At 37.3% G+C, this 144,179-nt stretch overlaps 1 protein-coding gene across 5 annotated transcripts; it reads left to right on the forward strand.

Moving 5' to 3' along the window:
• The first annotated feature begins 4,709 nt into the window (after nucleotides 1-4,709).
• Nucleotides 4,710-97,340, forward strand: FAM107B (family with sequence similarity 107 member B). Of its 5 annotated transcripts, none has more exons than XM_020999748.2 (4): nucleotides 4,710-4,803; nucleotides 79,395-79,578; nucleotides 92,625-92,778; nucleotides 94,516-97,340. In XM_020999748.2, exons 2-4 carry the CDS (start codon nucleotides 79,451-79,453, stop codon nucleotides 94,630-94,632), a joined length of 399 nt encoding a protein of 132 aa, XP_020855407.1. In that variant the 5' UTR covers nucleotides 4,710-4,803; nucleotides 79,395-79,450; the 3' UTR covers nucleotides 94,633-97,340. The 5 variants fall into 5 exon arrangements, with proteins under 5 accessions (XP_020855407.1, XP_020855410.1, XP_020855411.1 ...); XM_020999751.2 differs by lacking the exon at nucleotides 4,710-4,803 and adding an exon at nucleotides 4,913-5,003; XM_020999752.2 differs by lacking the exon at nucleotides 4,710-4,803 and adding an exon at nucleotides 5,673-5,760.
• Nucleotides 97,341-144,179: the final 46,839 nt, after the last annotated feature.

Below are 144,179 nucleotides of genomic sequence, written 5' to 3' on the forward strand. Positions count from 1 at the left end.
ACAACTGGAGAAATAGTAATTGTTCATAGGTAGACTCCCAAGTACATTATAACATTGGCAGCTATTTTAAATGGAATTTCTCTTTATATCTCTTCCTGCTGGATTTTCTTGGTAATATATAGATGTACTGATGTTTGTGTGGATTTATTTTATACCCTGTAACTTTGCTAGAGTTGTTAATTGTTTCAACTAGTTAAATTGATTCTATAGGGTTGTCTAAGTATACCATCATATCTTCTATAAAGTGGTAGTTTTGTTTCCTGCTTGCCCATTTTTATTCCTTTAATTACTTTTTATTCTCCTATTGCTATAGACAACATTTCTAGTATGATATTGAATAGTAATGATGATAATGGACATCCTTGCTTCATCCTGGATCTTACTAGGAAGGCTGCTAGTTCATCACCATTACAGATAATACTTGCTCTTGGTTTTAGATAGATGCTACTTAGTATTTTAAGAAAAGATCCATTTATTTCTATGTTTTCTAGTGTTTTTAATAGGGATGAGTAATGTATTTTGTCAAAAGCCTTTTCTGCATATATTGATAAAATCATGTTTTTTTTATTCACAATAAACTCTAAGCAGCACTTCTTAAACTATGGGTCATGACACCATATGGGGTCTCCCCCCACAGTTTAAGAAGCGCTGATAGGGGTACTGAATGGAAAAAGTTTAAGAAGCCAGGCTCTAAAGGGATATATGTAACCTTAATATTAAAGATCATACTATAAAAAACTTAGAAGAGAAACAAATCCTATATCTCTCACAGCTATGGGTAGGAGAGGTATTCTTAACCAAACAAGAGATAGAGGCAATTAAATTGGATAAATTGGATAAGTTTAATTATAGGAAACTGAAAAGCTTCTGCATAGGCAAAATCAACACAGCTAGGATAAGAAGGAAAGTGGTCAAATGGGAAGAAAATCTTTGTATGAAAATTCTCTGAAAAGGAGTTAGTGTCCAATGAATAAATATATTTATAAAGCTAACAGCCATTCCCCAATAGATATAGTCAAAGGATATGAATGAATGGTTCTCAAAGAATTGCAGTGTTCACAATTACATGAAAAAATACTGCAAATCACTAATAATAAGAGAAATGCAAAAAAACCCAAACAAAATCAAACCTTGAGGTTTTACCTCATGCCCTGAAAGTTGGCAAAAATGACAAAAAATGGTAATAGTTAATGTTGGAGGGACTGTAGAACTATGGGCTCACTAATACATTATCAGTAGAGCTGTTAAATGGACAACTGTTTTGGAAAGCAATGACAGTCCCCTGTATTCTCCAAAATGTTTATTGTAGCACTTTTTTTTGTGATAGCAAAGAATTAGTAACAAAGTGCACGCCCACCAATCAGGGAATGGCTAAACAAATTGTGGTACATGAATATGTAACAGAATGTTGTAAGAAATAATGCGTATGAGGAACACAGAGAAGTGTGGAAAGATCTATGTGAAGTGATGCAGAGTGAAGAAAGCAGAGCCAAGAAAACAATATATACAGTAACTACAATGAACAACTACACAACAAAAAAAAATCAGAAGTGAATGTAACAAAATTATAAAGCTCAAGTATGACTTGAATGAAAAGATTTGAGTGAACCCTCCCATTACCCCCTTCATAGAGGTGGAAGTTCCACAGATGTTACACATTACATGTTTTTTGGACTTTTTCAATGTATCAATATGTTGTATTGATTTTCTTCTCTAAAAAATTCTCTTTGCTATACAGGATGGCTCTACAGTGGGAGAGAAGAGGGAAGGATAGCTGTGAACTATTGTGAAACAAGAAAAAGAAGACACCAATAAAAACTTATTTTAAAAACATGAGGGGATTGTACTAGATGATTTCTAAGGTCCAGTCCAGCTTTATGATTCTATTCTATGATTTCCTAAAACAAAAATCCTAAACCAAGTGAATGCACTAGAGCAAGTGTCTTTAATTTACTTGCCCAGGTGTTCCTTGGGTATCCTTAGAATTGTAGTCATCCGTTTGACTATATCCTAAATCTCTTGCCCTATTGTCTCCCCAAAGTGCATATTAAATTATCATTGCAAAAGGGTTGATAGTTCTAGATATGTTCTTCCCTTTGTACTTTGACTTCAGGATGCCACCCTGGACACATGCACGACTTTCTCCTTTATAACTTTATGCTCAATTTGTCTTGCCTGAAGAAGCCAAGGTTATTTCAGCCCTACCCCTACCTCCCACTGGTTCTGTTTTATCCTCTGGATTTAAGCTCAGAGCCATAACCCTCTATTTTAAAAGAATTTTGATACTTGTTGAATATTTGTATGAATGATTTATTATTTTTTATTACCATCTAATGCTAATCCTGGACAATCTAGCTGAGCTCTGGATAATTTTTAATCCAGAAGCATTCTAGATTGCAATTCAAATTAGATTACTAGCTATGCCCTAAATTATACATTCCACTTCATGCTTCTATGTATTCCCATAAGTGGTTCCCCATCTCTTCATCTCTGCTTTTTAGAGTCCTTATGTCCTTCAACGCTTAGCTCAGGTGGCAACTCCTCTATGAAACTTGCCTTGAACCCTCAGTTGTGGGTGCTTTCTTCCTCCTCAAATTACCCTGTATAATGTTTTTTTGTGTACTTGTAGTACACCCTCCCCCCAATAAGATGCCAGTTCCTCGAAGTCAAGGAGTCTCTTGTTTTTAAATCTCCGGTGCCTAGTTCATCTGTGGTGGCCTCAAAGGACTCACAGTATTATTTTAGCTTAGACAAGGTAGGAATTAGACCAGTGAGTGGGTGAGGAAATTCATCTGCCAACTCATATCTGCAACTATTGGGCAACTTGCAGCTTTAGGGAATTGTTTGAGGGCACTTGAGATGTCAAATGACTTCTCCAAGGCCACTAGTATGTGTCAAATGGGGAAGTAAATTCAGGTCTTGTCTCTCCCCCCCGTTTTCTCTCCACTCTACTGTCTTTTACCATTTATTTGCATTACCTGTTGCAAAGGTAGTAAGGTTTATTCCAAAAAGTTATCAGGCAAAATTTGTCCCTGCGGGTATATCAATCTGGGTTTCCCTGAAGATCTTCCTATGGACCTATCTAATATCAGTAGGGAATCTGTCCCTTTGTCCTTGTGGAATCCAGTCTTTAAGCTTCTGTTGTACAGGACACTAAAACCCTGCTAAAATGCAAGGTTAGGAAGAGAAGGTTCACTTTTGGTTTAGCGGGAAAGTAAAAATCACTATCCACTTCGGGCATTCTGAACGAGACTGAGCTGCTTACTCGAAAACTTTTCAGATTTCTCAGCATAGCCCAATCAGACAGAGTCCACGTGAACAGTCTGTGCAGGCTAAGATTTCAGGTCTAGAAAGAGTTCATCTTTTGGTTGTTGATATTTTTGGCTTTTTTTTTTGAAGTCCATAAATGCCACCTTGAATAATCATTTTCTTCCTCATCATGACCCAAGCCGCTCTATCCTGAAAAGTTTACTAATTAAGAGACCAAGACGCAATCATTGGGTGTCAAGGGAATGCCTTTTTGCTTTTTCATGTCTAAAATAGATGGCAAAGATCAAGATGAATAAATCTAATAAATCCTTCCCCTCCCTCCCCGCAGCCTAAGCAGTATTTGGTTTTGCATTCCCGGAATAGTTGTAAGCACTGCCGTAGGCGCTGGCAAGTGCTGCTTCGTATGTTACTGGTTACTCTGAAACAGATCGGGGTTGCTCTGGTGCCAGCTGTGATTCAGGTAGATTATAATCTTGAAGTCTTTTGAGGGCTGGGCTGATAAACAAGTGTTGGAGAAGTCTGAAACCTTAAAAGTAAGCGTGCGTGGGGGTTGGGGTGCGGGGGAGGAGAGGGAAAGAGGTCGTTAAGGTAACTTTCCTACAGGGCATGGAAATTTCAATCTTCAGTCACCCTCAGACACCGAAAGTGGGGCAGAATCAGGAATTCTCAGGTGGAAGGGATGGACTGCCCGGATTAGTTGGAGCTTCCGAGCACAGTCTCTTTCCTTTTCTGCCTTTCTCTGGGTCCTAGGCGGGGAGGTTTTGGGGACCCCCTTCTCCCATCTTGGGTTCGTTCTTTTGCATGAAAAGCAGAAGACGTTGGACGTGGTCACGAGGAAGTATGGCTTTTAAGAGAAAACTTAGCCGCCTCTTCAGCTCTGGTCTCTGCCAGACCCGGGGAAGGTGTGACTCAGTTGTCACGTTCTTTTCCTCCTGGCTCATATCTCACTAAGCACCCTCCCGTCGGGTGCAGCCTATCTTTCGGAGACACCACCCCTCTTTTGGGAAAAAAAAAAATTAAAAAACCCACCCACTTCCACACACACACCCCTCCCCAACCCCCACGTGGGCACCAAACTTTCTCCCAACTCCTTCCTGGTCTCTGCACGTCAGTCCCTCTGAGACGGAGCGCGGAAAGGCTGTCGGAGCCAGAAGCGGGGCCGAGGAGCACCCGCGTGTGCGTGCGGAGTCGGGGCGGGTCTGTGACTCACAGCTGCGCCCCTCCCCCGGCCCGCCCCACCGCTTAATTCCGACGCTCGGGGCCGCCGGGTGTGAAAGAGCAGCTGGAGCGTGGAGCGCGGAGCGCGAGCCTTGCCCGAGAGCCCCGCCGTCGCGCCGGCCCCCGCCCCCCGCCGCCAGCCGCGCGCGCCCCGCCGCCCCTCCCCCTCCCCCTCTCGCCGCGCGCCAGGACCCGCGAGGCAGCGACAGCAACGGCCGCCGCCGCCGCTGGGAGGAGCTCGGGCTCGCCGCCGCCGCTGCCGCCGCCGCCGCCGCGAGCCTCCTTTGTGAGACCCCGGCCGAGGGAGGGAGGGAGGTAGGTTCCCCGCTCGGGCTCGCTCCTTCACTTGACACACAAAGACCTGGGGCAGCCGGAGGGTATGCGCCCCGCCGCGGGGCCACCCTGCCCGCCGACTCCTCCTTCCCCTTCCCGCGGAGACCGGACGGACGCGTGAAGGAGGGAATGGAGGGATGAGGACGGGCTTCGAGGGGCGGCTTCAGCCGGCGGGCTGCGAGGTGGTCCCCTTCCCTGCCTTCCCCCGAGGCGCCGAGGGCGATCGAGGGGTCTCAGAAGGCCCCAAGCGCCGCGCTCCCCGGGGCTTGTCAGGGGGAAAGTTTACCGGGGCATCCCCACGTAGTGAAGGAGAGCGGCGGGGGGGGGGGCGGCTTGGCCACGGAGGGATGCTGCCGCGGAGCAGAAAGGAGAGGGAGGCAGTCCAGGGAGGGGGAGACGGGGGGAGGAAGTCCCTCTGTCGGTGCCGTGGGTTTATTGTTGTCTTCTCGGCTCTGAACATGGAGTGGACGCGGTCTGAGGCGGTCGGCATCGCGCTCAGCCATGTGCTTCCCCCACCCCCCAGCCCTCCGCCCGATGTGGAGCCCTCACGGGGGGCAGGATCCCTTCAGCTTCCAGCGCCGGACCTCGCGGGGCGTGCGAAGCATGGGATAGGTCCTGGGCTTTGAAGGCAGAACGCAAACATTTTGGCGAACAAAGAAGGCTGGGAGAGTCGTCTTCCCACCTGGGTTTTTAGGGGGAGGGTGGCTTTGTTTCCCAACAAGTCATCTTACAATAACTTTGGTCAGTTTCGGACTGCCTGCCCTCATCCCCGCTGTACGCAGGACATGCAGGTGATCGCTAGGGAGACGGGAGAAGTCCGAAGTCCTGATGGCAGCATTTCAGCAAACCCGGTGTGGTGTCTCTTGGTGGGGATCGTGTTCGTCAAGTCACCAGGAAATGGTTTTGATCTTAGTAGTGAACCTTAGATCCATTAATCAGGTATTTTTAACGCATAGCCTAATTGTAGAAATGAGAGATCTTGTTGAGAGTTGAAATGGACAGCAGATGTGGCTCTCTTGCCATACACCTAACAAATAATCGCCTAACTTGCTTCAGGTCTAGAAGTAGTGCAGTTACTTGGTTTAGTTGTGGTTGAAAAATTATTGTCATCTTTCTAGAATAGGAAATGTGGGTATAATGAAAAGGATACAGAATTATTAAATGAGCAAAATGACTACCTATTTTGAGTTTTGCCAAGTTTACCTTCATCAAGAGCAAGTGCAAATCACTTATATTAATTTTCTCCTCACCAGTAGTGTCAGTAAAGTTCTGCTATATGGCACATAGCCGTATTATATGCCCAGGACATATGTATGTGTAATGTATTTGTTATGGTATTTTGCTTGAATTGCAGTTTAGTGGACTGTGTGATAGACTTAAGGAATCAAAACAAACTTCTTGTCTTCTCCCTTAATAGTCAGTCTGAAACTTGACACATGGTGACCAGCGGTTTTCTATCAGTGGGGTTACTTTCAGACCCAAAATGTCATTATGTTCATGTTGTTCTAAAGTACTGCATGTTGTTTTCACACAGCCTGGCAAATAGCCAGTCATTTGCCCAACATTAACAAGGACGGTGAGAGATAATGCCGCTGTAATTTAATTATCACTAGTTCCTCAGAGGGGGGAAAATGTATTGTGCTCTTTTTTGTTTTTGGTATCCTTTAAAAATGAATAAGTTACTCATGTGAAGAACTGCAGTGGAAGAGACAAAAGTGGCTGATAGAGTAGGTAGGAGTGTGAAGGATGGTGCTTGTGTTGTGGCACACATGTTTTTGAGATTTAACAGTGGTTCCATAAAGCGGAATTCAAATGAAAATCAAATAGGAAAACAAAACCGTCAGAATTCTTGAGCCTCGTTTTCAACCTGTTTTTGGAGGTGTGGGTCATGTCTAAGCTTTTAGAGTGGTGAGATGATTTCCTTTTGATTTTCTTTTCTTCAGGTCATCTTTCTCTGCTGGGGCCATGCTTGATCCTTCTCTTTTTGATAGGATGGCAGCTTCATCCTGGCTTATTAGACTGGAAAATGTTCTAAGGGAAGTAACAGAAGTTGCATTCTTTGAATGATTAAAACTAGATTGAAGTAAATTTGAGAGATGCTGCGGACAGTCTGTCCTGGCCTCCAGGGAGAGTCAGGGGGTTGAGAACGGATGACTTTCTGTTTTTTAAACAATGGAAGCTAGAGGTGAAAAGGACTTCATAATTTTTCTTTGAGTAGTGGCAAGAGGCAGAGAAATATAACTTTACAATTAGAGAATAAGTGTGTGGTATCCTGGCTTCTGCTCCTCTGTACTGGGCCCCGAGCTCATGTTGTTCTCAGATGGTACTTTATTCAGGCTGTGAAAACTTTACATAATACTGAAGCAAAAGGCCTTCCTTAGCTCTGGGGAAGGAAGAAGAGGTACACCCAGCAGGCAAGCAAGTGTGAAATAGTTGTGGAGAGCTGCAGGTCACCTGATGGGGCCCCCTGTTCTAGTTCACTTCCTTTTCCTTTCTTATTTCCCCTCTCCCTAATCTTGACTTATTTTTGTTTATCTCCTTTGAATAAATCTTTTTTCTCCTTTCTGTAGTCCAGAGGACATGCTTCTTTTTGTAAACTTTGATTTACCTTTGCCTCTTAAGGGTTGTATGAGTAAGAGCCAGGACGGGGAACCTTCGAGGTCCCCTGTTTTAGCCTCATTATACAGATGAAGAAATTGAAACCCAGACATTTGTCCAAGATCACATAGCTAGATAGTAAGTAGCAGAGCTGGGATATGGATCCAGGTCTTCTTGATTCCATATTTAGGCTTTTATACACCCAGCCTGGGGCAGCCTACTGGGTGGGGTGGGAGAGTAGGGAATGGAAGCAATAACTTATACTTCCCCTTATCTTGGAGAAAGGCACACTGGTAGGAAAAGGGATGATAAAATCAGCTTTCCTTTTTGTTTGCCTGGTGCAAGGTGCTGTTCTGCCACAGTGAATATAGGTAAGGGACTCTGTTGATAATATTTGCATTAGCTACCTACAGGTTTAGGAGGTTCACAAACTCATGTAGAGGACCTTAGAGATCATTCAGACCAAACTCTTATTGTACAGGAAAGGAAACTAAAGCTCAGAGAGGAGTTAAGTGACTTGGCTAAGGTCATAAAGTTATTAGCAGAGTCTGGGATTCAAAGAACAGTGTCCATTATATAAATAATTATTTAATAATAATAAATGATACTTATATAGTGCCTACTCTGTGCCAGGCAATGTGCTAAGCACTTTACACATAATCTATGTACTGTTATTATCCTCATTTTACAGATGAGGAAAGTGGGGCAATCAGAGGTTAAGTGACTTGCCCAGGGTCACAGAACTAGTAAATATCTGAGGCCTTGTTTGAGCTTGGGTCTTCCTGATCCTAGGCCAGACCCTTTGGGCCACCTGGCTAATCCTAATTTCATTTATGAGCTATGTTTTTTTCCCCCTGTGTATCCAGGACACCTGAATGAGAATGATATTTATTATAGTTAATGATGTATATTTAAATGTTTCTGAATGCGTAGTGGAGAAAATACCATGTGAAAGACGCTGTTCAGGTGGGTGATCATCTGCTGATGGGGGTGTTAGGTGTAGGATGATTTTAAATTACATCTACAGTGATGAAGTTTATAACCTTAAGCTGGTGTTGGACTGTTGTGGTTACTTTACTTGATCAAGCCCTGCTTTAGTGCCCTGTGAACTGCCTGCCTCACCTAGTCTCTCCATACTTTCTATGCATTGCAAGACATTGGTCCTAGGTCCCCAACAGTCAGAACTGATCTAGGAGAAGTCAGGCCTGATATCTAGGTGAGGGCTAGTGTTATTCTGGATGTATGTGTGGGGAGGGCATAGCTTAGTCCTGTACTCAGACCTAATATATAGTTGAATGGAAACTAAGAGTTGTTAGAGAGGAATTAGCAAAGAACAGAGAAAAGGTAATCTTTTTGAAAGCATGGAAGGTAGCTTTGTCTTACTCATTTTTATGTATTGCATAGTACTCACTTTGGACATAATAGATGCTCAATATACCATAAGTGCTCAACAGATCTTTGTTGAATAAATATTTTGAAACTAGATATTTTTTAAATTCAGAAGAGAAAGGAGGGAAAGGTAGGGGAGACACATGGAGGAGTGGAGACCAGTTTCACTTCACATGTGTTTTTAGCAGGATTGTTCCAAAGGCTTTGTTAAGAAAACAAAAACAAACCTTGTGTGTAGTAGTGTACAGCAATATCTAACCGTCCAATACTATCCATGAAATGGATAATTTAAGGTTTGGGGAGATAATTAGGAAGTAGTAACATTTGATAAAAGCATATGGATTTTAGACTTATCTACTGTGAAAGAGGGAACTTTGTATTTAATGTGGTCACCTTATTTGAAGTCAGGGTCTGGTTTGGAATTGTCTGGGCATCATTAATTATATTTCTGGTTCTGCTATTGAGTCATGATGGGCCCTTGGATATGTCATTTTACTATTCTTTAGTTTCACCTCTGTCTCTAAATAAGGAAATGTGAAGATATAGAATTCTTATAGTGATTGTGAGACTTAATTAACTGAAGTGCACTGTTTTGAGATCATCTCAACTCCTTAGACAAAGTAAGATATTGAAGTATGGTTTTATCTCCCTCAGTCTTTTTTTTCCTGTTGGTCTTTTTTAACAGGCACAGTTACTGACCCATGCATTTTTTCTTGTGTATGAATTCTGGATTCCCATTTGTCCTTATCGTTTATCAGGTACTTGAGTCTTTTCTGGTGTGTTAGGAGAATCTATCTTTCATTCTACATACAAGCATGACTCATGAGATGGAGGATAGGATAGGAATGTCCCATTGGATGCAAGAGTACAGTAAGGAGACGAGATTGTCACGTCTCCTAGTCCATGCCATCTTACTTCCCAGTTTCTAATAACTAAATCCCTGCTTATACCATGACGCCAACATCATTTATACCTGCTCTTTCTTTACTAACTTGTTTTCTTTTGTGACAGGCCCCCAGAATCTGTTCTTGTCAGAATTAGCTGAATGATTAGTATATCATCTGGACCTTGGTTTCCTCATCTCTACATAAGTGAACTGTAAAATAACCATTCTATTTACCTCCCCCTACTTTGATGTTTCATCGTGTCTTGAAGGTGATGACCATGGAGTGTCAGCCTTTCTTACCCAGCTAGTACACAGGCCCAGGGTGGGATGCATCATCTTTCTGCCTTTTGGTGACCTGCTTGTGTAATTTAGAGAAACTTATCACATGGTTGATCTCAGAGTGATTAACTTTTCAGCTATAATAGCTCTAGAAGTTCTGCTGGGTGTAGAGGGGTTGTAGTCTAAGTTTATGGAAAGAAATATTTGCCAAATAAGTCAATCAGCAGATATTTAAAAGTGTGTGCTATGTGCCAGTGATTGGTCTAAGCCCTAGGGATACAAAGAAAAAGCAAAAATAGTTCCTACCTTCCAGTATGTTAGATTCTGATGTTGGAGAGGTACATGTAAGATACATGCAGAGTAGAAGGAGTAATCTGAGAAAGCAAGGAGGGTACCAGCTCCTTGATTAAAGTGAAGTATAGGCTGTCTCAAAAATCAAGACTTTTGGGACAACCTTTATAAATATCTACTTAATATAGTTGTAGGAGCAGATAAGAGAATAAATGTTGATTAGAGAATAAATGTCCATAAGAGAATAAGTGTTGTCCTTATGCAAATGTATAAGAAATGCTAAATGTTGTGCATAGGGCTCTAATCCTACCCCTATCAGTTCAAGTTAGATGTTGAGATATAATGAGGCACTCCTGAGTCATTGAACAAAGGAAGTTTATTTAGTGTGTTCAAACACAGTAAGTGTATTTAGCAAGGATCCTTAACTTCTCTGGACTCAGTCCTGGCAGCCAGATGAGTTCTGGTCATCAGGGTATGGTTACTTAATGATCTTAGGTAACTACCAGACTTGACAAGTTGGAGAGGCACTAACTAGATGGGGTTAGGACCATTTATGCCCCCAGTCTAGGGGAGCTGGGTTGCATTCGGGGAAGGAAGCTGTGTCAGGGAAGCTGGGGCCAATGAAGTTGAATGGAAAGAAGTTGGGAGTACTGGGCTGAGAAAATTCTGGCACACTAGATAACAGTAGAAAATACCTTTGCTTTTCAATAATTATCTTTTACCCATAGAAAGACAAGAAAAGGTGTCCTACATTGCTGGCATTAACCCCCACTGAAATAAGTAGTCTTCTTGTAAATATAATATAAAGATACTCAAATCTACTTGATTGTTTGGCCCTTTTATGCTATTGGAATCACTGATGGGACAGTACTCTTAAGTGGGAAATCGTAATTTGTGATCCAAAGGGAGGAAAAGTATATGTGTGTATCACACATTTTAATTCTAGAGTTAACTAAATAGAAATTACAGTGTAGTCTTAGAGTGATCTATTTATGTAGCATTCTTGTAGGAACTCTGTTGAAACCAAGTTGCCCTTAATTAAAAACATACAGCTACATAATTAGTCAAGGCTTGCTTTTAAAAAAAAACCTGATTATTTGTTTATTTATTTATTGGAAACATCAGCTTAGTAGGAAATGACACCATCCAACAAGATAGTCAGCTTTTTACTATTCATATATGGACATTAACCATACATCATCCTTTGTCCCTACATATGCATAGTATCTTCAATTTAAAAAAAAATACCAATTTCTGTCAATTCTTTTGGCTCTTCATGAAGAGACCCAAATGCTTCTGGTCAGCTTCTGTTACTGGCTTTAACTAGATACATCTCTTTATTGAGCTAAAGAGAACATTAGAGCTGGGAATGAACTTGAAGATCATCTAGTCCAGTTCCTTTATTTTGCAAAGAAGTTCACTGGAGATTGCAAATGTTTGTTTTTGAAAGAAACAGTATTTGGTAATAGTCTAATACAGAGGGTACTGAACTAGTAGTTGAGGCTTGGGTTCTCCTCCTGGTCCTGTCACTGAATCATGTGGTCTTGGGCAAATCATTTAAGATTCCAAATTTCCTTATTACAAAACGGGGGTAGTGGTGGTGAACGAGTTACATAAGGATTTTTCAAGTTCCAGATGCATGATTCCACCTCAGTTGTAGCATCTTTAAGCAGAACACCCTGTCAAGAGTTAATTCTAGTTTTGTCCTTGGTAAGTTATGAGTGTGATGACCACATGACACAGATTTTCCAGGCCAGACCTAATTTCAAGAAAAAAAAAGTGTCCTTTTAAAAATGAGGCCTTACAAAAGGAATATCCTTGCTTAACCCATGTGTCCTGATTTTTTTTTTAATTCAGAAAATAGGGACACTTTTAGAGTTAAGAGGAATTTGTAAGTTCAGGGGGATTAAAGCTACAGACTCAACCCTATTTAAATCTAAACTCTGGCTCATTCTTGGTAAAGTCATTGACTTTTAGTACTTGTCTATGCCTCAGTTTCCTTAATTTCTAAAATGACTATAAAAATGTTGATTAATCTTTTCAAAGAGAACAAATTTTTAAATGTTGGCTTAGTCCTAGGTTTTGGTTTGAAATCACAAACAAAATAAATGTTCCGTCATTTCAGTGGTAACTGACTCTTTTTGGGGTTTTCTTGGCAAAGATGACTCTCGTGGTTTGCCATTTCCTTCTCCAGCTCATTTTACAGATGAGGAGACTGAGGCAAATAAGGTTAAGTGACTAAATGAGGTTAAGTGACTTGCCCAGGTTCACACAGTTAGTAAGTATCTGAAGCCAGACATGAACACAGGGAGATAAGTTTTCTTGACTCCAGGACTGGTTCTTTATCGACTGCCCCACCCTGCTTTTGAGTAACTTATATTCTAAGAGAAGACAAAATTATGTGATGCCAACTTTTAAATTAAAGGTGATTTAGTCAGTGCATCTGGTAGGTTGTCCATTTTGGTAGCCACTGAGATACAGTGCCTTATTCTGTAACTTTTATTTTTCTGTAGCTAAGTTGAAGATACACGGCGCAATTCAACGTTATCAGTTAATCAAAAAACATTAAGCAGCTACTATGTGCTGTATGTGTAGGCAGAATGATGAAATATGCCATGTTTGTCAAGGATGCTCAAAGCTTCTTCTTTCTCTCTCCTTTTACTTTCCAGAAGCGAAAGAAAACATATATGTAAGTGTATTCTAGAACATTCAGAAAGGCAGCATTGGGCATAATGGAAAAAACCCTGGCCTTGAAGTCTGAAGCAGCTAGGCGATGCTGTGAGTAAGAGTGGTAGACTTGGAGTCAGGAAGACCTCAGTTCAGATATTGCCTTAGATACTTATTAGATATGTAAGCTAAGCTTACTTAATGAGTCACTTAACCTCTCCTAGCCTTAGTTTCCTCATCTGTAAAATGGGGGTAATAGCATCTACTTCCCACTGTTTTTTTTTTGAGGATTTACGTGCTACGTAAATGCTAGCTCTTATTATTATTAATTATTATGGAGGTTTGAGTTTGAATTCTTTTTCATCCATTAGTCAAGTTTTGTTCTCTTGAACAAGTCACAGGACCAGTCAGGACCTCGGGTTCTTCATCTGTGAAATTGGAATTGGCTTTACCTGCCTCATAGGATTATTGTGAGGAAAGCTCTTTCCACTGTACTCTGCTGTCTAGGTGGCCCATTTCACTTTTAAAAAGCTATCTAAAAAAGTTTGAATGAATGCTTTCCTCTGTAGCAACCAAAAATTTTGAATTGGAAAGACATGTTACCCTCATGACTTATTTTGGGGGCAGAGGTGAGAAATTATGCTCTCAGAGCTCAGAGGCTAGTATGGCACAAGTTTGGGCTAGTTCTGTTACACTAAAAGGTTTTAACAACAACTAGGTGACAGGACCCTGCTTGACTTTAGGTAAATGTGAAGTACTTATCAATAGAAAAGACTGGCTGCTAGGTGGTGATTTTTTTCTGCTGCTGATGATCCATGAAACAGAAAAAAACCTCTATTGAATGTATAGCACCAAGATATTTGAAGTCATCACTAATGACTTTTAATTTTCAAGGTTTAGAAAGCAGGAACCTCCCCAATCTGATTTTGCAAATCTACCTTTCTTGCCCTCCTCTTTCCCTTTCCCCTAAATGACATCAGGAAGTAACCTTGAAGGTGCAAAAAGAAGTCCTTTAATCTAAGGAGGAATAGAGTCGCGATGGTATGTGGTTATCAGGAAGGTTGGAGGGCTAATCACAGCAGTAATGCTTTGGGGGGGCAGTGTAGTATTTATGGGCTAATTATATATATATTATGTGTGTACATATATTATATATATGTATATAGGCTTAGGGACTTTTTTTTCTTATTTAAAGAGACACACTCTCAGAGGTCAATAATTTAGTATTGTTGTATAGAGCCCTTCCCTACAACATCCCTGACAAGGGATATGGTCACTACTTGTCACTTAGCTTCTTATGAAGGATTTATTATCTTGGGAAGTCTGGGCCTGTTGACTTGAGTGTATTATGGGCAACTTGGTGCTGTTTAGCTATCTCTTTTAATTATCTTAGTTTTAACACCTTTGTAGGCCATTTTTTATTACAACCTTCCTGGTCTAGGATCCAGTTGGTAGAGTTATGTGTGCTTCCCTTTCCTTCTGCCTACCAGAGTCACTGCTTTTGTGAGGTCCTGGTAGAGAAACTGAATAGGTGTTAATTAGCATTGAATGGGCCGGAGCCCTGAACTTCAATCCCAGAACTAACTCTTCCAGTATAACCACGACTTCTCTGTATTTTTGTGCATTCTTCAGGCTTTTATTGTTAAACTTTACTTTAGCACAGATACTTTAACGACGTAACAAACAAGTTGCTTTTAAGCTTCCAGTCTGCAGTTATTTATAAGCTTCTTGTTTTTCTGTACTTTAAAATTTGAGATATATGATGATTGAAATACTAAGGCTTTCTCCTCTTTTTTGTGCTAAAAACAAAATAACTGGCAAATACGATTTAGAACATGTTGCCTACATATGCTTCACTGGGGACTATAACACATAATAGAATGATTTCAAATATTTCCTATTTATAGTCTCACTTGTTGGACTCTTCCTATTTCATTCATCAAAATTATAAAGAAAAAATACACTTTTTTTTAAAGTGCAGATAAAATAGTTGAATTATATCTGAGCTTGGTGTCTGGCACATAGTAATTGACTTATTGATTCAAAAGTGACAACTATTTTATTCAAATACCCTAGAATTCTTCTAAAGGGTACCATTTTAGTCTTATAACTGTTGAGATTTTTTTTTTAATTGTAAATAGAATCTTGATACTAGAAGCAAGCCTTGGAACTCATCTAACAAAGTGCCCTTTTTTGGTTAATATAGTTCTATTCCACATGTTTCTTCTAGCTATCACAAAAAACCCTGAATTTTCATAGAAAGAACAATGAAACACTAATGATCTGTTCTAAAAAATATTTTTATTATATGTGGACCGCTCCACTTTTGTCAATATATCCCTAACACCGTGTTTAACATATAAATGCTTATTGATTGATCGAATGTCCATACTTTGGTTTAAAAATTAATACATGAGACTAACCTGTTTGTGTGCCTGAGAGAGACCGTCATTAACCAAGCAGAACCATTCTTTTACGGTTAATCAGATTTCTGGCATCATAACTATATTCGTCCTGTTCCATCGCTTCTGAAGGGCACTTACCATATGACTATTACTCATTATTACATGTGTTCAGTAAGTTTCCAAATGTACATTTGTAGTAAACATTGACTCCTCCTTTGGAAGTGAATAAGTTTGGGTACTTTTTCTACATCTATATAGATATGCTTGTATGTACTCTCCATTGTAATTCTTGCTTGTGTTTTCCCAAGAATTTGAATTGTTTTTCAAAGCTGTTTCACATAGTATTGTTGTTACCATATAAATTGTTCTAATGTGCTTACCTTACTCTGCATCAGTTTATTCACGTTGGTTTCTCCAAAACCATTCCTTTCATCATTTCTTTGGGTTGCAGTATCACATCATGTTTATATACCATAATTTGTTCATCCATACCCCAATTTTGATGGATACTCCCTTTGTATCTAGTTCTTTGCAGCTACCAGAAGAGCTACTATGAAAATGTTTTCTACATGGGAGTCTTTTTTTCTTTCTCTGCTCTCTTTGTCATATAGGCTTAGAAGCGATACCGTTAGGTCAAATGGTCAGTGAAGTTTAGTGTTTGGGGGCAGGGGTAGTTTCAAACTGCTTCCCAGTGGGTCATTGTGATGCTCCTTTAACAATTTTCATTTTTAATCCTCTTCTTTTAACTTTAAGCATACTTCAATGGATCTGTGGTTTCATCAGTATGGGTATTACCTACATTTCTACCAATCTCAACCCATCTATACTTTCTTATTCTATGATGGTTCTTGTTCATGTTTTCTTATAGGTCTTCCATGTTAGTGGAAACAATTCTAGATTTGGAGTCAGAGGACATGGATTTGAATCTCAAAGCTACCACTTACCTGTATGACCTTAGACAACATATTTAACCTCTCTTAGGCACAGTTTCTTTGTCTTTAAAATGAATGGCTTGTAGGGGCAGCCAGGTGGCACAGTGGATAGAGCACCAGCCCTGGATTCAGGAGGACCTGAGTTAAAATTTGGCCTCGGACACATGACACTTACTAGTTGTGTGACCCTGGGCAACTTACTTAACCCTATTGCCTAGCAAAAAAGGAATGAGTTGGATTAGGTAACATAAGGTCCTTTTCTAGTTCTAACTCTATTCTTTTCTTATCTTTTTATGGCTACCATTTCACATCTTAGGTTGTACCTTGAGCTCATACATGGCCCACTGCTACAAAGACCTACACTGATACCCCAATTTGAGTCTGGAATTGATTCCTGAATTCTTGAAGGCTCTTTCAGTAGAACTCAAGTCCCAGCACAGTCTACCTAGTTGAAAAGACTTTTCCAATATCGTCTCAGTATCAGATTGAGCCAGCTATCCATGGATAAACCAAGCTAAGTATGGAGAGGCCACCAATTGGTAGGCTATTAGATGGTGAATTCTTTGGGCATGGAATCCTATGAAAAGAATATACATTTCTTTTTGAAAATGTTATTTCATGGACAGATAGGCAGGAGAAAGGGAAAAGAAGAAGGTGATGTGAAGTAGAAATAGCATTGTAATCTCTATCTTTGCTAAAGTCCTGAACAGCATAGATTAAAATTAATGTAATAATACTGTTTTACCTGGGAAAAAAAATAATTCCTCAGATTTTTGTGGGGCAAGTATTGCCAGAATTTGTTATAACAAGGGCATTCTTTTTTTTTTCATTTTTAATGACGCAAAATCCCCTAAAGCCTTACTGTGAGGAGTAGCACGGGAAAAACAATGCTTTAATGGGTTAAAACCTCTGTCTTGTGGTGTTTTAGGTTATTGCTCTAATGGTTATAAAAACTGAGTTGTTTCTGCTGTTAGAAGCATACATTATTTCTCTTACCTCCCCCCAGTAAGTGTAATGAAAATGCCAAAGAAGCATAGACAAAAATATTCTATCCCTGGTAATATCCTTGACTGGAGGGGAAGTGAAGCTTAGACTCTTGACTTGACCCACTATGCCTTTGAAAACATTCTATGAATGAAAATAAGTAAGCACTGTTGCAGTAATCTGTCAGCCATGAGAAAGACATATCATGGAGTAGTGAATAGAATGAGTACTTTTCTTGGAATTGAGGTTCATACTCACCTCCAAACCATAGCTTTGTGACCATGAGTAAGTCATCTATAACCTTTCAGTGTTCAGGCAGCTCTCTACTCTAGAAACTGACTAGTTTCTCACACCAATAAAATCACAGGGCTACTAAACTAAAATTGCTCCCATTTGCCTGAGTTTACCTTTTCTCTCATTTTATTCTCATTTCCATGGAATAAGAGCAAAAAGAAATGTGACTACTTCTTGTTCTTTCTCGTGGTTCTGAGTCAAGTGTGATGAGATATGAAGATCCAAGCTAGTGTGTTTGTCAGTGTTCTAGGGTCAGATGGAAGTAATCTGCTTAGAAGTAATACTTTGAAATAATCTAGTTGAACCCACTCTTTTCCAGATGAGGCAGCTCATCTGGAGCTGGAGGCAGCTGAGACCCAGAGATATTAAATGATTTCCTCAGGATCATCCTAGAGTAAGTAGCAGTGTCAGGATATGAATTCGGCTCCTGTGACTCTTCTCTGTGCCTTGCTGCCTGCTTCCTGATGATAGAGTGAGCCTCTTTTTCATTAAATGCTGCTCAGCTTGTCCTTTGTCAGTAACTATTTCAGACTTAGTTTGTTAGTATCAAGGGTTTTCCGGAGTAGTCAGAAATTCCTATTTTAACAGTTGTCATTCAGTTTGGTTTTTCCACCTGTTGTTGTATCTCCATAGCCCTTAAGGTATCAACAAAACCCAGCTCTCCAGGAGTCCTTTAAAAAAAAAAAAGAAAAAAGTAGTTTACAGACACAGCTTTCCCCAGCCTTTGGTTCTGCTTGTTATGTCTTTGTCTCCTCTGCCCCTGGCACATAGTAGGTACTTAAATAAATGCTTTTAGAGTTAAATGAATGACTCAGGGTACTCTGAATATGAAAATAGTGCCTTGGTATTATTGAAATTCTAGGAGTGGTTCTCTATGTATTTTTAAGGTTAAGGTTTTTTCCTTTGTTTATTTCTGTAACAAACTGTCTCTCCTCCCCCTTTTAGGCCACTGTAGTAAGTAAAGTGCAGGTTGCTGGGCTTGCGTTATATATCTCCTTCCTGCTTTCCCAGCCTGTGCTCTAGCATTTGAGTGGAACAGTCTTTTTACTGTGATTATTTCAGTTACTCCTTTAAAGAAAAAAAAACCAACCCAGCAAAATTGAGAGCTACTGAATGAAAGTTCAGAAAAGAACCTAATTTAGCATACTCACAGCTATTCAGTAATATTTAGTACTGCTATTCCAAAAAGCCTGTCTGAGAATTGGATTTTAATTTGTGTTGTCTATTAAAATTTATTGACACTTTTTTAAAAGTAATTTTTCCAACATACCCATTATCAACAGGCATTCCTTAATACCCCATAGAAATCAACCTTTGTAACAAAAAAAGTTAAGTAAACCTGATCAACAAAGTGACTATATCTGCTAGTATGCATAGCATTCTATATCCATAGTCAGCAGTCTCCCTATTAAGAAAAGGAAAGTGTGTTTTGACTGTCCTCACATATTAAAATTAGTCATTGCATTTAGTTTAAGTTCAGATGTCTTTCATTGTTATTTTAAATTACATTCTTGTAGTTAGCAAGTACATTATTCTCCTGGTTCTTCTGACTGCAGTTTGCATCAGTTCCTATGTCTTCTCTGAATTTTTTGAGTTTTTTTTAACTATACAGTTATATTCTTATTATATTTTTTTTCAGCCAGTCAGCAATTGGTGGGTAATGTTACACATGTTGTTTCCAATTTTTTGCTATAAAAAATGTGCTACGGTGAATATTTAGGAATAGATAGGACTTTTCTTTTTGTCTAACTCCCTGGGGATATAGTGCCAGTAGAGGAATCACTTCATAAAAGCGTATGAACAGTTAGTGATTTTTATTGAATAATTCCAAATTTGTTTTCCATAAACAGTTGGGCCAATGAATGCAGAACTCCACAAACAGTATATTTGTGGGCCTGTTTTCCCCATAAAACTTCTACAATATTTAGTCAATCAGTAAGCACTTATTAAGTGTCTACTGTGTGCCAGGTACTGGGAATACAAAGCAAAAATAATTTCCCCCCTCAAGAAACTTAGATTCTTTTGGGGAATTCATATGAATATGTAGGTATAAAACATAAATAGAAGGCAGTTTTTTTGGGTGAGAAAACACTATTAATGTTGAATATTTACATTTTTTATCCTGGGTGAGCTGAAACATCAGAGTTGTTTTTAACTTGTGCTTCTCTAATCAGTGATTTGGGGTATTCATTTGATTTTTTATATCATTCATTTTGAATTTAAATACAGAAAGACACAAAAAAGAACATTTCCATGTACACAGCACAACACAAAAAGAGGATTCAATATAAAACCATGAATTTCTATTCCACACTATTTACTTTTTTTTTTAAGGCAATTGGGGTTAAGTGACTTGCCCAGGGTCACACAGCTAGTAAGTGTCAAGTGTTTTGTCTGAGACTGGATTTGAACTCAGGTCTTCCTGACTTCAGGGTGGGTGCTCTGTCTGCTTTGCCACCTAGCTGCCCTGACTATTTGCTTTTTTTAAACTATGTAATAAATACTACACATTGTTTTCAAAGCACCCCAATTTTCTATGCCTCCTAAATTTTCTTTTACTTTTTGCTGTGCACTTTTTTCCTGCCTCCCTCCCCACACTACCCTAAAGAAGGCTACCATTAGACACACACAAATATATATATATTTATGTAAAATCATACTGTGCATACTAATGTTTACCAGTCCTTTCTCTACACGTGGATGGCATCTTCCTTCATAGGTCCTTTGTTGATTTAAGTATTTACAGTTGATTTAAGTATTTATAATACTCAAAATGACTTAATCATTCAAAATTGTTATTAGAGCAATGTTGCTGTTACTATGTACAGTGTTCTCTTGGTTCTGCTTATTTCACTCTTCATTATTTCATGTAAATCTTCCTATCTTTTTCTAAAATCAGCCAGCTCATCATTTCTTATAGCACAATAGTATTCCATCACAATCATATACAACTTGTTTAGCTATTCCCCAATTGATGGGCATACCCTTAATTTCCAGTTTTTTTTTGCCACTACAAAGAGAGCTGCTATAAATATTTTAGAACATATAAGTTCTTTTCCTTTTTCCCTTATCACCTTGGGGAATAGACCTAATAATGGTATTGCTGGGTCAAAGGGTATATACAGTTGCATAACTTTCTGGGGATAATTCCAGATTGCATTCCAAAATAGTTGGATCAGTTCACAGTTCCACCAACAATGTTTTAGTGTCCCAGTTTTTCTACATCCCTTCCAGCATTTGTCACTTTCCCCTTATATCATTTTAGCCAATCTGATAGGTGTAAGATGATATGTCAAAGTTGTTTTAATTTGCATTTCTCTAATCAATAGTGATTTAGAGCATGTTTTCACATTGCTGTACATAGTTTTGATTTCTTCATTTAAAAAACTGCCTATTTGTATCTTTTGATCATTTATCAGTTGGGGAACAACTCATTTTCTTATAAATTTGACAAAGTTTTTATATATTTGAGCTATGATACCTTTATCTGAGAAATTGTCTATAAATTTTTTCCCAATTTTAAAGTTTTTATGCTTTGATATATGGTTGGTTTTATAAAGGTACTACATACTGCTGAGAAAAAGGTATTCATTCCTATTTCTGTTTAATTCTCTCCGTGTGTGTGTGTGAGAGTGTGTGAGAGTGTGTGTGAGAGAGAGAGAGAGAGAGAGAGAGAGAGAGAGAGATAGCTAGCTTACTTGAGATTCTATTCACCTCCTTAACTTTTATTTACTTGTGGTTGGATTTATCTGATTCTGAGAGGGGAATATTCATTTGATTGTTGATTGCGTTTTTTTTCTTTGGATAACCCTTCATATCCTTTGATAATAATAGCTAGCATTTACATAGCATTTTTAAGGTTGGCAAAGCATTTTACAAATATTCTCATTTTATCCTCATAACCCTGGGAGACTTTTTGCTCTTATAACCCTGATTTTACAGAAGAGGAAACTGAGGTTGAGATTAGGTGACCTGTACATGGTCACCCAACTAGTAATTGTCTGAGGTTGGATTTAAACTAAAGTATTCCTGATTCCAGGTTCTTCTTTGTATCCATCGTGCAACCTGGCTTTGACCATTTATCTGCTGGGAACTTTAGTCTAGCATTTTTGTTACATCAGTCTATGTCTTAGATACCAGACATTTATTGGGGCTATTTGATACAAAAGTTTTTTTTCCCCTTCTCATTTGAGAGCTTCTATTATAGTTGCATTAATTTTGTATCATCAAGATTGTCTGTCTTGTCATCATCTGTTCCCCATATTTGGTTTCAAACTGTCATGAATGTGATCAGTTAACTTTTATGCTATTTATCCTATTGAAGCTTATTGTGGTAAATGATGGAAGATGATTATGTGTTTAAGAAGCAATTTTTTTCAATTAGATAAATAGATAACAGCTTGATTTAGGCTTCACTTTTTAGTAAAAGTTTTTCCAAATGTGTGCATTCAGTTTTCCAGTAGGAAAAGAGGGGATATGTGGGTGCTTCTCCATTAAAGCCTGTCATAGTTGAGAAGTGAATTATGTTAACATTTCTTCACTTGCATTTGAATATAAACCTTCCATATTTTCTAGAGCAGGGTTTCTTAAGCTTTTTCCACTTGTAACCCCTTTTCGAATTTCTACAGCATTGGCGATGCAAAATGCTTTGTATTCACAACCAAGGCTGCAATGAAGTTTCTTGATGCAACACAGCAAGCGCTGTCAGAAACACCTAAGATTCATTATGTGTTTGATTTTGAATTTTTGGTTGTTGCACATTCAGAAACCTTTTACTGTCGTCAAATTTCTCACACCTCTATATGGGGTTGCAACCCACGGTTTAAGAAGTGCTGTAGAGAATCTGGGTTTAAAAGAGATAATTTAGTTAGTAGTGGTGCACAAATCACAATATTACAAAGACTGGCACTTGTCTTACTTATGATCTCAGTGATTTATTAGGCACACAGAATGCCCATATTTTTTTTCCTAATAACTCCCAACTCTTCTCTAAACTAGCAGACCATATTCCCTGTGTGTCTTTCTGATGACTAAGAGGAATTTTTGGCTAAATAAATGAAGTTCCTTTTGACTGAAGGTGCCTCTTTCACAATGGCCAGTAGATACTGCCTACCCAGTGGCAAATATAGGCTAAATGATTTGTACCATTATCTGCTTTATGGATGGATTGAATATGAATCACTATCTTAAAGAAACATATTTTTCATCCCTTTGAAAGCTTGGGTTTTATGAAGTCATATGGAGTAGTGTTATTTCAGTGTTACTTAAGTCTTTACTTATAGAAAGGTGGCAAGGTGGTTAGAATGCTTGGCCTCGAGTCTGGAAGAACTGAGTTTAAATCTAATCTTAGAAACTTAAGCAACTGTGTCATTTGTTTGCCTTAGTTTCCTCAACTGTAAAATGGGGATAATAACAGCATCTGTCTCCCAGGGTTGTTGTGAGGATCAAATGAGATAATATTTGTAAAGCTCTTAGCACAGTGCCTGGAACATACTACATGCTATGTAAATGTTTATACCCTTCCTTTCTTCCTACTGAAGTAACTTTCCCGTTTGTGTCACTTAGGTCCACAACCTTCGACTCCCTCTTAACTCTTTCCTTTTCTTCCATTTCTAGTCCCTTGTCAAACCTTGTCAGTTTTCCTCCAAAACACCTCTTATATCGGGTCCTATTTCACTACTCACATAGCTGTCTTCCTATTTAAGAGCTCTTCACCTAGACGATTTCCAGAGCCTCTGAATTGTTTAATTCTGCTTCCTGGTTTTTACATCTCCAGTCAGTCTTCCACATAGCTGCCCAAATCGTCATCCTGTAGTCTGATTCTGGCCCCATCATTGCCTTAGTCCAAACCCTTCAGGGATTTTTTGTTGCCTGTAGGGAAAAATAAAAACTTCTCATCTTGGAATTTAAAGCTTCTTACAATCTGACTCCAATTCACTTTTCCAGATTTATTTCTTGTGGCTTCTTTTTACCCACTCTGTGATGGAGCCTGTCTGGTCTACTTGCTGTTCCCCGATCTTAGTATCTCATCTCTACCTTGAAGCCTTTGCCCAGATTGGTCTTTAGTGCCCCCAGTGGACTTTTTCCTCATTTGTACCATGTAGAACCTACAGCTTCCCTCTAGAACACTCTCAGCTGTCAGCTAGGTGGTGCAGCAGATGAGAGTATTGCACTTGGAATCAGAAGATCTGAGTTTGAATCTCAGTTCAGACACTTAGTAGTTTTGTGATCTGCAGGTCAGTTTATTTCTCTGTTACCCAATTGTTTCATCTGTGAAATGAGAGAGTTACACTTGAAGGGCTCTAACGACTCTTTCAGCTCTGCATTATGATCCTGTGACCAACTATAACAAAGCCTTTCCTGATTCCCTGAGTTATTAATGTTTTCTCCCTCCTTAAATTACTTTGTATTAACTGGTCACATCCCAAGGGCAGAGAATGTTTTAAATTTTTGTTTTTGTATATCGTAGAGCCTACTACATAGTAGATGCTTCGTAAGTGCTTGTTGAATTCAATCTAGATACGAGATTTGGACTTATAATAGCGGAAAAACCCTCATGCAGTCAAGAAAATTTGAGATGTACTTCTAATCTGAAATCTTCACAGAGATTGGGAGTGGTGGAAAGAAATCAAGATGACCTAAGGACATTGTTCATTCAGCTGTTGTTTTTAGAGCTTTCCCACTTACCTGGCATTGTTGGGGATGCATAATATAACTACCCCAGACACTTACATAGCACTCTCAGGGCAGAAAAGGATTTTTGCATACATTATCTCTTTTAAAAATATATTGGAAGTGTAAGACATGGGCCCTGCCTTCAAGGAGCTTACTACACTGTATATGGAAAGACAAAAAATTAAATAGCAATACCAGCAGGAATTGGAGTCATAAGGCAACAATATATATCTTCCATTTTGATGTTTAACAGGTAGACTATCTCAAAACTGAGATTAGTTCTGAGTAGCTTGTTTTGAAACATCTCAGACATTTAGAGGAGATCCCATCTTGTTGAAAGCTTTGTAGCTCTCTTATGGAGGTACATGAGTCTCAATGCTGCCATGTTTGGGATTAAGAGATTTAAGAGCCCCATGAGGCACTATTTAAACCTCTTAAAGAGGTTTAGGGCAAAAATCGACTGAGAAGGATGAAAAGGAAAGGTCAAAGTCAGTTCCTTTTGGCATATTTCTAATAGTACTTAAAATAAAACTTAATTTAAATCTGTTGACCTGCTGCCCCAGTGGAAAAATAGTTTTACTAAAAAACATAAAAAAGGAGTCAGTAAAAAACTGGTGGCCTCAGACACCTATACACAAATACATAAAGGTATGGTTGCAAGCAAAGTGAACTATACTAGGTCCTCACATGAATAAACAGATTTATCCTTTTAGGTATCAGTGAAACATATAGCCATATGAGATCCATGACTTGAATTTGATTCTGGAAGGTTGAGCCATATTCAAAAGAGAAAGAAAGTTAAAAGGAAGCATGGAATAAAAGAAGGTATGCTGATCTGATGAAATCCAGAAACCAGTGGGGGGAATCATGATGATTAATATTTGTGTAAAGATAAATGGAAGCAGAAACAGAAACTATATTGCAGCTGAAATGTATTTCAAACCACCTAGTCAAAAAGAGGAAATAGATGTGTTTGGGAAACAGATCAAAAGTCAAGCATAGCAATTTAATATAGTAGTGGACAGGGTATTTCAGTTACCTAAACATTTTTTGGAGCCTTCCCTCTCTATCAAAGGAAGGACAACTAATCATTTCTTGACTTGTTAGTAAGAATTTCGTTCTTTGAAAGGCAGAGGAACCAACAAGGGGAAGTTATATTATGGTTCTTATTCTCACCAACAAAGAAGAACTGGTTACCAGGTAAAATGACTAAACAGACAAATAAGTGACCTTTGAGATTCTTTGACTACAAAGGTTGGGGGAGCTGGGCTGTACAATCAACAGCAAAAACAACAACAAAAAAACCTCTGTCTTATTAAGTGTGGAATGTTTATCTTTAGTGACTGTCATGAAAAGTCCAAATAAAAATTTTCAGCCAGTTACAATATCAAGCCAACTCTGTCTTCTGCATTAGAGGCTGTGTGTTTAACTACTGGGAAATGTTAGAAAATTGCTCTTCCTTTTCATTCCCAAAGTTTTTAGAAATTTTTTGTTCACTTTTTGGGAGGTGGAGGGGAGAAGGGAGAGGAATACAGTTTTACTTGTGATATAGCTTGGGTTAGTTTTTTTTATAATGTGAGTTTAAATAGAATTAGGTTTGGGGACTGTGTACTTACTTAACCTGCTAATACTTTGGCATTTTGGTAGATCTCTGATTTCCTTTGTATTTGTACTGCATGATGCAGTATTCATCTTTGACTCATTTGAAAGCTGACGGTTTCATAGACCGAGAGAGAGTAAATTATGATAGCTCTTCTTTAAGTATTTGAAGCAGCATTCCACCCCTAGATTGAAATAATTTTGTGTAGTTATGAGTCCATGCCAGATTGCTCAAAGAGAAGGTTGGTGGGTACGTTAAATGGCCATCTAGGAATAAGTTAACTCATGGTGCTCTTGAAGAACAGCCCTGAAGTTCTTTAGTGGGGAATTACTAGACTCTAGCGGTAGGCCTGGTTGTGCCCCTGCCAAAGAAGGCAATGCCTTTCAGTATCTGTGTGTGCTACTGGACAGCCCAAGGTCTAATTGGATAGTATAAGAAAAGTTCAGAAATAAGTAAGAGAAAAGGCAGGGAGAAATGTTGAAAAAAGAAACACATGAGGTAGAGTAGTGATATGGTAACATTGACAGTTTCACTTATTGACACCTATGTAGCAGGCTGCCTATTTATTGCTATTTGTAGTTCTTGATTCTCTAAAGAAATCAGAAAGGCCACTGACTGTTCATTATTTGGTATTATTATTATTATAATTATATAACATGTTTTGCTTTTTTGATTACATGCAATGAACTCTGGATATTTCATATGTAAATTACTCTCTTACCTACATGACTGAGATCCTTTCTGAATTTATTATCCTATAATTTAGTATATTGTATAACACTTAAGAAAGTCAGAGCCCAGGAGGAATTTGAATAGTAGATATTTTATTAGTTATCAAGACTTTTAAAATACATATTCAAAGTGGTGATAGAATAATTATTTGGATATATCTGTGAGCTCATATATAACCTACCATGCTTTCTTAGCCTTTCTTAGATTCTTGTTCATACCTTCCTAGCACTCCGCCATAGAAGATCTGCTCAACATTGTGGAAAACTTCCTCTAATATTTGTAATATATTTGTTAATACCAGTACAGTGCTTAGGCTCTCATCTGCTTCACTTTCATTAAATGACTGACTCACCTCCTTTTCACATGTCATTAATAATATATTTTTGTACCATTTAACTCACGCAACTTATTTTTGATAATATACTGCAGTGTTTTAAAACATACCATGCATTGAATCCTTTTGATTACTTGCAATTTTAATTCTTAGATTGTGGTGATCCACAGGTCATAGCCACATGGCTTCACCGGCAGAATATTGGTATTAAAAAGATAATGGTGGCAGGGAGCACATGGGCTTAATTGGAAGTGTAGCACAATTTTCTAAATGCAACATTCTTTGCCCTCCCTGTCCCCACCTTAGGTCTGGGCCTTGCTCATTTTCCATCTCTGGTGCTGATCCTAGGCATATTTATTGATGGACTCAATCACACTTCATAATCTGGACAAGAAATAATGTTGCTGTAGAAAAGTGAAGTTAGTAGTTGCCTCAAAAGTTAACTTGTGGATAAGCTATATATAGTTAGTCAGTAAATATTTATTAAGCACCTTCCGTGTTCTAGGCACTATGCTAAACACTGGGGATACAAAAAGAGAGAAAAGATAGCCCCTACCCTCAAGGAGCTCACAATCTAATCAACAAACAGATATGTACAAATAAGCTATATATGGGATAAATAGGCTATAATTAAAAGGTGGAAGGCACTAGAATTAGGGAAAGACTTCATGTAGAAGATAGATTTTTAATTGGGACTGGAAGGAAGCCAGGGAATCTGGTAGGCAGAGATGAAAAGGGAGAGCATTCCAGGAAGTAGAGACAGCTAGAGAATATGCCCAGAGCTGAGAGGTGGATGGTCTTGTTCATAGAATAACCAGGAGGCTAGTATCATATCAGTGAATAAGAGTATGTGTCAAGACAGGAAGTTGTAAGAAGACTGGAAAGGCAGGAGGGGGCTGGGTTTTGAAGGAATTTAAGCACCAAACAGATAATTTTGTATTTGGTCCTGGAGGAGGTGATAGATAGATCTGGGCATTTAGGAAATCAGTTTGATGACTAAATGGAGGATACATTGCAGTAAGGAGAGACTTGAGGTAGGAGTCTATAACTCTGAATGGTGGCAGTGTCAGAAGGGAGAAAGGGCAAGTTCAGAAGATCTTGCAGAAGTCAAATTGACAGGCCTTGGCAATGAATTGGATATGTTGGATGGGAAGTGATGAGTCAAGGATGACACCTAGGTTTTGAGCTTGAGGAATTGGGAGGATAGTGTTGTCCTCTACAGTAGTAGGGACATTTATATGGTGGTGCATTAAAGTTTGGAAGCACTTTACATGAATTCTTGTATTTGAGCCTTACAGAAACACTTTGAAGTCAGTGTATACACTGGCACTATTATCCTCATTTTGTAGATGAGCAAACTGAGAGTCTGAGATTAAATGACTAGACTATAATGTGACTACGAAGCTAGTAAGTGGCAGAGGTGGAATTCAGACCTAAGTCTTCCTTTTTCCCAGTCTAGCATTCTATTAACTATTTAAGATTATGGAATGATGCTGTTTAAGGAAGTGTTTTCAGACCTAAAGTTACAGATTTTAGAACTGGACAGGACCTTAGAGATCACCAATGAGGAAACTGAGGTCCAGAGCATTGTGATTTCTTTTCCAAGGTCATAAAGGGTAGTAAATGTTAGTATTGAAATTCAGGTAAGAGTACAGTTTTCACTGTACCATATTGTCTTATAATCAGTCAGTCAACAAGCATTTATTAAGTGCCAGGCACTGTGATAAGCACCACGGCTACAAAGAGGGGGAAATAAAACCTCGGTTCCTATTCTCCAGGGACTCATTCTAGTGGGGGAGATAACATGCAAAAATGTGCATATAAGATATATAAATGTATAAATATATATATGTAGATGGAAGGCAATCTTGGAGGGAGGACACTGACAGTAAGGGGGGCTCAGTAAAGGCTTCTTCCAGAAGGTGTGATTTTTAGATTCAGAATTCAAAAGGCATCCAAAAATTTTTTTTCTTCTATCCATTTGCCTTCTCCTAAAATTACTTTTTTCCCCTTTAATATGTTTCTTTATGAACTTGTGTAACAAGACAAGTTATGACCAGCCCCAGTTTCCACATCTATTTTGCTTCACATTGTTATTGGAGGACCCCCAAACTGAGTGTGTGTCCTGTTTCCTCCCTCCGCTACCCCATTTCAGCTTAGACATAGTACAAGTATACCTTTTTCTGAGATAGTTGAATGCAAAATAAACATCCTGCTTGTCCAGGAAGTAACTGAATTTACATGTAAGCATCAATCATTGAGCTAGGCCCAGTGGAAAAAGATGGGTTGAGGCCGGATCAAGAGAGTAATCACATTGAGCTCAATTTGGTTTCTGGCATTTAGTCAGGCTGATCAGTATCCAGGAAATAAAGGTTAATCATTTTGAGAAACCTATACTTAAGCAGAGACTAGAATTGCCTAATCATTTCCTGTTTGCCATGATTTTCCCAGTCTATTAGTATTTCATTCCTCATTCTTGAAGGAAACCATTTTTTGTTTTGTCTGGGAAGTGCCAATGAAAAGGCTGGGGCATCAGGGACTTTTTAAAAAAAGCATGTGCATATAGACACACATACAAAAGATGCAGTTACATATAAAACAGAGGTAAAGGCCCTGGACCAGCTCTTTCCATGCTAATTGGGATCTATAATTTCCATTTACTCTTCAATCCATTGACACTGGCTTCCTGGCTGTTTTACAAACAAGACCTCCATCTCTCAGCTCCATCATCTTCTCTGAAGGTCAGCCATGGCTGGAATGCTCTCCCTCTTCATCTTTGTTGCTGGCTTTCCTCACTTCCTTTAACCTGTAATCTTAAGGGCATGGTTCAAAACTGGTCTCAGAGATAAATAAATGGTATTTTAATGCCTTTAAAACTCAAATATTAATTAAAGGGAGAGATTGCATTAAGTCCAAACCTAATAGGCAAGTTACTTAACCTCTTGTTGCTTCAGTTTCTAAATTTATAAGAAGAGTCTAATAATATATGTACCACCTATCTCAGAAGGTAGAGTGGTATGTGAATATTAAAGGACTACAGAAGTTGAATGTAGTATTATTATTATTATTATTATTATTATTATTATTATTATTATTATTATTATTATAGACATAGAATCTTATAGCTGAAAGAGAACTTACAGGCTTCCAGTTCTGCCTGCTACCCCCTACAGTGTCCTTGGCAGGTAAACATTCCAAACTACTTGAATGCTTCCAGAAACTGAAAACTTAACTGCTTTGTGATAGGTTTTTGTTTTGGATATGTTCCTTATAGAGCCAGTATCTGTCTTCTCTGTTAAATTCTACCCACTGACCTGTTTGTTCTCTGTACCTTCCTCCTCGTCTTTTTCCTGTAGGCTAAATATCCTACTTCTTTTGATCCTCATAGGACATGGTTTTTAAATCTCTCATCATCCTAATTGCTTTCTAGTTTGTCATACTTCCTCTTAAAGGGTCACTGTACTCTAGATTTATATGACCAACAAAGAGTATACTGAACAGATAATAGTTTCCTGGACACTCATTTTTTTTTTAATTTTGTTCGTTTTAGTCCCTCCTTTTCCTGTAGCCTCCTGTGCCTGTTGTTGAGTTGTTTCAGTCATGTCCAGCTCTTTATGACCCCATTTGGGGTTTTCTTGGAAAAGATACTGGAGTGTTTTGCCATTTTCTTCTCCAACTCATTTTACAGGTGAGGAAACTGAGGCAAACAGGATTAAGTGATTTGCCCAGGGTCATATAACTAGTAAGTGGCTCAGGCCAAATTTGAACTCAGGTTTTCTTGAGGGCTTACACTTTACTCACTGTGCCACCTAGCTGCTCCTGTGCCTGGCATCTTTTTAAAATAAATTTTTTATTGATTTCCTTCAGTTTACAGCTTCTGGCTGTAAGCTTTTTTTTTCAAGATATCTTAAAAAATCCAGCCTTTTGGTGTGTATGCATTTTCTCTTGAAAACAATATAATTATTCAGAAAACAATACATTGGGTAGTGCTTATCTGCTGTGGTGAATTTCTTTGATTTGCTGTTTATTTCAAAATTCATTACCATTTAATTTGAGCTTTCTACTCTGTTAATTTCTCAGCAGAGAACACTTATTGAATTCTTTTTCTTTTATGGCTGCTGTTCAGAGGCGATAGATATGGCAGAGTAGGAGCATTGGAGAAAGTTAAGTGTTTGGACTTAGCTGTTAGTCTAGAAATATTTTGTAATCTTACTATCATCCTCTTAAAGTAACCATTAAAATAGAAAATATTTGACAGAAGTTGTGTTAAGTTATTTTTAGGAGATACTTGGATGCTACTATGTAAATGAATTAAAGGAAAATTCAGTTGACTTCCCTCCCTACTTGAGATTTATGTAAGGAGTACCTAGCAACAGTTGGTAGGGAGAAGAAGCTTCAGCTGTCAAGGAATAGGGGCCAGTGGAGAAGTGTTCTGAGCCAATTAGAGATCCTTCCAACCTATACAGAGTTCCTGACTGAATGTGACTGATTTGGTTTTAGAGGCAGATGTTGGAGAGATATATGATGTCCTGCTCATTTTTAAAGTTTGTGTATGTATAATGTATTTCATACATCTTTACCATAAGAATCCAATTCTCAGACATCTACTTAAATACAAGAATACAAGAATTAAAATCCTGTGTGCAAAAGTTAGCCTTGATTAGCACTGGCTCATTGAACAGAATCAGTGATGTCTAGCCCACAGTTGGCTAGTGATTGGCAGCAGAGGGATGTGTAAGTGATAGTGAAATTCACACACACACCTCTGACTCCATCTGGGATTTGAGGTAGAGATGATAGTCACACACCTTCAAGAATTCAGAGAATTTAAAGTGAACAGAGAAAGACTGAATTTTTTCTCTTTGCCCAGGTATTAAGGAATAATTTAAGTTTGTTGGACTCTTGTGATAGTAAATATTAACAGCTCACCTTTATAGAGTGCTTTACAATTTACCCAAGTGCTTTCATCACAATAACTCTTTAAGATAGGTTGTTTTAAGTATTATTATTTCTATTTTGCAGATGAGGAAACAGGGTTTCAGTAGATGAAATGACTTGCCCACATAACTGTTAAGTGTGGGAGCCAGAACCAAAACCTAGGTCTTCAGACTCCCAAGCCTTTGTTAAAAATATGCTTATTCACATGTATTGAACTCTGTTTTATAAACAAAATTTAAAAACCAATTCAAAAGCTATTTTTGATGAATTATGGGGTTTTTTTGTCTTTACTAAAAGAGGAATCAGATCCTAAGTATATAAGCCAGTTCTTCATGTTAATTTTATACTGAGATCAGTGCAGCATAATTTGCTGAATGAATTCAGGTGAGATGGGACTGAGTAACAAGAACAGATGAATAAATTCAAAAGGTTCATTGTATGTGTGTGCTTTTTCTTTTTTACTGTCAGATTTTCATTTGGAAGAGAAGGCAAGTGTAGAAAATGTGGACCAAACAAATAGTATTATTTATAAACTTTTCCCCCATGAAACATTAGTTAATCCATGCTTATTTGGTTGCCTTAGTTTTCTTTTAGCTCCATTAATGGAGAGGAGAAGCAAAGAATCCCAGTGATAGGTTGTTTCTGATTTTTTAGGGGGTAAAGGGGGAATGCAGTGATTTGGACTAGTGCGTTATTTTTAACCAACATGTAAGCTGATTGAAGAAATAAATATACTTTTTGTCTGTAATAACTCTCCCTAACACTTATTTTTCATGCTCTTTTTTATTTGGTGAGAACATAACATAAAGTTTGACTCTAACTTACTTGGCCTTTAAATTATAGAATCATAGAATTTTAAATTTTAAATAACATTAAGTAGCATTTTATGGCTAGTTGTACACTTTTATCAGAACAACCCTGTGACCTAGTATTTAGTTCCATTTTGTGCATGAGTCAAAATTACCTCCCCGCTATTGCAGTCTTATTAATGTTTTACCTGGGATCACAACCTAACTTTCTTAACTTCTAATAGAGTGTTATTTCTACTATACCACACTTTTCCTTGAAGAAACAAAACATAGCCTCTTTAATAAAGTGTTTCTGATGCTCTGAGCCCTAAATTTCATTATTCTTAAAAAAAATACACTTCTTAAAATACTACTGTTCAGGAAGATACTTTTAGAGAGCTGGAAGAGACACAAAAAAGTAAGAAATCAGAGTTGTGTTGTAGAAGTGTAAATGGTGGGCCTTCTGGCCATTCCGGGACTGAAAATACCTATTATGTATTACACGCTGTCACACCACTTAATAAGGGAGTTGGTCTATAAGTGACAAATGTTTGCTTTAGTGAATAGATTTAAATTAACTTGTACTAAGAGTATTTACACTCAGAGTAGCTGGTCATTTGTGAAGAACTAAAATCCTACAGCTCACTCTCAGAAATAGCATTTTCTATTGGCTCAGGCAATCAGTAACTGGTACTAGAGTTTGTACAGTCTGTTTTTCATTGTTTGCCTTCATTTCTTTGCCATGTGAGGTCATTCGGCTGTCCACAAAGACAGGTATGTGCAGGCATAACTCTTTTCTAAAAGTTGCTACTGGTTCTCCTTTTTATTTTGGGCACTAATTTGGCTTCCTGAAAAGGTAAGTTTTGTTTAGTTTTTCTCTTGCCATAGGGAAAAAAAAATATCCTCTGCCTTCTTATCTCTGGACTTTTTGAGTGTGGCCATGGATTTGGAGACTGGAGAGTTAGTGTTCTAGGAGGTTAACATTTGGATTTTATATTTGTTTCCATCTAAACACAAGATTAGATGGAAATATGAATGAAAAATTCTTTTTTTCTTGTCCAGAAATTTTTTCTTGCCAAAAAAGGTTTTTGTTTTTGTTTTTTCTTCCCCAAATACTTTTTATTTTACCAGTTAGAGCAGGAACTGGACTTGAGCCTAGGAAAATATGTACCCACTAGAATTTTCCTATAGTTTTTTGTAGATAAAATATTTTGATAGAAGAAGTATGAATTCTTAAGTTGTAGATTTTAAAAAGAAGACCCTAGGAAACTCAGAAATTTTTACCATATATGCTGTGGGGATACTGAACATCTTTTATTTTTGTGGAAAAATGGCATAAAACAATAGTAACCGTCTCCTTACCGCTCCAGCGCTCCCGCTTCCTTCCCAGAGAACTCAAACTTTTTACTTGCTACTTTACATTCACTTCCATCTAAGTTACCTTCCTCATCTTTCTCTTCATTTCCTCCCCCTGTGTTCTTGTGTTCAGCTTATTAAAATGAATGCAAAAATAAACATCTGTTATGTACAAGCCATTGTGACAGTAGACCTGGGGAATTCAAATCCAAAATTAAGTTGTGAGTTTTCTTTCCTTATAAAGTTGTTAGCATCACCAAAATAAAGTCTTAAATGCAAACTGTAGAGCTGATCTATTATTAAACGACTGTCTGGTCTACATATTAGTTTTTTAAGATAAAGTAGTTGAAAGCTTTTAAAATTATAATTCTCCAAGTCCCCATTCCTTCTCTTTAATTTTTCCCTTATATTTGCTGAAGTCTGTGCTGAAATACCATTTCAAAAAAGCTTTGTAAATGTAATTTGTTTCTTAATATTTTTTGGCTGTGATCAGAGAAAGTTTTTTCTCCCCGTGGGGTGCTTTCCACAGGTAAAGACTGAAGCCATGTGTTTTCAGGCACAGTCAGAGTACTTAGGAACTCATATTTTGTTACTATTTTCCTTTATCTGGGGGTTCCTATGTTGATTTTTGCAGTAGCTTGTGAAGATATCGTTCCTGGGCTTTTTTGAATCCTTCCTTTAGCTTCATGGAATGCCTGTGCTTTCTTGGTACCAGTCCAGGGTACCCTGTTTTGATCTCAAGGATTTCTGTCTACTAATTTCTAAACTTTTCCTCATCTCTAATCCCTGGCTCAAAAATGTTGAGCCTCCTTGAGTTTAGAAACTTGATGTAGCCGATCACATATTCTCTTTTCGTCTAGCACCTGAACTGGATATCCAGTTCTAGCACCCTCTTTCTTCTCTATCACATCCAAACCAACTTGAGTTTAAGCAAGGATATTTATTTACAAGGGGAGAGAGGATATAAATTCAGATAACCAAGCAGGGTACATTAAATAGACATACATGTAAAAGATTACTCAGCCAAACTGGATGGCATCCAGCTTTTGAGTCTGTCCTGTCTCTTTGAACTTTTTGTGGACAAATATAAATTTTTTTAGCCTGGGTACCGTGTCAAAGCATGTTCCTATATATCCCTTCTTCCAACTCTTCTCCCCCTGCCTACCTAAAATAGAACTTGGCTACATTTAAGATTGTCCATATAGGTGCTCTCCACCTGGACTAAGCTCTTTTTTTTTTCTTTACAAGCCAAAGATCATTTTCAGCCAATCAGGAAATCTGATTGCTGCAAAACATTTGGTGACCCACCCTCAATCTTTTTATATAATTGTTAAATAACTCCTCTTTTCTTACAAGAAGGAAAGGAGAAAAAAGCACTCATTAAATAAATTGCAGGTTCGCTTTTTGCCCAGATAAAAGAATAAAACAACCTACTGCTCTTCACCAAGAAAATTCATGAAAAACAATTCCTTCTTGACTATAGTTAATGTTTTTCTTTGATAAATGGATTTGCAGTATCCCCATTTAGAAAATATGGATTGTTTTTCTCAAAATAGGGTGCTGATTTACTTTATGTTCAGTTGTATAAAAATTTTTATTTATATGAAGTTAAATTTTCAGTGTTTCATAACTCTTTTTTAGCTTAATATTTAACCTAAAGTCTTACCAAGAAACCTTATCTTTTTTGAGTAGCTAATGAAATAGTTTTTTATTAAATTAGTAGAAACTTCATTCATTAGGTTGAGGTTTGTTTTTATAGTCCTCGTGTACTTTTACGGGTGGACAGCTTGGGTTCTCTTTAGATTTTGAGGCTCCAAGTCTTGCAGGCCCACTGGGGTACTGCAGCCTCTGCTATTGGCTTTGCTTCCTTTCCTTGGAATCTTCCCCCAAATTCATGTAGGAACTGGGAGAACAGCTTTGTAATAGACCTGAGTCCTAGCTCTTCTTGTTAGAATGGTTGGTTTATGGGGCCATAAATTGAAGGATTGAGAAGGAAAGAAAAGCACGTGTGAAAGGAATGAAGCTAGGCATTCCCTGTACGTTATTGGAGAAAAAGGAGTTTATACCTCTACCACAAAGATTAAGAAATCATTAATGGCATATTTCCTAGATCGCTGATCATTATGGAAGGGCTTAGAACCCTTTTGTGTCTCTTCCATTACCTGCCTCCCTTTCCTCAGTTTAGGGAAGGAGGAAGAGGGGAAGTCTCTGAGGTGAGAAGGTTGGACAGACTTCTTTCCTTTACAGGTCTTTCCCACCTTCCATTAGGATTAATTGTTTATATGAAATAATAGACCCTGTGGGTGAGTTCCCTTGGCCAACCTTAGAGCTTATTATCACCAGATGGTATAGTCTTTGCAACATCCTTCCTTCCTCCCTACCCTAACTCCCGTGGAAAAGGATTGAATTTTTTCCTTTGACATTTACTAGGAAATTTATTTTCACATTGCTTGCTGCTTACTTGAGGTTACATCAGTAAATCTATGAGGATTTCCTGGATTTATTTTGTAAGAAATGAAAACTGACTTTGTAATGTATATATATTTATTTTCAACCATTTTCAGTGTTAATACTATGTGTCTGTAATTCTGTTTATTAATAGAGGGGTATATAGTTCCTTAATAGTGCATTGAGAATAACTTTTGAATTAGAGATGTTAATAACAGAATAATATTAAATAAAACAATGTATAGTAAATAGAAAAACAATAAATAAACAACAATCACAAATCCAATTCCTGTCCTAATGAATAGTGCATGGTGGGAAATCAAGATAGCAGCAAGGAACCATTTGAAGAGATTTGATGAGGACAAAATGAGGGGAGGTGAGGTGAATAGGAGGCTAGATCTCTTTTTCAAGCCATAAGATTTCTTTAAGTTGTTGAGGAAATTTAATTTAGTAAGCATTTATTAAGCACTTTGTGCATTTATTAAGCTGGATAAGACATTATGTAGTATAGTGGACAAATGGTTAGACAGTCACAATGACTGACTTCACATCCACTTTTTGACACTTGCTGTGTAACCATAGGCAAATCATTTAGCCTCTCATTGTTCTAGGAAATCCTCTAAGAATCTATAGTCAATTACTAATTACACAGATTGCAGAATTAGAGTTGAAAGGGATTTCTGATGATTAAGTCTGTATCTGTGGAGATGGAGATATAAGGTGGTATAAAGGTGTTTTCTAGGAATTACAGTTTTCCTTGAGGGGGAGAAATATGCAGGCCAGTACTCCAGGAAGGATCTGTGATTTTAATCAGGGAGAATTCTTTCCATCAAAGCAGATAAGACCTAAAACTAGTAGGATTAATAAAGGCTTCCTATTGGAGGTGGCCCATGAAATAAGACCCGAAAAAAACTAAGGATTCTAAGGAGTTAAAATAAGGAATGTATATATTCCATGCATGAGAGAGTTTTAGAGACCACCAAGTTTGAGGAACAGCTAGGTTGTCTGGAACTTAGAGTAGATGAAAGTAATCTAAAATATTTGAAAATCAAGCCTAGAGCCAGACTGTGAACTAGTTGTTTGTATTTTATTGTAAAAGAAATGAAGTTTTTTAAGCCAGGGAGTGACATAATTGAACCTGTGCTTTTGAATAATTATTTTGGGCATTAGTATAGAATATTATTTGGAGAGGGGGAAGAATGAAATGGAAACAAAGATACCACTTAGGAAGGTATTTCAGTAGGGATGGGAAGGGATGAGGTTCTGAATTAGAGTGATGGCCCAAAGTAGAGAGAAGGGGATGAAAAAATGCAGCTGTGAGAGATGTGAGGGTAGAATTGACAAGACTTGCCAAATGAATGAATATGGAGAGGGTGAAGGAGACGGGAAGGTCAATGATAGATCTGTCAGCCTACGTGACTGGAAGGATGATAGTATCTTCAACAGATACAAGATACTGGGACTATTTAGTCCAGAGAAGAGAGAATTTGTGGGAAGGTGAACATAACTGTACTAAAATATTTTTAAAGGTATGCCACATAGAAGGAAGGATTATACTTTATTGTGTGGCTCCAGAGGACAACCCTGAAATGAACTTGAAATGGATGGAAGCTGCAGCGAAACAGATTTTTACTTTTAATATATGGAAGAACTTTAATATCAAGGCTGTTGGAAAACTCTTGAGGAAAGTGTTCCCTGGAGCTATTCAAGCAGTGACTCCTTGATGACTTGTTGGAGATGATAGTAGGGAATCATTGAATCAGATAGAGCTCAAAAGTACTTTCCAACTCTTCAAATTAGCTAAGCCACTGATTCCATGTACTGACAGCCACCAGTTTAAGTATACATCCTTAATACATGAATAAGTGTATCACTGAGCAGCTCCAAGATTCCCTTTTCTCTGTTTTACTTAAGAGTTTTTCCCTTCTCTTTCCTTTATCTTCCCCTTTATCTTTGCAGACGCTGCTACTGTCTGGGGTCCTTTTCCCCCCGTAAGTCCAAGTTCCTTCATCTTACCTTATCCCAGTGACAGTTGGTAAGGATAGAATGGATGAAAGCAGAGGGAAAAAGGAAAAAAAAAACCTGATAAATGTTAGCTGCACTGGTTGCTGATTTTGCCAATATTGTGAGTATTGCCTGTTTCTCTTTTAGAATTCCAGGGCAGCAGTTGAAAGACATGACCTTAGAGGATGCTGAAATGTGTAGGCAGCTCTCACGTGTGAAAATTAGCTCTCTAATTTTCCTTAGGGTTAGTAAGGTTTGTTTACTGATGTCCACTGGGCTGTCGTGATCATAAGACAAAGCCATTACGTGGCAGTATTTATATATAATTCATTCTGTCTGCCTAGATATAAATCCAAATCTGGTCTCCTTGAAAATGTAGGATTCTGTTATATGCTCTTATTATTTTTTGTGGCCCTTTTTCTTTTTCTGTTTTCAGTGAGGAACTCCCTCAGTCAGTATCTGCTCCAAAATTTAGCTTCTTGGAGAGTTTCCTGGGCACTGAGAAATTACATGACCTGTTGGAGTCACATATTTAGTATGTATTAGAGGTGGGACTTTAAACCTAAGTCTTCTAGACTTAGATGGTTCTCTGTTTACTGTGTCATACTGCTTCTTGTTATGTTCCTTATAATAGTTGATTAAATGTGGCTTCAGGAGATACAAAGCATCTTTAAAGCAAGAAATAAGTTTGCAAAAAATAAAAAAAGGTTAACTATCTTATTCTGACATTTTGATATTATTTATATTCAGTATTTCCTGAGAAAAATAAGAGCTCAGGGAAACTTAATACTAGTGTCTAATACTATGGCTTTGGCTAATGTGTGAAATCAGTGGTCCATATATTCTGTATAATAATGATCTGCTAATATTTTGAATCTGCCTCTAGTTTACTAAGCCACAGAAAATCCCTTGCTTTGTTATGTAGCCTGAGACATCTATCTAATTGGGTATTTAAAATGGTACTTTTATTTAAAAGATCATCCAGTTCTCTGACTGTCACTTGAGGAATATTTCATTTTTTTTCTTTCTAAAAAAAATGCCTTCTGGATTCTACTGGGTTTTAGAAAGGGCTGTTCACTCTTGGCATTTCTATTACTCTTTGGCTTTGTGAATCAGAAATGCTGAGTATATGCTCTTATGTAGAGACTAAGGAAAAGCCTGTTTTCTTTTCATCGTATTCATTTGCAAGGTAGGCTTGACTTTGATTTCAAATCATAAAGGGCTCCTTGCTATTCTTTGAACAAGACATTCCGTCTCCCAACTCTGGGCATTTCCATTGGCTGGTCCTCATACATGGAATGCCCTCCCTGACCCTCTCCACCTCCTAGCTTCCCTGCCATCCTGCAGGTCCCAACTGAAATTCCATCTTTTACAGAAAGCTTTTCCAATTCCATATCAGTTCTAGTACTTTCTTTCTGTTGATTAATTCCTGTTTATCATGTATGTTTGCACAGAGTTGTTTGCTTGGTGTCTCCTCCATTAGATTGTTAACTCTTTGAGGGTAGGAACTGTTTTTTTTTTCTTTGTAGGCTCAGCACTTTAGCACAGTGCCTAGCATATAATAGGCACTTAATAAATGCTTATTTCCTTCCTTCTGAAAAAGTCCAGAAACATGTATGTGCAACATCTCTGAACCTCCTACATCCTGAGAAGAGATAGTTTGAGAGTATCCTCTCATATCTCTTCTTTGACCCATGCTTATTCTTTATAACTTTGTAATGTTTAGTTTTTATTTTGTGGGTGTGCATATCATTGTTCTTTCCATTTGCACTGTTACAGTCATTGTATATGTTGGTTTTTTTCTTCGTTTTGTCTCAGCTTACTGCGCTTCACATCAGTTCTTGTAGAACTTTTTTCTTACAGCATGGTAATATTCCATAGCATTCATATACCACTATTTGTTTAGGCATTCTCCAATCTATGTGCATCTACTTTGTTTCCAGTTCCTTATAATCACAAAAAAATGCTGATATAAATATTTTGATGTATATGGGAAGTTTCTTCCTGTCAATGGACTGTGTAGGGTATAAGCCCATTAAGGGAATCTCTGGTTTTAGGTCACTTCATTTGCATGATTCCAAAGTGCTTTCCAGAATGGTTGTACCATGTGGTTGACAATACTTCGCAATTCTTCTGCGACAGAGAACTGTTTTGTTCATATCTTTTGACCACTTATTATTGAGAAATGGTTATTTGTCACATGCACATATTTATGTTAATCGTTTATATCTGGGAAACCAATCCCTTATCAGAGAAATTTGACAAAGTTTTTTTTTTCTTCCCATTCAACTGCTTCCCTTCTTATTTTAGGTGCACTGTTTTTGTTTGTGCAGGAGCTTTTCACTTTCAGGTAATCAGATTTATCTATTATATCTTTTGTTATTTCTTCTATCCCTTGTTTGGTTAGGAATACATCTCCTGCCCATAGCTGTGTGAAGTGCATGATCTCCTCTTCTAATTTTTTTTTACAGTAATAACTTTTAATATGAATTTAGAATGTAATGTAGAATATGTCTAAGCCTAATTTCTTACAGACTGTTTTCCAGTTTTCCTACTAGTTTTTATCAAATGGTCAGTGCCTTTCTTAGTAACTTGTTTTCTGATGAACTCTGGGTTATTGAATTCTACTGTTTCTGATTTTCCCCAGGGTAGCCTCTTCTACTTATCTACCTTTCTGTTTTTTAATCTGTTATTTGTAATTTTGGGGATATTTCATCTGTTTTTTTTAATTTATAGATTATTTTTACTAGATGGTTTTGATTACTGTTGCTTTATGATATAGTTTAAGGTCTGGAAGTACTAATCTCCCTTCTCTTTCTCTTTTCATAATTTCTCTTGATATTCTAGATTTTTTTGTTTTTTCTGAATGTGTTTTGTTATTATTTTATCAAGTTCTATAAACTTTGATAATTTAGTAAATCTTAAAAGTATAAATTAATTTAGATATTATCATTATTTTTACTATGTTGGTATGGCCCAACCATAAGCACAGGATATTCCTCCAGCTATTTAAATTCTTTATTTCTTTAAAGAGCACTTTGTAATTGAATTCACAGAAGTCTTTTGTGTGCTTTAATAGATATATTCCTGGATATTTATGCATTTTGTAGTCATTTGGAATGAGATTTCCCTTTCTATTTAATTTCTTTGTTATTATTATATAGAAATGCAGATTTTTGAGAGTTAATTTTATAGCTTCCAACTTGACTGAAACTATTGATTGTCTTGATGTCTTGATTAGTATAGTGATTCCTAGGATTTTCTACGTGTATCATCAGCAAATAGAGATAATTTTATTTCTTTATCTTTATTTTCTTTTCTCTTATATATAATACATAATAAATAGTATGCTACTATATAATAATATATTAGCAATTGACATATAATAATAAAAAATAATATATAATAAAATAAATAAAATATATTTCTTTTCTTTTCTCTAATTACTGTTGCTAGCATTTCCATAACTATAGCAGGTAATAGTGGAGAAAGTGAGTATCCTTGCTTTACTCTTGAATTTTTTTAGAAAAAGTTCTACTGTGTCCCTGTTGCACATGATGCTTGCTTTTGGTTTTAGGTGGATACTTTTTATGATATTAAGTAAAGGTCCTATGCCTGTACTCTATAAGATTTTAAAAATTTGTGTTAGCATAAATGAGTGTTGTACTTTGTCAAAGGCTTTTTCTGCATCTGTAGGAATAATCATGTGGTTTTGGGTGTTGCCTGTTTCAGTGAAGCTTAAATGAGGTAAGTTCACAGGCTACTGAAGTTTTATCTCTATATCTTGGATAAATTTCTTTTGAAAAAATAGATTTTTATTGCTATTTTTTATTTTCACATTGCCTAGATTTCCCCTTTCCTTCCAGGAAACAAGCCATTATAACAGAGAATTAAAAAGAAAAGAAAAAATAGAAAAATAACAGAACAAAACATTCAGTAAAACCAATCAGTACATCAAAAAAAAAAAACTTACATTATATGCTGTAGTCCTCTTTTGTAAACTTCATAGCCTCTGTGAAGGAATATATGGAAATAGGAAGGTTTCTTCTCATCTTTTCATTGAAGATAAGCTTGTTATTTATAATTTCACAACATTCATTTTTTATTTTTTAGTGGTACTGGTGGTAGTGGTTCTTTCCATTTACCTTACTGTAGTCATTGTATGTATTATTTTCCTGGCTTTGCTTCCTTTATTTTTCATCAGTGTACATAGCAAGGTTCATCACTACAAAATCATTTTTTTCCAGTCTTCGACACTCTAGACTTCATGTTGTCTTTTCCAAAAGAAGTGTTTTTCTTCATAGCACTATCCACTGTTTGTCATTTTTAAAAACTGGTTTTCTAGCCACTTTTCCCACTTTAAGAAGCCTACAAAGAGAGGTAGAGAAATTAATAACAACCCTTTCAGCTGTCAGGTTGCTAGTTCCTTCTGAAGGGCTTTCCTGTTTTTTTTTTTTCACTGAAAATAAATTAAGCTATTTTGCAGCACTGGATTGTCCATTCTTAGTGATTTTATTTGTTCAGTTATACTTTATTCTGCTCTTTGGTGTGACTGATGTTTTTTTTTTTTTTGCAGACTCAATTAAATACTGCTTAAAATACTTGGCTTCCCCACATCAACAGCTGCAGTATCTCTTTTTAAAAAATTTTTTTAAACTGTATTTTATTTATTAATTTATTTGATTTATTAACAATCACTTCCATATGTTTTTGAGTTTAAAATTTTTCTCCCCCTTCTTCCCCACCACCCTCCCCAAGATGGCGCACAATCTGATATAAGCTATACATTTACATATACATAGTTTCACATTAGTGAAGTTGTAAGTAAAAATTAAAACCAATAGGAGGAACCATCAGAAAGAGGAAACAAAACTCAACAGAAGAGAAAAAAAAAGATAGCGATTCAACTTTTTCAGTTATGATTACTATGACTTTTTCTCCATCCTTTTTCCCCCCTATTTATGCTTTTCTTTCTCCTCTGTCGCTTCCCCCCTCACCAGTACTTTGCTTTTGACCACTGCTTCCTTCAGTCTCTCCTCCCTTCTATTATCCCTCCCTTCTTCCCCTTCGCCCCCACCACTTCCTCCCTCCCTCCTATCCCCCTTCCCTTTTCTTTCCCATTTTCCCTCCAACGGCCCATAGTGCAAGTTAGATTTTCATACCTAACTGATTATGTTATTCCCTTCTTGAGCCAAATCTGATGAGAGCAAGGTTCAAACAATGCTCACCCCCTCCCTTCTTTCCCTCTGCTTTAATAGGATTTTCTGTCTTTTCCTGTAATGTAATTTACCCTTGTCTGCCTCCTCCTTTCTCAGTACATTTTCTAAGATCAGACTAATCCACTTACTTGGATCCATTTAACCCACTTGATTAGATTTTTTTTTATCATTACATCAAAGTCAACTAATATCCACCCTATTTATGTATACTCCTTTAACATGGTGTAATAATAATAATAATACAGTTCTCAAGAGTTGCAAGTGTCATCTTCCCTTGTAGGGATGTAAACAGTCCACCCTTATTAACAATATTTTGTATCTTTCTGTCCCATTTACCTTTTTATGTCTTTCTTGAATCTTGTACTTGAAGATCAAATTTTTTGTTGAGCTCTGGTCTTTTTATGAGGAAGGTTTGGAAGTCCCCTATTTCATTGAATATCCATCTCCTCCCTTGAAAAATCATGCTCATTTTTGCTGGGTAGTTGATCCTTGGCTGCAATCCAAGCTCCTTTGCCTTATAGAATATCATGTTCCATGCCCTGTGATCTTTTAATGTAGAAGCTACAAGGTCCTGTGTAATCCTGACTGTGGTTCCATGATATTTAAATTGTTTCTTTCTGGATGCTTGCAGCACTTTCTCTTTCATCTGGTAATTTTAGAATTTTGCTATTATATTCCTTGGTGTTGTCAATTTGGGATCTCTTTCAGGTGGTGAGCAGTTTATTTTACCTTCTGGTTCTGGGACTTCCAGGCAGTTTTCCTTTATGATTTCCTGAAAGATACTGTCCAGGCTCTTTTTTTCATCGTGATTTTCAGGTAGTCCAATGATTTTTAAATTGTCTCTCCTGGATCGATTTTCCAGGTCGGTTGTTTTACCGATGAGGTATTTTATGTTTTCATCCATTTTTTCATTTTTTTGTTTCTGTTTGACTGATTCTTGCTCTCTCATAGAGTCATTACTTTCCATTTGTCCAATTCTAGTTTTTAAAAGATTGTTTTCTTCTGTTAGTTTTTTACTTCCTTCTTCAATTGGCCAATTGTATTTTTAAGGGATTTGTTTTCTTCAGTGTACTTTTTTTCCAGTTTTCCAGTTGTGTTTTTTAGGGACTCTTCTACTTCTCTTGTTAGACTTATAAAATCCTTCTTGAGCGCTTCTAAGAAGGCTTTTTGGGCTTCAGATCAATTCATATTCCCTTTTGATGTTGCAGATGTGGGTTTGTTGACAGTGTTGTCGTCTTCAAAATTTCTGCCTTGATCTCCACTCTTCTCATAGTATGAATCTATGGTACGTTTCTTTTTACTCATGGTTTCTTTATTCCCTGGCCTTTAAAGAGATTGAGCTCTCCTGCTGGGGAACAGAGGGCACTGACCCAAGCTTCTTGGATTGGGAGCCTAGGTCTTGGTCACTGGCTTTGTGTGCTGGGGCCTCTTAGGTTGGCAATTGGAGGCTGTAGGGTTTTAGCAGCTTACCTCATGTTGGGCTGGAATCAGCAAGGCTGGAACTTTCAGGCAGTTCTAGGTTGCCTGCTTTTCCTTTCCTTTAGCTCAGTCTGGTTTCCTCTAGTCAAAGTCAGAATGACAATCAGTGGAAGAATATGTATGCCTATCACTGTCACAAAATGGAGCCATATCAAAATAATTGCTTCTCTCTAGTAATTTGCACAGCACTGTATTATTTATCCTCATTTTACAGATGCGGGTTCTGAGGCTCAAAAGTGGGATTTAAACCCAAGTCTGATTTAAATATCCGTCCATGCTTTTCCAGTTTGCCTCTATATTGTCACTTTCTTGTCTTTCCTCTTGTCTGTTATAATCAAATTCAAACCCTTTTGTCCGTTTGTCTAAATATAGTATCACCTTACCTATGCAACTTAATTTCCCACTTTTCCCCAATATAGATGACCTCTACTTGGCTTTCAGCTCTAAATCTAAAATCTAGCCAGACCAAAATTTAGTCAGGCCTATGATTACTGACCTACATATTAGCTTATAGCCACTAAGCCTTTGCTAACATTGTATTCCCTTTCTTGGAATGCCCTCCCTACTCCTTTTTCACATATTCAAATTTTATTCTTCCTTAAAAGTCCAGTTCAAGCCCTTTCTTTTCCATGAAACTGTTTCTAGCTTCTCTAGGTGACGAATTTATCCTTTCCACGAAATCATTGATTTTTTTTTTTAGTGAGGCAGTTGGGGTTAAGTGACTTGCCCAGGGTCACACAGCTAGGAAGTATTATGTGTCTGAGGCAGGATTTGAACTCAGGTCCTCCTGACTCCAGGGCCAGTGCTCTATCCACTGCGCCACCTAGCTGCCCCTGAAATCATTGATTTTTGAATGATTTCATGTGTGTTATTTTCATCTCCCAAAAGAGATTATGTTTTATGAGGGTGGGAAGGATGATCTCCAGTTTGTTGGGTATCTGTTGTTAGTAGAGTGGTATAAGAAATGAGGCGGTAGGATTTAGAGTTAGGAGAAACTTGGGTTCATTCACATCATACCTTTGATATTTACTTGTCAGATTGGGCACATTTCTAATCTCTTTGAGCTTCCATATTTTCATATGTAAAATGGGAATAATAATACCTGTACTACTTATTTCATAGGGTTGCTATGAAGGTCAAATGAGATGTATAAAAAGCTCTTTGTGGTTAAGCCTTATATAACTATCAGTTATGATCGTAATAGGCACTCAATAAATACTTGTGAGGAGGGGTGGCATATGGTAAAAGAAAATTGTTATCTCTGGATAGAGGAGAGTCTAGCAGAAGGTCTCAGAGTCTTAGTCATGACATTACTATTGGGCCATTGATTTAGCATTATAGTGCCTTGCATTTTTTTCTTGAAAAATATGAAGTTTAGATATTTAAACCATAGCACAACAAGTGAGAAAATGATAGAAATGCTACCTGCCATTTTATTGAATATTTAAGAGTATTGAATTGAATTTGGTTGCTTCACAGTGCAAGAGAGAGTTAACAGATGTAGATGGCTTTCAAAGGAGATCTACAACACAGAAATGGAGAGAGGAAAATTTATAAACACAGAAACAAAATTTATGAGTTTAAAAGAGCTGGGATTATTCAGTTTGGAAAAAGGGAAGGATAAGGAGTGACTTAGTAATGACATTTAAATAAAAAGCTCTTAAACAGGAAGTAATGCCAGCTTTCCTTTTGTTTCTGCTCAGGACAAAACAAGGAGGGATATGAGCTAGAAGGACTTAGGTTAGATCAACATTTATTAAAATAATTTAGCCGTGGGAATTTGGTACTTAGAAACCGCCTATAAGTATACTAGTTCAAGGTCCTCAAGTTAGAGGATGGATAATAGAATACTTACTCTACAAAAGGGAGATTGGTAGACTTTTTGGTAAAATGTGGGAAATTAAGTTTATACTTGTATTGAAAAATTACTGCATGTAACATGTATTTTCAATTTAATATGATGGAGAGGAAAATTAGCATTGAAATGTTCTCTTGTTACACTTATTCCTTGAAATATAGAATACAAAAAATTCACTTAATATAGTTTGGGAAGTACTGTACTAGATGTTATAAGCAGGAGTTTTGCATAGATAGGAAAGGATGTTTATGTTATTGGATGGTATGCGTGTTTGTGTAAACATCTTTGGCAGTCTTTAAAAAAATAAATGTGAATTTTATGGGATGGTTTTTACTCATTGCTGGTGAGGAGGTGTCAGAAATGGAGAAAACAGTAAGGGAATGATTAGGTGAAGAGGATGGACTAAATGGCCTATCATAGTCACTTTCAGTTTTTATTTTCCAGTAATTACTCTGTGAAAGAGCACCAGGTATGGATTTTTGTGGTCATAATCAAGCATTTATAGAAAATCTGAATATAAATAAGACTGTCTTCAGCATTAAGAATAAAGGCAGTTTCCTCTTCCTCACTCATTTATACTCATTTACCAGATCCTATGAATTCTGCCTCTGTGATATCTTATGTACCTACCCCGCTTCTGTTTCTTCTTCTGCCTTAATTCAGGCACTCATCTCTTCTAATTGCAGTAGCGTACCGATTACTCTTTTACCTCCAGCATTTCCCTTCTGTGAATTCATTCTTCAACTATTGCCTGAATAATTTTCCTAATGTAATGCTTTAATCATGTCACTTCTTTTAAAAAACCTCAGAGGTTGTCACAGCCCTCTGTGATGCTGATGCATTATGTTTATGGACTAAGATGAGAAACAAAAATCCATACCATCTTGAGGCTAGCAATGGAAAGGTGACAAAGAATATCAAAGAACATGATCCATTGTATATTGCTAACCTTAAAATCAGCATTACTATTTAGTAGGTTTCCCAGTACTCCTTTGAGAAAGGGATGGACTAGGCAGTCTAATTTTAAACTCATAGTTGCCCGTAGGAAGTTGAAAAGTGAAGGTACGTGATTTTTCATGAATTCTCCCTAGGGAAAGTCCAGTGGAATGCAGGCGAAACCACATTATAGGCATCTCTTTTTACAACATCCTCTCTTTCAGGAGTCATAGTTCTCTTAATCTGAGTTCATTCTAGTCTTTTTATTCTAGCTGCAAGCATTTGTAATTCATTAAAAAAATTGTTTAGGACTTAGAACACTTTTTGAGTTTAAAATCATATTTTTCTTCTTTTTTGGGACTTGAAGGGAACTGCACACATCCTGGATAACTAAGCCTCAGAAATAGTGTTCACCCAGCACTAGGGCTCTACTGGTAGGGCATTATACCAATTTAATCCTAGTAATTGAGATGTGAACTACAATGATTAAGGAAATAATTTAATTCTTGATGATTGGGGAAAAAACTAATTTATGTCTGTCAACTTCCTTTTTTCCTCTAAAAGGACACATTTATGGCCAGTGAGTATTCTTACATTTTATTCCATTCTATCTAATCTGTAATCCAGTGACACTCTGGACTCCATGACTTTTCGCTGGTTGCCCCACCCAACCCCTCACTGCCAGTTCCTAGCTTCTGAGATTGCTTCCCATTTACACTGTCTTTTTGTATATAACATATTTGTTTTCGTGTTGTCTCCCCCATTAGAATCTAAGCTTTTTAAGAGTAGGGACCATGTTTTTGCCTTCTTTTGTATCCTTAATACTTAGCGCAATAAGCAGTTAATAAAACATCATTGACTGTTGACTTAACAATCTAAAATATTTTGTTTGTAGCTATAGCAGAACATGCTTTATAGGATAAATTCATAGGGAAGGGAAGATGCTGACTATGCTCATAATTTCATGATTGATTTTATTAAAAGTAACAAATGTAATATTAAGGCTTCTTACCTTTAGTTAATAGTATTTAATCTAATAGTTGAATAATTAGTTTTTCTTTTCTTCTCCCCTGCCCCCCAAAGCCTGGCTAAGAAACCTCATGTTTCTTTAAAATATTAAGTAATTGGGGCAGCTAGGTGGCACAGTGGATATCAGGAGGAGCTGAGTTCAAATCCAGCCTCAGACACTTGATACTCACTAGCTGTGTGACCCTGGGCTAGTCACTTAGCCCCCAACTGCCATGCCAAAAAAAATATTGAATAATGTTGTATACTACTGTCCTTTTTTTCTGACCATGATTTAGAAGGTTAACATTTGTGCCATCACTGCTTACAGATGACTTTTCTTTTTCCAACCAAGAATAGAAGGTGATATCTCCTTTCTTGCAACTCAGATATTAGTGATTTTCAAATCTAGGTTTTGAAAGTAGAATTCAGACTTTGAGAGTTAGAAGGTACTCCAGAGGCAATGTGGTTTGATCTTTTTGGGGGGATCTCCCAATATCTCTGACAAATTACCACCTAGCCTTCACTTACACATTTAAAGTAAGAGGACGCCCACTTTTGGACAGTTCCCAGTTGTTAGGAAATTTTCTTTATTGTTGTAATACATAATGGGCCTTGGAGTCAGGAAGACCTGGGTTCTAGTAGCCCTTTTAATACTTAGAGGCTTTATGATTTCTAATGCTTATTGACCGTGTGACTGTGGCCAAGTCACTTATCCTTTTAGTTCCTCACAAGCAACTCTATTAAGATTGTACTTTCTACCCTGGGATTTCCATAGACTAATGAAAATCAGGTTTTGATTTGCCAAAAAATTGTAACTTACAACCATTATGGTGATGGTTAATATATTTACAAAACTAAAATGGAGAGCTCCCTGTTACTTCAGAAATAGATTGTTGACAAATGGGAATAGTGTGGAATGGTAGGAAGCAGTGAATGAGGATCCCGCTAGCATGGGGGTTCAACTCTTTAATGTTAGTCTCTTTGTTTCTAATTGTAAAGTGTATAAGTTGGACAAGGTAAACCACGAGGTGGTTTTTATTAGCTGTGAAATTCAATGATCCAAATAAAGTGTCATTTGTATTAATCTAGCCACTGGTGGCTATGGTATTCAAAACTATCATAGTAACTTAATATGCTTAACTTAAAAACAGAACAAACACGATTTTCTGGGTTCATTGATTTTATTTTTTAAGTTATATGTCTTGACAATTTTAGTTAATTTCAGCCTTTATAATGAATTTTTTTATTTAGTTGATGTATTTTAGTGACCTCAACACATATCAACAACCTCCATCTATTTGCAAAACGTTCTTTAATATCAAAGAAAATGGGTCTTGCATAGTTTTTAAAATTTACTATGCGGAAATGGAAAGGCAGAGAAAATGTAACCAACTCCATCTTGAAAATTTTGTTGAAATTTATGTGAACGTGTCATTTCCCATTTCCAGAATTGATTTTAATACAATCAGTTACAAAGAAGCTTATTCCCTTAGGTAAAATTCCTTCATTATCTGAAGCGCTAACACAAAACATTTCTGAACTTTTCCCTAAGTGATGGCTGGCTGATACAGTACCCTCTTAAACTATCTTTCCCTGTATCTTTCTTCTGTGTCATATTAATAATCCAATGAAAGGACTTTGGTGGTAAATAACTATTACTCTAATAATAGTGCTCTAGCTGTCATCCCCTGTCTAGGCTCAGATTTTAACATCTCTTGTTAGTCAGCTGAGTTGTCTTAATGTTAGAATGACCTCTGCAAAGATGAAGAGGGAAGACAGAGTTAAGGTACCTGCTACCGCCATGACACTCCTTGCTTCTGTCCTTCCTTCTTCCAATGCCACACTCACCATCGAGAAAAGGAAACAGCATGGAAAGAGTACTGGCTCTGGATGCAGACGACTTTCATTTAAATACTGTCTTGGATATGTAAAATGCTTTTAAATATTTAAAATATTCTATAAATATATTGGCTGCTATTATTATTATTACTTCTATTTTTGTGAACTTTGGGAAAGTCACAACTTCTCTGGGCCTCAAATTTTACTCTGTAAAATTAGGGAGATTGACCTAGTTAAGCTTCTGAGTTTCTCTGAGCTCTACATCCATGTTCCCGTCCATTCAGTATGAATAGGGATGGCTGTAAGGCAAGACTGAGAGGATGAAAAAACTTGTCTATCACCATTCTATACTTAATTCCCAGTTACCACCTATCTCTTTATCATCCCAAGAATTATCAGAACTAAACGAAGCTAAATTTTGGCAGCTTAGGAATGTAGCCCAGCTTTGGAGTTGAATTCCCTGTAATGTTTGACCTAACATTATACACACCTGTACTATACAGGCAGCTTGGTGGAGGACCAGGCCTGATCAAGTCAGGAAGACTCATCTTTCTGAGTTCAGATGTGACATATCCTAGTTGTTCAGCTCTGGTCAAGTCACTTGGTTGTGTTTGCCTCAGTTCCTCATCTGTAAAATGAACTGGAAATGACAAACCGCTCCAGTATCTTTGCTAAGAAAACCCCAAATGGGGTCATCAAGAGTCAGACATAACTGAAAAATGACTGAGCAACAACAAATATAGAATGCTGTAATGAACTTGGCCTACTCTGAGAAGTCAGTCATATTAGTCAGTGCCTAAAACATTTATTAATCACCCTTTGGCCCTGTGCTAAATGCTGGGTATACAAAGAAAAGCAAAAGACGAATATGAGTTTTGAAGGAGCTTGCACTCTAATGAGGGAGACAACATGAGAACAGCTATCAGGTACAAGCAAGATATATACACAGGTTAAATTAGAGATGATCATTAAAAGTAGGAAAGGGTAGAACATTGCTTTGAGGGCAAATGCTGTCTCTTATCCAAAACCTAATACACGCTGGCGGATTTGAGGATCAATTGTACTTTAAATAAATTACAGAGGTCCATATGTGGTTTTTATAACCCTGATAGTCATCTTTGTGGCAATCAGTTGGATAGGGAAAGTCAGGAGGGGTGATATCTAGGAAAATAGAAATTAGCAACACAAATGACAGTGATGATACAAAAATTAATTCTGTTTGGCAGTATCAATCTCTGTCAAAAATTATCAGAGATATCAAAGGGAAGAAAAAAGTAATTTTAATTTTGTTTCTTATGCTCAACTGAAAAGTGGTCATTGGTAAACAGGAAAGAAATGGGAAAATGATTGATTTGGCTGTTTATAATCAACACACAAAGCATCTAGAACTTATCTCCTGGAATTTTGTTTTGCTGTTTGATTTTTTTAATTTTTGCACACACGTACAGTATTTTTGAATTTTGGTCCCAGGGAGCTTAGATAATGCTTAGTTTTTATGTTTTAGTAATTTTTCTTTAGAAAATAAACTAATGATTGTTTAAAATTTTTGATTCTCTACCTTTTCATTTGTGAATAGGGAAGCCGTTTATTCCCATTTATTCTAACTTAAAAGTTAGAAAAGTAAGGGAAAAAAGAATATAGTAAAATCTTCTCTCTGCCCCTCACCCCACCTCTCAGGGGTCAGAGTTTACAGAAAGAGTCTGACAGAAATGACTGTCTTATGTGACTGGGCAAATTATTCTTATGTTTCCAACAAACAAATGAAGTATTAGCTATGTACTGGGTGCTGTGGATAGAAAGATGAAATAAGGCAGAGGCCTAATCCTCAAGGAGCTTACATTTCATTGGGTTGAAAAGTCAGTTTAAACAAGCTAATGCAAAGCAGAATGTGATTATAGTAAACTAGAGGTCTGAATTGTTAAGAAAAATCTTTACTTTAAGTGGGGGAATTGTAGGAGGTGATAGAGGAGAGAGTGGAGAACCTGGATCAGGGAAGGATTCTTCATGTGAAAGGGGTAGAACCTAGGTCTTGAAAAGGGGAGAGATTTCAGTAGTTAGGGTCTCATTGTTGGGAAAACATGAGTTGTCAAACAACAGGTGCAGCAGAGTACAGCCATATTATCTTTTAGGTTTCTTCTCTTTCTTATCTTGATAGTTTTAAAAGATCTTCCATAACTCTGGCTGAATGAATTCAGTTTTTCTTCACAGTTCCACAAGGAATGTCTGTGCTCTATGAGAAGAAAGCTTTTGATGGAGGATATCTTTTTTTGTTAGCCATATTTTGATCACCACCTAAGTGAATTAGTGTGTCCAATTTGGGGTTTTATGGTTGTGGTGGTCTTTGTGATGATTGTTTTTGTGAGACTTGGGGCAGGAAATTACTCAGTCCTATAATCATCATTGAAATTTCCCACATTTAATTAGAATTTTATTGTTTTCCTGGAGATTTCACTTTTCTCTAGGCCATTATAATTTTGTTAAGTCTTTTAAAGTTAGAATTGTGTTGCATAGTAGAGACAGAGAACTTGTGTATGGTGGAAATGGGTTGGAAGGATGAGACCAATGGAAATTTTTGCTGTGTTGTTAAATGTCTGCTTTAATCTGTTATGAAGGAATTAAAACCTCAGGGGCTTTGCAAGAATTTGGTAAGCTGTGGGAGTTATTTTGACTGTGTTTTAAGTTTAGGTGGGTAACTGAACAGAGTAAACAAAAACTATCTAATTAAGAAAAAAGCAAAACAAAAAACAAACAATTTGAAGGGAGTTTGACTTAGCTAATAATATACAGTTAGCTGGATTAGGATTTTTAGGAAACCAAATGTGTCTTTAGAAGGTAGAAATTAGCTTCTTGGCTTTAACTACCACTGAAACTTGACTCATTTAAATTAATTACGGGGTGGGAAAAGAGTAATTTTATTGAGAGCATTCCTACTCTACTTGGCATTGTGAAGGAGCAAATTGTAAATGTATATAGAAGGATGTTTGAATATGCATATTTAACTCCTTTAGATAAATTAGTTATGTATTGACAACTGTATCCAGTCTGATAATCACAAGGTGTACAGTATTAGCATATTTGTTTCTCATTATCATCTTAGTTTTTAATATCTGGTTTTACTTCTTGAAATAGTAACTTTTGTGGGTAGTGAACAAAATTTATGTAAAGTACCTTGCAAACCTTAATATACTAGATAAATGTGAGCTGTTCATATTTTTTGTTTTCCCTTAGGGCCTACCCGATGTGCCTGGTACACATAGTAGGCAGTATTTGCTGAATGAATTAATCTTACCCTTTTGTTTTTCTTGGCCTGTTTGTTACTATTTAACAAGAACTGCATCAGAAGTCTGTAATAGTAAAACTATTTTCAACCCTGAAACTAAAGGCCTAAAGGTAAAACTTTTTTTACTTAAAACATTGTTAGACTAGACATGTTTTCTTTTTTTTTTAAACATATTTTCACATTGGTCATGCTGGAAAGAAGAATTATAACCAATAGGAGGAACCAGAAGAAAGAAGAAACAAAACAAAACAAAAGGGGAAAAAAAGAGCAAATAGTAGGCTTCTATCTGCATTCAGATTCCATAGTTCTTTCTCTGGATGTAGCTTGTATTTTCCATCGTGAGACTTTTGAAGATGTCTAGATCCTTGCATTGCTGAGAAGAGCCAAGTCTATCAAAGTTAGTCATTGCACATTGTGTGTATTACTGTGTACAGTGTTCTTCTGGTTCTGCTCACTTCACTCAGCATCAGTCCATACGAGTCTTTTCAGGTTTTCCTGAAGTCCACTTGCTCATCATTTCTTATAGCATAGTAGTATTCCATTATATTCATGTACCACAACTTGTTCAGCCATTCCCCAATTAATGGGCATCCCTTCAATTTTTAATTCTTTGCCACCACAGAAAGAGCTGCTATAAATATTTTTGTATATGTGGGTCCTTTTAGACATGATTTATTTAAAAAGTGCAAGAGAAATGGCCTACATAATACTATAGAAATTTCTTGTTAGAGAAGTCTTTTACAATTGCTCTTCCAGAAAGGATTAACAATTTCCTTTATAGCCTATTGTAAGGGAAGGACATATTGACACACCATCTGTCCTGCCTGGTCTTTTCCACAGTTAATGAAAGTAACAGGCCCCCCTACTCCTCTGCCTTATATAATGTGTGTCTTAAAAATAAATAACATTTATAGCAGTCAAAAAAGATCAGAACCTTTATTTGAAAAGAGCCGAGTGACCCATTAATGCTGTTGAGAAGTTACTGGATACAGTTAAAGTACAAAGTTCTTGAGCAATGAGTTCTGTTGCAAGAAAAACAGACTAAATTTCGGTATCTCAGAGAGAACACAAAGTTCTTTAAATCCTACGTAGAACTGGCCTTGGTTAGTTTATCAAAAGCTCCTGAGATCTCTTCCAACTCTTAAATTCAGTGTTTCTTCTGCCCTTGGCCTTGCTGTACTTAACATTTGGTACAGCTCTGGAGTACTTTGACTCAGCTGATGCTCTAGGACAATGAGGAAATCCTTAGATTTGGTTCATGTGTCATTGGGTATTAAAAGTCTTGGGTTAGGATGGGTGCAGTGATTACTGGCTTGCCTCTAGGTGCTTCACGACTCTCATCTATCATTTAGTTATTCTGGTTTAGAAGCTTTGAGTTAATAAATATGAGTATATGTGCATAACACATGTCTGTCTATCTTTATCTCTATGTGCTAATCCTAAAGCTGTAATAATTTTATTTTTCACCCCAGTCTTTCTCCATTTACTGTTTTAGAAACTCTTTTCTTTTCAGAGTCTTTTAAGTTGTTGGAACTGCTTCTTATTCTCTCTCCAGCGACTCTTAGATTGTAATGGTGCCTGACATCCATGCTTCAAACAATACATATTTTTGAGTGACTGATAGTCACAGTAGTTGTGATAATCTTAGATTTTCCTTAAAATTGATCTTGTTGAGCTCTTATAAATTAAAATTTGGGTATGACCTAACCTCCCGAAAGTGTGAACAAAGGCCAGTCATAATGATTTTTACATTTAAAAAATTTGTTTTTTAAATCTTGGGTTATGTGTTTCTATTATCATTCCAAGTTGGTCATCTCCTGGTATTTGTAAAGTTCTTTGCTAGAACTTTTTGATTCTTCTGATTCTGCTCTTTCTTGAAATCTTCAAATTGTCTTTGGTCTATGAAAAAGCAAAATAGGCCCAGGATTCCATTTTCTCTTATTCTTCAGGCTCCACTTTGACACAGTTTCTGTTTTAGGTGAGGAGTATGAAGGAGAATGAAATAGCTATTTATGGTAAATTATTTGGTGGCTAGCGTTTCTTGTTTTTGTTTTGCTTTAAATATGCAAGTCAGCCTGTGGGAAAAGAGAGAGAAGGCCCTACCAGCCTTCTAAGGGAATTGGATTGATGGGCAGAGTGCATGCAGAGATTAAAGAGGAAATGTAAATGAAATTTAGTTCTTAAGTCTCTTTGTTGAGGATGTAACTATACATAAACAAGGATAGTGTTTGAAATTTGTCAAAACTTTCTATTTAAATAGAGGTACTCATTATGGATGGAAAAGTTAAGTATAAATGCATGCCAGCAATCTAGCATTAATGATACCATAGACTTATTGTACCTTATTACAGAACCTCAGAGACCTGCACAGGAAGTTATTACTGTTCTGGTTACCACTTTACTGCTTTGGAATTAAAGAGCAGATGGGCTAAGAGACAACCCGTGCTAGTACAAAGAGCCATTCGTGGTTACAGGTCAACACCAGGACCTCCACACTGCCCTTCAAACTCCAACCATTAGGTCAAAGGCAGTTGCATTTATTTCATTTGTAGGAGGATGCACTTCCCATTAAAATGGAGAAATTTTCCTCTGTTTTGGAAGATGGTGTAGCTAGAACAAAATTGCTCATTTTGACTTTACTTCTTTCAGTCACGTGGTTCTTTTTGGTTTTGGTTTCTCTTCCTTGATTTGAGAGTCAGTGATGCGATTTACTACTTGTTATCTACAGAAGGCCCAAAGGAACACCAACTACGGCAGGTTGGAAAATAGATTTTAATTGAAAGCACCTAGGCTGTATAAATAACTAAGCCCTAGAGTGTAGCTAGATGCAGACAGATCTCAAAAGACTGATGAGAAGTGCTTGATTGTTTAAATCCTCGCATATTTATCTTTCTCCTTCAAAATTGAGCTAAAAATCAAATGAGACTAATTTTTTTTCTTTAAAAGTCATTATTCATACAATCATTAAACTCGGGAAGCTCCAATTCACAAACATGTTATATTTTAAGTTGATTGTATATATTGGTGTTTTGAAATTATGATATATTTTTCACACACACAGTGTTAGAAATGATAGTTAGGTTCTTAACCTATCTTCACCCCCATGCTTATTTAATTGATAATGTAGCTGAAGTTCTGTGTATTTGCTAAGAAAAATACTATCATAAGTAGAAGGGATCTTGGAAATTATCTGATTCAACCCTTTTATTTTACAGAAGGAAAAATTTAAGCCTGAGGGTGTTAAGTGACTTGCCAAAGGTCACACAGCGACTAAATGATTATAATCTAGATTTCTTGATTATAGCCCAGGGATCTTTCTGCTATGCCATACAATACTGGTAATAAAAGCAAAACAATAACAAAATTAAGTTAATTTTTTTCATTTATTTTGAATAAATACTGATATTTGAAGATGAATAGGTTTAATTGGAAGATATTGAGGAGATAGGAAATTTGTAGAAATTCTGAAGGGGCTCGAATATTTTTAGAATTTTAAGCTGAGTCCCCATTTCCCTCAAACAGCCCCTTTTTGGCAGAAGTATATTAGTAGTATTAATCATATTTTAATCAACTATGAGTAAGGGTTTTGATTTCCAGATGGAATTGAGAGAAACTCTCCTGAGCTAATTGGGTAAGAGTTAGAAAAGAAATGGGAAAGAGAAAGGGAATTAAGGGAAGTTTTATCTGTACTTATGACAAAAACATTACTAGCTATGAATGATTCAAAAAGGAAAAGAATCTTTGCTTGTTTATTGTGACCCTCCTAAGGGAGCCAAAAGCCCTTGGTTAATGTATCTGAAAGTGTGCAGCTACCCACTTTTTTATATAGTGTGGTAGCAAATTGGTGTTCATAATTAAAAAGGTATCTCAGTTACTCTCATGGGAAATTTTTATTCCATTTAAGAGATTTGAGTAAGACAACCATAGGTATTTTTGTGGTCTCTGTTGTCAAAATTCAGATGATAGGTAAGACTGCCCGTGTAAAGAATAGCTGAGGTGAAAATGTGATGAGTTACACAGATAGGTAGAGGCCGTTTGTTTTTTTTTTCCTCTATATTAAGGAACACAAAAATCAGGTCATCTGTAACCTTTAAAAAAAAGTGGAGCAAAATGTGAGACCTCTCTAGAAAGAGAGGATGCTCAATCTTGTCTGTGATTGGAAGGAGGATACAGAAATATTCCCCTTCCTGTCTTCTTAACTGGTGTGTTGTCACACATAAGCCTAGTGTATAAAGGATAGTCTGTACCCACCCTCACATTACTTAAAAACATTTTAGAACGATAGTTATATCATTCTCCTGTTCTTCTTTACAGTAGTTTCCTCATACCTTTTATTCTAAGTCAAAATAAATCCTCGGGGGAAAATGCTTACGATGTAAGGATAAAAAGTAATAGTTTGAGTCAATTCATGTTTTGTGGAGGTTTTTTTCTAAAATCCTCCTGCCTCCCAGCTGTATTTGTTGTCACAATATAGTTTGTTGCAACAGTGTGGCTTAGCTTTATTAAACAAGGTTTTCATTGATTACCTAAATCTTTGTCCTAAGAGTTACATCACTGTTTTTAAAGCAGAATGAAAGATAGGACAAAGACAGTAGCAAGTATGACCAGATACTTGAGTGATTTTTTGTTGTTGTTGTTGTTGTTGTTATTTTGTTTTGGTCTTCTTATAAACTCTAATTCATGCCTTGTAAAATCAGCATCTAGTTCTAGCTGCTTCTGGGCTGGAGTTCAAAGCCTCACCTGAGAAATTTGACACTAGTTAATTAGTTGCTTAGTAAACAGTCTGTTCACTGTACTGTTTTAGATTCTGTACCTCAACAAACTAAATGTATGACCCAGTTCACAAGTACTTGTGATTTAAGTAGTACATAGATAAGACAAACAAAGGCTTCCCCCCTCCCCCAAAAAAAGTTAAGAGAGTAAGGGAGAAGGAAAAGTTGACCCATTTTTCAGGTTAGTTTGGATTATTCTGGACTTTAATAGTAGAAGTAGGTAAGGAAAAGAGAAAAGATGAAGGTTTAAAGTGTCTAAATCACTGACTGGATGGAGATATGGGAGTAATAAGGGCATATACAGTTCCAAGAATTTTAGAACTGAAAGTGATTTAAGAGATTATCTAATTCAATTCAGTCATTTTACAGATAAGGAAACTGAGGTAGAGAGTGATTATGTGGCTTATCTAAGAGATGCTATGTGCATCTCTTAGTGCAAAGAACAGAGGGCATGAAATCTAAACATCTGGATTTGAGGCCAGCCTGCAATTCTTAATCCTTTTCTGATTGTAGGCAAGTATTTTTACCCCTCTAAATCTGTCTTTTCCAACTTTAAAATGAACTTTAAACTTTAAAATAATGTTTCTGTTATTATTAAACATCATAGTATAGTGTAGCAGTTCTCCATGAGACCTTTTCACGGAGTCCCCGATGTCAAAACTGTTTTAATAAAAATACCAAGACATTGTTTGCCTGTTGAAAGACGACCCCAGAGTCTAGCTGTCTTCTGTTAAATCAGAACTTGAAGAGATTTGCAAAAAAGTAAGACAGTGCCATCCCTCTAGCTAATTTTTAAAAATAGTTATTTTTTCATAAAAATATGTAGATATACTATGTAATGTGTTTATTATTTTTAAATGAATAAATTTAAAATGTATCCATTTTAATTTAAAATACTGTAAAACATTGATAGATATAACCCACATCAACAAAAGCTCTTTGGGGTACCCAAGAATTTTTAAGAGTGTAAAGGGATCCTGAGACCAAACAGTTTGAGAACTTTGGGCAAAATGCATTGACTGCTACAGTCTAGAAGACCTTGGTTCAAAACCTTCCTTTGAGACTAGCTGTGTGACATTGTAGTCATCATTTTAACTCTAATGCCTCAGACAACTCTCTAGGATTGACCTGCTAAGTCATAGTTTGCAGTCCCTTTTGGTTCATAAACTTCTGAAACTAAGAGTTCTCTCCACTCAGAAAATCATACTTGCACTATCTGCCTCATTGGGTGATTGTGAAAAATGTAATTTATACATTTTAAAGTGTTATATACATGTAAGTAACTATTATTTCTATCCAGTTCCTACCTCACTGCCCCTTGTGGCCCTGAAGTGTCCTTGGATTCTTAAAAACTATGTCCCAGGTTAAAAATGACTGGGTTGAATTAGATAATCTCTTAAATAACTTTCAGTTCTAAAATTCTTGGCACTCGATATACTCTTATTACTTCCACATCTCCATCCAGTCAATGGTTTTGGTCCTTCCATGCTATAATAGTTTCAAGTATGGACCTACCAGTGGGCTCTAGAGGCTTCTTACCTTTCTGTGGGCCACTGGGCAGTGGGTTTTTTTTTCACCCCACAGCAGCTCAGGGTAACCATAGCAAGCTAAGTGCAGAATTGAGACTAGAATGTAAGACTTTTCTCTTTATTGTTTTTTGTTTGTTTTTCCTTTTAATAGTATTTTATTTTTTTTCCAATTACATGTAACAATAAGTTTTTTACATTTTTGTAAGATTTTGAGTTCCAAATTTTTCTCCCTCCTTTTCTCCCCTTCCCAAGACAGCAAGCAATCTGATATAGGTTATATATGTAAATCATATTAAACATATTTCCACATTAGTCATGTCGTGAAAGAAGAATCAGAACAAAAAGGAAAAATCACCAGAAAGAAAAAACAAAAAGTGAAAATAGTATGCTTCGATCTGCATTCATACTCCATAGTTCTTTCTCTGAGTGTGGTTAGCATTTTCCATCATGACTCTTTTGGAATTGTCTTTATCATTGTATTGCTGAGAAGAGCTAAGTCAGTCATAGCTGATGATCACACAGTGTTGCTGTTACTGTATACAATGGCCTCCTGGTTCTGCTTACTTCACTTGGCATCAGTTCATGTAAGTCTTTCCACGTTTTTTCTGAAATCTGCCTGCTTATCATTTCTTATATCACAATAATATTCCATTACATTTATATATCACAACTTATTTGGCCATTCGCCAATTAATGGGTATCCTCTCAATTTCCAATTCTTTGCCACCACAAAAAGAACTGCTATAAATATTTTTGTACATGTGGGTCCTTTTCCCTTTTTTATGCTCTCTTTGGGATGCAGACGTAGTAGTGGTGTTGCTGGATCAAACAGTATGCACAGTTCTATAGCCCTTTGGGCATAGTTCCAAATTGCTTTCCAAAATGGTTGGATCACTTGGGCTCTTCTCTTTGAGTCCAATGAGTTTCCTACATTATATTGCCTCTTAAAATAGAGGTGAATTTTCAGGTAGGAAAATTGTAGGTGTTCTAAAACCATGGTTTTTTGAAATACACCAAACATTTCTTATCTTACTCACTCAGAAGGCAGAATCTACCTTTTCATGTATTTCCCTAGATTCTAGTTTCTAAGGGCATTTAATCATTGTGTCTTAACAGTGTTAAAGCTAAGGGCTGTGGCTCTGTTAAAACACACTGCTAGTTTTCTAATTTAAATAACATTATTCTTTTTCATTTTGTTCTGTTCTCTGCATCCCATTCACCTGCTTGGTTTGCTTTAGGTTTGTGACAAAGTATGGGTCCATGAATTACTGTAATAGCACTCCCATACCACAGCCACTCCTTTTTCTAGAACTAGTAAGGCAATGAAATGTTGCTGGCATTCAAAGAAGGAAAAACTCCTCTAACCCCAGAGCCTGTTGTGCTTTATATCTCAACTTTCCTGAAATGGTTTCTTGATAGCAATCCTATGACTCTTTAATTCAAATAGTTTGTAAAAGATTTTTCATCTGTATTCTGAGGACCCCTAGGGTTTCATGGAGGTATTTAAAACTTCAGGTTTTAGGTATATTTGTAAAATGAATGCATATATCTTATATGTGTATGTATATTTTATATTATATGTAATGTAATATTTATGTACAGATATTTATTTCTTAAACCAATAACTTTTTCTTCTAACAGTTATAGTCCTCTGTGCTCTCTAGGGGCATACTTGTTAACAAGTGTAACCAAGGAATACTTGGTAATGAGAAATGTTATAATCCTTGTAACTTCTCATCCTTAGAGATGAAACAGATCTCCCTGGCCCTTACGACTCAGCACATTTTATTGTAATCTCACAACTTTTGTCCCCTGACATTTCCATCCAAATATTTATTTTCTCCTCCTCTTCTCCCAGTCTCCATTCCAGATTGGTTTATTGTTACAAAGTGACATAAATTGTGTTTTTATCATTTATCTTCTGTGTAACACATAGGATCACAGCTTTCCATCTAGAAGGGATTTCAAAGCATATAGTCCCATCTCCTTATTTTATAGATAAAGAAACTAAGATCATGCAGCTTAGGAACAGTTCAGAGTCACATAGCAGCTAAGTAGAATTCAAATATGCTTCCTTTGACTACAGAGCCAGTGGTTTTTCTACTATATCATAGAAGATTAAATCTCTTTCAGATTTATTACAGTTCTGTGATTTTAAAAAATATAATAGCTGAATTAAATTAGTTAATACCTAAAAGTTTTTGAAAACCCCTGTGTTTGACCATTATGCTGAAGTTGATGAGTTTGGTCCCTTTGGGGGGGTAGTTTACTTGGTTTTGTTCTGCAGTTATTCAGACTGTTTGTCTAACACCAAGTTCATTGTCTAGACGAAATCTGTGTCCATTAGGTCACAAAGAGAACTTGGTAAGGGTTTCATGGATTAGGGCAAATGTAACATCATTGCTAGAAAAACTTCTCAAAATATGTGTCTTACAGATATGTTAAAGAAACATTACTCCTTAGGAAAAGTGGAGTGAACCAAGAGTGGTAGCTTCATTCATTTTCTTATCTTAAATAAGTCTGGCATTCTGAGATGGCTTTCACATTATTTTTTTTTATATTTCTTTTTCCCAATTACATGTAAAAACAGTTTTTCATATCTGTTTTTTAAAATTTTTAGTTACAAATTTATTCTTACTCTTCTTTCCCCCCTCACTGAGAAGGCAAGCAATTTGAAATAAATTATGCACGTGCAGTCATGCAAAACACATTCTTAGTTATGTTGAGAAAGAAAACACAGACTGAAACCAAAAAAAAAAAGAAAAAGAAAGTTTTTTTTTTAAAGTATGCTTTGATGTGCATTCAGATTCCATTAGTTCTTTTTCTGGAGGTGGGTAGCATTTTTTATCATAAGTCATTGTGTTGCTGAGAATAGCTAAGTCATGCACAGTTGATCATCATCCACTATTGCTGATACTATGTACAATGCTTTGCTGTACAATGCTTTCCTGGTTCTGCTCAATTCACTTTGCGGTTGATGTAAGACTTTGCAGGTTTTTCTGAGAGCATCCTGCTTGTCATTTCTTGTAGTACAATAGTATTCTATCACAATTATATATTACTGCTTGTTCAGCCATTCCCCAATTGGTGGGCATCCCTTCAATTTCCAATTCTTTGCCACTGTCAAAAGAGCTGCTATAAATCCTTTTTCTTTTTTGTTTTTAACTCTGGGATACAGATCAAGTATTGATATTGCTAGATCAAAGGGTATATATGGTTTTATAACCCTTTGGTCATAGTTCCAAATTGCTCTCCAGAATGGTTGGATCAGTTCACAACTCCACCAACACTGCATTAGTGTCTTGATTTTCCCACATCCTCTCCAGTATTTGTCATTTTCCTTTTTTGTCATGTTAGCCAATCTGATAGGTATGAGATGGTTACTTCAGAGTTTTAATTTTCATTTCTCTAATCAGTAGTGATTTAGACGTTTTTTCATGACTATGGATAGCTTTGATTACTTAATCTGAAAACTGCCAATTCATGTCCTTTAACCATTTATCAATTGGGAAATGGCTCTTATTTTTATAAATTTGACTCAGTTCTTTATGTTTGAGAATTGAGGCTTTTATCAGATAAACTTGCTATAAAATTTTTCAGTTATGATTACTGTAGATTCCTCCATCCTGTTTCCCCCTCTGTTTATCTTTCTCCTTTCATTCTGTCCATCCTCAAAAGTGTTTTGCTTCTATCAGCCCCCCCCCCTTTCCTCTTATCCCTCTCCCCTCCTACTTCTTTGTGGGATAAGATAGATTTGTGTACCCAACTGAGTATGTGTTATTCCCATTTTTAGCCAATTCAGATGAGAGTAAGGTCACTGCTCTCTTGGCCTGTGCCCTGTTCTGTGAGTGACCATGAGCACTCTTTTCCCTCCTGGAACTGTGACCAGGGTCCCTACTCCCCTGCGGCTGGGAGCTCTGTTGTGCTAGTGCTACTCTTTGCCTTGGAGCTGTGACCCAGATCATTTGTCCAATGGAACAGAATTCTGCTTCCAGTGCCATCAGAGAGACACTTGTAATCACCTCTGTGAGCCGAGAGCTCCAAAAACTGCTGCTTTAGTTGCCCCTCAGGCCTGATGCTGGCTTGCTGAGATGCTACCAGTGTATTGTCTGCAGTGGACTGCACTCTGCTCTCACTCTGTTACACAGATCTCTCGCTGACTGTCTAAGTTGTCTTGGGCTGGAAAATTGTTTCACCCTGTCCTTTTGTGGGTTCTACTGCTCCAAAATTCATTTTGAGACATTATTTAAAAGTTGTTTGGAGGGGAATTTGAAAGAGCTCAGGTGAGTCCCTGCTTTTTCTCTGCCATCTTGGTCTGGCTTCCCATTTCTAAAGAAAAGGAACCAGTGGGTGCCTCTGTTCATCATCTTCAATTAATAGTTATAAAAGTGGATTATTTAAAAATATTGTTTTACAAAGCACTTCAAGTTCCACCAGACTTGAAAGGCTTTGAGTGTTAGTTCCAATAATGGACTTTTGTCTAAATGCCAACCAAGCTGTTTCAAGAGGCTGGGGAAGCTTATATCCAGAGTAACACTTGAAGACCATTTACCAAGTAAAAAAAAAAATTTACTGGACTTGAAAACAAGGGGTCTGTGTTAAAATTCTGTCCTTTGTACTAATTCCATGTATGACCTTGATCAAGCCTCGGTTTCCTCATCCATAAAATAAGGGGGTTGGTCTAGATGACTGATAAAAGTCCTTTTCTAACTCTAAATCCATAATGTTAGGTTCTTATTCAGCTGTTAGAGTTTTTGTTTTTTTGTTTTTGTTTTTTTAATCCCCTCCTCCACATCCCTATCATGATAGTAGTTAGTTTCTTCAGAGAAGTTAAACTATATTCATGCACAGAACCTTTCCACTTTGGTAAAACCTATCAGAACATGATCTCTAAGAAGACAAGGTCACCTACATTGCATAATAAAACCTCTATATAGGACTTTGCTTAGGCATATGCAAAATAATATTTTAAAATACAATAGAAAAACTTAGTATTTAAACTGAATCCAGCCATGGGTGCTTCATCGATTCAGTTCACCAAATACTGAAGTGCCTGTTTTAGGCAAAGCACACTCAGGTACTGGGAATACAAAGATGAAGATAAAATTAGCTATAACCCTAAGGAGCACATATTATGCTGAGGATACAGTGGGAAGGTGGGGGACTGGATGACATTTTGGATGCACTAAACTATAAGGAAGAACTATATAATAGTATACTTTTTTTTTACACCAGGTGACAATTTGACATGCTTCTAGATTGTGAATTCTTTATCAGCAAGTCAGCCTTATGATAGTGTCTTATATCAGTAAACATATGTTGAATGTCCATCATTTGTTAATTACATTAACAAGAGTGCTCTTGATTGTCAGATTTCATTATGTAGCTTGAATTTATGTTGAGAAGGAAAAAAAAAACACCTTACATAGAATTCCTAAATTAAGATTTATCAAAAATAACTTGATAAATATAGTTTATCTAAATCTATAGCAATTTTAAGTTTAATCAATTTGAAGTAATCTGTTAATAAAACAGAATTTCAGTCTCTTGGGATTTTGTTTAGACTAAATTCTGTATATTAATGGATCACGAATTACTTAATGAGAATATTTGTGCCAGACTTTGTGTCTTTGCATTTATTTCTTAACCAGACAAGAAGACTGGTTTATATTACTGCTTATGAAAAGAAAGAGAAGAGCCCTCAGAGAGTGTGAGATAAGACCCCACATAGATAGAAAACAACTAGAGAACAAAGAGAAAACACTTACTGACCCTTCAGTTTCCTTTATAACAGTTTTGGCCACATCTACCTCAGGCATCTTAAAGAGATCAGGATACTGAACTTGAGTATCCATGATTTTCCTTCTCTGCCTCATCCATCAGCCCATTTTCCTCTGGGGAGTTTTGGCGGAACTGTGACTCATAATTTTCCCACCTCTATCTTTTAAAAAATCTTTTCCTCTCCCTTTTCCTTTTCTTGTTGGAGACTCTGATTTGGAGCATGAGGTTTATCTCTGTTCTTAAAAGTTTATCTTTCTATTTTTAATCTTTTATTTCATCTTTTAAATGAGCAAATATGATAAAAGCTGTTAACCACACACATTGTTATTGAAGAAATAAAACTGCATTAAGTGGGAAGAAAGATGCCAAATGGCTGTATTTTTGCTGGAGGTGGCTCTGTGACTGGGGCTCAGAATTTAAAAGGAAGTTTATTATTGCTTTTATTTTATTAAACAACCTCCCAGGACAAAGGGAATGCTTCTACTGGGATTTCTCTTAGGCAACTGAATCAGTGGTGGCTGGGCTGGCATTAGGGTTGACATCTGACACATTTTCCTAGGCTTAGTTTGAGAGGAAAGCCTTTCCCAGAGGGGAATGACTGACAGCCTTGATCTGCCTACTAACCGCAATGCCATTGTTGGACCCATGTAAAGTTGATTTTCTAAATTGTCCCAAGCCTCCTGAAGGTGTCCTAGTTATTGACAAAATCAAGGAGGAAGTTAGTCTTGGTTAACAGATTCTGAGTGAATACCTGCTCTGTGTGTATGTGTGTAGGGGGTAGGAGTGGGGAGAGATCTACAGAGAGAGAATGAACTCAAGGCCCCTGCCTTTAGCCTTGATGGGTTTACAGTATTACTGAGGATACTGGACCTATCCATGTGAAAAGCAAAGTATTTGGTATTGTTATTTGTCAAATGAGTGATATAGACAAGAAATGCTATTAAAGACAACAGTTCAAATAAAGGTCAATTCAAATAAACTGTAAGTTGGGGTTGTCAAGTAAAACATCATGGAGAATGGAGAATTTGAGTAAGAGGCACAGAATTTTGGTATACAGAAAGGAAAACAGCAAGGCATTTGGCCATAGCAATCCATTACTTGTAAAATGATAATTTAAATTGCATCTCTTTGCCTGTTGGGTGCATATCTTGCCTACCCCTCGTTCCAGTTCTGCTTCTAGGCTTGAGTAATCCTGGAAGAATGATAATACCATTGACAGAAGTCAGTAGTGGAAGCCAGTTTGAGGGAATCGATGAAGCTTAGTTTTAGGGTTTTTTTTTTTAAATTTAAGGCAGTTGCAGCTTTGTTAAAGCATTCATATGGATAAAAAGACCGCATGATACAGTGGCAAGGGTACTACTGGCTCTGTAGTCAGGGGACATCTGCAAAATAAGGAAGTTGTACTTAAACGGCCTCTTTGAAGTCTCTTCCAGCTAAAAATCTATGATCCTGTGTTATTTGATGCTGTGAAAAGGGAATAAGATCACTGAGAGAGAGTGAAGAGAAAAGAGAACAGAAAGCCATCAGCTAAACTGTGGGGAAACCCCCATGTTTAAGGTTTAGAAAGAAGAGAAGTCACTAAAGGAAACAAAAATGAGAGAGATAGGAAGAGAAAATGAATATGAAGCCACGGGAGGAGGAAGTTTCAAATAGGAAAGTTTGGTCTAGGGTGGGGAATCTGTGGCCCTGAGGACACTTTGGGGCCTCAAGTGCAGCTCTTTGACTGAATCCGAACTATCTTTATGAATTCCCCTTGCCTATAATGATAGAAATATCCCAACTGGGTTTTGACTCAGCAAATGAGAAGCTTGCTTATTTGATTTATGTATGTATTCTGTGCTTGATGCAGTATTGCCTACTTGACTGTTTATTTTTAACAGAAATTAGATCTATTGCCATGAGTTTTGTGATCCAGCCTAGAGAGGAACAAGGTAAGACCTTTTCTCTAAAAGAACATCTGGCCCCACCCTGCTGAACTGAGGAAAAAGTTCTGAGTCACATATAACTAAGTCTAGGAAGAATGAGGACTGACCTGGATGGCAGTACTCAGAAAGGACCAAAATTTCCATGACTGTGCTCAGGTGTAAGTTTCCTCTACTTAAGTGGATTCAGGCCCTTTCCTGGGAAAGGGCTCTAAATTCTTTGAGTTTATTATTTTAAAATCACTCTAAGCTTTTCTCATTCAGGTAATTATAAACTGGGATAACATAGGCTAATTAGCAGATATGGCCTGGTTTGATTTGTAGGTCTCTGTTTTGCCCATTTTATACAAAGGTGTATTACAAAGTCAGAACCTCTTTGCCCACAGGCACCACATTGAGGCTGGCTGCTCAAGCTGTCCTTCTTATTTGCTTTTTGGGTTTGTATTCATTTGCGTTTGATCTAGGTCTGTGAGCCTCATTTGCTATAGGTATGAGACAAGTTTTACCAGGAAGTCCTGGGCTTGTAGGAGTGTCAGGTCTAAGTGCAGAAATGTGTTCTGCTTATTTTAGTAAAAAAAAAAATTGAATTAGCCATCAGACAGGAAATTAATACTTGTCTGAGGGCATTAATACTTGTCTCATCAACCTACTCTTGTCAATTGGTAATCCCATAACAGATTCGGAAAGCTGTTGAGTAACTTGTGGACTAAATAAATATGTCCATGTTCATATTTTTTTCAAGCTTATGTAGATGCTATTGTGATTTAATAAAATACAAATTAATTTTTTAAAGAAAGTACAATTTAGGGTACTGAAGTTTATGTGGTGAAGTGGAAAGACCATTGGATTTGGAGGACCAAAGACTAGTCTGGCTTTTTGACCTTGGGCAAGTCAGTACCTCTCTGGGGCCCACTTCAAACATTTGTTAAAATAAAGCTGTTATTAGATGTCTTCTAAGCCTTCTTCCAATAAAGTTCTATAAGATTATAATTAAATTGATCTAGTTCTTTTATTTATTTTTTTTTGTAAACCCTATTCCATCATTCCCTAGTGCTTCCCCCCTTCTTTGTTTTTAATTTTACTTCTTCATTCCTTCCAGATTATCTTGGACACTCAGCTTAGACAGTGAGAGCTTGATGATTTATATTTGATTTTGCTGTTTTGTTACTTTAAAAAAACTCTGGTTTTTAGAAATTTTTTAAAAATAGCATGGCGCCTTGGGGAGGGACAGTAAACTCTTCTTAAAAAAATATTGTGACTTTGAGGTGGGAAGGAAAAGGAGTTTGAATGTACTATGTTTGTTGGCTTCATTTGCCAGTTTCCATGACTTCTCCTCATCATTGTCATTGGATATTCCATGTATGGGCATGCCTTTTTAATAAAAAAAAATTTAAAACATGTAGGTAGAATATTAATTAGAAGAGTAGAGAGGCTTCAGCCTAAATACCAAATGAGGTAACAGTAAAACTGCATAATATACAGGACAGTGACAATTTCAGAAAACTAAGCTATTGCTATTGGCCCCTTAAGGCTACCTTTCTATTCTTTCTAAAATACTCCTCCCAGACTTCTAAATCAGGTCTTGTCCTCACTTGCTTCTGATGAACTCTTTTCCACTGTTGGATTGGCATTATAATTCCCTAGGTAAGGAGCTTGGGGAAGTGAAGATGAATTGTAAGACTTGATCATGTCTTAAGCATGGAGAGTTTAAGCATGTTAATAATCCAGCAAAGTTATGTGAAATGTGTTTCATAGATTGTTTTATAAAACTGTCTTATTAGTTAAGGTGTCATTGGAAGATCCAGGCCAAGAACCTAGGCTAGGTTCTTTGTCACCACTAAATATTTATTGACCATGTTCTGTTAGGTGTTGTACAACTGTGCTTTAGTAGTACAGAAGAAACATATACTCTCAGAAATTTTAATTTTTTTCATCTTGCCTGTCTATCCTGTCTGTCCCTCTTCTCCCCTTTCTCTCTCTCTTTTAATATATAGATATATACAAATTAGATATAAGGTAATGGTAGAGGACAGAGGAAGGTATCACAAGAAAGACTTCATTTAGAAGACAACACGTGGACTAAACCTTGAAAGAGTTTAGGGATTCTAGAGTTGGAGTTGAGAATAGAGTATATCCTAGGCATATACAGATAGAGTATAAAAGATCTAGCCTTTATTTTATTTTTAAGAGAATATTTAAAAATTTTTCCCCCAATTTTTAAACATTTTTATTTAAAGTTTTGAGTTCCAAATTGTATCCTTCACTTCCCTCCCCTCTCCCTGAGACAGAAGGAAATCAGATATAGGTCATATGTGTTCAATTTTGTAAAACATTTCCATATTGGTCATTTTTTGTACGGATTTATCATTTATTAGATTATTATGGTGATTTGCTATAATGTAATTTGTACCTAATCCATTCTACTGATCCACTACTCTATTTGATAATTACCACTTTATAATCTAGTTTGAGATCTGGCACAGCTAGACCACCTTCTTTCACATTTTTTTCATTGACTCTCTTGATATCCTTGAGCTTTTGTTCTTCCAGATGAATTTTGTTGTTATTTTTCCTAGCTCTATAAAATAATTTTTGATAGTTTCGTATGGCACCAAATAAATAGATTAATTTTGGTAGAATTGTCATTTTTATTATATTGGCTTGGCCTACCATGAGTGATTAATATTTTTCCAACAATTTTTTTATTTTCAAAAATATATTTTGATGCCTTTTGTCTTTAAATCAAAGTCATTTTAAACCCTTCCTTGACATAAAGAAAGATAATTATGCAAAAATATGCACTGATTGAACCTGACAATGTGGTATATACAGTGTTTTGCCTACTAGACCTCCTCCTCTCTTGAGGGAAAGAATTCTGTGAAACCTTCATTGGTTTTTCTATTATTCAGAGTTTTATTAACTTTCTAGTAGTGCTCTACTGAAGAGTTCCACTTCTGTTTATAATCTTGTAGATGTTCTCTATATTGTTCTCTTTGTTCTTATTTTGTTCTGTATAATTTTGTATAGATTTTCCCATGTTTCTCAGAATTCCTCATTTCTTACTGCCCAGTAATATTCCATTCCATTCATAGTCCATATTTTTTAAGCCATTCCTTAGTTGGTGGACACCCATTTTGGTTTGTTGTTGTTGTTGCTACCCAAAGAGTGCTGCCATGAGTAATTTGGTGTATATTAGACCATTGTTCCTGTCTGACTTCTTTGGTGTATATACCTAGTAGTGAGATCACGGGGTCAGTGTAATCACTTTCTTGCTTAATTCTCAGTTAAGATCCAGACTAGCTAGACTATTTCACAGTTCCCCTAACAGTTCATTGGAAGCCCTGTCGACCTATCTACAGGAACTTTTTGACATGGTACTGACATGGTCAGATCTGTGCTTTAGAAATGCCATTTTGGCAGCTATGGAGAAGATAGATAGAAGAAGGAGAAAGTTGAAGCAGGGAAACTAATTAATAGGCTATCACAGGATTCCGTGATATACTGTGTGAGTTGAGGGGAAAAGGAGATAGATACAAGGTCCACTGGGAAATGTTGGTGATGTAAGACTGGCTCTCAGGAGAGAAAGCAGGGCAGGATATGTGGGTGTCACCATAGGAAGCTGTGTGGAAAGTCCTGGACCAGGTGGGGAACCTGTGGCCCTCTAGGTCCTCAAATGTGACCCTTTGACTGAATCCAAATTTCACAGAACAAACCCCCTTAATAAAAGGATTTGTTCTGTAAAACTTTCAAGGCCTCAGGTTCCCACTCCTGGGACTATGGAGTCTGGAGTGACCTGGGTTCTAATTCTATTTCTGGCATTTATGATTATAGAGACTTGGTTTCTCTGAACTTAGTTTCCTAATCTATTAAGTGGGGATAATGACAACCTGTAGGATCAGAGAAAGAGTTGTATATGTATTATATATATATATGTATATGTATGTATGTATGTATATATGTATATATGTATCATATGCCAGGAGTCCAGAGTAAGTACTGTGGAAGTTCAAGGAAGAGAAAGGTACATTGCAGTACTTTGCAGTTAGGGTATAGGAAAGAATCAGGGAAGGTTTGATTAACTATTTCATTAATGGTATCTGAAGAGTCTAGCAAGGAATTAATCTGTTACTTATCAAGCATTTATTAAGTGCCTACTATGTCCACATAATGGGAGGCAGCATGTACAAGAGTAATATCTACTGGATCAGTCCTATTCATTCTTGATAAACCAAGGGCAAGAGTTATTGATTGCATCTTTCAAACTGAATATGTTATTTAACTTTTTATGAGACCTGTATAGAGTGAGGAACTTCCTCTATCAATCAAATCTGTACCTCTTCTGCAGTTTATCTTCTTGGTTGTCTGGAGTACTGTGATATTTGTGCTAGATCAGGCAGCCAATTTTTGTTGGAGGTGGGAAGTTAACTTGGGCATTTCTGATTCCAAGGCTAGCGTTCTATCACCTTTTCCATTCTGCTTCTCAGAAGATTTTATTAAGTATATGAAATAATTCAGTTCCACAAACATCTATTGAATACATACTATGTATAAGGCATTGTGCTAGGCAATAGGGATATAAAGACAAAAAAATTAAACACGGCCCTCAGGGAGCTTAAATCCACTGTGAATACACAACATATAACACAAATAAACACAAAATATATAGAATGTAATACAGTAATAATCTCCTGTAATTTCAAGTGAAGTGCGAAAGGAGAAAGGTGAAAGACTGACTTGATGATACTTTAGGTAAGGGGTAGAAGTGAGGACCTGGGTGTGCATTCCAGATAAGTACAAGGAGGCTCAGAGATAGAATGTACTGTTATGTGAACAGCCATCAGGTTAGTTATGCTGGAACAGAGAACAACTATTCTTCCCACACACAGAGACACTCAAACCAGTTGAAGGACTCTCTGATATCTGGTAAGAGGAGTTCTGGCAACTCTTATAGTCCTAAATATTAGTCCTAAAAAATGATAACTAAATGTGTTAACTGACAACTGAAAGGTTAAAGGTAGGAAGAATATGCAAGCATCAGGAACATAGCTAATATGTAATCTTAAAGTTGGATCAGATGTAATTTCTTTCCATGTAACTTTGATAGGGTTTTCATATGATTTACACAGGAAAGAGCCCCTAAAGATCCTTGACCCCTGGAGTTCTTAACCGTTTTTTGTGTCGTGGTCTCCTTTGGTAAGTCTTTTCAATCCTATGGGCCCCTTCTCAGAATGTTTTTAATACATAAACTAAAGTACATAGAATTACAAATGAAACCAATTCTATTGAAATACATTTATCAAAAAATATATATTCTTAAGTTTATGGACCCCACCTAGGCTAAGCTGCTGCTTTAGTACAACTGCCTTATTTTACAAACATGCATGGAGAGGAAGTAATTTTCCCAAGGATACATAGCTAGTTAAGTGGTAGAAGTGGGATTTGAACCTTGGTTTTCTGACTACAGCTCTCATGTTCTTTCTGTTATAATGTGCTGCAGCAGCAGTAATTCCAGAAACATCTCTTGATTTCCAAAATATATTTGTTCCTTTTATAAAACATCTCTGAGTTGTATAATGTTTTCCTATAATGCAAATTGACTAATACGGTTTAGGGAACAGGTTGAGAAATTATACTACCACTATTCTTAAGTAGGGAGGTATGCTTAACTGTACAGCTAGTGCCACCAACTGGCCAATGACATAGCATCTAAGCTACCTCTCTCTTTAACTGGCTTATGTCCAGCAGTCAGGACTGTGCCTTCTATTTATTATAAGGGTTTCTTCCTTTATTTTCATCCCTTGAACTTTAAATTTGTGACGCATCTGCAAAGATACATATTGTGGGGAGGTAGTAAATGCCTTTGATATTTTCCCAAGCATGTCAGTCTTTGGCATTTACACAGAAGTTTATTTGCCAAGTGCTTTGCATTTATTTCTGTTAGATGTTATTTCTATGTAAATAGAGATTTGGAGAGCCTCTGAGGGACTTGCCTGGAAGCAACAATGGAGCCAAGAAAAAAACAGAATGAATGGTTTGTGCATGCTTAAAGCTTGCTTTTTGTACTCCTGTCCTTATACTGTATATGTAGGATCACACCCTCCTTCTGGTAAGGGAAGGGAGAGCAATACTTGGTTTTAAGCGTGGTTCTGTGGATCATAGTCCAGTGCCCATGAGTCAGGAAATGATGGCAGTTGCAGCGTCCATAGTAGTGTTTTTTAGTCTCAGACTAGTTCTCTGAATTTCTAGTTCTGCCTTACAGGATTAAAAAGTCAAATAGGACTCATGGATATTAGGGCCAGAAGACTGTCAGAGGAAATAATTTCAGTTTAACATGTCAGTACCTACTGTGTGCAGAGAGTACTGTGCTGCTCCCAGTAGATGGGAGAGAAGTGCCAGGGTTATCTGCCTTCCTGGAGCTTCCGTGTTTGAACAGAGATATTAGAGAAACACTATTTCCTTCCTTCTTCATAGGATCATAGATTAGAACTGGAAAGTTTATCTAGTCCATTTCTTTTGTTTTACATACACATAAAAAATCCCCCCAAATCTAGAGAGGTGTGATTTGTCCTTTATTCATAGGCATCTTTAAGCAGCTTGGAAGAAGCTAGTGCTAGATTACCCACCGTACATAGGAAGTATCATAAATCTAAAGTAGGAAGAAACCTCGGAGATCATGTAATCCAACTTCATTTTACAAATAATGAAATTCACATCTAGTGACTTGTCCTAGGTAAAGGTCAGAGGAGGACTGGAATCGAGGTCCTCTGATTCTAGACTCTTTCTGTTGTGAGGGAAATGATGATAGGATCTGGAGGATTTCCCTTCTTCTTCAATGTTTATATGCCTAGGGTTTGAAAACTTAGTTATGTAACTAATGTATATACAGGGATAGTACTGCTAGTGTTTTTTCTTTTAGAGCCTCTTAAAATTGGACACCACAGTGTGGACCGAGTTTCTTTGAAAGAATGCTGTGGAATTACTTGTAACTAACCACAAGCCCTTCAGTTCAGAAATCTAAAAATACGGAGTTTTTACAAAAAGATCTTGTGATTGGTTAGAGTAGATGTTGAACATGTTGGGCCTGTTCAAACTATTAAGTTTCCTGAGAGTGTTAAAAAGTGATTCAAACATTAGTACTGTGCAGTAATCATTTCTAAGTCTAGGCAGATGGGAGAATTATGATTTCCTGCTGAATCTGATTTTAAATCTCGTGATTTTTACATTTTCATTGTAATACAAATGAAACAGTAAATACTTAGCTTTTATGGCCCTGTCCAGCTGAGGTCTTGATTGGTGTGAAATGAAGTATTTGTTTCCTTAATGTAGTTGAGGAAATTCATCACCACGAATTATTTTCTCTGTAAAGTAAAGAACACAAAAATAATCCAGTAGCAGGAGCTGGAGGTGGAGCGGGAATGCACCTTTTGAAAATGAATACCAGAAGCAAAGAAACAGTTCTTAAAAATAGGATTTCCTTATCCTCCAGGAAATAGAAGTTGAAGATTTGCCTTTAGTGATTGAATAAACTGAGTCTGATGACAGCCTTTTCCTTGAAGCTCTTAAGAGATTTTCAGTAAGATTAGAAATCAGCCCTAAGTTTTGGATTTTATGACTGAAGATTTGGCATATAAAGTATGTAGCAGATTTGGACAATCTGAACACATTTTGGCTAATTTTCCTTCGTACTCCCAATAAAATAATATAAGATAAATATAAAATAAAATAAACTGCTCAATTAAAAACATTTTTCTTGCATATCATGAAATTACTTGCCTCTGACAAAATACTCTTTCTTGTTTTCCCTTTTCAAACCCCTTTCACCCTATTCTCTCTTTTGCTATCTTTCTCACTAGATACTTAGTTGAAGAAACCTAATTTCTCTCTTTGTATTTTATAAATTAAAGTTTTAGGTTTATTTTGTAGCTACTGCATATCAAGTATTTTTCAAGATCATAGAGGAAATTAGTAATTTAGTACTAGAAAACAAGTCTTCTGCATCCCAGACTGGAGTTGGTAATTCATGATACATTACCACCAGCTTATAGTTATTTAAGGCAGAGTTTATATTTGTGAAAGGATTTTTACAAAGCAACCACATTTGCATGCAGAAAAAAGATGGAGGTGGGACATTTTCACAGCTTTTTTGTAATGAATATTTAAGGAGAAAAATGGCCTTGACATAAAGAAGGGAAATGTTGTAATGCTGTAACTCCTTAAGCAATGTAGTGACAGAAGGGAATGACTGCAGGGGAGCAGAAGTCTGTGACTTCTTAAGTTATATGGCACTCACAACTCAGATAACTCATTTCCAGCAAATGTAGATTGCCTGTATGACCCCCCCCCCAAAAAAAAAGTTCATTTCAGTAACCATCGAGAACTGTATGTGAGAATGATGATGGATGTAAGACAGTGCCATGAAGCACCCACGTAACCATGGAGAGACCTGTGTGGCATGGGGAGTACTTGGCTGGAGTCTAGTGGGCGTGCCTTGAATCCTTATCCAGTTCCTGCTTGTAATACTTAATGCTTTGTGACTAATGGCAACTCACTTAGCGTTCTCCTATGTAAAATAGGGATAATACCTGACTGGGTTGTTGTGAGGAGCCAATAAGATGATGTATCTAAAGAGCTCAGCTGTTCTTATAATACATAATAATAGCATATTTATACTGCTACATTAACAAGAGATAGCTGTATGACAGTCTGACATACATCAATCAGTAAGAGAATTATGATTCAGATCCTGAGTAGTTGTGCATTTGTTTACTTTTTATCTCCTATTATCAGACTGAATCTGGAACACCATCTGCTTGGCTGTCTTGCCTACATCCTCCTTTATTTGAGTAGAAGAAACCCAGCCTTTTTTGGAATTATATTATGTGTCCTTTGAAATGATTAACCAGATTGTAACTGCTGTTATTTTTTATGATAATAGAATATAGAATAAATGTGCTTATGATATATTTTAACTGCTAATGAAGATGGTGCTTTTGGTATGTTATGGTGAGAACAGGATCATTTTATTTTGAGGCAACACATACAAGCAGGGATGATTGTGATTAATTCTTGTTCAAGGTTTGCAAATAGTCGAAAGTTTTGGTATAGTGGGCTTTCTAAAAAGACAGTGTTTGCATCTAAGATAGGTTGTGTTTAAGATATTTGGTATATAATTTTAGTGAGTTCTCAGTGTTGCTTGATTGAATTTGGTGTTATTATAGCTAATACCTCAATAGTTTTAAACGTGTGATCTTTTCACATATAAATATATTTTTAAAAAATTACCTTGCATACTTTATATGAAGATTTATGTACACTTTGTTTTCACAACTTTTTAGTGTTTTCTAACAGTCCAGTTCAGTCTTGCTTTAAATCTTATATTGGTCGCAGTGCATAATCTGGGAATTATTTTCCCTAATTTTGTAGGAAATTGTGAAACAGTGTTTTAATAACTTTGTTTTTGATAACTTCCTTGGGAGATTTTAAAACACCATATAACTGATTTCTGGGGTTTGGAAATTACTTTGCATCTGAGAAAACTGATGAGTTAAATTAGATTAAGTCCCTTAGTTCAGTATTTCTCATCCAAAGTATCAACAGTGCATGGTGTATTGTGAAAATCTGATTGATGTAACTTTCTTGCAGTCCCAGCTACATCTCTTCTCAGAGAAGAGCTGCCTTTTCTATGGTTTCATCACCATGTGTGGGAGCATACTGCTGTTGTCATGAACAGGAATACAAAACGTGACATGCTTTGTCAAATTTAGAATTGTAGGGGTTATGCTGTGGAAGTACTAACCCAGTGAATTGATTGGGACAAAAAGGAGAACAGAGTCTGACTTCTATCAAGAACTCTGTTTATCATTCTGCTGACCTCCTGACAAAGGTGATGGATTTAGGATGTAGGCTCTGACATATTTTTTGGACATGGTCATTGCATCTATATATTTTGCTTGACTGTGCATATTAGTTGTAAGGATTTTGCTTTTTTTTTCTCTCAAGCACAGGGGAGGGAGAAAAAATACTCTTTTGAAAAAATGTATTTTAAAAAGAAAAGTATGACCATAAACTACGAATCATTAAAGGACACTCAGTTTCTTTGACAATATCTTTGTTTAAATAAAATGTTCCACTGTAAACTTAAAAATTTTTTAATTTTGATGTTTTTAAAAAAACATTTTGTTTGTGTTGGATATGGCCATACCATTATAAGGGTCATCCTATCTTCATTTTACAAATGAAAAAGTTGAGCTATTGTGAGGTTATCAAAAACCTAAATGTATAAGCCAGTATATTTGCTCTTGGAGGTATATTTCCTTAAAGGTATTTGTTGCTCATTGCTTCTCAGACATTGAAGTATTTTGAATGGTGGTGGTTGTTGTTTGGCCTTCGTACTGGATGAGGACCATGACATCAGGGAAGTGATGCCATGACATGCAAGTGAATTGGATTTAAGTGAAGGAGGCCTGTGCAAAGTCACCAGCCTCACTTTTTCCTATTGAAGTGGCCAGAGAACCAAGGGAGTTATATTCCCCTTAGCCTGTTAGAGACAGATAGCCTGCATTATGTTAGCAGTTTTATCACAGTGCATTAAGTTTTCCTTGGGGAGGGGTGGGATGTTGAAAATCAAAGAATCTGATAGAAGGGGACCTGAGTGGTCATATCTAGACCATGGATGGATGAAGTATTGAGAAACTTTTTCTCAGATCTCCTCTGGGAGTACCAGAATTGCATCAGCCTCCATGAGCATTTCATCAGTTTAAAGAACTTGCTTCTTCCACCACACAGTACAGCATCCCATCTTTGTCTTATTAGATAAATCATAGAGTTGGCTGAAGCTTGTACAGGTTAAAGTAACTTGCCCAGGAACACTCAGCTTATGTCTGTGGTGGGATTTGAACCTATGTCATTTCTCTTCAGACGAGAAGTGGTGTAGTGTTAAAGTGCTGGCTTCAGAACCTTGAAAGACTTGGATCCAAGTCCAGTCTCTGACACTTAACCTTTCAGATGGCCTTCAGGTAGCTTGTTTGATACCTGCTTTAGGTAGGTAAAAAAGGTAGAGGCATGATAATGGCTATAACCAGGAGCTCCAACGTGTGATGGAGTCATCTGTCCTGAAACTTTAATCAAAGCATACAACTCTTCTTCTCGAGACCTTTCAGGCATCAAGCAGTAATTAGCACATCTTTTTTCCACCCCTTCCCCTATATCTTGTAAAGCAAAAAAAAAAATTATAAATGGAAGAATGGCCTTAATTTGTTCATATATGTTAATATGACATTTTGTACATCCCTGTTTGCATGAAAATCTGTGAAAAATAGACTGATTACAACTGTTTTTCTTTCTGTTACAGATACTACAATTGAGGATCCTGAACTAAAAGATTCCACTGTCCTTCCAAAAAGTATCATGGCTGAACCTGACTACATAGAGGATGACAATCCTGAATTAATCAAGCCTCAGAAATTAATCAATCCTGTCAAAATTTCCCGGAACCATCAAGATCTTCACAGAGAACTTCTGATGAATCAGAAAAGGTGAGTTGATCTCCTGACCTATGGGAGTGTGAGAGTATGTGAGAGGGGGAGAGAGAGAGAGAGAGAGAGAGAGAGAGAGAGAGAGAGAGAGAGAGTGTGTGTGTGTGTGTGTGTGTGTGTGTGTGTGTGTGTGTGTGTGTGTGTGTTTTCCCAGTTCTTTGTTTGGGTAAATTAAGATGCTAGGTATCTGGGTTAAAGTCCTGCTTCTGCTGTTCTTTGTAGTCTCTGGGAGCTTTCTGCCAAAGCTCTAAAGTCCCAGTTCATTCCTCCTGTGGTCAGAGTTAACTCAAACTGTCCCTCATCTGCTCCTGACTCACCACATTGGATTTAATGGTAAATTCTATGCGCTCAAGTTAAAAGGTATCAAAGGAACATGAATATACATTTATGTACATTTTTATACATACACAATATAAAATTTCATCCTATTGTAATCTTCAACGTTCTTACAAACACTCTCCTTATCTTGTAACACCTCTCTCTGAAATCATACTTGTAATCTGTTTTACAGGTGCTATCACTGTCACTGATCAGTTATTCTAGGATCCTCTTCTGACCTTGAAGATTTTAAATGTTAGGAGAAAAGGTTTTAATTGGGGAATCCTAAAGGGTGAAGGAGAGACATATAAGCCTCATAAAGATGTGTAAAAACTCAAATAGGGAGCTTCTTTTAGAGATGTGAGGTACTTTCCCACCACAAAAAAAGTTATGAATTCCTATTCTATATTTTGTAGGAGGTTAAGAAATAGGCATATAAATCTATTGCCCAAGATTTTTGAGCTCTGTAGGTGGGTGGTAGTGGGGTTTGTTTGTTAAAGAACTGTTAATTTTACATTTAAGAAAGTTGTTATAAAATGTTATAAAATGCAATATAGACCCATAATTTATGCCAGTTTAGGAAAATAAGTATTTTTAAGCTGTTTAAATATGAGCTATTTATGGGCCACATTTTTCTTTTTTCTTTCTTTTCTTTTTTGGCCATAAATGACTTGAGGTGGTTTGTTTGGTTTTTTGTTTTATTTTGTTGTTAATTTCTCAGATGCTTAACATAGTGCTTTGCACAGCAAGTGTGTCTTGGTCCGACTCAGGCCAGTCTCCTAGTGCTTTGATAAAAGAATAAAATGAGACACTCCTAAGCTTTCAATAGTTATTAACAAAAGAAGATTTACTTAGGCATTATAGGCGATAGATATTCTACAAGGACAGACATTGAGGACACTTCATCTGATTTAACCCTTGCCTGATTGGGCCTGCCTTGCCTTCATGATATACCAGTCAAACTTTGCTGATTCCTTCACACCCCTTTTCCCTCTCCCTCCCCCTCTTCGCCTTTGTATTCAGGAGATAGCCAAAAAAATCTGGAGGAAATGGCTCACAGCTTTTTAAGGGAAAACTAGAGTGAAAACTAGCCTGTATGGGAGGATGAGTTACCACAAGATGTTTAATAAGTGTTTTTCGGATTGGTGTATTTTGTATTGTCTAATGCTGATATGCTTTTGTATTTTGAGAGAAGATACTATGAGGTAGATGTAACATATGCTTTATGAATTATATAGAGCTATACACATATAGACTTGTTTAGTCATAAATCATACAGAGAAATTACAGATATCTGACTAGTACTAAAGAATAGTGATCTAGGTTTACCTATAGAGGAATTTCCAGTGGGGTGTTCAGGGCTCTGTTCTTGGACCTCTGGGTTCTTCCATGAACTGCAAGATCAATATGAGCGAGCAAATGTGACAAGGCAGTTAAAACACTAATGTGACCAGAGACTACATTAAAAGGAACATAATATCAGAGTGAAGGAAGTGGTAGTCCTGTTTATATTGCTGTGGTCAGACTACATCTAGAGCATTACATCCAGCTCTGGGTACCATATTTTAGGAAGGACTGTTGACAGATTGAAGCAAAACTAGATTAGGGCAGTAGTGAAAGGATTAAAAATCATGCCAGAGGACAATTTTTTTTTATCTTGTACCTTCTAGTAAAACATTATTTCTATTTTCACCTGATCAATAAAAAGTGAGCATGTGTCCCATGTCTGTGCATATTTACTTATTTATAAATTTCATATTTGTACTCAAGTACTACTATATGAATTGTATATGTTTTCAAACTTCCACAAAAATAGAAGTTAAGAAAGGAAGAGATAAAGATGAATGAATGAAGTTTGTTTTTGAAGCAATAGAAACCCACAGGTGTTTACCAAGTAGGGCAGTAATGTCATCAGAGCTTTGCTTGGGGAATGTCACTTTGGCATCTGTGTACAGGCCAGATTAGAATGGGGAAAGACTTGCAGCAGGGAGGCCAAGTAGAAGGCTTTTGGAAAAGTCCAGGTGAGAGTTGATAAGGGCCTGATCTAGGGTAGTGGCTGTGTGAGGGGAAAAGGGGGCAAATGTGAGAGATGTGGAGGTAGAACTGTTAAGTTCTGGCAGCTGTTGGATATGTGGATGTGAGATGAGGGGGAAATGAGGAGTTAAAGGTGATCTGGGAAACTGGAAAAGTGACGACACCCCGAATAGTAATAGGGAAGTTTTGAAAATGGGTGATTTGGGGGAGGAAAGATGATGTAATCATAACTGAGGTCCATATTATAAGCCTTCCATGCCTGTCATTCTTTATGAATCTCTCTGTCTCACCCAAAATGAGAAGGGGAAAGGTGGGGCTCTTATTCACCAGTCTCGACTCCAGATCATACCCTCCAAGGTGTGGCCACTGCAGCCCTGAAGGGATGGGGGGGAAGGATGAAAATTCTCCCAGTGCTCTCTGTGCAGTAACTTCCCTAAGTTATAACTTTTCTAAGGGGCTGATTTTAAGTTCAGAAGGCCCCAGGGGAAGTTGACATAGCAGAGGGAAGGGCTAAGTGCTAGGTTATAAAGGTAGTGGTTCTGGTAGAGAGAAGTTCCATTATTGGCTGTTGATTAGTTATAATACTGAAGGCACGATGTGATAGTCCCACCCTCTCTTTGATTAATCACACATACACTGGGGCCAAGCCATGGTTCCCAAGATACTTTTAAATATGTGATAGTGCATTTAATGGCACAAACCATATTCATCAGGGCTTTCCTAGTTAATCTGCATCAGAGCCCCATTCCATTCTTCTCTTGAGAATGCCATCTCGAGGGACCTCCCCTCTGGAGATCATTGCTGTAGAGGAATCAGAGGATGCTTAACCTGGAGAAGAGAAAACTTGACAGGGGGTGGGATGGGGGAGGGCAGTGAAGATTAGGACGTAGTATTTCTGTCTCAAAATATCTGAAGGGTCTTTATGTAGAAGAAGGGTTAGAATTGTTTTGCTGGATTTTATAGGGCAAATCTAGAATGAAAGAGAGATTGAGATTGTGAATCAGTATATCAAAACTTTTTGACAATTAGAGTCCAAAGATGTAAACTTCTGCCTTCTAAGACTAAGACAAGGAGTTTCCCAATCACTGTAGGTCTTAAAATAGAGACTGAATGATTATTTTTCAGGGAGGTTGTAGAAGGAATGCATGATTTGGCTAGAAATTGAACTAGGTGACCTATGAGGACCCTCACAACTGCAAAATTCTTTGATTTTTAATCAAATCAAATTTGTATGTTTAAGTTCTATTAAGTTCTTGTAGCTGAATGCCTGATATTCAGTAGTGGAGATATTGATTTGAAGTGGTAGTAAACTCCTCTTGCATATAACCTTTTCCAACTGAAGAAGAGGTTTTGAATGCCATTAAGCTCCTCTCCTGTGACAGAGTGCCTGGTTCTGGTACTATTCCAAATGAGATTTACAAGGTGGGGGTTCCACTGCTGACTGAAATTTTCCAGGTTATATGGCAAGAGGTTATCCCCTCAGGAGTTCAAGGATGCCTCTGTTGTCCATCTCTATAGGTAAAGGAAATAGACTGTCCTGTGACAATCTTGGGGTGGTGCAGGGGTGGGGTCTCTTTCTTAGTCATTGCTGGTAAGATTCTTGCCAGAGTTGTCCTTAATAGGCAGATCCTTCACTTGGAAGATAGGCATCTACCTACAAGCTAGTGTGGTTTCAGAACGGGCTGAGGAACAATCAATAGGTATTTGCTGCCCAGTGACTACAGGAGAAATTCCAGGAGCAGAACAGAGGTCTAAACACAACGTTCCTCAATCTGACCAATGCCTATGATACTGTCCGTCATGAGGGCTTGTAAAAAATTATGTAAAAATTTGGTTGTCCAGAGAAGTTGATAGGTATTGTATGTCAATTTCATAACAAAGTGCTTGCCTTGGTTCTGGATAGTGGATGATGCTCTTACACTTTCCCAATCAACAGTATATTAAAGCAAGGCTGTGTGCTTGCTCCTGTGTTCTCAGCAATATTGTCAGACACCTTTAGTGAGGATGAACACGACATCAAGGTCAGCTACCACACAAATGGGAAGTTAATTTAACTTGAAAAGGCTACAAGCCAAGGCTAGAATGGAGGGAGAGTTGGTGAATGCTTTTTTGTTCACAGATTATTGTGGACTCAGTGCATCCTGTGAAGCTGAGATACAACAAAGTACAGATCGATTCTCTGCCACTTGTGCTAATTTTGGCCTAACAGTTAACACCAAGAAAACAAGATTCTCTACTAGCCATTGCTACACCATCCATACGTGGAACCATCAATTACAGTAAATGGAGAAATTTTGAATACTGTGCCCGAGTTCACTTATCTTGGCAGTGTACTTTCCAGGAATGTACACATAGATGATGAGGTTGACACATACATTGCCAGAGCTAGCTCAGTGTTTGGGAGGCTCCAAAGGAAGGTGTGGGAAAGAAGATGTATTAGACTGCCTGCCAAACTGAAAGTCTACAGAGCCATTGTGCTGATCTCATTGTTGTATGCCTGTGAAACCTGGACAATATACCAGTGCCATGCCAGGAAACTGAATTGCTTCCATTTGAATTGTCTAAGAAGATTCTGAAGATCACCTGGCAAGGTAAGGCACCAGACACTGAGGTCCTTTCTCAAACTGATTTGCCAAGCATTCAGACTCTGCTGAGAATACAACTCAGATGGATTGGCCACATTGTTTGAATGACAAACTTTCATTTGCTTAAAATACTATTTTATGGAGACCTCACCCCAGACAAGTGCTCACATAAAGGTCAGAAGAAGCTATACAAGGACATTCTTGAGGTCTCTCTGAAGAATTTTGGAATAGAATGTGTGACATGGGAGATGCTGGCAAAGGATGCTCAGCATGGCATGCCTGCCTCAAAGAAGGAGCTGTGCTCTATGAGTGAAACAGAATAGCAATAGCTCAAAAGAAGGGCGAGATGCAAATTTAAAAGCATCTTCTGAGCTCGTATTGGTATGATCAGCCACAGTCAGACACACTGTAACTTGACTCCAACATAGTGATGTCATTTTGATTCTCTTCCAGAACAAAGGACCACAATCAAGCAACCAACCTACATGCTTACCTGAAAACTATTCAGATTAATGGAATATACTTTTTAAAACAGTTAAACAACTCAAACTTATAATCTTTAAATGCACAATGGTGTGTTTAATGGCACAAACCACATGTTTCAGGGCTTTCCTAGACCCATCTGAGCCATTCTCTTCTTCAGAATTACATTGAGTGGAATCCCTTTTGAACATAAATATGTTCCATTTCCTTCTGACTTAGACTCAGAAGTTTTAGAAGAAATAATAATTTATATTTATGCAATACTTTAAGGTTTGAAAAGCACTTTATATCCATTTTTTCATTTGTAACAAAACAAGCCTATGAGGTAGTAACTATAGGTCTTATTATCCTTGTTTTACAGATAAGGAAACAAAGTCTGGGTGGTGCTGAGTGAATTGTTTAGGATCACATATGTAGCAGTTGTCTGAGGTGGGACTTAACTTGAAAATCTGAGATTTGGATTCAGCTACCAGAATTATTTGTCTTTAAAAACTGCAAGAAATATATCAGTTTCTAAAAAGTCTAAAAGGATTGTGGAGGCAATCTTACTAATTCTTAGGTTTCTCTTGCTAGTAGCCGTAGCTTACATTGAAAAGAAAAAAAAATCACTTAAAATTGACATAAATCAGGGCAAAAACAAAATAATAATGAAGATGATGATGATAGCTAACATTTGTATAGTGCTTACTGTGTGCCAGGTACTATGCTAAGCACATTACAATTAGTATCTCATTTGATCATTATAATAACCCTTGAATGTGGGTGCTATTATTATCCCTATTTTGTAGATAGGGAAGCTGCCATAGAGGTTAAGTAACTAGTCCAGAATCACATAATTAGTGCCTGTCTGAGGCCAGATTTGAATTCAGGTCTTCTTGACTCCAGGCCCAGTGCTCTATCCACTGTGCCCCCTAGATATCTTTGAAAAACCAAACACAAGTGGACGCAGCCAGTATTCTTTGGGAGAGGTATCAAATTGTCAGCTATCTTCCAAATGTACTTAGAGCCCAGCTGCTTACAATTATGAATGCACACAGAAAACTATACAAATGCAAGTTTACTCCTAGGTGCATGCACCTTTTGTATAATAAGCATAATCTCTAAAACTTGCTCTTGCATCTGCCTCTTCCTTCTCACCTTTGCTTCTGTCTCTGGTGACTCTTGAAACTCCTGCTTCTCAAAACTGTTGAAAGGATGCAAATATTTCCCCATTCCTTATATGTTATCATCTGGTAGTTCCTAATAGGGTTTTTTTGTGGGGGTTTTTTGCCTAGGTCTGACTGATGCCAATTTGGCTGAAAGTCATAGAATTATAGGATTTAGTGCTGGAAGAGACCAAGGAGATAAGATAATTCAGTCCAGGGTACTCATTTTATAGATAAGAAAACAGACCCAGAGAGAGGGAGTGACATTACTAGTAATTTATTTCAGAGTCTTGACCCATTCAGCCAAAGTGGTTCCTCTTGTATAAAAATTACTTGGTAGTCCTTGTTTTCATTATTTTGTGGAGTTTTCAGGTTCTTCATCTGAGTAAGAAGGGTGTTTCTCCCCAGTCTTCAAAACTCAAATGCTTTCTAGAAGCTATGTTCCTTAAGGTAGTTATTAATAAACTCAGATATCATAGCATCTGCTGATAGTGAGCAGTCTCAATTTTATGTGTATTATTAAATTCAGGCAAGTCATGTTTGATGTTAAAGGTATACTAGTTTGTTGTGTCTTCTAAGTCCTAGCCAAGTTTTGGATCAATTCTTTGAATTTTTGATCTGGTTGCAGTTTAATGTGGGTCAGGAGACTGTGTTCTTCATCTGGTTCATAATGGCAGACAGAATGTTTTCAGTGGAATACTAGATAGGCAGGTTTCCAGAGGCTTCCTCTCCCAAACAACACTGACTGTGTCCGTTTGTGTTAGGTTTTTCAGAGACTTCTAGGGGGCACAATGGATAGAGCATTGGGCCTGGAGTTGGGAAGACCTGAGTTCAAATGTAGCTTCAGACATGCACTAACTGTATGACTCTGGACTAGTCACTTAACTTCTGTTGGCGGCAGTTTCCTTATCTACAAAATAGAGATAATAATAGCACCCACATTGTAAGGTTATTATGAGGATCAAATGAGATAATATCCAGAGATGTGTGTGTGTGTGTGTGTGTGTGTGTGTGTGTGTGTGTGTGTATAAAATTGAGGGTTCAGTATTTAACTGACTCTGAAAAACTTGTATCTGGCTAGTTTTTTTTTCCATTTTGGAAAAGTATTCACATTTTTTAGCAGAGGAAAAAAACTAGGGAGAATGATTTGACTTAGCACATGTAGATTGTTCATCCACTTGTTTAATATTCTGGAGACATTTTTTCCTATGAGTGAACTGAATGGCATGTATAAAAGTGATATGACATATATTTGGCCATCTGTACTTTGAAAAAGCATTTTCTAGTATGTAATGGGTAAATTCTTGTTGTCTTTAAGTATATATATCATGATCAACTATGAATGACTTAGCTGTTCTCCGCAATACAGTGATCCAAGGCCACTCTGAAGGACTTATGAAAAAATGCTATCTATCCTCAGAGAAAGAACTGATGGAGTCTGAATACAGATTGAAGCATACTTTTTTTTTAACTTTATTTTTCTTGTTTTTTTTATAACATGACTAATATGGAAATATGTTTTGTGTGACTACATGTGTGTAACCTGTATCAAATTGCTTGCCTTCTCAGTGAGGGGATGGGAACAGAGGGAGAGAATTTGGAACTCAAAATTTTAAAAATGGATGTTAAAACTTCTGTTTATATATAATTGGGGAAAATAAAATACTAAATAAATAGCAAAAAGTACATATATATATATATCATCATCATCATAGTTATCATCTTTTAGAACTGGGAGGGAGCAAGCTCTAATTTTCACACTGGTACATATATATATATATATATATATATACATATATATATATATATATATACATATATATATATATATATACACATATACACACACACACACACACACACACACACACACACACACACACACACACACATATATATATATACACCTGAAAAAGGTTTCATAGATATTTTATATCAAAAGCAGGAAATAATGTCTAACTTGATGGGTAAAAATTGATAAGCAGTACAGGACGGAAGCATTTACTCTTGTATCCGTGCAGATTATATGTCAGAACTTAAGGGGTTATTATGCCAATTTATTAATGTGGCTATTTCCTCTGTTTCTGTTGATTATCCATTTATCTATTCATTCATGCCTTTTGAGATTCATGCCCATATTGTCCTAAAGGATTTTTTACCCAGTGTGGAGTCCATACAAACTGGAACAACCATACCATTTTGCACAGTTGCAAATCAAATCAGCAAAGTCAAAGATTAAGAAATCTCCATGAAAGAACTGAACATCTTTTAATATCTTAAGCCTAGAAGAAGTCAGACTGGGGCAAGAGTATTGGGAACTGAATGTTTTTCACAGTCAGAAATCAGGGTACTTTGGGTTAGTATTAAAGTTCTGTATCATCAATAGTCACCCTATTCTTCTTTTGAAGGAGCTGAGAATTGGTCCAAACTTTTAACAAAATCAATATGGAGTTAGGCAATAAGAATTTTTTTAATTGTAATATCCTTTGTCCAAGTGATCATACTACTTAAGAATTATAGACAGGACAGCACTGTTTTTCCCCCCATAGCAAAAACCTTGAAACAAACTAGGTTTCTAGAATTTGGGACATGATTAAACAAATTAAAGTAAGTAACAATTTGGATCCTGAAAAATAATTAAAATGAAGAATTTGAAGAAATATGGGAAGATACACAAAAAGTGATGTATAAATAAAGCAGAACCAAAAGAAATCAGTATTGATTGTAGTGAGACAACAATCACAGCAATAAATGGCTTGTAGACACAAAAGGATAAGTTTAGCATTGTGTTAAAGTCAGTAATACATGTATTAAGAGCTAGAATTATCAGAAAATAATCAAAAGTTTAGAGACAAAATATACAAACATTCAGTGTTTTGTTTCTTTTCCATGCTCATTTTCCCTTGCTTATGCTCTTATTTATATATTTGAATTACCTGTATTTGTTGATGGAAGTTAAAAGAAAATTTACATTAATTTATACTGTTAATAAAATTTACCATACTATTTATTAAAGTATGCAACTGCCGAAGTGCCTTTCCATATATTTGATGGTGACTTTTGAAAGACACTTCCTTGCCTGTAGCCTATGTGCTCTGTCGTCTATTCTATCTTGGTTATTTTCTTTCTGCCTTGAATTATTCAAGGACCATGGAAGAGTTGCCTTCAGGAAGAAGGCATGAAGCTATTTAATTTTCTGAAATGAATATACTGGCACCACAATTTCCAGCATCTAGAATCACACTGAAATTTTTTTTTAACATTTTCAGTTGTTTCTGAAGCAACTGGTATAGCTATTTGTTTTCCTGTGTTGGCTCCTTTCATACTTGGATAATAGCACTACTAATGATTGCACATTTATTTATTTATTAAAACATTTTTTCCCCTTCATTTTAATTGTCAAAAACATTGCTTTCCCTTCCCCCCACCCAGCAACCCATACCCTTGTTAAAGTAATCTAAGAAGGGTGGATTTTCCTTCATTTTGCCAAGGCCATAGTTATAAACTCATAGGCTCTCTGATTTCCAGAATCAAAATGCAGATCTTTAGACTTTTCCTCTGCATGAACAGAAAATTAAAAGCAATTCATTATAATGAAATATTAATTAAAATCTTACAACTTTTAGTATGTTTCAGATATTGTATGAACACCATTTTTCTGAGCATTTTGTTAATATTTTATGTTACTGTTGCTATTACATAAAAGCTTTAAGCAGAAGTTGAATACTACATAATATTTAACCTGTTCATATATGGAGGAGAATGTCAGCTTTGTGGATCCCTGGGTCTATTTAATGGATAAATTTGATAATTGTAGAAGTACATTAGGCTAGTAGAATAGGAAAATGAACCCTAAATTTTAAATAATGCAGGCAGTTAAATTCCTTAACCCTAAAAATTTGAAGTAGTTAGTAATATCACTAATTATATTACTATATTATTAATTATAAATCCAGTCATTAAGTTGGGGTACTTACTAAAATAATTTGGTAGTCATTTCCTAAATTTTAAAAATAATGATATTACTATACTTTGATCTGTCAGCACTTTGATCTATAAAATGTAGGCAGCCTACATTGAGGTAACTAAGCTATAAACAAATTTAATGCATGAAACTATGATTCCTTTACTTTTTTCCTTTTTTTAGATGAGCAAGATACTGTGGACATGTGATTGAAATGTATTTCAGTTATCAAGACTAAATGTATTGTTTGATGCCCATACCAGGATCACTCCATTTTTGTTACTTGATTTTTAATAAACTACCCTTCATCCTTGGAATTTTACACTAGCTTATAAATTGATGATGCTACATATTAGCAATGCTTAGAAATACTACAGGAGGCTTTTCCTGATTTCTAATACCCTATCCCACCCAAGTTATGTGTCTATCTCCTAAAATTACTTTCTACAACTTAGTTGTAGTGTTTAATGTTGAAGGTAAACTGTTTCATTTTTGTCTTTCTGTGCCTGAGACAGCGCCTTGTGTACAGGTATTTAATATGTTTTGTTCACTTGAATTAAATCGAAGACTGAAAAGGAGTACAGGGAGTAAACTTGGGGTTTCAGTGAGTCACAGGGAGATGTGTCCATTTCATATAGGAAGAAAATGAGTGATAAATGAACTGTATTCTTTGATAGTGGATTTCTGTTTCTAATTTTGTCTTAATGATTATGTACATTCCTTTCCTGCCTGAATTTTTATGGATTTTCTTGATTTTTGAGGGTATTTGTATTTTTAAGCTTCTACCAGGGGTGGGAAACCTGTGGCCTCAAGGCCACACATGGCCCTTTGGTCCTCAAGTGCAGCACTTTGACTGAATCCAAACTCCACAGAACAAGTCCCCTTAATAAAAAGATTTGTTCTGTAAAACTTGGACTCAGTCAAAAGGCCTCACCCAAGGACCTAGAGAGCCATATGTGGCCTCGAGGCCACAGGTTCCTCACCTCTGTAAAACAATTAAGATAACCTACTTCCCCCAATAAGAAAATGATTGCTTAACTTCTATACTAAAGCTTAGAGGTTTGAGACTGACCAGTCCTGGTTTGTTTGTTTTTTTCCTACCAGATGCCCCTGAATTTTTCTTTCATTTTATTTCTACTCATGTCATTTAATATTTTCTAAGGCTTTGTAGTATGGTGGAAAAATAGAGGATTTAGTGTCAGAGGTTTCTGGATTTGAATCTTGGCTGTGCTACACTCACTAGTTGTGTTACTTTGGACAAAATTCTTTGCTCATCTACAAAATGAAGGCGTTTTTATCATCACTGAAGCTGCTTCCAGCTCTAAATCCCTGTTCCTATGAAAAGCGCACACAAGGAACAGATAGATCTAAGACTCAACTCCCTGCTCTGGCACTGCTTAGATGTATGACTTTAGGCAAATCATTTAATTTCACTGATCTTTTGTTTCCTCATTTGGGAAAGGAAGGAAGTGAGTTACACTAGGTCCTCTGAACCTTTTTTGTGCCATGGACCCCCTTGGCAAGGTTGGGAAGACTGTGGGCCCCTTCTCCAAATGTTTGTAAATGGATAAAATTAAATAGAATTACAAAAGAAGCCAGTCATTATATTGAAATTCATTTATCTAATTACTTTTAGAGTTCATTGACCAGAGGTTAAGAACTTTTGCAGTAAATAATATCTAAGTTCTGTCTGGCTCTGAGTTGGTTTTGTGCAGTCATATGGGAGAGGTGCTGATCCTTCCTAGGCTTCCACCTTGTGAATCAATTTTGCTGAGCTAAGGAAAGGTATTATTAGTTAGCGGGTGAGCACCATAGATTTTAGAGCTGGAAGGAGCTCAAAAGACAATCTAATCTAGAGTGAAGATTTTTTTTTTTGGCAGTTAGGGTTAAGTGACTTGCCCAGGGTCACATAGCTAGTAAGTGTCAAGTATTTGGTCTGAGGCCGGATTTGAATTCAGGTCTTCCTGACTTCAGGGCTGGTGCTCTATCCACTGCACCACCTAGCTGCCCCCTAGACCAGAGATTCTTAAACTGGTGTCTGTGAACCATCAAGGAGGTTCACGAATAGATTTCAAGTAGTCTTTCGATTTGGTTGGGGGAACTGTTAAATTTTTATCTAAACATAATTAGTTTCCTTTGTAATTCTCTGTATTTATGAATTTTAAAACATTTTTTCTGAGAAGGGGTACATAGGCTTCACCAGACTGCTGAGGTCTGTCCATGACACAAAAAACATTCAGCACTCTGATCTAAACCAAGTAATTCTTTTTGCAAATGAAGAAGCTGAAGCCTGGAGGAATGAAGTGATTGTCCAAGGTCAAGGTCACACAAGAAGTGAATGGCAGAGATAGGACTTGACCCATGTCTTCTGGTTATTCAACAATTGGGCTGAAATGTCAGGCTTTCTCACCACCGTACTGCTCTGGCACTGCTATGGATGGCTTTGTTTAATTGTGGATCTTTTAAAAACAAAACAATAGTGTTCTTGTTAAACTAGAAATGTATTTGCTTTTGAAGGGGTCTTGCACCTCAGAATAAACCAGAGCTACAGAAAGTGATGGAGAAGAGAAAACGAGACCAAGTGATAAAGCAGCAGAAGGAAGAGGAAGCCCAAAAAAAGAAATCTGATTTGGAGATAGAACTACTGAAACGGCAGCAAAAGTTGGAGCAGGTGAGTGGGCAGTGGTGGGATGCAAGTATTGTCTGCTTGGTGAGACAGAAGAAAGTTGGAGCTCAGCTGACAAACATACAAGAGCTCTGGAATAGAAGAAATATGTTCAGTTAAGGAAATGGGTAGAGTAAAACTCAGTGAAGTAAAGGAAAGGCATATGATGTGGGGACAAGAATATGGAGTCAGAGAATCAGAGTGTGGGGGAAGTCATCAAAGGTATTCTTAGAAAACACCAGAAGCAAGAGGGTGACTGTGACAAAGGTACAAGAGAAGACTCTTTTGGAAATTGTTTCTGAATTTGCCATTAGTATGGGAAGTACAGCTCACAAGTCAAGGCTCAGTCTTCTCAGTTTTTTTTAAGACCAAGTTACCAATCTTTGTTGGTGGGGTGAGTTTCCTTGTTTGCAGTTCCCCAACACTAAAGAATCACAGGTTCCAAATAAAAATATCACCAATGACAATATAAACATACAAGTGCTTTGGCTTCGGACAAAATAACATACATCTACAGACTGTATATATAAATACATCTACAGTTTTTGCTTTACTGTAAATTTGTATTATGCAAATTTGACCTTACATAAAGAATTCTGAAAGAAATCCGCATTCCCAAAATACACCTAATGTTAACTTCACAGTACTATGTTCTCTCTCTATTCCTGCCACAAGCTTGGTTCTCTGCTTCTCCCACCCCTCCACCAAAAAGCAAAAACAAACCTCCAAGAATGAATATTGCTGCCACTGGGTGGGGGCTTGGCATGAGACCTCCAGAGCTGAGAGAAGAGAGCTTTGCTCCATCCACCCACCCTCATGTCTGACTTCCATTTGTCTGAGCTTGGGTACTGAGTATCTGTCCCTAGCTCCTGTGTGTTGCCCATCCTCTCCTGTCTTTGTCCTTGTCTGGCTCACAGGTATCTGCCCCCCTGCATGTTTTTCTTGTTGGTTCTGGCCAGGCCCCTATGTGACTGACCCTGACCTCTGTGTGTTCCTCTTCTTTCTCTCACTTCTCTGTTCCCAATCCCCATGTGTTCTTGCTTGGCCCCCTTCTTACCTCCCTCCCATTTCCCACATCCCGCTGGAGTCCCTACAAATCACTTTAGCCTGCAGAATGATCCACTTGCAAAGACTCTCTATAGTACTTTTTATTTGTTAAACATTTGCCCTCGTAAATTATATTGGAAGAGAGAAAGCAATTACTTTTTACAAATGAAGACACTACAGGCTCAGAGAGAAGTTAAATGGTTTGACCAGGGAAATGAGATCAATAAGTGGCAGAACCAGAGGTGGGCCAGTCTTCTGGCCTCCAAGACAGGTCTAGGACTCTTTCCCCTACATCTCTCTTTGCCTGTTTGGTTTTTTTTGTGGTTGTTGTTGTTCTGGGAAGGAGGAGTGAATGAGGAAATCTTTTTTTTTTGGCAAAAAAACGGAATTTCAAACAATTTGTTCATAGATAATTCTCTCTTGTTTTGCTTTTTAAATCTAGCAGTTTGAGGGAGAATGTGTGTGTGTGTTCATCTGGATGTGCATACACATATTAGTATTACTGGTCAGTAGTATTACTTGATCTCTAAAATGGGGTCATAGTGTTTTCTTTTCATCTTGGTAAAGTAGAGGATAGTGGGAGAAAAGTTGGAGTTTGATGGGTGGTGGTTAGTGACTGCTGGAAAGGGATGAGTGTTCTGAAAAACTTGTTGCTCTAAATATCTTATTTTTTTCTGTTTGTGACTCTCATTTAAGCTTGAGCTTGAGAAACAGAAGATTCAAGAGGAGCAGGAAAATGCCCCAGAATTTGTGAAGGTGAAAGGAAACCTTAGAAGAACAGGCCAAGAAATGGCGGAAGTCCAGGATTCTTAGGCATACACTGTGCAAAAACTTGCTGGATTCTAGCCCCTTGCTGCACAGAGGACATTCCTGTAGGATCATCTCCAGTGCTGCTTCCTCTTGAGCCAGTAGTAGCATGGAGAGACATCTGTTTTTGAGAAAAAGCCAGCCCGCAGAAGTTTTACTTTTTAAAAGGGGTTATTTTGTTTATCATTTTTTCCTTGAATCTGGGGGGATAAATTGACTATGATAGCTGCAGTTCAGATTCGCCAAATGAAATATGTTGACCAGCAGATAAGCAGCTTATTGTTGGTATAACAGACTTGTCTTCAGAGACTCAAAAGAAAGAACGAGGACACTGGAGTATCTTAAGTGTTGCACTACTTGGTTTCTTCCAACCTAACTGTAGTGGGGACATAGTACTTTTATTTTTTCTTCTTTTAAAAAATATTATTTTTCTAACTCTTGGTTATCTTTTAAAGAATTTAGCTTACACAAAAATGTGCTTAATCTGTTACTTTTCGTAACTGTGATTCTGGTTTGGAAAGCCTGAAAATCTTAGCATGGGTTAAATCTTAACACCTAAGTGTGGAAAAAAATGTTCATACAGGTTGTATCTTAGTTGGCTTGATATTACAGAATTAGGAAGTGGTGAAGAAGTTATAAAATCTGAACTCTGAATCCACTTTTAGGAAATACATACATTTTCCTCTTTTCAGTCATTTCTGTTTTTGAGCAGCAGTATATTATTTGGTTAACATTCCAACCCAAAGAAGGGCATTTCACATTTTCTCTGATGGTTTGATGGCATAGTTGTCCCTCTCAGTATTTTCCTTTTTTGTTTTTTCCAGTTCATTTATTTAGGCAAAATGTTGGGAGTCTATAGATCCAAGTTCAGTGTTATAAGTAGAGGTCAAGATCCTTTAATTACTTTGGTCTTCTCTTAGCCACATGGGGAGAATCCTAAGTGGGAGCTCTGTAGCAAGATATTTTAGCTTAATGTGATGCAAGTATGAACTGGTCTCAAGGAGACTTACTTTAGAAGATTTTCTTGCATTTGTACATTTTGAATGTTAGAAACGAAGCTTTGGAAAATTTTTGATTAATGATCACATATGCCTTTACTGTTTTTTTTTTTCCTGTGAAGGCAGCATATTACCACTGTCTCAGTGATAATGACTACTAAATTCCCTCTCAGGAAAAGCCAACGTTAGGGGAGAGACTTGCTAAGATTCCTCTTGCTAGCCAGAGCACTATTGAGAAGTAAATTCCCAATTATAAATAATAGCTAAATATTTATGCAAATGTATTTTCTATCTTGCATGTGCAGGAGTGCCTCCCATTTTGGATGAAATTTGGGATATAGGAAAATTGGGAAAAGTGTAGCTTCAATATTGTTCTCTGTGTAGGATATAGAGCCAGTGACTATTTTTGCCTAACTTTATATAAAGTTCAACCTCGAAGCCATCTGAAGGCCTTGAAAACTATAATGGCAATTGGCATCATTGGGGGATTTTGTAGGACCAGATTTCAAATCCTCAAGTGAGCAGCATAGCACAAATACATAAAGTTACAACGTAAAGATAGAGAACACATTATAGGAAATTATATTTGAAATAGATTATCCAGTTCATCAGTGAGGATTATTGCTACAGAATACAAATGTGATTATCAGGCAGAAATGCTGTTTTATCCTATTAGTTTTGTCTTTGTAAAATGAAATGGTGATGGCTGAGATTTTCCTCCTATTTCTCTACTCCTTTTGAGAAGAAGTATGGTGATAGATCATCTCAAAAGTACATTTCCAATTTCATATTGACTAGGATTTCTTCCTTTTGTGTGTTGGGTTGATGGAGTGATTTATAATACCAGGATTTAGAATAAGTCCACAACTCTTTTACTCAGCAAGATCTTAGATCTTTAGAGTCCTACATTTGTGGTAAATCGTCCGTTTGACAGATATCTTGAGCTATTCAAATTGAAGAGATACCTATCTGCTTTGCTTGCTCAGCACAGTCCTTTAAAAGGATCATACTATCCCTCATCTTCCCATCGTAGTCTGCTTGAAGCTTATTCTTCTCTGGTGGTGGGGAGGAGTAACAGTGGATTGGTATTTTCCTCCCAAATTCACTAGCTGAGTGTGCTGAGTGGTTTTCAGCCTAGCAGACAAAATGCTTCAAAACAGTCTTGTAAATATAGTGTGAAAGTAAGGTTTGTTGTTACAAAACAAGTAGAATATATAGTTAGAGTTCATTTTAGGATCCTGATAGGCCCAGCCTATAAATCTGAGTTAAAACATGGCAAGCAAAATCTCCCTTAAAATAAAAAAGCTATACAACTTGGTTAGAATTTGTAGAAGTCTTCTGAACAGTTCTGTTTATTGAGCCACTTTCTAATTTTGCAATGGTCCAATGTTTTATTTTAACTGTCTTTCTGTCCTTTTATTTGAAAATTTTGTTGTCTCCCACTTTGATAGCATGGTAACAAATTCGTGTTGCTTTCCTTATGAGCTACACTATGACTTTATTCTTCTATTCTAAAAAACTTTGACTTGTTTGAGTGTATATAATATATATAAAGGGAGCCTTAATGGGTTTGTTTTCACAATTTCATAATTTAATATTTTTTGTATTTGCTCTTATATAATTGTTTTTAACTGAAAGTATTACAGAAATGAGGGTGGAATTCTTAGAACCAAAGTTATGCTTAATAAAAATCTACTACATGCTTGAACTATACAACTGTGTCTGTCATATAGAAAAAGATGGCTTGAACTTACAAGGTAATTCTGTTCAGGTTGTGAATTAAGTAAAGCACCGAGCCTGATGTCAGGAAAACTGATCTTCCTGAGTTCAAATCTGGCCTCAGACACTTACTAGCTGTGAGACCGTGGGCAGACCACTATTTGTCTCAGTTTCCATCAAATGAGCTGGAGGAGGAAATGGCAAGCCCCACCAGTATCTTTGCCAAGAAAACCCCAAATGGGGTCATGAAGAGCCAGACACAACTGAAAATGAGTGGACAACAACAACATTGTTCATGTTTGCTTCCACCACCTCCAGTTCTTTACCTTCTCCCTGCTCTCAAATTAGGCATTTAGGCTGAGCTGTTGTTCCATTCCTTCAGGTCCTTTCTAGGTGACTGATGAGCTATATTGCATCATGCTAGGATGTTAATAGGTATTAATGTCTTAGTAGATAGCCCTTCTCACATAATAGATTTATTTATTAATAGGAGCCTTCAGTTTTTTCACCCAGGGTATTGAGGATTTCAGTTATTTGGGCAGGACAATAAAAGTGCTTTTGAGGATTGGGGTTGAGGGGATAGGAAAGATCTTTTAATGTCTCTGAAGTCACTGTGAAGACACCTGCATTATCTGCCTTGCCATTAGGTCTTGTTTATTGCCACAGGATTATTATGAAAATCAAGGGAAATATACGTGTGAAATACTTTGTAAGCTATAGCACTTTTCACAAATCTAAGGTGATGTGACTGCAAGTAAGAGACTGCTTATGTCTTTTTTCAGGAATATCCCAGTTTCATTCATAGGACAGGATGTAGCTGTAGTTTTCTGGGGTGGGGATAACGTCTACACACTTGGCAAATTAACCTTTGAATCAGTTACATTTTAGTGCCTTAAAATGTAAAAATTTCATAATTCTGAAATGGTAAAATTTTAAAAATTTGATCTGAAAGGTGTTTTAGAAAGTTTCCAAGGATTTCTTTCCATTGACAAACCTCCTTAAAACATTTAACGTGACTTGATGGAGATGAGTCTAAGGACATAGGAATGAAGAATTTAGAATCCAGTATGTACCCTCTGTTACAGTCAAGTTGGATAATTAGTAGTTCCCCTGAAACCAAACGGCCATCGTTCTTGCCTCTGCATATCCTTGCAATCTTTCACAACTTCCAGTGGAAAGAGCCTTGGCTCTGGCATCAGAGGATGAGGGTTCCAGTCCTACCTCTGATGCTGACTTATGTTACCTTGGGCAGCCAATCAATAAACATCAAGTGCCTGCTATGTCCTAGCTACTGGGCTAAGGGCGAGTCACTTTACCTTTCTGGGCCTCAGTTTCCTCATTTGAAACTAAGGAAGTCGGGCCAAGGCATCTTTGAGGTCCTCCTAGCTTTGATCTCTGCTTTTCAGAATCCTTTTCCCTCAAGGCTCAATCAGGTGCCACCTCATCCATGAAGCTAGTTGCTCTGAAAGTGTATTCTCTCTTCTCCCAGATGAAAGTATTCTTACCTCCACTCAAATTTCCGTAGAGCAATTTGGATTTCACATGGGGTCATAGATGCAGAGCTGGAAGGGACTTCAGAGGCCATTGAATACAACTCCCTCCTTTTACATCTCGTCCACAGAGGGTAAGTGACTTCCCCAGGGCCACACGGTACATGTGAGGCAAGATTCAAACCCAGGTCTTCCAATGCTAGTAGTCTAATGCCCTATCTACTATGCCAGATGGAAACACAGGGCCTATCACACTTCCAAGTGGGGCGGAACCAGATTTAAGATGTAATTGGGAAATATTTAACTAAATAATTAAAAACAACATAAAGTAATTCCACATTTAAGCTTAGTCAGCATGTGGGCTGCAGGGATCCTTGTACACGGATTAGCAGCTTTGTCCTTTATATCTTCTGTCTCCTTCCAGCTCCTGTCTCCTTCTATTCCAGGACCTTTTAGCTTGTATTTAGGAATATGCTGGTAAATATTTAGAAACTGGCTCTCCAGAAAAAAAAAAAATGCCTTGGACACACTTTAAATTTTATCTGCATTGTTCACATTTTTTCCATCCCTTTTTTTAGGATTAGAAAATCAATAAAACAAGCCCTTATTTGTGTTATTTGCTGATTTGAGGTGTAAATGTTCACACTGAATATTTAACAATCCCGAATATATCATTTCTCTTTGCAGAATATAAGTTCCTTCTGGATGGAGACTGGCATTTTTTTTTTTTACTCTTCTACCCTCAGCAGGAAGCACAGTGCCTTGTACATTTTGAATAGCTGTCAGAATTATTATCTCTTCCTTTTCCAGACCACCTAATGTGTGAAATACCTTCAGACCTGTGGTCTGAGCACAAGCTGCAGCTCTCAGTAGTGTACAAAAGGGGTGCAGCCCATGGGGATCCAGAGTTCACAAACATCCTTCAGTCTCAGGAAAACAACTTTTCCCCTTTCGTTTTTTTTTTCCCATCCCCATGGGAAATTGTGGGTTTGATGCTTGCTAGGATTTTTCCCACAATTATTTTTATTGGTTGGCATCTAGGTGTATAGGAATGCCAGGAAGTGGTAAATATGTAATGAATTACTGCTTTTCTACAGCACTTATGATAAGCTTTGGAATTAGTCCCAGAATATTTAATGAACTCATTTCTCACAAATTTCCACTCTTGGGTGATGTAGAAACTCTAGTGTAACACAATAGGATAATTTACCAACCTTTTTCTTGTGATTACAAATGTCACCTTGTTACAATTAAAATGAACTCTCTTTTCATCATCTTTTAAATTCAAAGATTCAGTCAAACCTCAGAGCAGGGGAGGGAGGGGATAGGAAAAGTTCCTTGGTGGCTACAAGGACTCTGAATAGGAACTAGGAAAAAATAGTGATTACTGGTCATTAAGAAGAAAATTTACCCTCTCTCCTTTCTTCTTTTAAGATAATTAGAATATAACAAAATCACTCCCAGGTCTCCTATGTTATTTAAACTCTCTTGGAAGAGAGAGGTACAGGTAAATCAGAGGTAGAGAAAATAAATACTTTTTAATTGAAAAAAATTAAAAAGGCTAAAATAAACCAACTTTTGTACATTCGCCTTTAGAATATTATGTCTAGAGGCAGCCAGACAGCATAGTGGATAGAGAACTGGACCTGGAGTCAGGAAGAACTGAGTTGAAATATGGCCTCAGACACTTAAAAGCTGTGTGACCCTGGGCAAGTCCCTTTACTGCTGTCTGCTTCAGTTTCCCCCTCTGTAAAATGAGAATAACATTAGCATACATATTCATCCATTTTTGAAGAGGACATCTCCATTTGCACGTGAATTAGGTTTAAGTGAGGCGGAATTGCAGCCTTTATCTTTCAAAGCCACTGAAGTTCAGTGGCAGGACAAAAGACCAGGGTAATGACCCAGGATGCAGTAGATTTTGGCATCTTCAATGTCTGACCAAGATCTACGTGCTTCACAATGGGGCTTCAGCCACCTTCATGGCCTTTCATGGCAAATTGTTCTCATTTCCCCCACCCCGTTCTGCCCAGGAAAGTCTTCAGATGTTTGGGGGTAGACACCCCCCTAACTCACAGGTTTGAGGCCTGTCGGTTAGCCTCAGCCTAGTTTAGCCCATCTGCTGAGATGGTTTTACCAGTGTGGATGCTGCACATGCTACAGCTTGGCTGTAGCACCAAAGAGACTGACTAATGTAATGATTGTTCACATCAAAAACCATCACAGGCATAATAAGCATATGAAATACCACCTCTGTACCTCATTCCAGGTGTGCAAAGCAGGGATGGGTTAGTAGCACGACAAACAGCACCTACCTCCTTGGGTTGTTATCAGGATCAAATGAGATATTTGTGAAGAGCTTTGCTTGCTAGCTGTTATTATTTTTGGACTGGGCTGATCCTGAAAATTGTTTTGCTTGACTGAATTTTTTTTTTAACAAGGGTTTTGTTTTTCTTATTTCAATGGGGGTCACAAAATGGGAAGGAGAGAAAATAAATGCTTGTTAATTGAAAAAAAATACAAATGACTGTTATTTACACAGAAGCTTGTGCTCAGCTGCATCAACACTGGACAACTCAAGCTATTTATTGAGGTTTGTGTTAAGAGACAATTAATATGCTCACCTGAAAAGTATTCTGGGTAACTTGCTTATAGAAATGGGTATTGAGCTTCCAGGATGACTCCAACTCTTAAATTCAGTCTACAAGTCCCAGGCAACAGTTGCACATTCTATCTTCCTGATGCTAAGATGAAAAAGGAGCAAAGTTACATGATTAGGAAAAACTACTGTTGGCTAATGAAGAGTGCTTGCTTTATCATACACTGAGTGGGAAATTGTTTTATCGGACCACTTTACAGAGAGTCAACAGTCATAGAATTCAGAGTTGGAAGAGATCTCAGAGATCCTATTTAGAAATGAAGACACTTAAATCAAGTAATTTGTCCAGGATCACCCAACTCAGCTGGGATTTGAACCTAGGTTACTTAACTCCAAATCTAGCTGCTTTTTTCCCCCTAATGCCACATTTCTAAGTGGAACAGTAAATAACTGGCTTTGGCAACGGGCTCAATTGCTTAATTATCTTAAATTTAGATGTGGGAGACTAATCCTATATATTTTGTTTCAGCTCTCTAACTTCTTCAGTGCATTTTCATACCATTTTTTCTTTCCTTCTTCCCAAAGAACAAGAAGTTCATACAGACCAGTCAAGTCAACCAGCCAGTGCTTACCAAACCCCTCTTATGTACTGGCCTTGAATAAAAGACTGGCAACTAGGACTCGGTGATAAAACAGGAAACAGATAACAAAGGGTAAATGGCCGTAAGTGCTAAGTGCCCAATGAGTAAGTCCCTGACAGTAAATGCTATCATAATAGATTAAAAGAGGCAAAATAAACACATTGAACTGCATAAATATTTAGTGAGGGAGGTAGCTGGAATGAATGGCTCAAATGAGGTTTTCAATAATATTTCATTTAGCTGTGCTTTTTAAAGCAAGGCAAAACACTATGCAAACCCAGGTCCCATGAGTACCACAAACAGAAGGAATGCCCCCCCCCCCCCCGCCCCAATTAATGATTTTATTACTGCTCCTTCATCATCTTGGATTACTAGGTAACCTCTGTTTGTTTGTGAATTTCCACTCCCAGCTGTACTCGTTTGGGTTTATCAGTGAACCTTTGTTCTCTCCTACAGGTGTCCAGTCTAAAGCTCTGGTATATTTTGCCGGTCATATAGTTGCTTGACAGGCATTGTGGTGTAGGCTAGAGGTATCAAACTCTCAGCCAGAGGGAGGCCAGAGCCAGATTAAAATGTAACTGGGAAATGTTTAACAAAATATATGATGCAACATACTGTGGTTTTTAAAGTCAGTTTGCAGCAGGCAAGAATCCTTTCTATCTGAGTTTCATACCACTGATGTAGGTGATTAGAAGAAGGCTGCCCTGGGAGATAGGATAACCTGGGTTCAAGTGCTGCCTTTGACTAACAGTAACTGTGTGTGACCCTGGGCAAGTCACTTAATTACTTGGCAATCCTCCAAGATTATGACTAGTTGCTGATCTGTATTGGTAGGGAGAGTTTCCTATACTGATAAAATTTCAGGCTATAAAAATGTATATATTTACATTGTTAACTGCCTAAGTGAATGGCAGACTCTATCCTTTAGAGCATGCAATAATGGGTCCAGGTAATGGAACTGAGAATTTTGATTGGTGCCCAATTGGTATTTCCTATACTTCCCAAGATCCATTGCTGCCACTGATTGGTTGAATGGCCACTTACCCATTTTTCTCCATTGAGAATATTGGAAGTTTACCTGGGTTCTGACCTTTAGATCTCTCTAGATTGCACTCTCATCCTCTGATATAGTCAATGCTCTAATTCCCTGCATTTGATTTACACCTGTGATTTAGTTTGGAAGGGGAAAGACCTATTTCAAAGGTAAAGGTAATGACTTATACAAATTTGTAATGGCAATTTCTCCTCAGCACCACCTTATTTATAACCTTCAAGCATTTCAGATGAACTTTTGTCAATGGAAAGAAAATGGATTATCTCCATTTATCAAAAGCAGAGATTATCATGATCTCCTTTTTGTGATATCATGCCACCAAATGGTAGCCATTCTGGATATTTTGCATGGTCTTTCTATGAGCCTATATCTTGAACAGTTTATATCTAGACCAAGGGTCAACAACCTATGACATGCAAGCTAAAGGTGTCAAGAGGACTGATTTTTGAGGGGTATGCAATGATGTTTGTATAAAAGAATATATGCATTTATGTATGTTGGAAATCCAGGCCCACTGCCCTTCCTTTCCTGCCTGACCTTTCCTCCAAGCCATTACACTTAGGTTGCTATGCTGCTAGTAACCCAATTCTTGGTGTCTCCAGTCATTTCTTCTGCCAGTGGGTTCTGTCAGGCAATTTACCCAAGTGAGTCTCTGGTTCAGATTCCTGAGTACTGTGTTTAAAGAACCTGTTAGTCTGAGAGGTCATAAATTAGTGAAAATTAGCAGGCCACTTTTGAGAGGTTGACTTAAGTGATCTGGGCTGTTCATTGGCTGTGGCTTAGCTGTGGAATTAAGCATCAAACAATGGCAGCTGCTGTTTGCTGGGTTCAAATACTGCCTCTGATACATCCTGAACAAGTCACAACTTTCTCAGGCCTCTAGGCAACTGAAAATTGAGCTTCAGAAAAAAGTGCTAACCTGAACTGGTAGAGAAAATTCAGGAATTCCTGACACTGATTAAATCACAGGTCCAGTCTTTTTTTTTTTAAGCTCAGGTGACTGAAACAATGAAACAATCTTATTTTAAAGTATTACTGCTGAAGTGTTTGCAAATTTGAAGCCTTTCACGGAATTTAGAATCAAAACATATTAGAACTGAAAGAATCCTTAGAGAGCATGTCCAGCTTATAATTGAAGACACAGAAGATACAGAAGAATTGAAGATACAGAATTCACCCCATCCTCTTCTCATTTTGTATATAAAGAAATAGAGGTAATGTGGCATCATAACCCCTGGGAGTGGAGCTTGATGCTATCCAGATACCCTCTGAAAAATAGACATTCTAGATTGTACTTGGAATTTGGGGGACTGGTGAATTCCATAAGGAATTCCACTGACTAATTTCTGCCTACTGATAAATCCTCTTCCCCTACTATCAAATGCTATTCTAGTGTTACTTCCCATCATATTAGTTCCCCCATACCTGTCTTCTAACATTACTGGCCTAGATACAAGCTGCATACTCCTGCTGCCTCTTCATGAACATTTATCTTGATTCAAATTAACCCTGCCTCTCCCCAGGTCCATTCCAATAATGTCCAATCACATCTGGTCCATTCCATTGAGTACTTTGTAACAGCCTCCCTCCAACCTTTCTCCAATACTCCTTCCATCCCTTTGTTCCAGAAATATTAGTTGTTTTCAGTTTTTAAAATTAATAATGTATCTGTAGATCATAGGATCATAAGATTAGAACTAGAAGGAAATTCAAAGGCTATCTAGTTCAATCCTCTCATTTTACAAATGAGAAAACTGAGGCCCAGAGAGGTTACATGAGTTGTTTTCCAAGGATAGAGGGAAGAACTGAAGTAGTCCTTAGCCTTCAAAGTCAGTGCTCTTTCCTCTGTCTTACATAACCTTATTCTCTGGGTCAATCTGCAGTCCTTGCCCAAGATATTTGAACCAATGGCCTATTTCAATGGAGGGAGGGACATCAAAAACTAGTCCTCACTTTCTCATGTTTATGAAATCTTTATGTGTATCCTTGATGAAAATATGAGAAGAAAATTAGTAACCCTTTGCAAAGTATTTTCAACAGCAGACTAACATCATTACATTGAAAAAAAATTAGCCTTAAAGCATAGAAAATATAAGCTCTTGTGTTGTTTATTAGTTATCATTTATAAGAAAACATTTGACGTGTTACAGAGAAAAATGAACCCTGAAAGCTTCACACAAAATATGTCCTGTGCATATGATCAAATAACACAAAATCGCATGATATAATCACAGATATAACTTTGTTCAATGCTTCTGTGGTAAGTAATATCCAGTGAGGTCTAGACCAGGAATATAAAAGTGATTCTATTTTTTTCTCATCATTTGATGTCTTGTCCTCTGTGGAATATCTTGAAAATCAGCTATTCGATATTGGTGCAGAAGTTCTATCTGTTGGCCACTAACTCTACCAAATGGATCCAGGACCTTTAGAATGCACAGGGGCACCTCCAAACTTGGACACACCTATCTCAGGATAAATGTACCTTCTCCTACTCAGGAAAGGAAAAAAATGGAAAAGGGGTCAGGTTCACTTAATTGAGTGCCCCCTGTTCTAGTTGCAGAGGAAATTTAAAGGTGGGACATGATAGCTTATCATCAAATATCTGAAGAACTGTCAAGTAGAAGAGATATTAGGATTGTTTTGTTTGGCCCCAAAGGGCAGGGCTAGGGCCAATGAGTAGACATCACAGAGAGGCAGATTTGGTTTAATAAAAGAAAAATCTTTTTAATAATGAATGGTGTCTGAAAGTGGAATAGGCTGCACTAGAGAAAGGATGAGTCTGCTGTCACACTTAATAAAAGAATTTGTTCTGTTAGTTTGGATTCAGTCAAAGGGTGGTTTTGAGGTCCTAGAGGGCCACATATGGTCTCTACCCTGCAGGATCAAACCCCTGCACTAGAGGTTTATAAGTATAGACCAAATGTTGGTGGGGAGGTTGTATATGGACTAGGTGACACAGTGGATTGGGCCTAGAATCAGGAAGACGTGAATTTAAAATCTCACCTCTGACACTTATTACTGTGTGAGCTTTAGAAAGTCACTTAACTTTTGTCTGCCTCAGTTTCTTTAATAGGGCAATAGTATCAGTACCTACCTTCCAGGGTTGTTGTGAGGATTAAATGAGATAATATCTGTAAAAGCACTTAGCACTATGCCTGGAACACAGCAGGTACTTAATGCTTGTTTCCTTTCCTTCCCCTGGATATTGGTTGGGCTAGATGACCGAAAATCCCTTTCCACTCTAATCCTATGTCTTCATGTGGCACAGACCCAGAGCATGCAGTGTTTCATGGGGTGGGCAGCCTGTGGGCATCAGAAGGAACAGGGAAAGGTTAGTGAAGGGAGCTGAAAAACAGAGGAGGGTACAAAATGAGATAGTAGTTGACCACTGAAGACAAAATATTTCACAAATCTGAGGCCTTACTGAAGTCTAATGCCAGGTAGGTATGGAACAAGGACATTTACTGCTCTACTTGAAGCCTAGTAGAAATCTTCAGGATGCCCCTCTCCCCTGTTCATAGGGAGAATGTGCATAATGAACAAAGAAGTCTTGCACCTAAAAGGCTAATTCAACTTACAAAAGCTGTCCATTTACAAGCAAATATAACAAACAACTACAATATCTCTTAACAATATAAGGTAGATGAGAATAAAATTCAGCAAGTTAAGTTTTTATACTACTAAAATAGCTGAACAGCATCTATTTTAGTTCATTGGGAATATATATGTATGTATGTATATATGTATGTGTATGTGTGTATATAGATATTTTCCCTTTCAAAAACTGTTAACTTTTTTTGAAATAATACTTAATGCTGCCATCTGGTACCTGTGGACATATATATTATATATGTGCATATATATATTTAATGTTGCTATATAGCCAGAGTGCCTTGTTTCCTTATCATCTCAAGATTCTGAAGAATTTCAGGTCCTTGGTGTGAGTCAGGTCACCTACCTATGCCATGACCAGTAATGCAGCTAAAGTCAGATCTTTCCAGATCAGTTTCTGCAGCTGACTTTACATGGAAATAAGTAGTTTTAGATAGACGGTTTATCTAGGTTCTTTAAAAAAAAATCTGTATGTAGCCTTCTATATACCTCGGGGTGTAGGAGATAAAGTCAAAATAGTTTTAAAAAAATGCTTCTTCCCTCCTCTGGCCCCCACCTTTGGAATGTGGGCTTTGCTGGCCTGGTCCAGCCTCACCTTTTCTCAGTTCCTACTCTGTGGTCACTGTCCTTGACTCTACTGTAGCAAAGAGCTTTTTCTGCATGTACATGCATGGCATGTGGGGAGAAAGGGAAGAAGAAGGAAGGAGTGAGTGAGGCCAGCAGCCTCAAGTTGTCCCAGATAGCAAAATAGTGTTGACTAACTTTTAATCTAGGGCAAAGGAAAAAAACAACACCTCAGATTCAGTTTATTTTCTGTCTTTTGGGATGATCTTCTGAAATCAATAAATAAAAACTATAAGATTCTCTATCAGTTTGTCTTTGCTTCCTTCCAGGGAAAAGTCTAGCACTTTCAGGGACAAGGGCTCAAACTCTCTGGTCTTATGAATATCCCTTCTTTCCAATATCCTCCCTTTTCTGTAGCTCATCTCTTCACAGATGAGATCAGCATCAGTAGGATTTTTCTAGCCACCAAAGAAATTCAGACTACTTAAAAAGAAATTAGAAAAGTAACTTTTCAAAACAAAATACCCTTTGAAATCAGCTTCTGTCCCATTTTGGCAGAGAAGAAGGGAAGAAAAAGGGAACCCTTGCCTCAAAGTCAGCTAACTCTTCTCACAAATAGAAAATCCGCAACCATTTTCACATTCTGGTGACTGACAGCAGAGACAGCAGCAGCCCCTGGAGCTCTGGCTGCTATGAGATAGTGTCCCTCAAACCTCAGGCAGTGGGCTCTCAGGCTAGCACACCTCAATGGTCAGCTCCCCAATTATGTCTCCCTCTTAATCCACCTGCCATCCCATTTCCTAACTGGAAACTGCTGCCCCAGCTTCAGTATTTGGTAAGAAAAAAAAAAAGCAAAACAAAACAAACAAAAATACACTGTAGGCACAGTGGAAGAATACCATGCTTGTGCTCCTCAGGAAGAGAAATCTATGAGGTTCACTTCTGACCTTCAGAACTTCAACTCTCATCATGCCATCTCCCTATCAGATACTACTAGTTTTAAATGGTGAAGTATTTCTCCTTTTTATATCAATGCCAAAGATTAAAATTCTTCTTGACTTTCTCTTCTTGTAACAAAGACATATGGGGAACTTCTCCTATCTCATACCAGGAGACAATTTCACAAGGAACCCTTGTGCATGAGCAGTCCTGCTCCTACTTAAAGAATTAAGAGAAGTGCTAATTAGGCAAGTGATCCATCATTGGGACCAGGAGTCCATTGCTTCTTGTTCTGGCTCTGCCTAAACTAACGATCAATGCCTTTCAGTGTCTGTTTCCTCATCTGCAAAAAGGATGGTTGGATTTGGTCTCTAAACATCCCTTCTGGCTCAGACATACTATGATTCCAGTCTTGCCTCCGTGGTCTAATTGCTTCAGCTGAGGAAGTTACTTAATTGATTCTATTAATCAATTTCCTTGGCTATAAAGTGAGTGGAGCTGTCCAACTTCGTAAGAATATTATGAGCGATCTAAAGAAATATTAATGTAAAGTGCTAAGGGAAATGAAAACTAATAAAAATCCAACAAAGAGCAAATGAATGAAGATGCTACATGTGTTGCCCAGGAACAACCACTGAAAAAGGTTCTCTTGAGCCCCCTAGTGGTTATTTGTTGATTCTCTCTTTTTTTGTTTGCAGAGTAAACTGGGGTATTGAAAGACTTAATGGCGTCAGTAGAATATGTATTGCTCCGAGAAAGGGTTCAGGGGTGGAAAACCTGCGATCTGGAGGACACATGTGGCCTTCTAGGTCCTTAAGTGCTGCCTTTTGACTGAGTCCAAGTTTTGCAGAATAAATCTTTTTATTAGGGGGAATTTGTTCAGTGAAGTTTGGACTCAGTCAAAAGGCTGCACTTGAGGACCTGGAGGGGCACACGTGGCCTTGAGGCCACCCTTGGTAGGTGGTTTAGCTCAAGAGGGTTGCTTGGAAAATGTCAGATCAACACAGTGATCTCCAAACTTTTTTGATTGTGTGTGCATATCAATAAAAAGCTATTAAAAAAGCCCAATCATATATGTTTATAAATTATCTCTATATGTACAGTACACATATGTACACACATGTGTGTATATGTACATGTTTGTGTGCATACTTATGTACATATATGCATGCATGCATCTTCTTTCTATCTATCTATCTATCTATCTAATAGTGCAACTCAGTCTGTCCAACCCAAAACAAAAATGGGGGTAGAGGTGGGTTAAAGGGAAGTGGAATTGGGGTGTTCAGAAGTGAATATTCCTCACTGAAGTTTTAGCTGAACCTGCTTGATCACACATCATAGTAATGGTCCCCCAGTAAGGCCCAACCCTGCTGCTTTTCTCCCTCACCCCTCACCTGCTTTCATTTTTAATTTTAAGGCTGCTGGGGTCCCAGAAATTGCTATTGCATGCAGTCAGTTCTGCTGTAACATTAGGACGTGAATCTCTTCCAAAGCGATTGATATATCAGGGGATATTTTGAGCTTATCTTGAATTTCGGATTCCCTTCTGCTCCATTTCTTCTGAGAGAAACAGTGAGAATGAAGAAAACTGCACCACTTCACAGTAACTTACAAGCTGCAACCCTTCAACTCCCACTTCCATGAGCAAACCTCGGCTCTTTTTCAAGGTAAAGTGCCATGTTTATTCTATGTCTTCTGGGCCAGTAGGTGCTGTGGAGAGGAGTTAGTCTGCCCTCCCCCCCCCCCCCCCCCCCCCGGCCTCAGGTGGAAGGCCCAGAGTTGGTGCAGGCCCAATTTGCCTGAGCAGCCCGGGGCAAACTCAAGCCGCAGCCTCAGCCACTACACTGATGTATCTTTTATATATGTATTCTACATATATAAAACTGTGCTACCATTTTTATTGGGTTCCTATCTTTTTTTTTATGTGTTCCTCAAAAACTTTTGAGTGTAAGGCCTCTAACTCCATTTTCCCCACAAGCCCTGTGGTTTTATTGCCCAATTTTGCAGAGCTTGGGGCTTTTGGGGAATGCATAAATGGTGGTACAGCTGATGTTTCTGTCCCTACCTGTGCCTTTTTGGATCCATAGCCTGGGTCTAGAAAGTAAGCCAACTTGACTCTATAGTTCTAATTATATCCATGGAAAGAGAAATTAGGTAGATGGCTAAACCTGAGATAGAACTGAATATATTATTTATGTATAAAGTAATGTCAATTAGTTATATTATAATGTAATTTTATATAATTATATTAGTCACACTAATTAATTATAGATTATATGGATTAATTAGCGGGAAAATAATTTTTTTTTAAATGAAGGTGGGCATAATTGGGGTTACATTTAGGGTTACTTGAGCCCAGGAAGTGGCATAAAATGAATCAAGCTACAAAATAGATAATTAGAAAAGGAAATAGGCTTGTCATATATTGAGGGTGAGGAACTAAAATTGCATATGAATAGCATGGGAGCTATACAGGTACCCAGAGAAAGTTAAAGAGTCTCTAGGGAGGTCTCCAGTTCATCAGGTACAATGTCATTTTCCCTAGGAGAATGTAAGGTCTTTGAGAGCCTAGCCTATTTGTATCTGGTGTAACCTTTGGTCACTAGGTTAGATTCATTTCTGTTGGGGCAGATTTTTAACCTAAGTCTGTAGTAATTCTGCTCTCAGAAGTATAGTTATGAAATGGCTTGTAATGATGCTCCTAATTAGAGAACAAAAAACTCTCTGACAATAGGCTGTGCAATTGGGATCTCAGCCCTGAGCTGAGCCCTGCACCCTCATGCAGCCAAGCAGGAAATGTAAGGACAGAGTCAACCAGAGGTGTTGAGAAATAATGTGAAATCTGTCCAATGTAGTCTTTAAAAGAATATATATATTACACATATGTATATGTACGAATGCATATATGTGTGTGTGTATGTGTGTGTATATATATATGTATACATATACATATTCCAAGTAGAAATGTATGCTGAGATAAGGCAGAGGCAGAAGGTTTGCCACTTCTTTATGTTTGTTTTCTTTCAGCCCCCCAACTACTATAGCCAGTGCCTGAGGTAAATCAATCAATCAATTGGATCAATAAAAAAAAAGCACTTATCTATTTGGGGGCATCTTTCATGCTCTCCCATAGAGGGCCCGTAATTACTACATGTGTGCAAACATGTGCTTGTGTGAATCCCTGTCATCTCTCCTTTCTTCTTCCTCTCATCCTCTCTTCTTCCTCCTCTATTCCTCCTCCTTCAGTCCTCTCCAGTCCTCTCCTCTAGAGAGCTCCTCCAAATTTCCTCCTATACAGGGAAAAAGCTCCACTCCAGGGCTGATCTCAGGTTAGCTTCCTCTTTTCCCAAGCTGAGAAAAAATAAATACAACTCTCAGGGTCTTTGTGAGGGCTGTTACATATATAATAGTTGTTGGATAACCGTTTGTTGAATTGAATAAAATTGGGCTGATCGTCTTGGAGGCTGATAGATAGGAAAACATGGAGAAGAACCATACCAGAGAAGGTGTGGATGTGTTGGAAGGGGCTCCCGAATTGATGAGATCATTAATCTGGTGAAGCATTCAGGAGGTTTAGAACCATCCCTAATAATCACATTGTCTGTAGGTAGAAATTTCATAGTCATTCATGAAATCCTTCAAACAGTAAGAGAATGTATGTGAGGGGAGGAAGCCTGGTACAAGAGGGAAGCCACTTAAATGATGTCAAAGGATTTAACTTAGGTTTGTTTTGCATGTGGTTAAACATATATATAGTGAAGAAACTCAGGAATCACCCTCCTTAGACAAATGGAAATGAAAAGCCCTGTTAACCTTTTGTCCTGGGAACCACATTTCTCAGGATTCCTAAAAGGCTTCATGGCTCAAAACACACATCAGCCCGTTGTGTGGGGATCAACTCAGTCATCGATGCTCAGCATGAAACAAATCATACTCTGATTGAATCAGTGAACAAAACCTCCCAGGCCTTCCAGGGAGTATATTTTCCCCACCTTTGTTGTTGTTTTGATTTGGAAAGACATGAGGCTGTCATGACAGCATCTTTTGGCACATTCACACATTTGGAATAGACGTTGGATTAAAAAATACCACAACAAATTGGGAAATCATCAATCATCCTTTGGGTATATGCCAATCAAATGTCCTGAATCCACCTGAAAAGAAGCTTTAAACAGCCACTGAGTAAAAGAGAATATGCATGTTGTCTGGGGGAGGACCTCACATATTAAGATGCAGCCTTGTAACTGTGAGACGATAGGATTAAACCAGCCCCAACCCCTGAAATTGACCATAGCTCATTTTACCATGTGAGTGTGTATCCTTCAAATAAGTCACACTGAGTGACCTGAGTACAAATCCTGCCTCAGGTACTTACTTAGCTGTGTGACCCCAGGCAAGTCACATAACTTCTATCTGCCTCAGTTTCCTCTTCTGTAAAGTGACAGCAATAACAGCAGCTACCTCCCAGGGCTGTTATGAGGATACAGTTAGATAATGTTTGTAAAGTGCTTTGTACGTCCTAAATGTAAATGCTATATAAATGATATTATTTTACTGTTATTATTCATATTCTTATTCGAGTAATGCTGGAATGTTTCTCCTCTTTTGGAACTGCTTTCTGAATCATATGGAGAGCACAGTCAGTGTATAATAACATCTCATTAAGAGAGTATTACTTAGTTTGATCACCTACTATGTTTATCAGGCTTCACTTAAAATGACTTTTAGTTGTTTCTAAAACTGAAATCCATTGTTGGTGTGTCTGGAGGAAGACAATCAGGATGATGAAGGGGTAAGAAACATATTACATGAGGATCAATTAAATGAACTGGGTATAGTTAGCCTCAAGGGAAAAAAAAAGCTTAGGAAGCATATAATAGCTATTGTCAAGTGGTTTAAATGCTTTCTGGTGAAAGAGGATTAGAATTACAAAAGGAGATAGTTCCTGTCTAGAATATTAGAATAATTAGAATTATTCTGTCTGACCCCAGAAGTCAGAACCAAGATCAGCGGGCATACTCACAGGAAAGTAGATTTTGGGTCAAAATAAGGATTTTGGCTCTGTATATGCAACTTGCCTACCTCTTGGTGCACCTTATATGAGTTTTTTTTTTAATTTTAAGAAATAAACAACTGATTAACTAATTACTTGAATGAGGACAATCAATAATTTATATTATATCTTACTATATTTTGCATATTATTATATATCTTTATAATTACTATATGATATATCATTATGCCTTATTATATTTATATAATATTATATCTTATATGTTATTGTATATCATATATTATTTATTTATTTCTGTATATGTTCTTTCCCCTAGGCAAATCTAAGCTGATTGAGGGCAGGAGCTATTTTCACTTTTATTTTTGTATCCCTAGCATAGCGCCTAACACACAGCAGCACTTAAAAAATGATTGTTGAATTGAATTAAATTGAATCTTCTAAAAAGCCCTCACACCTTAACTTACTCTCCTCACTCTTCAGACTTCTCTTCCTTTTCACTAGCATCTTTCCCACCTGGAAAAAATCTCTATTCTGAGGCCCTCTTCTTATGATTGTATTGTCAGCTGGATAAAACCAGCCTCTAACCTGTTGATGGTCAGAGCTGACCAAAGCAGGCTAGAAACAGGGGAGTCAGGAATCAAACAAAAGTTTAATTTCCATGTGAGGGAAATAGCTTGCAAACAAGAAGGCAGATTAGACACATATGCCGGGGCACCACCCCTAGTTGGGGGACCCAAGGCAGTGTGGGGAGATCTCAATGCTTACACCATTGGCTACACAGTGAGCTGTAGCCTTGGCAATGAGAGGTAATAGCAACAATATGACAAGTTTAATTCATAGCAGGACTTCATGACTGGAACATGGATACAGTGTACCTGTCCAGGCTCAGAGAACACCTGGTGGTGGTCAAAGCAATACAATAATTATATGAAACGATTCTGAGATTTTGCTGTGGCTGAGATCATCCAGAGGGTGAGCACAAAAAGATTGTGCCAATAGGTCACAGCTTGGTTGCTGGGCTTTAGCTCTAGAAAACAAGGTGTCTCCTAATATCTTGACAGTATATACACATATGTGTGTCACACACACATACAACAGAGTAAATACGAGGTAAGGCTTTATGCCGAAAGTGCCACTTGAAATTAACATTGACACTAGGAATTCCAAGAGGTGGAGATGAGGAGGGAATACATTGCAGGCTTGGGAGACAGCCAGTGAAAAGGAGATGTTATGTCCAGTTTGGAGAATAGCAAGGAAGCTTGTTGAGCTGAAAAAAGAAAAAGAGTGCATGGAGAGAGTACTATGAAATTAATCTGGAAAGACAAGTCAGAGCCATTTCAAACAGCTTTACACTTCAGAAGAACTGTATATTCTCCTAGAGGCAATAGGGAGCCACTGAAGCTTAATGAGCAGAAGAGTGGCAAATCAGGTCTGCTTTAGGAATATCAATATGGCAGCTGTGTGGAGGAGAGACTGGAGTCAGGGAAAGAAAAACAGCAAGTATAGAAACCAAGGTTTGTAGGGGAGTATGTTCAAGAAGATCACAGGAGATAGAGTGGAGACACACTAAGATTGGAAAGCAGGGTAACATATAAGCTTCAGGAAATAAAAGTAATATGACATTTGCATGCTGGACCAAAGGTCTCTGTAGGTCCCTATGATGTTAAAAATTAGGAGAAGAGTACAACAGGAAATAAGTTAAGTAGCTGAAATTAACATTAAGTCAAAATATAAATAGGACTAGATCTACTGTTAATTTTCCAATTATTAAAACAATAGAACATCATTTTCACATTGTCAGATAGTATAGAAAACAGAGAGTTAGGACTCTTCTTTCCTTCTTTCGTCTCCCCCTCCCTACCTCTCTCCATTCCTTTTTTCTTTCCTTCTTCCATCTTTTCCTCTCTCCTTTCCTTCCTTCCTTCCTTCCTTCCTTCCTTCCTTCCTTCCTTCCTTCCTTCCTTCCTTCCTTCCTTCCTTCCTTCTTTCCTTCCTTCCTTCCTTCCTTCCTTCCTTCCTTCCTTCCTTCCTTCCTTCCTTCCTTCCTTCCTTCCTTCCTTCCTTCCTTCCTTCCTTCCTTCCTTCCATCCTCAGGACTAACAGTGTCCATTAGAGAGGATGATCTTACTGGTCGATAATAAAATTAATTAATCCAACCCATCAACAAGCATTTATTAGTTATTATATGTTGCATAGCATGCAAGGCTCTGGGGATACCAATGCAAAATGAAAACAATCCTTGCCCACAAGAACCTTACATTCTAACAGGGAGGCAATGTGCACATATAATAAGTGTCTGTGGTGGGATCTTTGTCTATTTGGTAGTTATAGCTTTTATAGTGAAGAAGATGTAGGCTATCTTAGCTTAATGACAATATCCCTTTATATCATTCATTTTACAAGTTCATATTTTTATAGTATTTTAAGATTTATGAAATACTTTTCTCATAACAATCCAATGAGGTAAGTAGTGTATTATCATCTCCACCGTATAGACGAGATAATTGAGGCCAGGCAGATGAAAGGACTTGCCCATTGTAACTCAGCTAATATTTGTTAGGGTCAGGACTGAAACCTAGATCTTCTGACTTCAAGACCAGTGCATTCCACAGTACATTTTTCTAAAGTTTAGATTTGGTGAATATTAAGCATTCATTAATCTTATGTAGGATAGATTCTCTTTACTTGGGAGAAAAAGTATACTGCACTGTTGATAGAAAGTATCTCTCTCTTCTGTCTCCTAATGTAGGGAATTCAAGAGCTATGGATCAGCAATTTGTCCATAACCTAGAGTCTTAAAGAGCTTCCTGGAGAATTGAAAGATTAAGTGACTTGCCCTGGGTCACAAGCCAGTATGAGTGAGGGGCAGAACTTGAACCCAAGGCCAGTCCTCTACTCACCCAGCTATTATTTATTAATAAATCCACATTCCATTGAAAAATCCATTTGAAGACATGCAAGCCAGTTAGTTCTCTTAAGGCTTAATACACCTTAGGTGATCAGATATTATGCTTTTTGAATCTGGAAATTTTTGAATCTGAATGGCTGCCATTTACAGATGTAACTCACTCAAAATTCCTGAGTCATAGATATTCTTAGCAGCCCAGGCTTCTACATGAGTACCACTTGCAAGATCTTTACTTTTGTTTGTTTATGAGCGTATAGCTGCCATATAGCAAAAGGGTCATCATTACAGGTGAAGTGAAAATAGTTATTCTCAATGACTGCATACGATCAGTTCTGCTCCCCTTACTGACATCACTTTGTTAAAAGCTCATTTACTTTTTACCATTCAGGTATCCTCTGGTGTGATTTATAGAAGGCTATGAATGAAAATAGCTTTACAGTAGCAAAAGACTTATTTAAAACATGCTTTGGATTTCTCATTCCCACCAAAGAAGAAAGTGACCATTAGAAGTGATAGCATTTCTAGGGCTGTATCCCAAAGAGATCATAAAAATGGAAAAAAGGACTCACGTACAAAAATATTTATAGCAGCTCTTTTTGTGGTGGCAAAGAATTGGAAATTGAGTAGATGCCCATCAATTGGGGCTGAACAAGTTGTGGTACATAAATGTAATGGAATACTATTGTGCTATTAGAAATGAGGAGCAGGCAAACTTCAGAAAAACCTGGAAAGTCTTGTATGGACTGAAGCTGAGTGAAGCGAGCAGAACCAGGAGAACACTGTACACAGTAACAGCCATGTTGTGTGATGACTAACTTTGATAGGCTTAGCCCTTCTCAGCAATGCAAAGATCTAAGACATCTCTAAAAGTTCATGATGGAAAATGCTATCCACATTCAAAGAAAGAGTCTGAATGCAGATTGAAGCATCCTATTTGCTATTTTTTTCTTCTATTTCATTTTGTTTCCTCTTTCTAATGGTTCCTCCTATTGGTTCTAATTTTTCCTTATAACATCACTAATGTGAAAATATGTTTAATAGGAATGTATATGTATAGCCTATATTAGATTGCCCGCCATCTTGGGGAGGGAGGGGGACAAAAATTTAAAACTCAAAAGCTTATGGAAGTGATTGTTGATAAATCAAGATAAATTAATAAAAAAGAAATAGCACATAAATTACCAACATAAAGAGCAGATACCTTGGTTAGAATGAGAGGCCACATAGTATAGTAGAATGAACATAGCAATTTGGAGCTCAAAGACCTGGTTTCAAATCTTGGCTTTGTTACATGTTACCTAGGGGACTTTGGGCAAGTTATTTAACCTCTTTGTGCCTCATTTTCTTACGTACAATGAAAGGGTTGGATTCAATATCTCTAAAGTCCGTTTCAGCTCCAAATCTTTTATCCTGTTATAACCGAGGAGTATCCATAGAGAATCACAGACTGTCAGAGCTGGAAGGGATCATAGAATCATTCTCTAACACCAGTACCCTAATCACAGACCTAGGGTTGAAAGGGACAAAGGGCATTTCATCCAACTCCTTCACTTAACAGCTGAGGAAACGAAGTCCCCGAGAGGTTACATGGCTTTGCCCAAGATCACATTCGTGGTAAACACAAGAGGTGGGGTTTGAACTCATGTCTTCTTGGTCCAGGTAGCTAGGTGGTATGGTAGATAGAGTGCTGGGCCTGAAGTCAGGAAGACATGACTTCAAATTCAAAATCAAATGTTCAAATTCAGCCTCAGACACTTACTAGCTGTGTGACCCTGGGCAAGGCACTTAATCATGTTTGCTTCAATTTCCTCATCTGTAAAATGAGCTGGAGAAGGAAAGGCAAGTCACTACAGTATCTTTGCCAAGGAAACCCCAAATGGGATCACGAAGAATTGGACACGACTGAAATGACTGAACAACAGCAACTTCTTGGTCCAATTCCTTTACTTTACAGATTAGTCCAAAGAGGTAAATCAACTCAACAAGCATCACATAGCCATCAAGTGGCAAAGAAAAGACTTCAAACCCAGATCTTCTGACTCTAAGTTCAATATTACTCAAGGAATCAGCAACCTCTTTACCCTTCAGTGTGACAACCCTGTGGTTACCACTGGGAGGGCTAAAGCACAGACATAGGATAAAAAGGACAAGAGGGGAAAAAAACCAGGAGAAATAATGAGAGGGGAAAACAGAAAAATTTCATTTGGCAAAAAATGGTAGAGTGTTACTAACAATCACGTCAGATTTCACCCAATGATACCAGTATTATTGGGGATCTGTCCCCTTGTCTTCTGATTAGACCCCTGAGCCATTAATGGCAAGAATTTCTTCTCTCAGTTCAACTTAGCTCAAGTTAATTCAACAAACATTTGTTGAGTATCTACTTTGTGCAAGGATTTTCATTGACTTCTGCTTGCCCCTTGAGCAAATTATTTGCCTCTCCAACTATAAAAATGAGGGGAAGAGCAGAAACAAAGAAGCAGAAGAGAATAGCTTTGTAATGGATGGAATCAGTGGAAGGCCTCATCACCCCAGTCTACTAGACAGGCGCACTTATTATGCAGCTGAGCATGTGCTCTGGCCTCTTCCCGTGGGCACCATGTTCCTTGATAAAGGACACAAGAAACCAATGGCTTCTATTTAATTCTTGAGTATCTTTATACTTGGCATTATGTCAAAGAAGGTTGGCAACTGAGCCAATAGAATGGGCAGAGGTCCCCGGTAGTTTAGGTCTGATATTAGAATGAAATGAGACATCTCATCTTATGTGTCATTTATAATAATGGACACAAGATAGATGCTCAATAAATACTCTTTGCTTAATTATAGCTTTTCTAAATCTTTTCTATTAGGTTATGCATTTTTATTTACCTTTCCAAAAGTAGTTAAGTCCCAGAAGAAGCACAGGACCTATCCCCTTTTTTAATACAGAATTTGAAGTTCCAGTTTCCTGAGTCTAGCAGAGTTAAAAGATACATAGTAGGTGTTTAAGAAATGTCGAATGGAATCGAAGAGTATAGTAAAAAGAATATTCATTAATAGGTCATTACTATGAGGCAGAAAAGTAGCTTAACACTAGAGGTCCCTCTCTTCATAGGATCACATTCATGTGTCTTTCAGAATTCAGTCAGCTCCAGTTTGGAATAAGATATATGAAGCAGTAGAGAAGAAATTCACAGTCATAAATTCTTTCTAGGCTGCAAATAAAATTTAATGCTAAGGGCCTGAGCCCTTAGCTTTGCCTAGAGAGGAGGATGGGGCATTAGCCACAAAAAAATACTAATTCATTAGTATTACATGAAAATACATATAAATGTGCATATATGTGTGTGTTTAAGATATATATATATCTATATGTATGTTCTATATGGATATATATTAAATATATCTATATGATATACATATATTTATCTTCCTGCTATTTCTTTCCCTTACCCCCTTCCCACCTTAACACCCTGCCCCCTCACATCTAAGGTTCAATATAGTTATTTCTGAATCATGGTTTTCCAACTGTCCCTTAGATACCTCATACTATTTGTCCTATGGTATAGTATAGGCTTCTTAGTTTCCCTGGATTCCTTAAAATTCAACTTTTTACAAGAGGCCTCTTCTAATCCCCATACCCTTCTCTTTTCAGATAACTATCATATACTCTGTATATATGTATACTCAGATTTTTACATGTTTTCTTCTTCATTAGATTGCATGTTCCTTGAGAGCAGGGAATTTTTGGCCTGTCTTTGTGATTTCTTCTTCTCCTTTCTTTCTTTGTATCTCCAGTTTTTACCACACTGCCTAGCATATAGTAAATGCCTAATAAATGCAGTCTTTGAATCACTTCATCTCAATGGGCCTTCAGTTTCCCATCTGCATGGTAAGAGCATTTGTGCCATCATTTGAAAAACCCTTGTTCTGAGTGCTGAGCTGTGAAGTCCACCTTTTATGTGTTACTTTCCAAGCCACTGTAAGTCCTTGTTGCGGCTCCCAGGACCACCTGTATACTATGAAATGCTTTACTGGTTCAAACATAGACCATACTTTTCCCTCTAAGCCTACAATTTTTGTGATTTTTAGTCTATGCTTATATATTTTTCCTTCAATGGAAACTTTTTAAAATCAAGAACAGCAAAATTATTCAAAGTACAATTTATAATTTCCAATCTTATTATTAGTAAAGGAAGAAAAAACAGAAGGGAGAAGAAAAGGTAAAGAGAAGAGACAGAAGAGACAGAGAGGAAGTAGGAGAGAAAAAGGAAAGCGAAAGCTATGGGAAGAATGAAATATAGCTAAAAGAAAAGGGGAAAGTGAGAAAGAGACAGAAAGAAATAGATAAAAGAAATAAAGATGCTAATTAGGTTCAGAGGTGAATATGTTGTCAAATGAAATTGCTTTTGGTTCACTTGTGCTGGTCACTAGAGTTAAGTACTGCATTTAATTACTAAAATTAGGATGAGCTTTTTAGCAATTGACCACTGTTCTGAGTTCTTTACTGCTCTCATGCAACCATCAAGCAGCTCTGCATTAACTAGCAAAATTATCTCCCTCCCACACCACGAAAAAAATTATTCATTAAACAATAGTCAGAGCAATATCACCATATAGAACTGGATGAAATTAAGCAGAAAGAAGGATCAGGCTTCCTGGTTGTGAGTTTAGTTACTCTTGGACCAAGGAGCATTAAGTGGAGAGACAGTCAGTAGGCAGTCCATGAGGGGCTTAGTTAAGATCTGGCTCCTGATCAAAAGGTTTGAGCTTTATCAGTCAATAGGAGAAAAAGAAAGAGAGGAATTATAACAGCCTATGACTTTGGAGCATCACTCTGATCTCCTTAAGAAGTAAATGCTATGTGTGGAAACAATTCTTACTGTGAAGATCTTTCTTTTCCTGGCTTAGGAAAATGTCCCTAGAGAGTTACGAATTCACACTCATGTTGTTTGTGGAGGTGGCACACTGTCCACATTTTTCCAACTGACAGCCCACAGTTTATCTGCTCATCAACATTATTGGGACATCTGTTGCAAAGGCTGAAATTCCATGTAAGCTTATGTCAGTTTACTACTCAAGTTATGTCTGTGACTCCAGTTCAACTGAAATTCACACACACTTCGTAAGCTTCTTTCTGTGAAAGGTGGGGGTTAAATTAGATAGCTTCCAGACTTAGATCTATGGATTGATGATCTTATGATCCTTCTGGGCTTGACCTGGGGCAGATACAGATTTGGTCAAGACAAATTCCCAACTCTCACTGAGTTTGCAGGAGGATAAGGTATATAATGCTGCTAATTATAAAAAACAGATATAGATATGTACATCAGAGGTACAAAACAAAGTACTTTGTAAAAGGCATGTGGGGGCAGCTAGGTGGTGCAGTAGATAGAACTCTGGGACTGGAGTCAAGAAGACCGGACTTCAAATCTGGCCTCAGACACTAGCTGTGTGATGCTGGGCAAATCACTTAATCCTGTTTACCTCAGTCTCCTCATCTGTAAAATGAACGAGAGAAGGAAATGGCAAATCACTCCAGTATCTTGGCCAAGAAAACCCCAAATGGGGTCACAGAGAGTAGGACATGACTGACATGACTGAACAACAGAAAAGGGCACGTATGGGAGAAAGTTGTCACTGAAAATCTAGAAAGGTTCGTGTTTGAATTGAACTTTACAGGAAATTCCAAAGGGGAAGAGGTATTGAGAATATTCCAGGGACTTTAATGTTGTTTCCTACTTGACTGTGGATGGTGGCAGGACCAGCCCTTGGGCATGACAGCGGAATATTGGCAGTGGCTCCTTCCTTCCATGTTCTTCAATATTGCTAGTGCCATCCTGAGACTCACCTAGAGCTTTAATGCAGTTTTAATGGCTGGGTGCTAGTTACTGGGTTGGCATGGTAGAAGTTGCAAACTTAGCTGGAAAAGGCTATAGAGGCTGAAGAAGCTCTAAACCTAGGTATCTGGATGTCATAAATGACTGACTGGCACAAGAAAAGTATAGGAAAGAATAGGGGTTGAGATCCTCATAGACTGTGCCTAGTTGTACTTACTGGGGCAAGCTTTAGGGGTGGGAGAGGGTAGACCCTCTCTCCTGGTCACTACCCACTCCTCACTTCATTCCCTAACCCTCACAAGGGTGGAAGAGGAAGTTAGCAATGGCCTCAAGCATAAGGGAAGCCCCAGCTCTTTCTTTTCTCCTGCTTTCAATAATAATAGATGGGTAGGCTCTTTTTAATAATAAAAGTTAGTGGCTCTGAATTAATATTTTAAAAGTTCTGTTTGTTGGGAGAATTATATAACTATTCAATCAAGTAGGCTGCTGCTGCTTGGTAGCCCCTAGGGAGAGTCTTGTGACCTCCCCTAACCAGATCTTAAGGATTCTAGTTAATATACTTTGCACAATATAAGAACCCTGAGGGCTCAGCTATCCTTCCCCCTCTCTCCATCCCACTCTAATCACAAGGAGCTACATGCCTTCATACAGTTTAAAATCATTTATATAAATAAGAATCAGTCTTATAAAGTAGATGGTTAAGGGGGAGATGGTGAGGGAAGAGGCAGGGAAGGCAACTGGGAGACGGTTTTCTTTTAACTCTAAAGTAGACAGAAGGAGTAGGAGAGGTGAAAAAAATGATGATGCCCCCTCAGAAAAAGTGCACTACTACTTAGGCTCCAATTTGTGATAGCATGGAAAACACTGGCTTCTGGGGGTAGGACAGGGAGAGGAGAAGGATCCCAGTCTTGCTGGACCCCATTCATTAGCTCTTTATATGCTCCACATTCTCTGGGCTCCCCCTTTTCTCTTGCAGTGTGACTCTCACCCCAAATCCCTTTCCACTCAAACTCCTAACTCTCTCTCTTTCTCTCAGATCTCATTTCATGTTCCCTTCAGTGTTCCCCAAGCTGGAGAAATGGCAGGAATGGGTAGGAAGCTACATTCCCCTTGGGGGCTCTGTGATTACAATCTAGCCTGCAGTCTACATTCATTCATAAGGATACTGGTATTGAATCCAGAGCAAGGATACTTGTTTATACTCCCTGCTGCTAGTTCTGGTTCTGGTCTTGTTCTAATCAGTACTGAGTCATTTCTGGTTCAGGTGAGCACCAAGACTTCTATGCACGGAGGCAGCCTCTACAATCATGACCAGTACAATCCTGTAGGGTATGGTAAGAGAATCTCCAAGTCACTGTGTCCCTTGGGGGCTTTATATGTTTTGGGAACTACCAATTGCAGTATTGCCAGTGCAAAGCCTTCAGTTATAGATGAAACAAAGGAACTTTTATGCTTTAGCTGCCTATGTGGGAGGGGGCTACAGTTCCTCACTACCTCTTAACTCTCAGGGTTTTGAATGCTATCTGCTCCATAGGTAAGGGACTTCTGTGAATTTTATTTGCATGGCAGCCTGGGAACATTTCCATTAGAATCCCATCTATACCCTTGGACTTACTCCTCCCTAGTAATATATTTAGGCCTGGCCATAGACTATCAGAGGCTGTGAGTGTTTATCTTCAGCCTCATAAAGATTCAGTAGAGGTACTGACCTCATACTGCCTGCAGAGGCAAGAGAGAGGTAAATGGAATTTAGCTGACCTCACTCAGCTACAAGTTAGTTCTGAGGCCCTTTTATTGAGAAGATTGAATCTGAAAGTCTAACCCCTGGGTGTATGGCCCTTTTGTGAGTCAGACTGGTGAAATTGTGAGTTGATTAATAGCTAAAAATGTATTGAAGAGCCCTAAGGCGTGACCATCTCACTCACCACATGGCATAGTGAAAAGAACATTGGAACTCAGTTTGTATCTTACCTCAGACATAGTAGCTGTGTGAGCCTGGGCAAACCACTTAATTTTTCAGAACCTTAGTTTCCTCATCTGTAAAATGGGAATAGTTATTGTGATTGTGAAGACTAAATGAGATAACATATATAAAGTGCTTTGCAAACTTTAAAGTACAAAACAAAGCAAGAAAAAGAAAGAAAGAAAGAGAAGAAAAGATGACCTATTAGTAGTAATATAGCATGTGTGTTCTGGCTGACTTTCCCAGAGCCAGGCTGCTACATCTACCCTCTCAGGATTTTTTTTTTTGGGGGGGAGTAGGTAGGAGGGAATTGACTAACCCTCAGGGAATGTCTCTTCTCTACTGACTTTAGCTTGAACTCCTACTGGCTATGTTCCCCCCATTGTTAAGGGGCCAGTGACCAGCAGTTCAGTTCCATTGAACCACTGAACATCAATTGGCATTTACAAAGGGATATTTACTTTAAAGATATGGCAAGGACAAATTTACAAACATTTCCCTCCAGTATCTCCAGGGCATAGTCTCCCCTATTTTATCTTGGTCTCTAGGGGAGTAGGTGTAAATCTTTGCTCAGTTCCTACATATCATTGGTCCTACCAAGTTCACCAAAGGTGGTATCAGTTATGGATGCTTTAATTAAACATCCCTTGGACAGGGGAAAGTCCTACTGAAGATTTCTTCTTGCTTTTTGAGGCATTGGTATTAGGCAGGCTGTAACACCTCTTTTGGGCTCTGACTCTTAGATTACTTGCTCAACCTTTTGAAACTTCCAAGGTTGGAGGCTTCTTTCTCCAACAGAGGATGCCATGAGCCAAGGAATCACTGAAACCTCTCAGAGTAAATGAAGTAAAAAGCAAGTAGCTAAAGCTGATCTCTAGAGCCAATCAGAAAGCTTAATATTCATCACGTGGTTAACCGAATGGAACCAGTTATGGCATACATACTCTACTTTCTCTCCAAGGCACTTCCTTCACATGCCACTAAGAATCTTCTGGAAGCAAGTTCCTTATTATCCTCCATGTGGAGAGAGACAAGCAAGCTGTTAGAGTTTGCACATGTGTTAAGAACTCTATTAAAATATACTAATGGTATTTTCTTGATGCAACAGTGACCAAAACCAGTAGTGAGAGCAGAACTTCAGCAGATGATAGCTATGGGGAAAGAATGTATTAGCAGAACATCAGATGTTCACATCTTTGTGGGAGCGGATAAAGGGTAGAGCAATAGCAGTGAGGAAATTTCTGGACCATTTCAAGAAGCTACAAAAAATGTAGTTGAGAAAAAGGAGGGCACAGTTGGCACCTAGGAGATGGAGTCATGAAAATTCAAGTGGCAGAAATCTTCCAGTTTTGATGGCAAAGCATATGGCCTACATGGCTGACTTTTTCCTCATCTCAGAGTGTGAGTTTTCCAGGAATTTATTCTGAGAAAGTCCTAAACTCTTCCCTACAATGTATGAGTTTCTGGGAGACTGACTTATTAGAGCATTGGGAGAGTAAAGGGGTGGTCTACTGAGAACAATTCTCTTGTTTGATTTTTCCTTGTTATTTGCTTTTTAAAAAAACCTATCCACCAGCCCTGAAGTCAGGAGGACCTGAGTTCAAATCCGGCACTTGACACTTACTAGCTGTGTGACCCTGGGCAAGTCACTTAGCCCCAGTTGCCTAAAAATAAAATAAAATAAAATAAAATAAAATAAAATAAAATAAAATAAAATAAAGGGTCAGCTGGTGCAGTGGATAGAGCACCAGCCCTGAAGTCAGGAGGACCTGAGTTCAAATCTGACCTCAGACCAAACACTTGACACTTACAAACTATGTGACCCTGGGCCAGTCACTTAAGCCCAATTGCCTAAAAATAAAAAAATTAAAAATTAAATTAAATTGAAAAATCCTATCCAGATTACTTGCTTTGCTATTTTATGTTTCCTGCCTAGACTACTAGATAGGAACTTTAACTATGTATTGGCCTTATACTGAACCCAATCATTTATAAGGATTCCAGAGTGAGTGGAAAATATATATACTTTCAGTTGCAACATCACCATACATTTAAAAGAAGTAAATGTGTCTTGGATGTACTAGTAAAGAATATGATCCTGAGCATAATTAGTCCATTTCCTTACCAGTCATAGTGATAAGAACTGATTGTTGTTTTTTGTTGTTGTTTAGTCATTTTTCAGTTATGTCTGACTCTTCCTGACCCCTTTTGGGTTTTCTTGGCAAAGATTTCCTTCTATAGTTCATTTTATAGATGAGGAAATTGAGGCAGAGTTAAGTGACTTATCCAAGGTCACACAACTACTAAGTGTCTGAGGCCAAATTTAAATTTAGGAAGAGAAGTCTTCCTGACTCTAGGCCTGGCACTTACACACTGTGCAACCTAGCTGCTAAGAACTGGTTCTAAACATCTAAATCAGGAAATTTCTTTGTTATTTCCTATTTCTTTTCCTCTTTACATTATTATTTTCCCATCCCACTGGCGCCACCTCCAGTGATCCTGATCTATATCTTCCCACTGGAACCAGATGGCTCTGGAGGAGAAAATGAGGCTGGTGACTGCACAGCCCTCCCTCACTTAATTCCAATTCACTTGCAAGTCACAGAGTCACCTTCCTGATGCCATGGTCCTCTTCAAGAATGAAGGACAAACAACAGCCCCTCCCTGCCCCTCACTTCCTTTTCCAAACTTGCCTAGGACATGAATTACTATAGGGCTCCTAGGGACTTACAGGAGGAAAGACAGGTGAATAGATTCTTTGGTCTACTTTCCCGACCACTTCATAGCAAATGCTTTCTATATGCGCATGGTTTTTGTAGTAACCCAGCAATTATCCCTGAGAAATGAAAAACAGTCCATGCACAAAGCTTAAACATTGTCACAAGACTTATTGAAAGAGTCCATATAACCATTCAGGTGTCTAGTGAAGAATCAAAGGCTGAAGGCACAGGGATTATAAGTTTCTTCCAGGTGCTTCCAGAAGAAAGAATATATCTTGTTCCAGGATTGTAAATAGAAATCCATGCTTCACTATATTTCCACATTAGTGCCAGGTTCATGATCATTTCATGATATGTAGTTCATGAGATATAGCAATACAAAAGCAATTTCCTCCCTTTACCTTTATATACAGAATAAGTCTCATCTCTGATGTATATTGGTTATGCTTTGGGATCTTGGAACATTACAACCACTTGAGGAGCTGAAGGAGGGAGAAAAGGAAATAAGGGGAAAAAGTCTGGCTCACCTCATGGCTGACAGTAAATTTAATATCCACTAATAGAGATGACCATTTTTTTCATGGCCTTGGGATGGAGTCTGGGAGACATTTCTTATCTGTATAGTCCCAGAGCTGAAGATAACAAATAGTAATAAAGAAAAGAACAAATATGTCATTTTTGTCCGGGGAGTAGGCATAATACAGTGGAAAAACACTAGCTCTAGAGCATATATTCCTGGGTTCACATCCTGCCTCTGATGCCTAATGAGTGATATTCGGTCACTTAACCTCCCTGCGCCTCAGTTTCTTTTTCTGTAGAAAGAGGGGGTTGGTCTGGATTGCCACAGAGGTTACTTCTAGCTCTAGCTCTGTGTTATTCCATGATTAAGTCTGTCCATAGCTTGAATTTGTGAACTCAAGTCTCCTGAGCCAGTTCCAAACTTTAATACATTCCATATAGGTACGATAAACAGGTTAACTTTCACTCAGTTTTTTATTCAACATTTCACATATTGGAGTGTTTTTTATCTTTGAGATGAATCAGCAGGCAAGGAGACTAGAAGGTGCTTCCTTGCAGGACACTACTCCTGTTCCAGTAATTGAGCTTGCAACCTCAGAGTCAACTTCATCACCTTATTTTCTGTCCCCTCCCCTACTTGACTCCCCATCTCTAATCAGTTGCCAAGACTTATTGGTTCTTCTTTCACATCTTACACCTGGTTTCTTCTCTCCATTCACATAACTACTACCTCAGTTTAAGCCCAGGCTATTGTGATAACCTTCTAGGCTGGTTTCCCTTTTCCTTTTCTCTCTTCTCTATTAAATTATCCACACTCTTGCTAAAATGATCTTTTTAAACACAGACTGTTTAAACCATGTCACTGTCGTGCTCAGGTATCTTCAGTGGCTCCAGCTTGTCTCTACTATAAAATACAAACTCCTCTGGTCTGGGTCCCCCTGATCTCCAAATAACAACAGCTAACATTTATATAGTGCTTAGAAATGCATCTGGTCAGTAGGTCATCAAGGTATAGAACTAAAAGGTAAAATAAAAATTGAAAAACCCACCCATTACCACTTGAAAGTAACCCCAAAATAAAAACTCACAGGAACATTATAGCTAAGTTTCAAAACTCCCAGATCAAGGGGAGAATGTTACAAGCAACTAGAAAGAAACACCTTAAATATTGTGAAGGTATAGTTAGGATAACACAAGATTTAGCAACTTCTACTTTAAAAGACTGAAAGGCATGGAATATAATATTCTGAAAAGCAAAGGAGCTGGGTTTCTAACCTACCCAGAATAACCTACCCAGCAAAGCTGAGTATAATCCTGCCAGGGAAAAAAATATTTAATCAACTAAAGGACTTTCAGGTATTCTTGAGGAAAAGACCAGAACTGAACAGAAAATGTGATTTACAAGAACCAGGAGAAACATAAGAAGGTAAATGTGAAAAACTAATTATAAGTGATTTCATAAATTTTGTAACTCTTGAGAATGTTATCATTACTAGGGTTGTTTGAAAGAGTATAAATAGATAGAAGGCTTGGGGTTAAGTTGATTGTGATGGGATGAGCCTAAAAAATAAAACTGGGTAGGAAGAGGTAAAATGGAATAAATTATCTCATACAAAAGAGGCATGAATGGAAGAAGTGGTATAGTGGAGGAGAGGATAGGGTGGAGGGCCAGTAGCAATTGGGTTAAAGAGGGAATAACATATACATTTAGAAGGGTATAAAAGTGCTCTTAACTTATAGAGAAATAGAAGGGCAAGGGGATAGGATACTGGAGGGACTCTTAGAAGTGTGTGTAGATTAAGAACTAGGAGGGCAAAGGGATAAGATAAGGGAGGTATTTTATAGAAGGGTATGCAGATTAGAGAGGCAATGGTCAGAAGTAAGTTAAATTTCTGACTAGGGATAGAGTAAAAAGAAAGAAAGAGAAGGAAAAACAGAGAGGAAAAATAGGATGGAGGGAAATACACAACTAATGATTATAACTTTGAATATAAATGGGATGAACTCACTCATAAAATAGAAATGGGTAGCAGAATAGATCAAAAATCAGAATCCAACAATTTACAAAAAGCACATTTTAAAATGAGAGATGTACATGCAGTAAGAATAAAGGGCTGGAGCAGAATTGATTATTCTTCAGCTGGTTTAAAAAAAATAGGGGTAGCAATTGTGGATCTCAGACAAAGTTAAAGCTAAAGTAGAGTTAATAAAAAGAGATAAGCAGGGCAATAACATTATGTTAAAAGGTACCATAGATAATGAAATAATATCAATACTAAACATACATAGACCAAATGCTACAGGTTTCAAATTTTTAAAGGAAAAAGTAAATTAATCACAACTGAAATATATGGCAAAATTATAATAGTGGGGGACTTCAACCTTCCACTCTCAGAACTAGATAAATCTAACAAAAATAATAAGAAAGAAGTCAAAGAGATGAATAGAATCTTAGATAAGCTAGATATGATAGATATCTGGAGAGAATTGAATGGGAATAGAAAGGAATACCCACTTTTCTTAGTGGTACAAGGTATCTTTACAAAAATTGACCATATGTTAGAACATAAAAACTTTATAGAGAAATTCAGAAATATTAAATGAACTAATTTCAGATCACAATGCAATAAAAATTACATTTAATAAAAGACTATGGAAACAGATTAAAAATTAATTGAAGACTAAATAATCTAACCTTAAACAGTTAGAGTATTAAAGAACAAGTCATAGAAACAATGAGTAATTTTTTAAAAAAGAGAATACTAATGAGACAATATAACAAAATTTATGGGATGTAGCAAAAGCACTAATCATAAGAAAATTTATATCTCTAAATGCCTACATCACAAAATAAAGAAAGAACAGATCAATGAATTGGGTATACAATTTAAAAAAAACAGAAAAAGAACAAATTTAAAATCCCCAATTAAACACCAAATTGGAAGTTCTAAAAATTAAAGGAGAGACTAATAAAATTAAATGTAAGAAGACCATTGAATTAATAAATAGAACTAGAGTTGTTTTTATGAAAAAAACTAATAAAATAGATATATGATTAGTTAATATGATTTTTAAAGAGAGAGAAGAAAACTACTAGTTTCAAATTACTAGTGTAAAAATTACCAGTATCAAATTTCTAGTTACTTGTATCAAAAATACTAGTATAAAAATACATTACTAGTATCAAATATAAAAAGAGTGAATACACCATTAATGGGGATGAAATTAAAGCAATTATCAGGAGTTATTTTGTCCAGTTATATGCCAATAAATTTAAAATTTAAGTGAAATGGAACAATACTTACAAAAACATAAACTGTCCAGATTAACATCAGAGGAGAAAGAATATCCAAATAAACCTATTTTAGAGGAAAAAAACTGAACAGGCTATAAATGAGCCTCCTAAGAGAAAAATATGGATATACAAGTGAATTCTAGCAAACATTTAAAGATCAACTAGTTCCAATGTTAAATAATTTGGAATAATAGGCACATGCCTTTTATGAAACAAATATGGTGCTGATACCTAAATCATGAAGAGTAAAAAAGAAAAGTAGAGAAAGAAAACTATAGACCAATTTCACTAATGAATATTGATGCAAAAATCCTAAGTAAAATACTAGCTAGGAGACTACGACAATATATCACAATGATTATACACTATAACCAAGTGAGATTTATGCCAGAAATGCAGGGAACTATATGAACAGAGTTATAAAATGCTATTCTATACAAATAAAGTCAGATTTAAATAATTGGAGAACTATTAATTGTTCCTAGGTGGGCTGAGCCAAACTTAAATTAATCTATATATTCAGTGCCATCCCAATTAAATTGCCAAAAAATATTTTCTTGCTTAGAAAAAAATAATAAAATTCATTTGGAAGAACAAAAGATTTAGAATATCCAAAGAATTAATAAAAAAAGAAAAGGAAGGAGGTTTAGCACTACCAGATCTTAAGCTATGCTATAGGTAGTAATTATCACAACTAAAAGTACTGGCTAAGAAATAGAATTATGCATCAGTAGAATAGAGTAGGACAGTAGTAAATGATTATAGTAATCTTGTGTTTGATAAATGTAAAGATTTAAGCTTTCAGGATAAAAATTCACTATTTGGTAAAAAAATAAAATTGTGGGAAAACTGGAAAACAGTCTGGCAGGTAAGTATAGACCAGTATCTTATACTATTTACCAAGATAAGGACAAAATAGATACATGACCTAGACATAAAGAGAGATATCATAAGTAAATTAGAAGAACATGGAATGTATGACCTATCAGATTTGTGGATAGGAGAAGAATTTATGAATAAATAAGAGATAGAACATTGTGAGACGTAAAATGGTTAATTTTGATTACATTAAATTTAAAAGGTTTTGTACAAATAAAACCAACGTTGCCAAGATTAGAAGGACAGCAGAAAATTGAGGAAAAATTCATAGACAATTTCTCAGATAAAGGCCTCATATCTCAAATACATGGAGAACTTTGTCAAATTTATAAGAATGAGTCATTCTCCAATTGATAAGTGTTCAAAAGATATGAACAGATAGTTTTTGGAGGAAGAAATCAAAGCTACATAAAGTCATATGAAAAAAATGTTCTAAATCATCATTAGAAAAAATTAAATTAAAACAACTTTGAGATACAGCCATCAGATGAGCTAAAATGATAGAAGAAAAAAATGACAAATGTTGGAGGGAAAAATGACAAATGTTGGATGGGATGTGAAACCTACTGGGACACTAATAACTGTTGGTGGAACAGTGAATTGATCTAACCATTTTGGAGAGCAATCTGGAATTATGCCCAAAGAGTTACAAAGGTGTATACTGCCATGTATACCCTTTGACTCAGCAATACCACTGTTAGGTCTATTTCCCAAAGGGGTCAGGGAAAAAGTAAAAGAATTTATATGTTCTAAAATATTTATAGCAGTTTTCTTTGTGGTGGCAAAGAACTGGAAATTGAGGGGATGCCCATCATTTGGGGATTGTCTAAACAAATTGTAGTATATAATCGTGATGGAATACTACTGTGCTTCAAGAAATGATAAGCAGGTTGATTTTAGGAAAGCATAGAAAGGCTTGCATGAAATAATGAAGAGTGAAATGAGCGAACTGAGAGGACATTTTATACACTAACAGCAATATTGTTCAAAAAGTAAATATGAATGACTAAGCTATTTTGGGTTACATGAATATTCAAATCCACTACAAAGGACCTGTGAAGGAAGATACTATCCACTTCTAGAGAAAGAACTGATATATGGAACTAAATATTGTATGGTTTCACATATATATCTGTGTCAAATATTGGCCTTCTCCAGTGTGGGGTTGGGAAGGGGAAAGGAAATAGCTTGGAACTGAAATGGAACCCTGAGACTCCAGAGTCCTAAGTTCTTTCTATTTTTGACTCTTTGACCAATTACCTGTGTGCTATTTGGCAAGACACTAAACCTTATGGGTCTTCAGTTTCCTCATGTATAAAATAAGATAATTTCCAAATTCCCCTCTACCTTGAAAACTGTATATCTTATCTTTATATTCTCTGGGAGAATAGCTGCAGATGTCTTTCAGGCTTTATAAGTGGCAAATGCTTAAGAAGAGAAGTAGATGCCAAGATTAAACAACCGTAAGTTACTAGTGACCAGGAAACTTAGAAAGTAAATGAAATTCAAAATAAGACTGTGGCATTTTGAGATGGGCAGCATCCACCTTTTCAACTCTGCAGTGATTTGACTTTTCTTATCCTCTGCTACTAAACTCTGCAATACACGAAGTACCTGGAGGTGTACAGATTCTGAAGTGAAATCCAATTAACCTTTAGCCATGTTTTATCTGAGAAACTGAGAAGCCTGTTTGTTTTATCCAATTCTGCATGTGTCACACTGTTAATGGAATATAGCACATTGAAGGACCTAATGATAATAATCACATTTTTATAGTCTGGCAATTAACTCATCCATTTTTTACAACAGTCTTAGAGGCTGCTGTCAAATTTTGGAGTTCTCAACCACAGTTTGCTTTCCTTTTATTCTACAGTGTTTTGTTGGTCCAATGTACAATAGCCCCTTGTCAGTGAGAATGGTAAAGAGAGAGTGCAAGCAGTAACTATTGTTTATCCTTAATTTTTGAAGAGGAACGATGACATCACAGGGTGATGTCTCAACTCACTTGTGAATTAGATTTAAGTGACGCAGAGTCTGACCTCAGACACTTGCTAGCTGTATGATCCTGGGCAAGGCACTTAACCCCGTTTGCCTCAGTTTCCTCATCTGTAAAATGAGCTGGAGAAGGACGTAGCAAACCACTCCAGTATCTTTATCAAGAAAACCCCAAATGGGGTTCTGAAGAGTATGACATGACTGAAACAACTGAATAACAAAACAACAACAACAAAAAAGAGTCACCCAAGGTTATTAGCCTTATTCTCTTATCCAGAGTTGTTGAAGTCCCAAGGCAAGACAAAAATCAAGATGACTGGTGATGGCTCAGGGTGCAGTGAATGACCTTAGCGTTTTTGCCGTCTGACCAAGCTCTACACGCTCCACATCACCTGCTTCAGCTGCCTTCATGGCTGTTGGAACAAATTGTTCTCATCTGCCCATTCCATGAGGGTGGAGGGATTAGGGGGTAGAGAGGGGGAGTCTTCACATGCTTGGAGTAGACATCTCGCTAACTCACCAATAGGTTTGAGGCCTGTCGATTACCCTCAACCTGGTTTAGCCCTTCTGGTGAGACAGTTTAGTGGGGTATGACCACTGTGCATGCTACAGCTTCTTAGAGCCACATGTGAGAGTTGAATGCCAGGCAGATGCCAAAGCTGGATGAGCAGCTCTGAAAAGGGCTCAGCAAGTCCTTACACCAGAGGTCCTAGTCTTCCTTGAACACCTCATACACCCCAAACAATAGTAGTCACATTCTGTGTTCTACAAGCAAAGGAATGACTCTGTCCAGAGTCTTTGTGGCAATTAATTTAAATTTAAGCTTATTCTCCCCAGAGATCCAGGTGCTGCAGTTGGGGGGGGGGGGCGGTGTCTGTGTCTCTGTATGTTTTTTGCATTGATTCTTTTTGTAACTTTTTAGTAAATACAACTTTGTAAAAGCTATGTTTATTGGTTAAGTGATAAGGCCAATCAATCAATAGTATAGAGTCACTGGGTCAATAAATAGTGTAGAAGAGGTGTTAACAATAAATATGGGAAATACACCAGGAATAGGGGATTGAGTTGATAGCATTCAGACTCCAATAGTCTCAAGGGTATCCCTACAACTCTGAAAAGAGATATAACTAGTCATACTTTGTAACTTGACCTACTGATGCAAGTATGGATGTATGGATGTAGGGGTGAGGAGCCTGTGGCTTTGAGGCTACAGGTGGCCCTCTAGGTCCTCAAGTGTGGCTTTTTGACTGAATCCAAACTTCACAGGACAAATCCCCTTAATAAAAGGATTTATTCTGTAACTTGGACTCAGTCAAAGGCTGCACCCAAGGACCTAGAAGGCCACATGTGGCCTTGAGATCATAGGTTCCCCACCCCTGGATCAGAGGAATAAGTCTAGAGTCTGGCTGCACAAGTATTTTCTGTCCTAGTTGGAGGGTCCTTTCCCTTAAAAATACAAAACTGCAATCTAAACTATTCTCAAGGGTCCAATTACCTGTCTCTGAGTTGAGAAGCAAACAAAACCTGTGATGTTTGAAAAATTATTTCTCAGGTTCTTAAAAGAAATTCTAGGAATGTATACTACATTTGTAAAATGAAGGGAGAAGCAGCATTTTATTAGCTGGAGAAGCCCTGGGAACCACTAGTGAAATGAGTGTTAAGTGACTCTGAATGAGCATTCTCAGACCCTGTCTGAAGCCAGAAAGGGTGGATGAGGAAGTACTCTCCCCATTCCACCTTTGGGGATCTTGCTTCCTATCCCTTCTTTTAGACCTTTTTTTAGAATCTGGCCCCCTGCTATATGAACAGGTCATTAGAAATCAAAACACAATCCTTGAGACATGTGGTCTACTAGGGAGATAATATATGATTACATATAGCTATAATATACAATATTACATGATAATTATGTTAGGGAAGTATCAAAGTGCTCTGTGAGTTTGGTGGGGAAGGGTCATTACTGTTGGGGACTTGGGGGAGTCTTCCTGGAGGAGATAGCATGTTCAAGTCTATTTGAATTAGGCTTTAGAAAATGAGTAGGAGGAATTAAAAAGGTAAAGATGGGTAGGAAGGTCATTACAGGCATGTGGGAGATGTGGGAGTATAGTGACTATTATAAAGTATGCAAGGAGAGCAATAAGAGATATATTTTTAGGTAAGCAGGGTAGTGGCAGGTTGTTGAAGGCCTTGAATTCCAGACAAAGAACGGACATCTTCAGAGGTCACCAAAGATTTGAATTCAGACCTTTCCAACTTTTTATTTTATTCGATTGATTCTTGATATCTCAGTGTCATTAGCCTCCACTTGCCCAATTCTAATTTTTAAGGAATCATTTTCTTCGGTTAGCTTTTGTACTTCCTTTTCCATTTGTCCAATTCTACTTTTTAAGGAGTTGTTTTCTTTTTCCAAGCTGTTGACTCTTTTTTCATGATTCTCTTGCATCACTCTCATTTCTTTTCCCATTTTTCTTCTATCTCTCTTATTTGATCCTTAATATCTTTTTTGAGCTCTTATGAGGACATTTTGGGCTTGAGACAATTTCTTATTCCTCTTTGAGACTTTGCATGTAGGCATTTTGACATTGTTGTCCTCTTCTGAGTTTGTGTTTTGACCTTCCCTGTCACCATAGTAGCATTTTATGGTCAAGGCTTTTTTGTTTTGCTCATTTTCCTACTTTGTGACTTTTAAAGCTAATCTCTACTCCTGGAGTACAGGGGGCACTGTCCCAATCTTCTTGCTCTGGGGACTAGGGGCCTGGTGACCGGTTTTATGCTCCAGGTCCTCTGAGGCTGGCAGCTTGCCCACTGTGCTGGGGTGGCCCAGCCTAGTTGTACCAAGGTTCCAGGGCCGGCAGTTTGCCTGATGCACTGGAGCTGGAGGCCTCACAGCTGGCCTGCTAAGCCAGGACCATGGGGCTAGGGCTGCTGATCTGTGCTGTGGCTAGGAACCTCCCACTGGCTTGCCTGGACACAGCCTGCTCTGGGCTGTGCTCCTCCTTTGCCCAAGTGAGACAGACATTTTCCCCAGGCCTTCTAAGTTATCTTGGGTTGGAAAATTGTTTCACCCTGTCTTTTTGTGGGTTCTATCACTCATTTGTTTAGAGGCTTGATTTAAACTTGTTTTGAGGGAAGCTGGGAAGAGCTCAGGCAACTTCCTGGCCTTCTCCACCAGACCTTCTGACTTAAGGTTGGCTTGCTATACATCATGCCCACCTGCTATCTACTTGCTATATACACTATTAGTGAAACATTAAATGGTGAAGTGGTGTCAAGCAGTGATTGCAAAGAGCATGTTGGAAGTGGCTGGGTGATGGATGAATTGGGTTGGAACAGATTTCAGAAGATAACCTTAGTTTTCTTCTTTGTAAAATGAAGGGGTTGCCTAATAGATTGTCTATGAGGTTCCTACTAGCTCTACACCTATGCTCCTACGGCTTACATACAAAAGAATAAAAGAATAAAAACATTCCACTGTAAGCATAAGTGGAAAATAAAATGGGCCTGTCATGCAGTGCGAGTCGGGGGTGACAGAGGCTGCCTGAATGCTGTAGTGATTGGTTCATATTTCAGATTTCATTGGTGTAAGGAGCTCTTGGTGAGCAAATTCTCTCTAGCAAAGAAGATCCACAGCAGGGCTGGAACTTAACGTCATAGAGAGTTTACTGCCTGGGACACCGAGAGGTTTAGAAACTCGCCCAAAATTATACAGCCAGTTTGTGTCAGCGGCAGAGCTTTAATCCAAGTCATTCTGACTATAAGATCTACTTTCGTCTAAAAAAAAATATAAATATGTATTGATGGTTTCCATTTCTTACATCATCATAGTTATCTGAAATATCCATCCCTCTCCCCTTCCTAGAAAATCATCTCATGTAACAAACAGTATTTTTTAAAGAGGAAAAAAAAATCGGTACAACTGATCAATATATTGAAAAAGTCCAAAAACATGTGCAATGTGTAACACCTGTGGACCTCCCACCTCATCTTGTTACATTCACTACAGATTTTTTGATGTGTGATTATTCTTTCCATTTACATTGTTGTAGTTATGATGTGTATTATTTTCTTGGCTCTGCTTACTTTACTCTGCATCTTTCCATGCTTTTCTGTACTTATTACACACCTCATTTCTTATAGTGCAGTAACATTCCATTACATTCATGTACCACAATTTGTTTAGTCATTCCCCAACCAATGGGCATCTACTCTGTTTCCAATTCTTTGCTATCATAAAAAGTGCTCCTATAAATATTTTTGTATGTATAAGAATTTTCTTCTTTTCAATAGCTTCCTTGGGGTATTAGCCCAGTAATGGAATCTCTGGTTCAAAGGGTTTGGACATCTTAAGTCATTTTATTTTCATAATTCCAAAGTGCTTTCCAGAATGGTTGTATCATTTCACAGCTCTACCATCAATATGTTAGTGTGTCTGCCTTTCTACAAACCTTCCAACATTGAGCATTGCCATTTTTTTGTCATCTTTGCCAATTTGTAGGTGAAACCTCAAGATTGTTTTGATTTCACTTCTTTTATTATTAGTGACTTGCAGCATTCTTTCATGTGGTTGAGAAAACTTTATAATTCTTTCTTTTTTCTTAAGAACTGTTTCTTCATATTCTTTAACCACTTATCTACTAGAGAATGGCTAATAGTCTTACATATATCTAAGACATCAAACTTTTATCAGAGAAATCTTATACAAAGATTTTTTTGACCATTTCCCTTCTTATCCTAGCTGCATTAATTTTTTTTTCTGTGCAGATATTTTTCATTTTTCATGTAATTGAAGTTGTCTCTTTTATCTTTTATAATTCTCTATTTCTTGTTTGGTTAAGAATACAACTTCTACCCATAGCTGTGAAAAATATGTAATCAGCTTCTCTTCTAATTTTTTAATAGTTTAATCATTAATATTAGGGTCTATTTAGGATGTGTTATAGAATATTTGTATTAAGTGTTGGTCTAAGTCTAACTTCTGCCAGATTGCTTTCCAGTTTTCCTATGTAACTTATGTTTACTACTTTCTAGTTTACTAATTTGTGTTTACAAATTTCCCAGTTTTTTCCTATGTAACTTATGTTGCCTACTTTATCAAACACCATATTATTCAATTCCATTTTTTCTCATTCTGATTGTCTAGTCTATTCCATTGATCTATCTCTCTGTTTTTTAACCAATAAATAACAGATGTTTTGATGACTGCTGTTTTGTAATATACTTTGAGGTCTGGAAGTGCTATTCCCCACTCATCCTCAATTCTTTTAATCATTTTCTTTTATAGTTTAGATCTTTTATCCAAATAAATTTTGCTATTATTTCATCAAGTTCTACAAAGTATCCTAATGGTAGTTTGATTGGTGTAGCATTAAAAGTATAAATTAACTTAGGTAGTATTGTCAGTTTTTTTATATTGGTATGGCCTAGTGATGTACACTGAATATTCCTTCAACTATTTAAATCATTCAGATTAATTAAATCTATAAAAAATTTTTGTGTGCTTTGGTAGGTTAATCTCTAGATATTTAATGCATTTTGTAGTTATTTGGAATGGGATTTTCCTTTCTATTTTTGCTTCTTGGGCTTTGTTATTATAATGTAGAAATGCTGTTAATTTTTAAGGCTTTGTTTTGATGCCCATACCTTTGCTGAAACTATTAATTGTCTCAATTAGTATCTTTGCTGTTTTCCAAGTATACTATCATATCATTAGCACATAGGGATAATTTTATATTCTCTTTACCTGTCTTTATGCCCTTTATTTTTGTTATTGCTGCTGCTAGCATTTCTATAGTTATGTCAAATAATACTAGGGAGAGCAGACATCCTTGCTTCACTCCCCTACCTATTGGGAAAGGTTCTACTGTATCCCCATTGCATATGATGCTTGCTTTTGGTTTTACATAGGTGCTTTTTTTAAGGTCTCTTTGCCTATACTTTGTAGGGTTTTTAGCATAAAGTAATGCTGTATGTCGTCAAATGATTTTTCTGCATTTATAGAGATGACCATGCATTCTTGGATATTTTAGTTTTCAATACAATTATATTGATTATTTTCCTAATGTTGAACATTCTTTGCATATAAATCCCATGTGGACATGATGAATTATTTCTTGAATTGCTATAGTCTGTTTGATGGGGTTTTGTTTCCAAGGCCTATTTTCTGTCCAGTATGCCATGCTGCAATGATATGGATGAGATAGCATAAGAAGCAAGGGAAGATCAAAGAGTGGATCTTCTATGATTGATCTGTTATTATTCTAAACATAAATCTTGGCTATGACAAAGAGCTTCCCCTCAAAGTACGAAACCATTACTTATTTCTGGTAATTTACATCAAGAGAAATATTAGTGCCAGAGGGAACTCAAAAAAGCATTGCTAAGGGCTATGAAGTCCTAAACAAAACAAAAACTAAAAACCAAATTAAACCAAGTCAAAACTAAACTAAACTTTAAAAAAAACCCGAAATTTTGGGAATACAGATTGTATTTCCATCTCTAATCTCAGTTATTGGGGCAGGTAGGTGGCATAGTGGACAGGGCACCCAGCCTAGAGTCAGGAAGAACTGAATTCAAATTCAGACTCAGATACTTAGTAACTGTGTGACCTTGGGCAAGTTTCTGTTTCCTTAGTTTCTTCATCTGTAAAATGGAGATAACAATAGCACCCATCTCTCAAGGTTGTTGTGAAGATCAAGTGAGATAATATTTGTAAAGTGCTTAGCAATGGTGACTGCCATACAGTAAATAACATATAAATGTTAGTTCTTATTATTGTCATCATCATCATAATTATTTTCATTATTATTACTTATAATTAGGGGATTAAGAAACAGTGTTGATTTAGAAATTAGCTAAGAATATGATGTCTGAGAATAGGATTTGGATTCTGGATCTTGGCTTAAAATATACATGGTGTGACAGGTGGTATGTGTAGTGGCAAAATATACACACGGTGGTGCTTTCAGAGTTCTATCTACCCATACCTTAGTTCATCACTCTGCTTTCTGCAGTTCATTGAGAGCAAGAGGCTATTACCTAAATAATTAATTACCTTGCTGTGTGTATAATATGAATTTTGGCCAAGGGGTGGTTCTGCCCTTGGACCATCAACCTTGAAGCTATTTGAAAGAGAAGTCAGTATGTTTGTAAGACTTTCGTAATATCTACAATGCTCCTCACTTTTCACCAGAGGGCACTCTGACCACACATGACTTACTTATCCTACCATCTCCTTCTATTTGAATGTAGGAGGTGGTATCTAGGATATGGCAAGAAATTTAAGAAAAAAAGAAAGAAAAAAAGACAAAAAGAAAGGAATAAGAAGAAAAAAAGGAACATTTTTCATCTTTGCTTCTGAGACCCTACCTTTATTTTGAGAGTGTCTCCTCATTTACAAATAACTAATCTCATTCATACAGCTTAGAACAGCGTTTTAAACTCAAATAGAATCAGATCCTTGCAATCTGCATATTGAGGTAGAAAACCACAAATCCACATTATTCATGTTATATTGTATTTTTATCTATTTTGTTAAATATTTCCCAATTACATTTTAATCTGGTTTTGGCAGCTCTTGGGAGTACTGAAAACATGCCTACTGGCGACAAGTTTGATACTTCTAGTTTAGAGGATTTGCTTTTTAGTGGGTATGTGATTTTTTTAAAAACAGTAAGGTAACTATAAAAGGGTAGTACCATAAAACAAAATCATAAGACGCTTTCAAATAACAAATCACAATGAAACTGTCTACAGGATCAAATCCCATCTACCAATATCTTTTCCCAGACCCATAGATGGAGGAGTAAAAATTTGGTAAGAGACTCTTAAAAGGGTAGTCATTGTTCTTTTAGACTTCATCAGGTTGGCAAACTCTCAGAGAAAACAAAGAAGTGTTGGGCTGCGGTACCACTTCCCCTTGCGTCTCACGGTAGCTGGGAGGCACATGACTACTGCCAATCTGGATCCATCTGCTCTAGGTCTGTCAAGCCAGCCACAGTTCTGGGTCTGTCCCCATTCTTCCTTCACTCCTCCATGTAGAGTTGGCATTGGGTCTTCTAGGCATCTTAGGAGTGACATGGAATTCAGACTGGGGCACTTTCCAGCTTGGAAGAGAAGGGTAATGGTTCCCTGACTAAAGCCCAGGAGACAGTCAAAGGGGCAGGGCCAAAATTTACCACCATCATATTAAAATCTCTTCCTCTTCCTGACCTTTCCTATGGACTCATGCCTTCTGAAACTCATGGCTAGTCAGGGTTGGTAAACTGCTTTCCAATTGGGATGATGGACTCTTGGTACACCTAACAAGATTTAGTAGAAACATACTTCCCTGGAATCTTGCAAAATTAATCAAGAGGACTTCATACTGAAAAGCAAGGGGCAGTGAGAAAACTTCCCACACAACACCAATAAGCCTGGTGTCATAGAGAGTAGCAGTTGCAGTAACAGAAGGAGAGTAGCAGAATAGAGAATCAGTAATTTATAGGAGACCATATGTAAGGAGAAAGCTAACAATAAAACGCAGATGCTTATGTAGAAATGTACAAAGTGTGGCCTAAAAGAAAGCAATCAGAAAGCCACTTCTCTGATAATCAGTCCAAGGGGCACACAAATCTGTGGTCAGCCAGCCCTGTGTCCAAGAGGTACCTTCTGGAAAATAACAATTTATGTTCTTTGCATTTAAGGTGATGGATCACTCTATTATAAATGTTTTCTAGGGCAGCCTGTCAAATATAACGATTCCCCGTCTGTGACAGCTTTCATCTCCTTGTAAGCTTTTGCTAAGAAACACAGAATGTAGCAGTACACAATTTGTCTGAGTCTTTTCTTAACTTGACTCCTATGGTTGGGCTCTCATTCTTGTCAGTGATAAAAATAAATGGGCTCATAATTACAGCCACTGAAGCATTATGTAGGAGAAACTATGAACTATCAGAATAATAATTCTCAATAGGTATTCTTGTGTAGGTTTCATTAGAAAACATCTCCTGGAAACACATGTAAAGTTTGTTTCATTTTTTTTCATTTTCCAACTTAATATAATTATTTGGTTACTGACATTAGGATGTTCTTGAATCCAAATCTTGATTTGAATCCAAACCTTAATTGAAAAAGGAGGTAGGATTTTAAATACTATGAATTACCCTAAGGCAGAATTACTATTGATTTACATCTCAACAACCTTCTCTAAAAAGGACCTAAAAAGCAGAAATTTAAATTATTAAGAATATCAGCATCAAAAGAGGTGTTTCTTAAGAAATATATGGATTCTTTTTTCTTTCCACAAGTTGGGCATCTTGCCAGTCTCTTAGTAGGTATTGGCTGTCTCCATCAATAATAGCTTCATGTCTTATCATCGGTTTCTTCTAAGCTTTAAAGGACAGAAGCCCAGTTCACAGATGGTTGCCCACAGCTAGCTCACTTACAAGTTCCAAGATCTCACTCAGTGATTGATGGATGGTCAGGCAAGACTGCATTTAACCTTTACAGAGGGAGTTCTGTTGCCATGGAAGCAGCAAAACACACACACACACACACACACACACACACACATATATACATACATACACATACACATATATATATACATATATATATATATATATACATATATATATATATATATATATATATATATATATATATATATACACATATATATGTATGTATTTTAGAAGTGGTAATCCAAGAGAAAATATATTGGGAGATTTTGACTCAACTCAAAAATTAGGTTAAGTAACCACAGGTATGAATAAACCACATAAAGGATAGCCTTACTCCACATGTACAATATAAAATCTTACCATCCTATACTGTGTGTATCTTGTGTGTACACAGTTGTTTGCATGTTATCTTCTTTATTAAAATAGGAACTCATTGAGGACAGGAACCATGTTTTTGCTTTTCTTTGCATCCTCAACACTTAATAGAGAGAACGGCATGTATGAAGTGCTTAATAAATGCAGTTTGATTGGCTATTGATTGACTAACTAAGATGACATTTAATTTACCCCAGTGCCTCCCAACAGGTGGGTTGAGAATCCTTAGAGAACCAAGAAGTTAGTTGCAAGGGGTCCACTAATTTATATGCAGAACAAATACTGTCATTTTGATTTTTATGAACTGCAACAAAATATGTAGTATTGAGATGATGAATGAAACAAATGAAGCACTTATTATACTCCTCTCTAGGGAATACAAATAGAAAAAGCAAGACAATACTTATTTGCAAGGAGCTCACATTCTGAAGGGGAGGACAACACATATGTAGGTTTCAAATGCAAGTTAGACGGAAGGGTCTATATAGCAGCTAAGCACACAGTTGTGCTCACAAAGGTATACCATAACTTGTCTCCTATGCCTATTCTAGGACTAAGTTTGCTATGAGGTGTTTTAGGTAAGCTTAATTAGCCATATATGGCTTGAGCTTTCATTCTAGTGCATAATCTATTTATACACCATATAGGAATCACAAATCAAATAGCAATTTATCTATAATAGAATAGCATATGTCACAGTATAATAAACGGACAACAAAATCAGTTTCAATTTCATCCCTATTCTACCCCTCCCTCAAGTAAAATGGATATAGTTTCCTACAGGTTTCTATAGGTATAACAACTCCAAGGGAAACTTCCATGGGAGTGGGAAAACTGTCCCCACTGGTGCAGACAGAGAAGTCAGTCTTTCAATATAGAGTCAGTATGGAAATCTTTAAATGCCCATAGCACCACTTCATTGTCCTCACTAGCTTCAGGGTCATTAGGATTCCCCTGGGACTCTAGGATTTGGAAAAGTTGCTGTAGATTCACGTACATGG

The sequence above is a fragment of the Phascolarctos cinereus genome, unplaced genomic scaffold (genome assembly GCF_003287225.1).
Source record: "Phascolarctos cinereus isolate Bilbo 61053 unplaced genomic scaffold, phaCin_HiC Scaffold_1;HRSCAF=81, whole genome shotgun sequence".
NCBI classification, from domain to species: Eukaryota; Metazoa; Chordata; class Mammalia; order Diprotodontia; family Phascolarctidae; genus Phascolarctos; species Phascolarctos cinereus.

What these genes read in the sequence shown, in the direction of transcription:
- FAM107B (XM_020999748.2), top strand. Translation starts at nt 79,451, where the DNA reads ATGGCTGAACCTGACTACATAGAGGATGACAATCCTGAATTAATCAAG. An exon ending in CTTCTGATGAATCAGAAAAG is followed by an intron (nt 79,579 to 92,624) that starts GTGAGTTGATCT and finishes TTGCTTTTGAAG; the next exon opens with GGGTCTTGCACCTCAGAATA. An exon ending in GGCAGCAAAAGTTGGAGCAG is followed by an intron (nt 92,779 to 94,515) that starts GTGAGTGGGCAG and finishes CTCTCATTTAAG; the next exon opens with CTTGAGCTTGAGAAACAGAA.